The following is a 144,179-nucleotide window of genomic DNA, read 5'->3' as shown; positions in this document are numbered from 1 at the left end:
ATCCCTCCCTTAACCTCTTTGCCTTTATATCTCTCTCTTTATCCTCCTTTATGACTCTTCTACCCCAGGCCTGTCTTATTGTCTCTTTCTTTGGCTCAGTGTCGATTTTGTGTTATTACACTCATGTCACACCTTGGGACATTTCACTATATTAAAGATGCTGTACAAATGGAAGTTGTGTTGTAGAGGGAGTGGGACAGTCACCAAGTCATACAGGCAATTAAATTCAGTCTGCCACTTATTCAGTGTGAGCATCCTTTGCATTTCTTCTGCGTGTTATTGCCTCTCGAAGAACCTTATGCTTTAAATGTCAGCTGTGGCTCAGTGGTTAGCACTCTCGCCTCTAAGTCAGAGGGTTGTATGTTGAAGTCCCACTCCAGGTACTTGAGCACAAAAAAAATATCTAAGTTGATACTTCAGTGTAGTTCTGAGAGAGCGCTGCACTATCAGAGGTGTCGTCTTTTGGACGAGACTTTAAAACGAGGCCCCGTCTGCTCTCTCAGGTGGATGTAAAAGATCCCATGGCACTATTTTGAAGAAGAGCAAAGGAGTTATCTCTGGTGTCCTGGCCAATATTTATCCCTCAATCAACATAACAAAAACATTATCTGGTCATCATCACATTGCTGTTTGTGGGACCTTGCTTGTGCGCAAATTGGTTCCCATGTTTTGCACATTACAACAGTGACTACACTCCAAAATAAATTCATTGGTTGTTAAGCACTTTGAGACGTCCAGAAGTCATCTTAGGCGCTATATAAATCCAAGTCCTTCTCTCTTCTATTTTAAAATATCCTTTGCCAACTTTTAAAAAAATGACCATACACTTCAGCCATGCTAGTAGGAATTCAAGCAATATTTTTCAAAATGGCTGCCTGGCCTAGCTATACATATTAAAATGTTAAATGAAAATTTCAGCATATCCATCAGTCATTGCTACTATTCTAGTCAGCACTATATCTTCTATCGAAACCAGGCCACCATTATGAACAAATCAGTTAATTTGCCAGGTATGCACCAATTAAAATTGATATCATTACACAACCTGATTCAGAGTTCTCCAATAGAAAGTGGGTCAATGTAATGCCTCTTTCTTTAGCTATAATTGGTGAAACTCGATGAATAATAAGGTAGTTAAAAGAGATAAGAAAAATCACAATGACAGAAGAACTTAATTATGAACATAAAGCAGGTTACAATGAGAATCAATTTTAATCAGCAGAAAAGAGAGAAATGCTGATGAGGAGGGCTTACAGGAATGAAGTTAGATTTTTATATCGTGGAAGTAATAACTATGTAAAATATATTGGTCTGGATTTTGCGTATGCTGATGTAAGCCTTATAAAAGACCCTGCGTTAGGAAATAGGAACAGGAGTATGCCATACGGCCCCTCAAACCTGCTACCCCATTGTTGTTGCCAATTTAAGTTTATCTAGGGGTTAAATCATGGCAGGAGAGCTAGGGCACATGTTATGCTCCTCCTGCCCTATGTGGGAAGTCAGGGACGCTTCCGGTGTCCCTGACGACTAAGTGTGCGGGGCGTGTATCCGCCTCCAGCTCCTGACGAACCACATTGCGGCACTGCACCTGCAGGTGGATTCACTCTCGAGCATCCACGATGCTGAGAATGACATGGATAACATGTTTAGTGAGTTGGTCTCACCGCAGGTAAAGGGTACACAGCCAGATAGTAAATGGGTGACCAACAGGAAGAGCAGTGCAAAGAAAGTAGTGCAGAGGTCCCCTGTGGTCATCCCCCTGCAAAACAGATACACCGCTTTGGGTACTGTTGAGGGGGATGACTCATCGGGGGAGGGAAGCAGCAGCCAAGTCCATGGCACCGTGGCTGGCTCTGCTACACAGGAGGGCAGGAAAAAGAGTGGGAGAGCTATAGTGATAGGGGATTCGATTGGAAGGGGAATAGATAGATGTTTCTGCGGCCGCAACCAAGATTCCAGGATGGTATGTTGCCTCCCTGGTGCAAGGGTCAAGGATGTCTCGGAGCGGGTGCAGGACATTCTGTCAAGGGAGGGTGAACAGCCAGTTGTCGTGGTGCAAATAGGTACCAATGACATCGGTAAAAAACGGGATGAGGTCCTACAAGACGAATTTAGGGAGCTAGGAGCTAAATTAAAAAGTAGGACCTCAAAAATAGTAATCTCAGGATTGCTATCAGTGCCAGTGCTAGTCAGACTAGGAATCGCAGTATAGCTCAGGTGAATACATGGTTTGAGGAGTGGTGCAAAAGAGAGCGATTCAAATTCCTGGGACTTTGGAACCGGTTCTGGGGGAGGGGGGACCAGTACAAACCGGACGATCTGCACCTGGGCAGGACCAGAACCAATGTCCTAGGGGGAGTGTTTGCAAGTGCTTTTGGGGAGGAGTTAAACTAATATGGCAGGGTGATGGGAACCTTTGCAGGGAGACAGAGGGAATTAAAATGGGGGCATGAGCAAAAGATAGAAAGGAGAATCATAAATGTGGAGGACAGAGAAACCCAAGGCAAAAAACAAAAAGAGCCACATTACAGCAAAATTCTAAAGTGTGTTAAAAAGACAAGCCTGATGGCTCTGTGCCTCAATGCGAGGAATATTCGGAATAAGGTGGACGAATTAACTGCGCAGACAGCAGTTAACGGATACGATGTAATTGGCATCACGGAGACATGGCTCCAGGGTGACCAAAGGCTGGGAACTCAACATCCAGGGGTATTCAACATTTATGAACGATAGGCAGAGAGGAAAAGGAGGTGGGTGGCATTGCTGGTTAAATAGGAAATTAATGCAATAGTAAGGAGGGACATTAGCCTGGATGATGGAATACAATGTCGGAAAATGTGAGGTCATCCACCTTGGAAAAAAAAACAGTAAAAGGGATTATTATTTGAATGGGGAGAAATTACAACATGCCGTGGTGCAGAGGGACCTGGGGGTCCTTGTGCATGAATCCCAAAAAGTTAGTTTGCAGGTGTAGCAGGTAATCAGGAAGGCGAATGGAATATTGGCCTTCATTGCGAGAGGGATGGAGTACAAAAGCAGGGAGGTCCTGCTGCAACTGTACAGGGTATTGGTGAGGCCGCACCTGGAGTACTGCGTGCAGTTTTGGTCACCTTACTTAAGGAAGGATATACTAGCTTTGGAGGGGGTACAGAGACGATTCACTAGGCTGATTCCGGAGATGAGGGGGTTACCTTATGATGATAGATTGATTAGACTGGGTCTTTACTCGTTGGAATTCAGAAGGATGAGGGGTGATCTTATAGAAACATTTAAAATAATGAAAGGGATAGACAAGATAGAGGCAGAGAGGCTGTTTCCACTGGTCGGGGAGACTAGAAGTAGGGGGCACAGCCTCAAAATACGGGGGAGTCAATTTAAAACCGAGTTGAGAAGGAATCTCTTCTCCCAGAGGGTTGTCAATCTGTGGAATTCTTTGCCCAGGGAAGCAGTTGAGGCTAGCTCATTGAATGTAGTCAAATCACAGATAGATAGATTTTTAACCAATAAGGGAATTAAGGGTTATGGGGAGCGGGCGGGTAAGTGGAGCTGAGTCCACGGCCAGATCAGCCATGATCTTGTTGAATGGCGGAGCAGGTTCGAGGGGCTAGATGGCCTACTCCTGTTCCTAATTCTTATGTTCTTATGTTCTTTGCGATGTGGAATCGGTATGGGTGGAGCTGCGGAATACCAAAGCGCAGAAAATGCTAGTGGGAGTCATGTACAGACCACCAAACAGTAGTAGTGAGGTTGGGGACAGCATAAAACAAGAAATAAGGGATGTGTGCAATAAAGGTATCATGGGCGACTTTAATCTGCATATTGATTGGGCTAACCAAACTGGTAGCAATGCGGTGGAGGAGGATTTCCTAGAGTGTATTCGGGATGGTTTTCTAGACTAATATGTCGAGGAACCAACTAGAGAGCTTGCCATCCTAGATTGGGTGATGTGTAATGAGAAGGGACTAATTAGCAATCTTGTTGTGCGAGATCCCTTGGGGAAGAGTGACCATAATATGGTAGAATTCTTCATTAAGATGGAGAGTGACACAGTTAATTCGAAAACTAGGGTCCTGAACTTAAGGAAAGGTAACTTCGATAGTATGATGCATGAATTGGCTCGAATATACTGGCAAAGGCTATTTAAAGGTATAACGGTGGATAAGAAATGGCAAACATTTAAAGATCACATGGATGAACTTCAGCAATTGTACATCCCTGTCTGGAGTAAAATTAAACCGGGGAAGATGGCTCAACCGTGCCTAACAAGGGAAATTAAGGATCGTGTTAAAACCAAGGAAAAGGCATATAAATTGGTTAGAAAAAGCAACAAACCTGAGGACTGGGAGAAATTTAGAATTCAACAGAGGAGGACTAAGGGTTTAATTAAGAGGGGGAAAATAGAGTGCGAGAGGAAGCTTGCAGGGAACATAAAAACTTACTGCAAAAGCTTCTTTAAATAGGTGAAGAGAAAAAGATTATGAAGACAAACGTAGGTCCCTTGCAGTCGAATTCAGGTGATTTTATAATGGGGAACAAAGAAATGGCAGACCAATTGAACAAATCCTTTGGTTCTGTCTTCGTGAAGGAAGATACAAATAACGTTCCGAATGTACTAGGGGACAGTGGGTCTAGTGAGAAGGAGGAACTGAAGGATATCCTTATTAGGCAGGAAATTGTGTTAAAGAAATTGACGGGATTGAAGGCCGATAAATCTCCAGGGCCTGATAGTCTACATCCCGGAGTACTTCAGGAAGTGGCCCTAGAAATAATGCATTGGTGATCATTTTCCAACAGTCTATCGACTGTGGATCAGTTCCTATGGACTGGAGGGTAGCTAATGTAACACCACTTTTTAAAAAATGAGGGAGAGAGAAAAAGGGTAATTATAGACCGGTTCGCCTGACATCAATAGTGGGGAAAATGTTGGAATCAATAATTAAGGATGAAATAGCAGCACATTTGGAAAGCAGTGACAGGATCGATCCAAGTCAGCATGGATTTATGAAAGGGAAAACATGCTTAACGAATCTTCTGGAATTTTTTGAGGATGTAACTAGTAGAGTGGACAAGGGAGAACCAGTGGATGTGGTGTATTTGGACTTTCAAAAGGTTTTTGACAAGATCCCACACAAGAGATTGGTGTGCAAAATCAAAGCGCCTGGTATTGGGGGTAATGTACTGACGTGGATAGAGAACTGGTTGGCAGACAGGAAGCAGAGAGTCAGGATAAACGGGTCCTTTTCAGAATGGCAGGCAGTGTCTAGTGGAGTGCCGCAGGGTTCAGTGCTGGGACCCCAGCTCTTTACAATATACATTAACGATTTAGAAGAAGAAATTGAGTGTAATATCTCCAAGTTTGCAGATGACACTAAACTGGATGGCGGTGTGAGCTGTGAGGAGGATGCTAAGAGGCTGCAGGGTGAATTGGACAGGTTAGGTGAGTGGGCAAATGCATGGCAGATGCAGTTTCATGTGGATAAATGTGAGGCTATCCATTTTCGGGGCAAAAACACGAAGGCAGAATATTATCTGAATGGCGGCAGATTAGGAAAAGAGGAGGTGCAACGAGACCTGGGTGTCATGGTTCATTAGTCATTGAAAGTTGGCATGCAGGTACAGCAGGTGGTGAAGAAGGCAAATCGTATGTTGGCCTTCATAGCTAGGGGATTTGAGTATAGGAGCAGGGAGGTCTTACTGCAGCTGTCTTGGGCCTTAGTGAGGCCTCACCTGGAATATTGTGTTCAGTTTTGGTCTCCTAATCTGAGGAAGGACGTTCTTGCTATTAAGGGAGTGCAGCGAAGGTTCACCAGACTGATTCCAGGGCTGGCTGGACTGTCATATGAGGAGAGACTGGATCAATTGGGCCTTTATTCACTGTAGTTTAGAAGGATAAGAGGGGATCTCATAGCAACGTATAAGATTCTGACGGGACTGGACAGGTTAGATGTGGCAAGAATGTTCCCGATGTTGGGGAAGTCCAGAACCAGGGGACATAGTCTTAGGATAAGGGGTAGGCCATTTAGGACTGAGATGAGGAGAAACTTCTTCACTCAGAGAGTTGTTAACCTGTGGAATTCCCTGCCGCAGAGAGTTGTTGATGCCAGTTCATTCGATATATTCAAGAGGGAGTTAGATATGGCCCTCACAGCTAAGGTGATCAAGGGGTATGGAGAGAAAGCAGGAAAGGGGTGCTGAGGGAATGATCAGCCATGATCTTATTGAATAGCGGTGCAGGCTCGAAGGCCGAATGGCCCACTCCTGCACCTATTTTCTATGTTTCTATAAGATCATGGCTGATCTTCTACCTCAACTGCATTTTCCTGCACTATCCCCATATCTCTTGATTCCCATAATATCCTCTATCAAACCTTAGTTAGACCACACTTGTTCGCCATATTACAAAAAGGATATAGTGGCACTGAAGAGGGTGCACGTAAGATTTACAAGGATGATACCAGAAATGCGAGGGTATACATATCAGAAAAGGATGAAGAGGCTGAATCTCTTTACTCTTGAAAAAAGAAGGCTGAGGGGTGACCTCATACAGGTTTTAAAATTATGAAAGTTTTTGAAAGAGTGGGTACAGAGAGAATGTTTCCACTTGTTGGGAAGAGCATAATTAGAGGCCATCAATATAAAATAGTCACCAAAACATCCAATAGGGAATTCAGAAGAAAATTATTTTCCCTAAGAGTCTATAATTCCCTGGACATGTTCTATCCCCCTTCTTGAGTATAGATATTATGTTAGCTATCCACCAGTCCTCTGGCACTACATCATTTTCTAACAAATTACTATGTGTGTAGTAATGCCTCTGCAATCTCTGTCTTGAATATCCTCAATGACTGAGCCTCCACACCAATCTAGGGTAGAGAATTCTAAAGATTCACCACCCTCGGATTGAAGAAACTTCACCTCATCTCAGTTCTAAATTGTCAACTCCTTATTCTGAGACTGTGAACCTGGTTCTGGACCTCTGGTTGTGCATGCACTCTGTCAAGGTATGCCTTGACAGATCCACCGCCTCTACCCAAATATCACTTTTGCTGGCGCAGAGTTGGGCAATTTTCCAACCTACTGCCCAGCAAATGCTCATGAAACCCTTACATAGGATTACAGGGGATATACGACGCTGAAATAGGCCATTCGGCCCAACCACTCCATGCGTTTATGCTCCACTCAAGCCTCCTCCCCTCTTTCCTCATCTAAAAATATCAGCATAACCCTCAATTCCCTTCTCCCTCATATGCTTGTCTAGCCTCCCCTTAAATGCATCTATACTACTCACTTCAACCACTTTCCGTGGTACCGTGTTCCACATTCTTACCACTCTTTGGGTAAAGAATTTTCTTCATTTTTTGTGACTATCTTATATTGATAGCCTCTAGTTGTGCTCTTCTCAACAAGTGGAAACATTCTCTCTGTATCCACTCATTCAAAACCTTTCTAAATTTTTAATACCTCTATTAGGTCAGCCCTCAGCCTTCATTTTTCAAGAGTAAAGAGATCCAGCCTGTTCATCCTGTTCTGATATGTATACTCTCGCATTTCTGGTATCATCCTTGTGAATCTTCTCTGCACCCTCTTCAGTGCCTCTATATTCTTTTTATAATATGGTGACCATGTGTGGTCTAGACAAGGTTTGATACAGGTTTAGCATAATTTCCCTATTTTTGGATTCTATGGGGACGAAATGGATTAACTCACGACCCACTGCCACCAACATTGCTCTTGCAGATCCGCCAAGTGCCACTTTCGAGGTGGCCTGGAGCGGGTGGGAGGGGAGAGCCGCTGGGAACCACCCGCTGACATCAGTGGACGGCCGAGTGGAGCAACTGACCTTCCACCCGCCGAGCTCCCAGATTCCTGCGGGCGGGAGTTGGTGGGACTCGGCGGCAGAATGGGGATGGACCGCTGGCTCGAGGCTGGTTTGTCCCCAACGGTAAGTATGAATAACCTGAAAAAAAGGTTAGTGAACATTTTTTTTTTCCATAACAACTTACCTAGATGGGGTCCCCTGAAGGTCTTCTGATAGTTTTTTTTATTTTTTACTTTTTGTTTCAGGTCTTCAACCCTCCGTGGACCCGACTCCATCCTCAGCGGCCCTTGGGCGGATAGTGCCTCTGCTGCCGAGAATGAGACCTCCCGCACACTGCCGCCCAGATTGGCGGCGTACGTCGTCCATTTGCCGCCCGCTGACCATCGAGGGGCCTCGGCGATGAATATCCCGCCTAAACTACCGTCCAGTACCTCGCCGGTTCTCAGCGACATTTTGGGCAGCACTTTGGCAGGTGGAGACCTTGATCAAAATCGGCCCCTATACCTCTCAAAATAAACCCTAGTGCTTGGTTTGCTTTTTTAATGTCTTTGCTAACCTGTGTTGCAACTTTTAGTGATGTGTGTATTTGTATTCCAAGATCCCTTTGTTCCTCTACCACACCTAGATTCGCATCTTCCAAGTAATAAGTGACCTCCCTATTTTTCCTACCTAAATGTAATATTTCACATTTATCTGTGTTGAACTTCAATTGCCAATTAAGTGACCATTCTGCAAGTTTATTAATGTCCTCTTGTAATTGGTTGCAGTCCTCCTCAGATTTGCTGTCTTCCTCAAATTTAGAAATTGTATTTTTGATTCCAAAGTCTAAATCGTGAATATAAATTATGAACAACAGTGGTCCCAGCACAGATCCCTGTGGAACACCACAACCCACCTTCTGCCATTGTGAATAGCTACCTTTTATCTCTGTTCTCAAGCTTTCGGTCTTGAAACCAGCTAGCTATCCATTCTGCTACTTGTCCCCTGACTCCACATTCTCTGATCTTGTTTGTCAGTCTATTATGTGGTACTTTATTGAGCTGTTTTAAAAGTTTATGGGCTAGAACCTCCACTTTTGAGCTTATCGCCCAAAAATGGGTGTTATTTCTGGCGTGGGGGTTAAAAAAGGTTTTTCAGATTGCCAGCTTCTCGCCCATTCTCAAAATAGTTTACATGTTTGAAAATGGGCGCTACCGTGAGCGATATCAAATGGGCGGTAGCATTAAATTTTTCTGACCTTCTGCCGTAAAGTGCGGCCCCCCTTAGCAACAGCATGGCAACGCTCGATTCCCAAGATTCAGGAGGTCAAGGGTCATCAGGGCATGCGCAGAAGAGGAGACAGAGAGAGAGGGAGCGCAGAGGCACTGAAAGCGTGTGTGGCTGTGGTGTCTGCTGGTTTGGCTGTTGTGGGAGGAACGACGGAGATTCACCAGCACCAAGAACATAGTTGGCACCGAGTTTTTTGTCCAACAAATAGCATATAAAATGGAAGGGATGGAGGAGGCCCTGGAGCTGGTAGCCAGGAACACTGGTGACAGAGGGCTCCCAGTGATCCCGCAGCGCTGCACTGCACCCCAAGGTGACGCAACCCCATTGCCAACCACACGAGAGCCAGCAGCAACATCTTGCTTATGGCTCGGAGCACTCTCCCACCTTGGGACCGTCCTCTCCCATATCCATCCAAACAGCACTTCGGCTGTCAGCACCCCCCCCACCCCCACACCCCCAAAATGAAACATCGCCTGAGGACCTCCTCGGCCAGGCGGCTTGGAGTCAGGAAAGTAAGAGGAAGGGGTAGAGGTGCGGAGGAGAAGCAGTGGTGGGGGATGGGGGGGAAGGGTTGGTTTGTACAGAAATACTGATGATTTCAGACAAATGTTCGGTTTAAATGTTTTTATTTAACAAAATCTTGCAGCACATTGGCTCAGATAGCTGCACCATTACACGCTGGTGATTCCTTAACATCAAAGGGTACAATCACACTTAACTTCAATCAAGTTAAACTTTAACTGTCACCAAGGTGATGCCTACCATTGATGTATGACCTGCACACCCAGCAGTGTGTCAGCCATGTAAATAACACCAACGTTCTTTCAGACAAATCGATCATTGATGAGCTGCTGACGTAAGGCTCTTGCAGCTATCATGGGCCCTTTCATGCGGTCTACAGCGGGGCAGGGGCATGGCTTCAGCGTCAGCCTGATTGTCTGGCCCATGTCAGCATTCGCCTCCTCGCCCTCCTTTCCTCTCTCTGGTGCCCCGCCTCCCCGGGTCGATCGCCTGGGTTGACGTCCTGACATGGTGGGTTCACCCTCGGTGGTCGACGATGAGGTTGATCGTGTTAGTGGATCGCTGGGGGCCAGGTCCTTTCACGGTGGCTCCTGGTTATCTGTAGTTCGCTGTTTGGTCTGGTCCAATTGCTTTACTTGTTAGCCTGGTACATGGTTTCACAATTAAATACTCCGTTTTCATCACATACACTCCATACCCCCCCTTGGCTAATTCGGTGCTAGCAGCCCAACTGGGGTCCTGACCATGGTCTACATCACTTATTCTGATGTCGTGTGGAGGGGCCGTGCAACTATGGTGCATTCTCTACTGATGGCATGTGGAAGGCTCGGTTCTGAGTGATTCTGTCTGGTGACTGCATAGCACCCAGGATAGCCGGGTCCGTAATGAGTCTACCGTGACACTCGAGGTGCTAGGTTTAGTGATTTGGGCTGCCTGCTCCGGGCTATTGTCACTGAACCTGAGGTCTGGCAAGCCCAGGATGGCTGCAATGGCCTTGAGACTTTCGGTAGTGGCGGGAGGCCTAGTGGTCCCCGTGGACCCTGGGCTGTAGTATGGGGGCCCCGGACCACCGACTGTGTGTAGCCGCCCTGCCTTACTTTGCAACGTAGGGATGGGTCTTTTGCCTCTGCGACGGATAAGTTGCCACATCCCATCTAGCAGTTCACCTTTGGCTGACGTTAACATGGAATCCTGGCTGGTCCGGGTCCTAAGCTGGGGGGCCGTTACGGTTGACCCCTCTCTTTCAAGAACTTCCATAACCGCGAGTGAGTCTGCAGGCTGCGTTGTTTCCATCCCGGTAGTGGCAACGGTAGCCAACTGAGGCATTAGTGCCATTCTCAGTGCCTGGCCCGTGGCGGATCATGTTGCAGTGCACAGACAGTGTTAGGCCTTCTCGAAACAACGCATCGATAATGGTGCCTCTGCTCTCCCAAGCTTGTGGGGTGAGCAGCTTGTCTGACTCGAGCACATTTGGGACACTCTTTGGTATGTCTCTTTAGTCCCGTGAACACAGGCTGCTGCTTTGTTTAACTTATTGAATGCACGTTCAATTGTTTGGGGCTTGCCCACTACTTTTGCTTGCTGCACAACACTTCCGACCCCGTGCGGTAACATCTTATTTGCTACGAATACTTTGTTAGATCCATGTACAACTGGTTGGGGTTCGCCCGCTACTTTGGCTTATTGTACGGTACCCCCGACCTCATATAATGGTACATCATTGGCCGCGAAAACCTGCTCACAAGGGTTACATAGTGCATACAATTTATTGGAGCATAGTGGGTTCCTGGCCTTCACAGCGGCCGACCCTTTACCATTGCCCCAAAGCCAGTCATCTTCCTTGCTGGGCGATGCATTCCTCCGTTCCATTGTGGCGACCTCCCGTGGTCTGGAATCTCTCTCGTCCCGTGGGCTGGACGTTCTCTCGTCCCATGGTCTGGGCGCTCTCTCGTCCCATGGTCTGGGTGCTCTCTCGTCCCGTGGTCTGGATGCCTTCTCGTTCCGTGGTTTGGAATCTCTCTCGTCCCGTGGGCTGGGCGCTCTCTCGTCCCATGGTCTGGGTGCTCTCTCGTCCCATGATCTGGGTGCTCTCTCGTCCCGTGGTCTGGATGCCTTCTCGTCCCATGATCTGGAAGCACACTCATCCCGTGGTCTGTATGCCTTCTCGTCCCGTGGTCTGGAAGCACACTCGTCCCGTGGGCTGGACGTTCTCTCGTCCCATGGTCTGGGCGCTCTCTCGTCCCGTGGTCTGGAAGCACACTCGTCCCGTGGTCTGGATGCTCTCTCGTCCCGTGGTCTGGGTGCTCTCTCGTCCCGTGGTCTGGGTGCTCTCTCGTCTCGTGATCTGGCCGCCCTCTCATCCGTGTCCGTGATGCCAACTGCCATGATCTTCCTCCCCAGGTATTTTGCCTCTGGCGTCGGGAAGACACATTCGGATTGTTTCAGCCGGAGTCCCACTCCGCATGGTCAACCTGCAGCCTCTTCCATCGTCGCGAAGAGGTCGTCAGCTTTGGATGGTGGGTACCGCGCCTGTACCATTGCTCGGTTGAACTTTACCTCCTCGAATTTGTGATGAGCGGCCTGTGCCTCAGGGATCTGCAAATGGATCTGCACTTCGATGCCTGGCTCAGCTGAAGATGGGGGCTTGCTCTGTCTTTGAAAAAGGGAGACTCATTCGCCGGAGAAGGTACGCAGAGGTCTTCCCAGTTCCATCGAATCTTCGCCATCCACCTTCTGCCAAGCAGCGTTGGCCCATCAACCTGAAACAATCCACATTGGTAAATCGTGCACTGCTCCCTCATGAAATACTCTTATGTCCGCAATACCAATAACTGGTATCAGTTCCTTGGTGTAGGTGCACAGCTTTGCCTGAATCGGGATCAGCTGGGTTGCTCTGCTTTATTGTCCCACAGCCTCTCGAAAGTCTTCTGGTTCATAACTGATTGACTCGCCCCTGTGTCTAGTTCTATTGAGACTGGAGTGCCGTTAAGTTCAACTTTTAACATTATTGGAGGGCTTTTGGTGGTGAAGGTGTGTATCCCATATACTTCCTCTTCATCCTCAGGTTCAGTTGCCTTTCATGCTTGTTCAATGTGATCCTCGCTGGATCGGTCTTCCTCTCCTAACTCTGCCATGTGGTGAGTCAGAGATCATATGCACATTCGCTTGAGGTGTCCCATTGTTCCACAGCCTTGCACACATAGGGCTTGAATCGACATTGATGAGCTCTATGGCTTCCCCTGCAGCGCCAACATGGTGCAAATGGATACGCATTCATGCCCCACGGCAGACTCTGAGTCATTCTAGGCCTAAATATGGCCTCTGCAAGCATGTGGGCCCTGCCCTGTGCTGTTTAGCCTGCTGAGAATATTACTTTGTGCACGGTGCTTGCCAGTGAGTTTCGATTCTGTGAAGATATCTGTTTCATGTTATCGCTCGTGTTATCGCTTGTGGGGAGTTCGAGGAGCGGTGAGTCGGGCGGCCTATAAAAGGCCCGAGAGCTCGAGAGGCAGCGGGAGTTCGAGGAGCGGTGAGTCGAGAGACCTATAAAAAGCCAGAGAGTTCGAGAGGCAGCGGTGAGTCAGGAGGCCAGCTGGTGCAGGTGCAGTGGCAGAAGGTAAAGAAAGAAGTAAAGAAATTGAAACGTGACATCACAGCCAAGTGGGTAAGTGATTGGCTGGTGACTTGGTGAGCATTTAATCTTTTTTTCTTCTTTTTATTTCCTTACCAGTAGGTAAATGTTGTAGGCATTAGGCACCTGCTGAATATCTCAAAACACTAGGCATTAGGCACCTGCTGAATATATCTAAACTCATATAAGTTTAAAGCGGCCACATATAAAATGGCTGCCCAAGCATGATGGGAACCCCGTTAGTCAAGTAATGAACTGGGGCTGACCGAGCAATGACCGAGCAATGACCCTGTGAGGCCCACTACCAGGAATGCCTTGGATACAAGATAATTATAATGAACCAGTGATTTCACACAGCCGAAGCCCGAGGAAGAGAGATAAGGGGAGAACCTGCCTCACATAATGAGGTCATTAATCAGCCCGAGCTAACAAAAAACGAACATGCAGTTCCTGAGGTATCAGGGGAATTCTATTGGGTTAAAGAAACCTATATGTAATCTATAATCGTTATGATTGGATTGTGTCCAGCCGAAGTGGGCTGAGTAACTGTAAAGAACTATTGTAAAACATATAAATATCGATGAGTTTCTTTGTTCGGCAGAGAGAAGCCTGGATCCAGTCCTGAGGCTTCCTCCCCGCTGGCGTTAATAAAGGCCGCATTGGTGTTGGAACCGACTCTGAGTGTTGAGTGATTCTTCTGATAAAATACTAACACTAACAGTGGCGTAGTCGGCAGAATTTCCCGGAGTCGCTGGACGCCCTTGGAAAAACCCGGGTGAGTATAAAAAAAACGATTTTTAATTATAAAGGGTGCGGAAGGTGGAAGCTGGTTGATCGACACGAGGAGACGGTCTAATATCTCAAATGCCTAGCCTGAGCCTGAATTAAGAGGACTTTTGTCCCACGTGACGGCCAGGAACCAAGTAGGCGTAGGGAACACACTTAGACCGTGGGATCGTGATACCGAGAGACATCTTCCGGACCCAGTAGTGTGATTTGAAATATACCCCGGGGGAGAACCAAGCGGTGTACAGCGGCTAACGGAATCCAAACCTGTGAACAGGGTCGGACCAACGGGCAGAGCTGTGGTAGGTAGTCATTAAGGATACGTAGAGTGCTGCGGGAATTGCTTAAACGCGTTTTAAGAATTGTATAAGTTTGTGTAACAGCAGACTTGTGACCTGACAGCAGCCCAGAGATGGTCTACTACAAGTTGTGCGAGGTAAAAGGCAAACCTCTGAGAGTAGATTCCTAACGGTTCTAGTCCTGCCCAGGAATGGCCAGATAAAGCAGATAAACTCGAGTGGGAATCAGAAGGGTCCCTTACCCGCCATCTGGTGGAAAAGCAAAAGAAACTAATCGAGAAAATGATTAGAGCAGGGTGGGATCCTCAGGACCTGCCAGCAGCCCAACGGGAATGGTGGGTGAAGGAACGGAAAAACCAATACCGGTAGTCCACTACAAAAGTTATGTGAGGAATTATTTAGATAAAACTATGAGTTCCCTGAAAGGTCATGGATCCAAAACAATAGAGCCGGTCAAAACAATTAATAGGAAAGAAGAGAGACTGTTGTAAATGTCTGGTCGTTAAGTGAGAGTCCCTGTGTGATTTTGTGACTGCGGAATGAATTTTTATGTTGTCATGTTTCTGAAAGCCTGGTTGGAAGAGGAATGCAAGTGTCTCTTTATTTTAGCTAACCCTTTGTAGTGTTGTCCTGTATGTGGGAAGTTTTAAGACATTTTAAGTTAGAAACGCAGGTGTGGATTTATTCGGATGATAAGTTACGGAGCTAGGAAATGTACAAAGGATAGGTTTGTTGAGCAAAAGATAAAAAATTGATTACATTGGGTTGAAAGACATAAATTTAGTCTCGGAATGAGATAAAGAATGCCTTTTAAGAAAGCTTCTAGCTCAAAAAAAAGGGTTTTAAATTACAAAGTTTGAATTGGGATTTTGAGATATTCAGAGAAGGCACAGAAAATTATTAAATTAAACCTGATCAGGTCAAACTCCTGGGCGAGTGGCGAGCTATCTGCGAAGGTGTAAAAGGAACTTTTGAAATATGTTAAAAATAGCAAGCTTTAGCAGTTTAGAAGAGACATTTTAACGACTTTGAAACTGGAGCATTTTGAGATAACGAAAAGCAGCCCTCAAACCCTCAAAGCTAGAGTCCATTCCAGTTATGGAGAAAAGAAAAAGATAAAGACGCCACTTTGAAAGTAAACAAATGATTTTAAATTCTTTGGCAAGTACTTGAATTAGAAGTTAAGAAAACATTGGAGTTTACTCTAAAATGTCGTCTTCCCTGATGAGAAGATTTTTATTATGACCACTTTACTAATTTATGCTGTTTAACGGATTCCTAATTTCTAAGCAAGTTTTGAAGGCACAAAGACTTAAAAAAAAAGAATTTTTCCGATGATTACGTGAAGTCACGTAATGACATCAGGCTTTCTTACAAACCTGTAAAGGAGTTAACCCTTTCCATTGACAGCTGTTTTATACTGGACATTATTAATTTGGATTTCTTAATAAAATAAAGAAGACTCACCTGACAGACAGAGGAAATGGTGGGATATTCAGAATAAAAATAAAATGGAACTAGCTGGTCAAGAGTTAAAAGCTAAGATAAACAGGCTGGAAGAGATGTTTAAAAAAAAAACGGGACTAGACGGATAGTGCAGTGCGCAGCCATAGCACCATCACCTATGGCAATAGAGCCAATGTACCCCACGGTGGGTAGGTGTAGTCCACAAACCCAACCTAACGGTAAAGCAGACAGCAATGTTTGGAGGAATAATGGTGACATTGGTGTTGATTGGAGTTTGGATAATATTTAAATGGGTCATCGTGCAGACTCGAGCACAGCAGGCTCAAACGCAAAACCGACAGCAGCCCAGGCAGGGACATGAAGTGATAGAGATGGTACGACTATAAAGAATATGGTTAACCTAATCCTTACCTTCGATTCCACAGAGTGACAGCGACACATGTAGACCAGAACCTAACACCTGGTGACGACCAGGCTATCTGTTTAAAATTTTCAGATAAAACACTCACCAAGATGGGACCGCAGTGGTGACTTCGACACTGGGGACTCATGATACTGGGAACCTCAAGACCCACGCAAACACTTGTTGATACCAACGGATTGCAGCGCAGTCAGGAAATAAACAACTACATGAACTATATGGAGTCTTGTTTAATTTAATGGATGGAATGTGCATCCCAGCAGCCAAGGATTGGAGCAAGGACAGGACTTATTTTAATGCATGGTTACAAGTAAATCCTAATAAGAACCGGGTATGTGTACAGTGCTCCACGGGTATAAGGAGCAGCTGCATTAAACGGAGGGATGTCAAAGGGCCCGATGAATGTACTTTCGGCATAATTTGCGCGCCTCCAGGACAGTCCCAGCAATCAGTCTTCCGCAAAAAGGGAGTGGGGCTGTGTGGGTACTACGAGGAGGTGGGGGCGGCTACAATATCATTGTATGTATGCTTCTCACCCCCTCCGACACCGCGCCCCATAAGAACCACTACATTGCCCGAGGAACTGCCTTGTCCCATAACTACTAAGGGACCAGAGAATGGGATTGTAATGTACAACGAAGAGGAATTATTGTATGATAATATTAAACATGAAATTGTGCCTGTCCTGATCAATATTTCAGGCATCCAGATGCCGGAATACTGTACAGAACAGTCAAGGAAGATGTACAATGTATTAAGTAAAGTTGTAATGCAGCAGGCTGCCGATGCAATGGGTGCCAGTAGATTCCGGGGACAGGGGTCAGCCCCCAGGTTCAAAAGGGAAATAGTTAATGATATTACCACCGTTTTCAATACAGGGACCTCCGTAGTAAACTCGATAGATATACAAGGGTTAAATGAGAGGGTGGAACAGCTTAGAGGAGTGATGAAGGGGTTATTAGAGAGGTGGAGCAAAACCAGGAAGACCAAGCCAACCTAGGAAAGGAGGGTGCCAAAATCCAGTTGGATGGCATCTCAGTCCTGGAAGCTCATGCCAAAACCATCAACCACCTCATTGATAGAGAAAAAGAAGATACGGGAAAGCAAAGACAGGGGCAACTCTGTCACGCTTATGGTCTGTGGATGGTGGGGCAGATCCGCCACAATCTTGACCAGATCCAACGCGGGGAAGTACCCGATTGGATAGACAGTTCACATTTAGCTCAGTTGGCTAACCAGAGGGGGACACTGGATAATTGTACTCTGAAGAGACTGACCCGAGTATACCCAGCAATTCCAGATTGCCAGATGGGTAGGAATACTGGGATAGGGATAGTCCTGATGATCCCTATGGCCACGCCAGACTCAGGGCCGTTCCCCCTGTACCAGCTGGAGAATATCGGAGCAATACGGGAAAATGTCTCCATGCGTTACTATCTGACCACCACCTCCGCCGTTCGTCGAAACAACATACTTACCGGAATTTCCCTAACAGAATGCAAGCAAAGGGGGGAGATCACAGTATGCCCTCACCCAGTAGGCCGAGGTGAGCTAGACGAGTGCGGGTTTAACCGAACCGACGGGTGTGTACTAGAAATAGTGTCCGCACACAGGCACTTCGCGAGGGCAGGCTACGGAGGGAAGGGAAGATACTGCGTCTCTACCACAGAGCGTTCATACCAGTATAATGACCTGCAGTGCCCTATACCACAGCTAAACTTTTGCTTTACGCCACTACGACCTGTCACGATCGGGCAAGCGTATATCACCCAGGTTAGGCGCCGGAAGCCCGAAGTTATTGAGGTAACCGATCAGCTCCATGATCATTTGCAGGATTATGACGAGCCAGCTCAGGTCCCTATCCCACATCTAACCGAAGTATTACGAGAGTTGAGGCTCAGAGTGGGTCAATCAATAAAGCTATACCACCAACTGCAAACTAAAATCAAAGTACTGGAAGAAGATATCGATATAGACTTACAAAGTCAGAGTTGGTGGAGAAAGGTCTGGGACTGGGGAATAAATGTGAACATCCATCCTTGGATTCGAATAATTTCACACATACTGGTCGGGATACAATTGATCTTAGTAATAACATGGGGCATAATGGCCTGCCAGGCATGCAGGCACCAAGCACGACGAAGAGGGACCCATGACCGGTCCCCAAATACTAAACAAGCCTATCTTGTAAAGGGGAAGGAGGATTTGACCTTTGTCAATTTGATCTAAGCAACTGGGACTCCTGAAACCGCGTGACTGGCCAGCACGTTGAGGCAGGGAGTACCGGGCCATGCACAAAAACTAACAAGTGTAGGGCGGTCGGTTAAAGGGGGACTAGGACTAGCCCCTTTACCGAAAGGAGGGGACGGTGCGTATAAAAGCGGTACCTAGCCATCAGATTGCTCTCCTTTGGCTTGAGGTGTTCCTTAGCCAGCGTACACAGCTGTGTGTAAGATTTGTCTGTTAGTTTGACCGGTGCCAGCAACTTTTTGAGGAGGCCATATATCGATGACCCACATACGGTGAGGACAATCGCACTGCGCTTGCTCTCTGTTGCAGCCGTGTCCAATTCGTTGGCCACAAAGTACTGGTTGAGGCGCTCAACGAAGGCTTCCCAATCATCACCCTCAACAAATTTCTCAAGAATACTAACCGCAGCCGTTACCGCGTGAAAGTTCGTGATCCGTTACTCGTCGCCAATTTGTTATGTTCAGAATAAATCCACAAGACTATATCGCAAGCTCAAACTGTTGTGACCTTGGTCTCTTTATTCAGACTCTAGAGTGCAGAAACATCATGGTGAATCACCCTTTATACCTGCTTGTCCCAGGTTGCACCGGTGACCCTTAGATCTCCCACAGGTGTGCCCACTCGTGTCAAGTCTTACACTTTGGTAAGTTTTACATGCATACATCACATCCGTGACATGTGATCTACAACATGGCGAGTATAATGCTGTGATTCGTTCTGGTTAGTTCCACTTACGTTAAAAGAACTCACGCACAGGCATCTTCCACTACATTAACATGAAGTTCGGGAACTGGAACGTCAGTGTTATATATGTAAACATGTATTTACTCTGTACAGCCACCAGAGGGCTCATCCGCTGGAGTCCCAAGGGATCCCATAATCCCTTGTGAGCACAGGTATTTATGGAGGCCTCACAGGTTGGAGAGGCACTCTGGAGACCTGCAAAAAAGGACTAAGGTCACACTTTACTTTGAGCTCACAGTGCTCAGTCTGAACCTTTCTCCATACATAACAACTGGCAACGAGATACAGATAGCGAACCCAAAGATGAAGAAAACAGTGGGCATCATGGAGAAATTCTCGGAGGGAGATGATTGGGAAACTTTTGTGGAGCGACTCGAACAACACTTCAAGGCTAACAAGCTAGATGGGGAAGAGAATGCTGCCAAACGAAGGGCAACCTCCTCACCGTCTGTGGGGCACCAATATATGGCCTCTTGAAGAATCTGCTCACTCCAGTGAAACCCATGGAGAAATTGGACGATGATTTGTGTACACTGGTCCGAGAGCATTTGAACCCGAAGGAAAGTGTTCTGATGGCGAGGTACCGGTTCTACACCTACAAAAGGTCTGAAGGACAGGAAGTGGCGAGTTATGTCGCTGAGCTAAGACGCCTTGCAGGACATTGCGAATTTGAAGAACATTTGGAGCACATGCTCAGAGACTTTTTCGTACTTGGCATTGGCCACGAAACCATACTTCGCAAACTTTTGACTGTAGAGACCCCAACCTTGAGTAAGGCCATAGCGAAAGCCCAGGCGTTCATTGCCACCAGGGACAATACTAAGCAAATCTCTCAGCACACAAGTGCTGTTACAAGTACTGTGAACAAAGTGATATTGTTTCGAATCGCAACGTACAGGGCAGGTCACACATACCTGCAGCTGCACGTCTGCAGATGTCTCAGAGTCCACCATCAAGGGTGATGAATGCAAGGCACTGCGGGGGTGATCATCGTTTCCACCCATGCCGATTCAAAGGGTATGTTTGCAAGGGCTGTGGAACAATGGGACACCTCCAACGTATGTGCAGGTGAGCTGCTTCTCCTGTTAAACCTCCAAACTACCATGATGCAGAGGACAGATCCACGGAGGATCACGACGAACCAGAGTCTCAGACCGAGGAGACAGATGTACATGGGGTGCATACATTCACCATGAATTGTCCCCCGATAATGCTCAATGTTGAACAAAATGGACTCCTGGTGTCAATGGAACTGGACACGGGTGCGAGCCAATCCATCATGGGGAAAAAGACTGTCGAAAGATAGCGGTGCAACAAGGTGTAAGGGGAGCTTGGGGTGTGGGTTCGAATCCACACTCCCCTTGGGTTCTGTACGTGCGATTTATGAGGGTGGGTGAGTAATGAGGCACCAGACACAGTGGGTAAGAGTACAAAATGGCTAATGTTGTTTATTTAGAATAGCAAACACAAAGATAGAGGGCATTGGAAGAGGTCATAAATTCGCAGTAATGGCAAAATCTCATTCAACAACCCAAAACATCTCGCAACAGGGAAGGGGAAAACAAGAGGTTAAAACATCCCACTCACACACAACCACACCTCCCACTCCCACCCTTCCTACCAATTCCTATCCTAAATTGAGTCTGTGAGGGGGTTTGGACTATACTCACAATCCTATCAACTCCGGGGTTCTGTTGCACTTATTTCAGCTCGGGGTCCCTCTAGGGTGGGTTTTACGTTGTTGGTCGTTTCGGTTTTCTTCCTCGATAATGCGTCGGTTTCTTCTCTTTGCTTTTCGGATGGCTCCTAAGCAAAAAGCTCCAACCTCTGGTTGGTTTCCTTGCTCAGCTCAGCTGTGGGAAGTCACTGCCACTGCCTGCTGGTTTTCAGTCTCGGTGGCTTCATCTGCGGAACTGCTGCTTCTTCCTCTGGTGGAGCGAGAGCAAGAGGGAGAGAGGGCTCTCTCTAGATACAAGCTGCAAGCTGCAAGCTCCCCAACTGCTTCCACACCCTGCTGCTTCTACCTCCCGGTGGTTGTGTGGGTCCGATAACCAATTTAGTTCTGGCCTTTTCGCGCTCAAACTCAGTTGGTGGTCAATTGTGTAAGTTTGGGCGGGGAGATAGCTTTGAATATTTAATCAGAAGATGGCACAGGTACACGCAGGTGTGAGGACCAGGGTATTGTTTCAGTGCACATAGGTGCCTGGACATCTGTGGGTCCTTTGTTATAGTCCTGGGAGTCAGTGGGCCACTCCTGCAGTGATTCATAGTTTTGATTCAGAGCTATTGTCCATATTAATTAGGTAAATAATGGCCCACATTCGTAGTTTGATTTGTGGGGGGGAAGTCATTTTCAAACTTGGCCGGGGAGTCCTTATTGGTTGAAGATTTCCCCACTTCAGGCCCGACTCGACCCATGATTGGCCTGCCAGAATGCACTTTTCCCCCATTGGCCAGTGCCTCGGGCTCGCTTGTGAGCCAGACTCCACAATGTCTGCATCTGCCCACACGTTTTCCCAGCCTGCTTTTACTTGGCCAAAAATCTTCATTTAGTGTATGGAACGATCCCATGTTAGTTTTCTTGTCATTACGGTGTTTCAAATGCGGCCGTGGATTTTCGAACCTTACAAAGGCCTCAAGGCCAGTCTTAACTCCAATTTGTACGAAACTAAGAACTTACACTAAAGAACTGATTCCTGTAATTGCCACTGCTACCATAAAGGTCTCCTACAATGGAGCGGTGCACAAGCTACCACTCTGGGTGGTAGCGGGTGATGGTCCCACGCTGCTCGGCAGGACTGGCTGGGAAAGATACGCTGAAACTGGGACGACGTCCGAGCGCTATCGCCCGCTGACGACACTATGTGTGCCCAGGTCTTAAACAAATTTCCTTTGGTGTTCGAACCAGGCATCGGGAAATTCCAAGGAGCAAAAGTGCAGAGCCACCTAATTCTGGGGGCGTGACCCATCCATCACAAGGTGAGAGCAATACCGTACATGATGAGAAAAAGGGTAGAGATCGAGCTAGACCGGCTGCAATGAGAGGGAATTATTTCACCGATCGAGTTCAACGAGTAGGCCAGCCTGATCGTTCTTGTCCTCAAGGGAGATGGCACCATCAGAATCCATGGCGATTACAAAGTAACTGTCAATCGTTTCTCCCTGCTGGACCAATACCCACTACCAAAGGTCGATGACCTCTTTGCAATGCTGGCGGGAGGAAAGATATTAATGAAGCTGGATCTGACTTCAGCCTACATGACGCAGGAACAGGAGGAATCATCGAAGGGCCTCACCTGCATCAACACGCACAAAGCTCTTTTTATTTATAACAGATGCCCGTTTAGAATTCGATCAGTGGCGGCGATATTCCAAAGAAACATGGAAAGCTTATTGAAGTAGGTCCCGCACACTGTGGTCTTCCAGGATGCCATCTTGGTCACAGGTAGGAACACAACCGAGCATCTGTAGGATCTGGAGGACGCTCTTAGTCGACTCAACCGCGTGGGGCTCAGGTTAAAATGCTTGAAGTGCGTTTTTCTGGCACCTGAAGTGGAGTTCTTGGGAAGGAGGATGGCGGCGGACGGCATCAGGCCCACCAACGCGAAGACGGAGGCAAGCGAGTATGCACTGAGGCCACAGAATGTGACGGAGCTGCGGTCATTTCTGGGACTCCTGAACTACTTTGGTAACTTCTTACCGGGTCTCAGCACCCTGCTAGAACTACTATATGTCTTACTATGAAAAGGGGGCAAATGGGTTTGGGGCAAAAGCCAAGAAAATGCCTTTGTAAAAGAGAGAAAATTGTTATGCTCAAACAAATTGCTTGTGTTGTATGATCCATGTAAGCATTTGGTACGAGCATGTGATGCGTCGTCATATGGCATCGGGTGTGTATTGCAACAAGCTAATGATTTCAGGAAACTGCATCCGGTTGTTTGTGCATCGAGGATTCTGTCTAATGCTGAGAGAGCCTACAGCATGATTGAAAAAGAAGCGTTAGCGTGTGTCTATGGGTAAATAAAATGCATCAATACCTGTTTGGGCTAAAATTTGAATTGGAAACTGACCATAAGCCACTCATATCCCTGTTTTTCGAGAGTAAAGGGATAAATGACAATGCATCGGTCCGCATCCAGAGATGGGCGCTCATGTTGTCCGCATACAACTACACCATCCGCCACAGGCCAGGCACAGAAAACTGCGCCGATGCTATCAGTAGACTGCCATTGCCCACGACGAGGGTAGAAATGGTGCAGCCCACAGATTTAGCCATGGTTATGGAAGCATTTGAGAGTGAGCAATCACCCATCACTGCCCGGCAGATCAAAACCTGGACAAGTCAGGACCCTTATTATCACTAGTCAAAAGCTGTGTGCTTCACGAGAGCTGGTCCAGTGTCCCAGTGGAAATGCAGGAAGAGATAAAGCCATTCCAGTGGCGCAAAGATGAAATGTCTATACAGGCAGACTGCCTTCTGTGGGGCAATCGTGTTGTGGTTCCCAAGAAAGGCAGAGACACCTTCATCAATGACCTCCACAGTACCCACCCAGGCATCGTAATGATGAATGTGATAGCCAGATCCCACGTGCGGTGGCCCGGTATCGATGCGGACTTAGAGTCTTGCATTCACAGATGTAACACCTGCTCGCAGTTAAGCAATGTACCCAGGGAGACGCCGCTAAGTTTATGGTCTTGGCCCTCCAAACTGTGGTCTAGGGTACATGTCAACTATGCAGGCCTGACATCGGTAGTGGGTAAAATGATGGAATCAATTATTAAGGATGTCATCGCAGTGCATTTGGAAAGAGGTAATATGATAGGTCCAAGTCAGCATGGATTTGTGAAAGGGAAATCATGCTTGACAAATCTTCTGGAATTTTTTGAGGATGTTTCCAGTAGAGTGGACAAGGGAGAACCAGTTGATGTGGTATATTTGGACTTTCAGAAGGCTTTCGACAAGGTCCCACACAAGAGATTAATGTGCAAAGTTAAAGCACATGGGATTGGGGGTAGTGTGCTGACATGGATTGAGAACTGGTTGTCAGACAGGAAGCAAAGAGTAGGAGTAAATGGGGACTTTTCAGAATGGCAGGCAGTGACTAGTGGGGTACCGCAAGGTTCTGTGCTGGGGCCCCAGCTGTTTACACTGTACATTAATGATTTAGACGAGGGGATTAAATGTAGTATCTCCAAATTTGCGGATGACACTAAGTTGGGTGGCAGTGTGAGCTGCAAGGAGGATTCTATGAGGCTGCAGAGCGACTTGGATAGGTTAGGTGAGTGGGCAAATGCATGGCAGATGAAGTATAATGTGGATAAATGTGAGGTTATCCACTTTGGTGGTAAAAACAGAGAGACAGACTATTATCTGAATGGTGACAGATTAGGAAAAGGGCAGGTGCAAAGAGACCTGGGTGTCATGGTACATCAGTCATTGAAGGTTGGCATGCAGGTACAGCAGGCGGTTAAGAAAGCAAATGGCATGTTGGCCTTCATAGCGAGGGGATTTGAGTACAGGGGCAGGGAGGTGTTGCTACAGTTGTACAGGGCCTTGGTGAGGCCACACCTGGAGTATTGTGTACAGTTTTGGTCTCCTAACCTGAGGAAGGACATTCTTGCTCTTGAGGGAGTGCAGCGAAGGTTCACCAGACTGATTCCCGGGATGGCGGACTGACCTATCAAGAAAGACTGGATCAACTGGGCTTGTATTCACTGGAGTTCAGAAGAATGAGAGGGGACCTCATAGAAACGTTTAAAATTCTGACGGGGTTAGACAGGTTAGATGCAGGAAGAATGTTCCCAATGTTGGGGAAGTCCAGAACCAGGGGACACAGTCTAAGGATAAGGGGTAAGCCATTTAGGACCGAGATGAGGAGGAATTTCTTCACCCAGAGAGTGGTGAACCTGTGGAATTCTCTACCACAGAAAGTTGTTGAGGCCAATTCACTAAATATATTCAAAAAGGAGTTAGATGAAGTCCTTACTACTAGGGGAATCAAGGGGTATGGTGAGAAAGCAGGAATGGGGTACTGAAGTTGCATGTTCAGCCATGAACTCATTGAATGGCGGTGCAGGCTAGAAGGGCCGAATGGCCTACTCCTGCACCTATTTTCTATGTTTCTATGTTTCTTGGGTAAAATGTTCCTTGTGGTTGTGGATGCGTACTCCAAGTGGATTGAATGTGAGATAATGTTGGCTAGCACGTCCGCTGCCACTATTGAAAGCCTGCGGGCCATTTTTGCCACACACGGCATACCCGATGCCCTGGTGAGCGACAACGGGCCAAGTTTTACCAGTGCTGAGTTCAAAGAATTCATGATCTATAACAGGATCAAACATGTCACATCTGCCCCATTTAAACCAGCGTCCAATGGTCAGGCAGAGGGAGCAGTGCAAACCATCAAGCAAGGCTTGAAGAGGATAACTGAAGGCTCGCTGCAGACTCGCTTATCCCGAGTCCTGCTTAGCTACCGCACGAGACCCCATTCGCTCACTGGGAACTGCTCATGAAAAGAGCACTTAAGACAAGGCTCTCGTTAGTTCACCCTGGTCTACATGAACAGGTAGAGAGCAGACGGCCTCAACATAGTACATACCATGATAGCGCAAATGTGTCACGTGAGATTTAAATCAATGAACTTGTATTTGTATTGAATTATGGACAAGGTCCCATTGGCTTCCTGGCACTGTCGTGGCCAAAGAGGGGAGCAGGGTGTTTCAGGTCAATCTTTCAAATGGACTCATTCACTGGAAACACATGGACCAAATCAAACTCAGATTCATGGACTATCCTGAGAAACCCACGTTGGACCCCAACATACACACCAGTGGCAACCGGCACCACAGTTGACCACAAAGCAGAACCCATCATCCACAGCAGCCCTGCAGGGCCCAACACACCAGGCAGCCCAGCAAAACCAGCTGCACAGCAGCGCAGCGAGGGCCCAACAAATGATTCAACAATACCAGCTTTCATACCGAGAGGATCGACCAGGGCAAGAAGGGCCCCAGATCGACTCACATTGTAAATAGTTATACTATTGACTTTGAGGTGGGGACCGGGGGGGAGTGTAGTTATATATGTAAACTTGTATTTACTCTGTACAGCCACCAGAGGGCTCATCCCCTGGAATCCTAAGGGATCCCATAATCCCTTGGGAGCACAGGTATTTAAGGAGGCCTCACAGGTTGGAGAGGCACTCTGGAGACCTGCAATAAAAGACTAAGGTCACACTTTACTTTGAGCTCATAATGTTCAGTCTGGCTCTTTCTCCATACATAACAGTCAGGACCCTCATGCAGAACTCCAACAGTGACAGGCCAGAAAGCGCATCACCATAGTTGCCCGGGAACTTAGACGCTTTGTCATCGACATCGCTGCCCTAAGTGAGACCCAGCGGGCAGGGGAAGGCCAGCTCAAGGAACATGGTGGAGGTTACACCTTTTTCTGGAAAGGAAAACCAGAGGAAGAACCACCACCTTCATGGAGTCGGCTTCGCTGCCAAAAATGAACTGGTCGACCGCCTCAAAGACTCCATTGCGGAGTTAACTAATGCCTCATGATGCTTCGCCTTACCCTATCCTGGAACCAATGCACCACAGTCATCAGTGCGTACGCCCCAACAGTTGATGCAACGGACGAGACTAAAGAGGGTTTTTATTCCAACCTCAAGACATCCCTGTCCTGCTCCCCATGGGCGACAAATTGATCTTCCTAGGTGCCAGGGTCGGCAAATACACAGCCCTCTGGGAAGGCGTGATTGGCAGAGAGGGGATAGGGAAAGCCAACTCCAGCAGTGCCCTACTCCTGACAAAATGTTTAGAACACGAACTCCTTGTCACCAACACCCTGTTCCACCAGAGTGACAAATACAAGGCATCGTGGCAACACCCTCGCTCCAAACACTGGCACCTGCTCGACTATGTCATCATCCGAGCTAGCCCGCGCCATGACAGGAGCTGAGAACTGCTGGACGGACCATCGCCTAATCCGATCCATCATCACTATTAACATAGCCCCAAAGCAGAGGGGACAGCAGAAGCAGTGCCACAAAAAAGTTAATGCCGGGGCAGTTAAAGACCCAGCTAAGAGAGCCCTATATAGCCAGTGCCTCACAGCCAATCTGGCGTGCCTTGATGATCCTGAGATGCTGAATGCCCTCCAGGCCTCCAGTACCAATGCGTGTGAAGAGACACTTGGTTACTCAACCAGAAAACACCAGGACTGGTTTGATGAAAATGATCAGGAGATCCAAGAACTAATAGATAGTAAGTGCAGAGCATTTCTGAGCCTCAAGCAACAACCCAACTCGGGAGTTGCAAAGCAATGTTACAGACGGCTCAAGGCTGAGGTCCAACCAAAAACCCGGGACCTAAAAAACAGGTGGTGGATGGAGAAATCACAGGAGGTACAACAAATGGCCGACAGCCATGATATGCGAGGATTCTTCATTGCAGTCAAGGCCACCTATGGTCCAAACTCCCAAGGCCCCACCCCACTGCTGGCCAAGAACAGGGAAACACTCATCAACAACACCGAGGCTATCAGGGCCCGCTGGAAGGAGCACTTTGAAGATCTCCTCAATCAAGACTCTGCCTTTGACTCGAGTGCTCTCAACTCCATCCCACAGCATGCGACCCACTACCACCTCAGTGAAACCCCAACGCTGCATGAGATAGGCAAAGCCATAAAACAGCTTAAGAATAACAAGGCTACAGGTGCGGATGGGATTCCTGCTGAGGCGCTAAAGTAGGGCGGAGAGGCGCTATTGGCGCAGATACATGACCTCATCTCTCTTATTTGGAGGGACGAGAGCATGCCGGGAGATCTCAGAGATGCAGTGATCATGACCATTTTTAAAAAGGGGACAAGTCCGACTGCAGCAACTGCAGGGGCATCACCCTGCTATCAGCCACTAGGAAGGTTGTCGCTATAGTTCTCCTCAACCGTCTTTTCCTGTGGCCGAGGAGCTCCTCCCAGAATCATAGTGCGGATTTCATCCCTTATGGTTCAAAACGGATATGATCTTTGCAGTGCGACAGCTGCAGGGATAATGCAGAGAACAGCGCCAGCCCTTATACATGGCCTTCTTCGACCTTACAAAGGCCTTTCATACTGTCAACTGTGAGGGCTTATGGAGTGTCCTCCTCTGTTTTGGATGCCCCCAAAAGTTTGTCAACATCCTTCACCTTCTCCAGGACAACATGCAGGCTGTGATCCTTACCAGCGGATCCATTACAGACCCAATCCACGTCTGGACCGTGGTCAAACAGGGCTGCATCATCGCTCCAACCCTCTTTTCAATCTTCCTCGCTGCCATGCTCCACCTCACAGTCAACAAACTCCCCGCTGGAGTGGAACTAAACTACAGAACCAGTGGGAACCTGTTCAACTTGAGCCGTCTCCAGGCCAGAGCCAAGACCACCCCAACCTCTGCCATTGAGCTGCAGTACGCGGACAACGCCTGTGTCTGCGGACTTTCTGAGGCTGAACTCCAGGATATAGTCGATGTATTCACAAATGCATATGAAAGCATGGGCCTTACTCTTAACATCCGTAAGATATAGGTCCTCCACCAGCCTGTACTTGCCGCACAGCACTGCCCCCAGTCATCAAGATTCACAGCACGGCCCTCGACAACGTGGACCACTTCCCATACCTCGGGAGCCTTTTATCAACAAAGGCAGACATTGATGCGGAGATTCAACATCGCCTCCAGTGTGCCAGTGCAGCCTTCGGCCGCCTGAGGAAAAAAGTGTTCCAAGACCAGGTCCTCAAATCTACCACCAAGCTCATGGTCTACAGGGTTGCAGTAATACCCACCCTCCTGTATGGACCAGAGGCATGGCCGATGTACAGAGGACACCTCAAGTTGCTGGAGATATAGCAACGATGTCTCCACAAGATCCTGCAAATCCCCTGGGAGGACAGGCACACCAACATCAGTGTCCTCACCGAGGCTAACATCCCCAGCATTGAAGCACTGACCACACTCGATCAGCTTCGCTGGGCAGGCTACATAGTTCGCATGCCAGACACGAGACTCCCTAAGCAATTGCTCTATGTGGAGCTCCTTCATGGTAAACGAGCCAAAGGTGGACAGCGGAAACATTACAAGGACACCCTCTAAGCCTCCCAGGTAAAGTGCAACATCACCACTGACACCTGGGAGTCCCTGGCCGAAGACCACCCAAGGTGGAGAAAGTGCATTTGGTGTTGAGCTCTTCGAATCTCAACGGCGTGAGCATGGAAAGATCAGGTGCAGGCAGCGGAATGAGCATGCAGCAAATCAGTCTCACCCACCCCTTCCCCCGACGAATGTCTGTCCCACCTGTGATAGGGTCTGTGGCTCACGCATTGGACTGTTCAGCCACCAAAGAACTCACTTTAGGAGTGGAAGCAAGTCTTCCTCGATTCCGAGGGACTGCCTATGATGATGATTATGATGACTTTATTGAAGGCCTTTTGATAATCTAGATACATGGCATCTACCGTATTACCATTGTCTACTCTCTCTGTTACCTCTTCAAAAAATTCAATGAGATTGGTCAAGCAAGCCTTTTCCCTTTTGAATTCCATGCTGACTATTCATTACGATATTTTTGATTTCTAGATGTTCTTCTATTTACTCCTTTAGTAGAGATTTCATTATTTTTCCTACCACTGATGTTAAGCTGACTGATCTATAATTCCCTGGACATGTTCGATCTCCCTTCTTGAATATAGATCTTATGTTAGCTATCCACCAGTCCTCTGGCACAACATCATTTTCTAATGAATTATTAAACATGTGTAGTAATGCCTCTGCTATCTCTTCCCTAGATTATTTTAAAATGTGTGGATGCAATCCTTCTGGAAAAGGGGTCTTACCCTCTTTGAATTTGAATGGTTTATTTCATATATCCCCTCTTTTTATTTTAAATGCACTTATCTCATTATTAATCTCATCATGCAATGTCGTGTTCACCATGTGATGTAATTTATTTAGACTTTCGGAAATCTTTTGAGCAGGGTTGCAATTGAAGGATTTTCCAATTGAACCAAAAGGCACAAGAATCTGTGGGGCCGAAATTGATGAACTTACCGGCCACTGCCGCCGCTGGCCCCCCCCACTGCCACCGACATTCCTCTGCTCGAACCACCCAGTGCCACTTTCGATGTGGCGTGGAGGGGGCGGGAGGGGAGAGCCGCCGGGATGTGCCCGCCGAAGTCAGCGGCAGGCCGGTAAGTAGATTACCTCCCGCCGAGATACCAGATTGATGGGGGCGGGAGTCGGCAGGAGTCAGCGGCAGGACAGTGGTGGAACGTTGAGGGCAGGCAGCTCTGTCCTGAATGGTGAGTGTCAAGATCCTGTAAAGAAGGAAAGTGGAATGTTTTATAACTATTTCTTTACAGGTATTTACCTGGATGGGGTCAGCTGAATGACCTCAAATGTTTTTTTTTGGTTGGTGATGATTTTTATTTTTACCTCTTATAATGAGGCTGGCATGCATCAGATTTAACCACCATTTTAAATTTAACCATGCCTCATGAAAACTGCCAGCGAATGGAAGATGAGGACTGCTGGATCCAGGAGGTAAGTGCCTTTACACTTAGCTCCTCGATCCAGAATCCCTGCCTAGCCCACCCCCACGATTGGAGTACCCCCACTAGGCCTCCGATCCCCTCGTGTGGCATCCGACCCTCCCCACGAAGTCTCCGATCGCACCCCAGGCCTCTGATCTCCCTCCAGACCTTCGATTCACCCCCCCTCCCCCAACGCAACCTCCGATCCTTCCCACGAGGCCACCGGTCCAACCCAGGCCTCCGATTCCCTGCACGAGGCTTTCCACCCCATGCTGCTCCGGGCCCTCTAATGATAAGAACATAAGAGCATAAGAAATAGAAGCAGGAGTAGGCCCCTCAAGCCTGCGCCACCATTCAATAAGATCATCGACCTCAAATCCACTTTCCCGTGCGATCTCCATATCCCTTCATTCCCCGAGACTCCAAAAATCTATCTATCACAGCCTTGAATAAACTCACAGACTCAGCATCCACAGCCCTCTGTGGCATAGAATTCCAAAGATTCACAACCCTCTGAGTGAAGAAATTTCTGCTCATCTCCATCTTAAATGGCCGACTCCGTAGCCTGAGACTAGGACACCTAATTCTAGATACTCCAGCCAGGGGAAACAACCTCTGAGCCTCTACAAGTCAGATTCTTGCATGTTTCAATGAGATCACCTCTCATTCTTCTAAACTCCAAGAGTAAGGGCCCATTCTATACAATCTCTCCTCATAAGACAGTCCTCTTGTCGTGTATGTAACATGCAAATCACTGACTCCACACGGTCTGGTGTTGATCTAACTGCTGTGACCTTCGTCCTTTATTGAACAGCTCCAGAGTGGCCTCCAGGTTTGTTGGGATCCTTTTATACTGCCTCGTGCAGGTACTTTCAGGTCTCCCACCACAGCGACCTCTGTGGTGCACTGTCATGTATGTAACCAGCATACTACTGTAATCCTTATACAATTGTAACCCTCATGTAACCACTACATACTGTGCATACTTATTAGAAATGCACACCTTGACCACAGGGGGTGTACTTGTGGGAGACACTCCTTACCTGGAGATTCAGGTATATAAGGGGAGGTCCCTCACAGGGTCAGCATTCCTTGGTCCAGGTAATAAAGTTGAAGGTCACAGAGTGACTGTGTCTGCAGTACGTGCCTCGTGTGGTATGTTTAAGAGTTAAGGACTCAACAGTGCACCATTGTACTTAACATACATTTATTGTACCAGAGCAATACACAACATCTCACTCTCCTGCCAGTTGAAAAAGCCGTTGCTTGAATCCCCTAAATCAAAAATCACATTAGCCCATGGATCCATGTCCCTTTTTCTTGAACCTCGTGGTATTCCTTCCCGTGATTCATGTCCATTGATTTCAAGCACAGTGACCATTCAGCATTGAAATATTAACTCTCGTCATGTTTCGTAATTCATATGCATTGTTTTAAACACAGTAACCATTCAGCATTGAAATATAATCTCTTATCGTAATTCGCAGTCCATATCCATTATTTTTAAACACGGTAACCATCCAGCATTAAAATATAAATACTTATTATAAATCCATCATCCCACATTCACGTGGCACATTTAGACTCGCTCTTGCCTTACAAAAGTCTTTACGTGGAGACCGCCAATGGTGTAAGGCTCTTTTAAGACTCCCGAGAGCATTTACCTTTTAAGACGCCATCTTGTGGCTTCCCACGAGGCACGGCATCTTAGGTGTTCTGCTGGCTTTTGTCTGCAGGGCTCCATTGCCATGAGGCTCGCTGCCATCTTGAGCTCGCTGGCGAAGAAAGAAGAGGGGACAAGGAAGCAGGAAAAGGGGAAAAAGAGAGAGAAGAGAAGTCGGTCTGGACTCGATCAGGCACAGTCCCGGTGAGTCGCTCTGTGCCTGCTGCCGCCCGCCACTCTGGCCATTGTCGCCTCTCCTGCGGCCACCATCACAGCTGCTGCCGTCGCCTGCTTGTTCCGTTGCATGGGCCCCCTCGATCCGACGGCCATCGCTTCTTGGCCGCAGCGCCCCACCGGCCCGCACCCCAGCAATAGGCCAGCACCTCAGCAATACTTGTTTTTCCAAGGTGGAGGCTGACCTGTAACTTTGCTCTTCCAGGGTCTGCTCATCTATGGAGGCTGAGGCTGTAGGATTGCTTGGGGTCAGGAGTTCTGGGCTGCTGTCGCCTGTGTGTGGATTTAGGCTGCAGCTCTAGCTCGGTTGGCGCTGATTTTTGGGGACCCGGGAGCAGCAGCCTGGGGAGGAGTGAAGTCTTCCCAGCTCCCACGGACTTTTCCCATCCATCTTCTGCCGAGGAGCGTTGGCCCATTGCCTGCAATGACCCATAAGGGTAAACCGTGCGTCTCGCCCCCGTAAGATACCTGCACATCCGCTCTGCCGAGAACAGGTATCAGTTCCTTGGTGTAGGTACGCAGCTTTGCCGTGACCGGGACCAGCTTGGGTCGTGCAGCCGGGTTACCCCACAGTTTCTCAAAAGTTCTCTGACTCATCAACGATGGACCCGATCCTGTATCCACTGCCATACTCACTGGGACTCTGTCAGTTTTTACTTCCATAACCACAGAGGGCGAATCGTCGGTGCACGTATACGGTCCCAACTCCTCATCTTCTTCTGCCTGCTCCTCGCTGAACAGTGGATCGTCTGCAGTGATGGTAAAATTTGTACCTGGCCGTGAGGATGCTCTCCTTCGGTTTCAACTGGTCATGAATGAGTGGGACCAGCTCTTCATATGACTTGTCTCTGACGCTCCCCGGTACCAGCAAATCCCTGACGAGACAGTAAACCTCATCGCCACAACTGGAAAGCAATATCGCCTTACGCTTATTTCTCATTGCGTCCATGCCCCCCGTCAGGTCGTTTGCTGTTAAGTAGTACTCGAGCCTTTCCATAAAGGCCTCCCAATCATTGCCCACGGTAAAATCCTTTAGCGAGCCCAGAATAGCCATGGTTGCGTGGAGTTCGTCTGCTTCCTCGTTGCCAATGTCGTGTATGCAACATGCAAATCACTGACTCCACACGGTCTGGTGTTGATCTAACCGCTGTGACCTTAGTCCTTTATTGAACAGCTCCAGAGTAGCCTCCAGGTGTGCTGGGCAGCCTTTTATACTGCCTCGTGCAGGTACTTTCAGGTCTCCCACCACAGCGCCCTCTGTGGTGCATCATTGTACTTATCATACATTTATTGTACCAGAGCAATACACAACACCTCTCATCCTAGGAAATAATCCAGTGAACCTTTGTTGCCCCGAACCCCCTTGCTCCTCCAGCCCTCCGATGATCCCTGTCTCCCGCCTCCCCCCCGTCACCCGTGCTCCTCCGCCTCCCGCCCACCTGACCTCCTGCTGGACACCATGCGATCCTCCCCTCCCTCCTCTCTGCAGCCTACTGCCGTAGGCCTATCCAGCCTCCCAATCTGGCTGGCTGCGGGTTGGAAACAGAGGTTTCCAATGCAAATCAGGCACTGCTGTTAAATTCAGCAGGGCCAGGTTTCCCGATCGCTTTCGAGCCCCATCCCCCGCTCCCAATCTGAAGTATTAAAATTCAGGCCAATGTCTCAATGGCATTTCTTCAAGGCAGGGCACTCTGCTTTTTTCAATAAATTTTCCATACATGAAACGAGACTATCTGAACAAATAAACAGGGCCGAATGGAAAAGGGCCAGACGTAAATGGCACCTTTTTCGTTCAGGCACATCACAGCCTTCTGAACTTAACATCGAGTTCAACAGTTTCAACAATTTCAAACCAAAACCTCTGCCTATTGGTTTTTTTCTGTTATTTTCTGTCTTTCCCAAGGCATTCTGCCATCTCTATTTACACCCTATCTAGACTCATCTTGTGTTGCTTTACTTGTCCCGTTGCCATCACATTTTACCTTGCACCATCATCCCGTTTGTCTCTTGGAGGCCAAAATTGTCCCTTTTTTTCAAGCCCATTAGGAGGAAGAAGATCTTTCCCGACCGTGGGCAGACGGATGGTACGATATATGTGGAATTGCCCCCTGGGGCAATGGTGGTGGAAATGGGTTTCAGCCCCTCCCCTCCCCACCCATCTTTCCACCCTGCCCGGAGTTCCGACCCATTGTCGGCCACACGCCGACCCCTTACAGCCCAGCAGCGACCCCTTTCCGCCCCGCGAGAGAAAGCGGGAGTGCAGCCGCCACTGCTCAATGTCGCCAACAGCTTTGCGCGGCAGGAAGCTGCCAGTGGCTGGACGGTACGACCATTTTGTTTTACTTGTCGACCGACTCCTGAGTGAAGGGGAGCGAAGTGCGCGACGTATCAGGGCAATGCAGCATGCCCGCATCGCGCTAACATGTGCAGTGCAGCGCTGATGACAACGTCTGCCTTCCGTCTGCTCCCGGCTCACTTCCGCCACTCTGCCTCCCCAAACAACGCCAAAGCGCCCAATTTCCCTCGATTCCCTGCCCCAACTGTGCGGGCGGTAATTCACCACTTAATTCGAATTATCCACCCCAAATGGGGTGGAGGGCAATTTCGGCCCTTTAATCTCTGCTACCTTCCATCCTTTTGCTCTTTCCTCGCCTCCCCCTTTGCCTGCCCCAACACCAGCTTAAAATCCTGTTACATCTCCAACTATTTCTAGTTCTGACACAGGGTCATCGACCTGAAACCTTAGCTCTGTTTCTCTCTCTTGCCTGACGTTCTGAGTTTATCCAGCATTTCAGTTTTTATTTCAGATATCAGCATCTGCAGTATTTTGCTTTTATATTAAAGTTAAATAGAATTTTGACAATGCAGCCAGCCCACAATTAAAGCAGCCAGGCACAAGGAAATGTCCCTTTAAGTTGCCTTTTTGAAAAAAAGAAGAACAAAAGCCACTTATACAGTGCCTTTCATGACCTCAGGACAGACTAAAGCACATTACAGCCAAGAACATAAGAACATAAGAATTAGGAACAGGAGTAGGCCATCTAGCCCCTCGAGCCTGCTCTGCCATTCAACAAGATCATGGCTGATCTGGCCGTGGACTCAGCTCCACTTACCCGCCTGCTCCCCATAACCCTTAATTCCCTTCTTGGTTAAAAATCTATCTGTGATTCGAATACATTCAATGAGCTAGCCTCAACTGCTTCCTTGGGCAGAGAATTCCACAGATTTACAACCCTCTGGGAGAAGAAATTCCTTCTCAACTCGGTTTTAAATTGGCTCCCCCGTATTTTGAGGCTGTGCCCCCTAGTTCTAGTCTCCCCGACCAGTGGAAACAACCTCTCTGCCTCTATCTTGTCTATCCCTTTCATAATTTTAAATGTTTCTATAAGATCACCCCTCATCCTTCTGAACTCCAAGGAGTAAAGACCCAGTCTACTCAATCAATCATCATAAGGTAACCCCCTCATCTCCGGAATCAGCCTAGTGAATCGTCTCTGTACCCCCTCCAAGGCTAGTATATCCTTCCTTAAGTAAGGTGAACAAAACTGCACGCAGTACTCCAGGTGCGGCCTCACCAATACCCTGTACAGTTGCAGCAGGACCTCCCTGCTTTTGTACTCCATCCCTCTCGCAATGAAGGCCAACATTCCATTCGCCTTCCTGATTACCTGCTGCACCTGCAAACTAGCTTTTTGGGATTCATGCACAAGGACCCCCAGGTCCCTCTGGACCGCAGCATGTTGTAATTTCCCCCCATTCAAATAATATTCCCTTTTACTGTTTTTTTGTTCCCAAGGTGGATGACCTCGCATTTTCCGACATTGTATTCCATCTGCCAAACCTTAGCCCATTCGCTTAACCTATCTAAATCTCTTTGCAGCCTTTCTGTGTCCTCTACACAACCCGCTTTCCCACTAATCTTTGTGCCATCTGCAAAATATGTTACACTACACTCTGTCCCCTCTTCCAGGTCATCTATGTATATTGTCAACAGTTGTGGTCCCAGCACCGATCCCTGTGGCACACACTAACCACCGATTTCCAACCCAAAAAGGACCCATTTATCCCGACTCTCTGCTTTCTGTTCGCCAGCCAATTCTCTATCCATGCTAATACATTTCCTCTGACTCCGCGTATCTTTATCTTCTGCAGTAACCTTTTGTGTGGCACCTTATCGAATGACTTTTGGAAATCTAAATACACCACATCCATTGGTACACCTCTATTCACCATGCTCTTTATATCCTCAAAGAATTCCAGTAAATTAGTTAGACATGTTTTCCCCTTCATGAATCCATGTTGCGTCTGCTTGATTGCACTATTCCTATCTAGATGTCCCGCTATTTCTTCCTTACTGATAGCTTCAAGCATTTTCCCCACTACAGATGTTCAACTAACCGGCCTATAGTTACCTGCCTTTTGCCTGCCCCCTTTTTTAAACAGAGGCGTTACATTAGCTGCTTTCCAATGCAATGGTACCTCCCCAGAGTCCAGAGAATTTTGGTAGTTTATAACGAATGCATCTGCAATAACTTCCGCCATCTCTTTTAATACCCTGGGATGCATTTCATCAGGACCAGGGGACTTGTCTTCCTTGAGTCCCATTAGCCTGTCCAACACTATCCAGCTAGTGATAGTGATTATCTTAAGGTCCTCCCTTCCCACATTCCCATCACCAGCAATTTTTGGCATGGTTTTTGTGTCTTCCACTGTGAATTTTTTTCGGTCTCAACCATTTCCACATTTCCCATTATTAAATACCCCTTCTTATCTTCTAAGGGACCAACATTTACTTTAGTCACTCATTTCCATTTTATATATCGGTAAAAGCTTTTACTATCTGTGTTTATGTTTTGCGCAAGTTTACTTTCGTATTCTATCTTTCCTTTCTTTATTGCTTTCTTAGTCATTCTTTGCTGTCGTTTAAAATTTTCCCAATCTTCTAGTTTCCCACTAAGCTTGGCCACCTTATACGCATTGGTTTTTAATTTGATACTCTCCTTTATTTCCTTGGTTATCCACGTTGGTTATCCCTTCTCTTACCGCCCTTCTTTTTCACTGGAATATATTTTTGTTGAGCACTATGAAAGAGCTCCTTAAAAGTCCTCCACTGTTCCTCAATTGTGCCACCATTTAGTCTGTTTTCCCAATCTACTTTAGCCCATCTGCCCTCATCCCACTGTAGTCCCCTTTGTTTAAGCATAGTACGCTCGTTTGAGACACTACTTCCTCATTCTCAATCTGTATTACAAATTCAACCATACTGTGATCACTCATTCCAAGAGGATCTTTTATGAGGAGATCATTTATTATTCCTGTCTCATTACACAGGACCAGATCTAAGATAGCTTGCTCCCTTGTAGGTTCTGTAACATACTGTTCTAAGAAACAATCCCGTATGCATTCTCTGAATTCCTCCTCAAGTCTACCCCTTGCGATTTGATTTGACCAATCGATATGTAGGCTAAAATCCCCCATGATTACTGCCGTTCCTTTTTCACATGCCTCCATTATTCCCTTGATTATTATCCGCCCCACCGTGAAGTTATTATTTGGGGGCCTATAAACTACGCCCACCAGTGACTTTTTCCCCTTACTATCTCTAATCTCCACCCACAATGATTCAACATTTTGTTCATTAGAGCCAATATCGTCTCTCACAACTGCCCTGATATCATCCTTTATTAACAGAGCTACCACACCTCCTTTCCCTTCTTGTCTATCTTTCCAAATTGTCAGATACCCCTGTATGTTTAATTCCCAGTCTTGGCCACCCTGCAAGCACGTTTCTGTAATGGCCACCAAATCATACCCATCTGTAATGATTTGTGCCGTCAACTCATTTACTTTATTTCGAATGCTGCGTGCGTTTAGGTAGATTGTTTTAATACTAGTTTTTAAACCATGATTTTTAGTTTTGACCCCTCCTGCAGCCCCTTTATATTCCACTTGTCCCTTCCTATCACCTTGTGGTTTACACTTACCCCAGTGCTACTCTGCTCTGTTGCCTCCTGCCTTTTGCCCTTTGTTGAAATGTACTTACTATTGTAATTTACATAGTTACTTTGTATGTGTTATGTATGTAAACATTACCAATGTGTAAGACTTGCCACCAGGGGGCACACCTGTTGGAGACCCAAGGGTCACTTGCACACCCCGGGGCAAGCAGGTATAAAAGGCAGTCTACCATGCTGCCTCCTTACTCTGGAGTTACAGTAAAGAGACCAAGGTCACAACAGTTTGCGTTTAAGATGTACAGTCTTGTGGCGTTATTCTAAACGTAACAGTATGTACAGCACAGAAACAGGCCATTCAACCCATCAGATCCATACTTGTGTTTATGCTCCTCGAGAAACTCCCCCCCCCGCCTCTTCATCTAACCCGATCAACATATCCTTCTATTCCTTTCTCCCTCATGTGTTTATCTAGCTTCCCTTTAAATGCATCTCTGCTATTCACCTCAACTATTCTTTGTGGTAGCGATTTCCACATTCTAACTACTCTCTGGGTGAAGAAGTTTCTCCTGAGTACTCAACTGGATTTATTAGTGACTATCTTATACTTATGGCACATGGTTCTGGACTCGCTCGCAAACGGTCACGAGTTTTCACCGCGATCCGTTCAAAAAATGGCAGCCGCCACTCTAGTGTCTTTCTCTGGCACAGGACTCGGTAGCCACCATTTTGCTGAAGGACTTAGAGCTGGCCCTGGAACTGTAAATTAAAAGAGGGTGAAATGCACGCCGACTTAACATCACCTCAGTGAATTTGGATCTTAGTGCTGAGTTCAGTGCTGGGTCCTCAGCTTGCCATGGAAACCCAGCGTTCAGCAGACTCACAGAGGCGCTGTCATCACTTCTTAAAGGGACACACAGATCTTTCAGGTAAATTTGCATTTAAGCTTTAGGGCTGTATTTTTCCACTCAAGCAGAGTGCTGGGATGAGTGATTGCGGCACCGAACCCGCCAACAAACCGCGACCAGAGCAGCAACGAAAACGGCACATTTATTTTCTCAGCAGTCGGCCACCTCCCCTTTAAATTTTGCCTCGGTAGTGACTGGCCGCTGGGTATGTGTTCCCTGAAGCAGGCGTTGTTATCACCCTGCGCTGCTTCAGGGGGCGAAACTCAATTTAGGGCGCAAATGGAGCGATGATGTCACGATTTCTGTGCACAGGATATAGGGGCACAACACCGTAGCGCCACCGCCACCGCTAAACAGCTGCCAAATTTAGCGGGTATGGTTAGCCGCCGCCGAGCCCCGTTGCAAAGTCATTTGCGCCTCATTAGCGCCCCCCCGGTGCAATTACTAGGGGTACAAATGCACCCAATTTCTCTCCCTATGCCTCTATTTATAAAGTCCAGTACCCGTATGCTTTTTTAACTGCTTTCTCAACCTGTCCTGCCACCTTCAACAGTTTGTGCACATATACCCCCAGGACTCTCTGTTCCTGCACCCCTTTTAGAATTGTATCCCCTTAACTACATTAAAGTTTGTTTGCTAATTACACGCCCATTCTGCGAGTCTATTAATGTCTTCCTGTAGTTTGTCGCAGTCTTCCTATGTATTAACTGCACCCCCCCAATTTGGTGTCATCCGCAAATTTTGAAAATGTACTTCTGATTCCTGATTCCAAATCGTTTATGGTAATGGTGAACAACAGTGGTCCCAGACTGATCCTTGTGGAACTCCATTAATGTAGGAGATGAGGCAGCCAATTTGTGCACAGCAAGGTCCCACAAACAGCAAGTGAAGCAAAACAGGAACTATGTGCTGTAAAAGAAGCAGCCCAGTGCAGCACACTTCCAGTACATTCAGAGAACAAAATCGACTCTTTTATTTTTAAAAATACTCGACTTCGAATGTAAAATACCAAAAGAAGGTCAAATAAATTGCACATTTTCGCAGCTAGATCCTTAACAGTAGATATGTTTAGAATTCTGTCAGTTATTGCTCAACAGTCGATAACGATTGTCCTAAATATAGCCCAAGCATAGAGTATAACATTCAGGAAGCTTCATAGTGCCATTCTTTATAACAAATATACCTAACCATGTGTTCCTCCCTCATGGGAGGGCAAAACATCTGCTCACGTACCCCTCAGGCTTCTTGCAAAATAGCTGTGCAAACACCAATTCACTGCATCCCTCAGCTAGCCCTCCATTGAGGTCAAGACGCCCTTCAAATTTTATATCCACATCAATGTTCAAATTCTGTTTGTGTTGAGAAGATTGCTCAATGGAAATGGATTTTCACACTTGTTGGCCACAAAATGCACAGCACACCCATAGTCCTCAGAGATCCCTTATCTTTTAAGAAAGGTATTTCTTTTCGCCTTCAGAAACAGCCCTGAAAATTCCTGGTGGAGTTATATTTTCACTTCTGTTGTAGGTCAACTATTTTACTTTTCCAAAAGCCAATCTAATTTCAAAAGTCACTCCACCATCACTTGAGGCAGCTCTGCCAATGATGGTTTTGGGCTGCCAGCACAATCTGTTTGCTTTATGCTCCTTTCTCCAACTTTTGCAGGTCGGCCAACTAACTGAGGAAGAAGTTTCTGAGCAAACTCAATGGAGCTCCATGCAATTATGTTTCCTTCAAACAGGTCGGCAATATATGTGTTTTTCTGTCACCATCTGTTTTCAAAATTACTTATTTATCTGTGATGATCTACTTTGGTGTTCTCACTGTCCTGCTCATGTGTTCTCCTAATCTTGAGCTCCTTTAAAACTCTGCTGACAGCATCCTAACTCGCGCCAAGTCCCGTTCACCCAGTTTCCCTGTCCTGTGCTCGCTGACCTACATTGGCTCTTGCAATGCATTGATTTTTAAGTTCTCATCCTTGTGTTCAAATCCCTATCTCTGTAACCTCCTCCAGCCCTACAAGCCTCCGAGAACATTGCACTCTTCCAATTTTGGCCTCTTGCGCATCCCTGATTTTCATCACTCCACCACTGGGGGCCATTTCTTCAGCTGCCTGGGCCATAAGCTCTGGAACTCCCTCCATAAACCTCTCTGCCACTCCACCTTTCTTTCCTCCTATAAGACACTCCTTAAAACCTACCGCCCACCTGTGCTAATATCTCCTTATGTGGTTCGGTGTCAAATTTTGTTTGATTTACAATCCTGTGAAGCACCTTGGAATGTTTAACTATGTTAAAGGCACTATATAATGGCCAAAACTGATTTTCTGGTCCTGCACCTTCAAAATATGACATTCATGATTTATTTGAATTGCCTTCAATCTGTCATTTATAGAGTAACTTACATTGTTCACCAAACATGGAGGGCCATCTCTATTTTACCTCTTCACTATTTTCTGTCCTCTGTAACTTATTTTTCCTGCTATCTCCATCCTTTATGTCTTGTCCAATTCTTAGTAAACCTCACCTTTCTTTGGGGCGGGAATGGGTTTGTTTCAACTGAGTAGAATTCCAACAAACTTTCTCCTGCTGAAAAAAATGTCTACATTATTTTCTTGCACAATGAGACTCAGAAAGTCATGGCAACAGAATGTATTTCAGTAGTATGAAAACATTACATTTAAAATACCGGGTCAGGACTTCCTCAGTTGTTCTAATGATCTCCCATCTTAACTCTGGCAAAAGACGCGCAGAACCTTCTGGAATATGGTGGAGACCTGGTTGTGCCGTGTCTCAGCTATTTTCAGGTGTTCCCAACTTGACTTGTGGTGAGTGAATCTGGGTGTGCCAGCTTCCATGTGGATGAATGTATGGCCGACCCTCAAAGAATTGGTATCATTTATTTTTCAAAAGGAAAAACAGTTTGGCCCTCCAACACGGAGCGGAGGAGGACATGACCAGGTTTGTGGGGGAGGGAATCTCGCTATCCCATAGAATTACCACGCAAATTCGGTGCCATTCCATTGATCTTGCAAGCTTTGGCAGGGTTACTACTGATGGATAGTCATGGGCGTGATGCCAACATTAGAAATTGAATCACATGCTAAGAAATTTAGCCCAAAAGGTTGAAAAGAAGATGCCAGTGAAATATTGACCTCCTTTACTAGTAGGCCAACACCCATAAACTCCAGGCTTGGACCCAACACTGGCCCAATACACCAAGCTCTCATTTGAAGAATGCAAGTATAGAGGATCAGAGACATGAGTATGCTGACATCTCCATCCTCCCACCTGTTTGTGCTACCACTTTCCCCTTTACACTTACTTTCTCCCTCCCTCTCAATTGTTTAATTCAATATTGAGTCCAGAAGGCTGTAAAGTGCATAATCAAAAGATGAGATGCTGTTCCTCGAGCTTACATTGAGCTTCGTTGGAACATACGTACATAAGAAATAGGAGCAGGAGCAGGCCATTTGGCCCCTCAAGCCTGTTCCGCCATTGAATAAGATCATGGCTGACCTGATCTTGGCCTCAACTCCACTTCTCTGCCCACTCCCCATAACCCTTGACTATCTTATCATTCAAATATCTGGCTATCTCTACCTTAAATATATTCAATGACCCAGCCTCCACAACTCGCTGGGGCAGAGAATTCCAAAGATTCACAACCCTCTGAGAGAAGAAACTCCTTCTTATTTCCATTTCAATGCACAGCCCCCTATTCTGCCCTCTAGTTCTAGATTCCCCCCACGACGGGAAACATCCTCGCTACATCTACCCTGTCAAGCCCGCTCAGAATCTTATATGTTACAATAAGGTGACTTCTCATTCTTGTCAACTCAGAAGAGTATAGGCCCAAACTGCTCAAACTTTCTTCATAAGACAACCCCCTCATTTCTGGAATCAACCTCGTGAACCTTCTCTGAACTGCCTGCAATGCAAGTATATCACTGCTTAAATAAGGAAACCAAAACTGTACGCAGTATTATAGGTGTGGTCTCACCAATAACCTGTACAATTGTAGCAGGACTTCCCTAATTTTCTACTCCAGCCCCTTACAATAAAGGCCAACATTCCATTTGCCTTCCAAATTACTTGCTGTACCAATGCCAACCTTTCGTGTTTCATGTAAAAGGAACCCCAGATCTCTATGTACCTCAGCATTTTGTAATCTCTCCCCATTTAAATATTAATTTGCTTTTTCATTTTTCATACCAAAGTGGATAACCTCACATTTTCCCACATTATACTCCATCTGTAATGTTTTTTCCCACTCTTCTTCTTACCCTATCTATAACCCTTTGCAGACTTTTGCTTCCTCCTCACAACTTGCTTTCCCACCTATCTTTGTATCATCAACAAACTTGGCTACATTACACTCGGTCTCTTCATCTAAGTCATTAATATAGATTGCAATTTGTTGAGGCCCCAGCATCGATTCCTGTCATCATCATAGGCAGTCCCTTGGAATCAAGGAAGACCTGCTTCCAATCTTAAAATGAATCCTTAGGTGGCTGAATAGTCCAATACGAGAGCCACAGTCCCTGTCACAGGTGGAACAGACAGTCATTGAGGGTGGGACAGGTTTGCTGCACACTCTTTTTGCTGCCTGCGCTTGATTTCTGCATGCTCTCAGTGATGAGACTCGAGGTGCTCAGCACCCTCCCAAATGCACTTCCTCCACTTAGGGTGGTCTTTGGCTAGGTATTCCCAGATGTCAGTGGGGAAGTTGCACTTTATCAGGGAAGGTTTGAGGGTGTCCTTGTAACGTTTCCTCTGCCCACCTTTGGCTCATTTGCTGTGAAGGAGTTCCAAGTAGAGCGCTTGCTTTGGGAGTCTCGTGTCTGGCATGCGGACAATGTGGTCTGCCCAGCGGAGCTGATCAAATGTGGTCAGTGCTTCAATGCTGGGGATGTTGGTCTGGTTAAGGACGCTAATGTTGATGCGTCTGTCCTCCTAGGGGATTTGTAGGATCTTGCGGAGACATCTTGGTGGCATTTCTCCAGTGACTTGAGCCATACAGAAGGGCGGGTGTAACTACAGCCCTGTAGACCATGAGCTTGGTGGCAGATTTGCGGGCCTGGTCTTGAAACACTCCTCAGGCAGCCGAAGGTTGCACTAGCGCACTGGAGGCAGTGTTGAATCTCGTCATCAATGTCTGCTCTTGTTGATAAGAGGCTCTCGAGGTATGGGAAATGGTCCACATTGTCCAGGGCCGCGCCGTGGATCTTGATGACTGGGGGGCAGTGCTGTGCAGCGAGAACAGGCTGGTAGAGGTCCTTTGTCTCACGGATGTTTAGCGTAAGGCCCATGCTTTCCTAAGTCTCAGTAAATATGCCAACTATGTCCTGGAGTTCAGCCCACTAGTTACTATTTTCCAATCAGAAAATGACCCATTTATCGTGACTCTCTGTTTTCTGTCAGTTAGCCAATCCTCTATCCATGCTAATATATTACCCCCAACCCGTGAGCTCTTATCTTGTGCAGTAACCTTTTATGTAGCACCTTATCAAATGCTTTCTTGAAATCCAAATACACCATATCCACTGGTTCCTCCTTATCCACCCTACTCGTTACATCTTCAAAGAACTCCAGCAAGTTTATCAGACATGATTTCCCTTTCATAAAACCATGCTGACTCTGCTTGAATGTATAATGATTTCCCAATGGCAAATGTTAGGCGAACTGCTCGATAGTTCTTTGCTTTCTCTCTCCCTCCTTTCTTAAAGAGGGGTGTTACATTTGCGACTTTCCAATCCGCTGGGGCCTTTCCAGAATCCAGAGAATTTTGGTAGATTACAACCATTGCATCCACTTTCTCTGCAGCCACTTCTTTTAAGACCTATCATGCAGGGCATCAGGTCCAGGGGACCTTTAGCCCCATTATCATACAATCATAGAATCATAGAATTTTAGCACAGCCAATTTTAGCACAGCAAGCTCTCACAAACAGCAATGTGATAATGACAAGATAATCTGTTTTTGTTAAGTTGATGAGGGATAAATATTGCCCAGGACAAATACAAATGTGACAAATACATAGGTACTGATTAACACAAAGGAAAAAGGAGGATAATGGAGGCATGGGATTCTTCTTCCCTTCTGGGCAAAGTGCTGGCGGTGTAAGACTTCCACCCACCCCTCCATATGAATATCCACTGGGTTTGCAGCAAGATTCCCACTATCAAGAGCGAGCATATAAGTTCCAGTGAGGAAAATCTAGTGGCTCGGCAACAGGGAGCAACTTGAATGGCGCACAAAGTGATCTGCAGCACTAGTCTCCATGCCTGTCTTGTGGAGCTGATAACTCTCTGCACTGCTCACTCTGTCAGTGCTTTAGTAATCATGCCCTTCACATTCAGTTAACAAAAGCTAAGTTTGGCTGTGCAGTGCAGGACTCATTCTGCATACATATCCATTCCATGCAATCTGCATGCTATTCTTGTGATGGATCTTTAGCAAGACTATAATTAACCTTACATCCATTCCCCGAGTTTTCATTCACACATTTTATGATGGGGACAACTTCAAGGTAGCAATGCACAAGGACAAAAATTCCATTGCTGCTTTCGACCGGCGCACTTCCAGCTGGGATGGTTGGGAAAATCCTGGCAAACATTTAGCACAGGATGATATGCAAATTTTGTTTGAGCTGCTCAGTCGCTGGATATTTTTAGGGCCTGGTCATTGTGTGAATGAGAGGCTGGCCTGGCTCCCTCATTTTCACCAAGCTGGGTCTTACTGTCTCCCCCTGTAACAGCTCCAACTCCGTAGGGAGTAGAGGGAGAAGAAAATGGCAAAACAGAGAGCGAGGAATGGTTCATTCTCAGGTTGGCAACCAGTAACTAGTGGGATGCCACAGGGATCAGTGCTGGGACCCCAACTATTTACAATCTATATTAACGACTTGGAAGAAGGGACTGAGTATAACGTAGCCAAGTTTGCTGAAAATACAAAGTTGGGAGGAAAAGCAATGTGTGAGGATGGCACAAAAAATCTGCAAAAGGACATCGGCTAAGTGAGTGGGCAAAAATTTGGCAGATGGAGTATAATGTTGGAAAGTGTGAGGTCATGCACTTTGGTAGAAAAAAAATCAAAGAGCGAGTTATTATTTAAATGGAGAAAGATTTCAAAGTGCTGCAGTAAAGTGGGACTTGGGGGTACTTGTGCATGAAACACAAAAGGTTAGTATGCAGGTAAATCAAGTGATCATGGAATCTTGGCCTTTATTGCAAAGGGGATGGAGTATAAAAGCAGGGAAGTCTTGCTACAGTTGTTCAGGGTATTGGTGAGGCCACACCTGGAATACTGCGTGCAGTTTTGTTTTCCATATTTACGAAAGGATATACTTGCTTTGGAGGAAATTCAGAGAAGGCTCATAAGATTGATTCTGGAGATGAGCAGGTTGACTTATGAGGAAAGGTTGAGTAGGTTGGGACTCTACTCATTGGAATTCAGAAAAATTAGAGGTGATCTTATCGAAAAATATAAGATTATGAGGGGGCTTGACAAGGTGGATGCAGAGAGGATGTTTCCACTGATAAGGGAGACTAGAACTAGAGGGCATAATCTTAGAATAAGGGGCTGCCATTTAAAATTGAGATGAGGAGAAATTTCTTCTCTCAGAGGGTTGTGGATCTGTGGAATTCGCTGCCTCAGAGAGTTGTGGAAGCTGGGACATTGAATAAATTTAAGACAGAAATAGCCAGTTTCTTAAACGATAAGGGAATAAGGGATTATGGACTGCGGGCAGGGAAATGGAGCTGAGTCCATGATCGGATCAGCCATGATCATATTAAATGGCGGAGCAGGCTCGAGTGGCCGTATGCCTACTCCTGTTCCTATCTCTTATGTTCTTGCGTTCTTATGAAAGGAAGAAAAAGTGAGAATGGAATGTGTTGTGTCTGGAGAAAGAATCAGACTGAACACTGTGAGCTCAAAGTAAAGTGTGACCTTAGTCTTTTATTGCAGGTCTCCAGAGTGCCTCTCCAACCTGTGAAGCCTTCTTAAATACCTGTGCTCCCAAAGGATTATGGGATCCCTTGGGACACAGGGGAATGAGCCCTCTGGTGGCTGTACAGAGTAAATACAAGTCCACATATATAACAGAAAGTAACTGGAGCGTGAAACAAGTGGAGGAGGAAGAGAGCAGCCTATGGAGGAGACCCTCGTGGCCGATTCCAATAACAAAGATGTCCCTTAGTGCTTCGGTGAGGTGGTCGCCAAAATCACACGGTGCAGCCAATCGTCTAAGGTCTGCAGCAGATTTTGCGATTTCTTGGCCTTCGGGCCACCGGTGTGTGTAGAATCGGTGTGTGGCTGTGAGGATGCTCTCTTTAGGTTTGAGCTGTTCCTATATCATCATTACGAGCTCTGCATACATTTTGATTGTTGTCTTCTCTGGGGCTAGCAAGTCCCTGACAAGGCCATAGATGATGGGTCCACAACTGCTGAGCAGGATAGCTCTGCGCTTATCAGCAAGCGAGGTCGGTGTGTCTCCAACCAGGTTGTTCGCAATGAAAAAGTGTTTGCGCCTTTCCACACAGGCATCCCAATCTTCCCCATCAGCGAATTGTTGCAAGGTGTCAAGGTTAGCCATTTTTCGCGTGGAAATTCGTAATCTCATCGTCCGTTATTGTATCTGTAAGCACTCTAATAATGACTCCACGAGGAAAGGTATTGCACTTGAACTGTTGTTCATTTATTGCAGCTCTTGAATGAGGGTACAGTAAGGTGAGCTCCCTTTTATACCCCTAGGTCTCCACCAGTTGCACCCTCTGGTGGTACAGGTATAGTGTATACAGTGTGAAGATACATTCAGTGGTCTTACATAACTGTACATTGAGTGTACAGGGCATATACTTATATTATACATACACAACAGGTAGCCACGGGTAGGTTGAGAAAAGGGGTCTCAGGGAGGCCAGAGGTAATCTGATGGACAGCCAGGGCAGCCAGAGGAAGGAAACCGTCTTGGATAGGCTGGAGTAATCCCGGTTGACTGGGGTAGTCACCAAGAGAAGCCAAAAAGGTAGTCGCGGGTAGTCTGTGAAACAGGGGTCTCAGAGAGGCCAAATGGTGATATCAAGGGTGATCTCAAGTGCAACTAGGGGACCAGGAGAGAAACAGTCTCTGACAGGCCGGAGTAGTCTCGAGTCGATTAGGGTAGCCAAAGAGAGCAGCCTGACTAACAGGAACCGCAGATCACTGCGAGGTGGTCTCAGGGGAGATCAAGGTAGTCAGGGAGAATTTCTCAGCCAGAGGCACTGGAAATGGACTCACTGCAGCAAAATGCGGTAGAGCCCGCGGCTAAGAGCAGTCCACAGGAAGTCCATGGAGGCTAAGATAGCTGAATATATATGCAACAAATTGGACATTTCAGAGCCATGGGCATGGGAAATGCTGCACTCTGGAGAACTGCAGGAAAAAGCGGCAGAGTGGACAGTCCGTAGTAACCACAATGGTTCAAAAGAGAAGGCGATTTGGCTCAAAAGCAGGCACAACTGTTAAAGGAAAGGGTAGGAAAGCTGGAGGAGAAGAATAAAAAGTTAAAAGGCAAGGTAGGCAGTTTTGAGAAAGAAAAGCAGGACCAAGGTAGGAAGGAAGAAACGGTGCGGAATCACATGGAGTATTTATAGTGTCAAGTAACCAAATGTAAAAGTAGCAGCAAACCTACCACGAGCAAAGTGAAAGGCAATTTAAAAAAGCTAAAGCGGCAGAGGAACAGCTCAGGAAAATCAAGATAGCCTACCAGGTAGCACAGAAACAGGGTTACGAGAGGGCAGATCACGGACCTTGTCAGGAAAAGATCCACAAGCCAACGGCAGAGTTAGACGGGGCCAAAGGGATGGTTTGCCTCATGGCACCTGGAACAGGCGAGGAAGGTTGGGATCCAGAAGGGAAAGAGTCAAACGACGGGCCTGAGTATAGCGAGAATCGGCCGGCTCCCGGGGCACCGGGATCCCTGAAACCGATGTGTCCTTTAATACAGAAAAAATTCAGCCCACCCCCACCAAATGGTGGTCCGGCTCAATTACAGAGCGACTATGTGATCCCACACACGCCGCTTCAGCTGCAGGAGATGTTGACGGGTGTAGTAAAGTTATCGCTTCTCGGCCTTTTGGCTAAGATCATGCGTAACTGACCTGACAGGGGAGTAACCATGACCCCAACGTGGTTCTCCCTGGATCAGGAAGGTGGTTCTCCTATGCTTTTTGGAAATAGGAGGTGTGTGGGGGGCCTGACCCATCCACCTCCATGGCACGAACCTGGTATTGCAGTACTTCCAGGAACGGTGCTTTGGCTCTCGGCCTTTTGGCTAAGAGCATTGGCGCAGAGTGATCCTTGATGTGTGCAAGGTGACCTCTGGCGTTTGTAATCTGACAAAGAATTGGAAAGATTGGCAACGAATAAATAGAAAAAAAAAGTTATCGCTTCTCGGCCTTTTGGCTAAGATCAAGTGTAGTATCTGTTCTTATCAGTTTAATATCCCCTATGGGGACATGATATTGAATTGATTTTTGGACAGGGAGCTGGATCAGGTGCATGCCCCGTCCACTCCATGCACCGACCTGGTATTGCAATATTTCCAGGAACGGTGCAACCTCGCCTCTCGGCCTTTTGGCCTAAGATCAAACACATTGGCGCAAAGTGATGTTTGGCGTTAGAGTTGATCTGGGACGAAATTGGATTTAAAAAAATTAAAATAAAACATTTTTTAAAAAGTTAAAACAAGGAGGAGATGCCTCTGTTCATTTTGCTAACATGGAGCAGGTAGGAGGTATAAATAACTGCAGCGAGGAAGAGAAAGTGAAGTTAAAACTGCTCCCGCAGGAAAGAAAGCATTATCAGAGCTTGTCAACAGCCACCAAGTTAGGTGGAGGAAGAAATCATGGCAGCGCTAGGGTACAGTCAGGGTAGTCCATTCTGGCAGGTAAAACAGACAAGGCAGCAAGTAAACAAATCACCTGATATGTTTGCAGATAGAATGCGGCCAACTTATTTAAGGGCCATTGGAGGAAATCTGGTACGGGCAGACTTAATAGGGGTACACAGAAACCATTGGCTGAGAACCGTAATGGCTAACAGTTTGCCATGGCTCAGGGCAAAGGTCGAAGCATGGTTTCACCCAGACAACCTCCAGAATACAGAGGCAGGGTTGCTGAGAAGATTAACTCTAGCTTTTAAGTCCAGGCAAGCGGAAGAGGAGAAACTAAAAGGGAAGCTGCACGAAGTAAAAGGAGAGGATAGGCAAAAGAAAGAATGGAGTCAAGAGGGAGGTAATGCGGGTCGATCTAAAGGCGAGTGTTTTAACTGTGGGAAGTTGGGACACTCAAGCAAGGATTGTAGGCTCTCAAAAGGAGGGTCGCCAGGGTACGAGGGGGCTGAGGCAGGAAAAAGCCAGAAGAAGGCAGCCGACGACCCAGTACAGATTTTAGTGGCCACATTGCCGCAGGTTATGGGCATGGGTGGAGGAAAGCTGGATGCAGCAGTGGGAGAAAAGGAACCCAATGCATCGGCACTACTGCTAAGACGTTGGGACCAGCTAGAGTACCTGTGTCCACTCATATATGATGAATGAGGCAGACCATGTGTGGATGTGAAGGTGGAAACAGTTAGGGGGAAGGTATTTATTATATTCAGGAGCCTCTAGCACGGTTGTCCACTCAGCGAATCCGACCACTTCCCCGTGGTCGAGCGGAGTCCCATTTACACTGGCAGGTTTTACGGGTAATGAGCAGGCTGGGGCAGTGTCAAAACCCTTAACCATAGAGTTAGGACCTAACAATGAAATGGGAGTGCATGTTAATGAAGTGGGAACAGCCCAGTTTGGGAGTTCTCGGGGCCGACTACATGTTGGCACATCTCGCCATAGTGGAAAAGTAAAAAGCGGGCCAAGGCCCAAGGAACTATAATGAGTTTGATCAGTGTAAGACTTCCACCAATGCTGTGGGATGATGATGGAGAAGTAAGGGATGGAGCAGTAAGGCGGAGTAGTCGGATACTACAAGGTAGGGTACCCTGGACACCTCCTCCATCTCCACCCCCGAGCCCAAGCATCAGGATAAAAGGAGAGGGAAGCAGTGATCGGAAAAAAGTATTATGTACATATGTGAATAACTGAAGCAGGACCTGTGAGGGGGAGGCATCCACAGAGCAAAAGTATTTCTTTCATTTTTGTCTTCATAGGAGCGAATCAATCAGAGATATGAGATGAGGTGGACGTTGTGGATAGGCCTGTGGATGGACATTATTATTAAAGGATTGGGAGATTGGGGAGACACCGAGACATTCCTTACATATGGGTGTATGGGAGGAACTGGCCCCACTGTAACTCAAGGGAGAGCCATACAGAGCAACAAGGGCACAAACGCCTATGCTCACACTTGGAGTTAGGGTCAAATTCGACCAAGTACTCCAGACAAACTGGAAACAAGCATGGAGAAGTTTCAGTGTCCTGCCCCAGGCTAAATATCATGACCAGGAAGGTACAGGTGAGAGAGGGTAGACGAGTTTGTCTGGAATGTAAAGGGATTACCCCCATGGGAGGATGGTGGTGGTTATGAAAAACAGATAGAGGAAAAACTAATGAATCCGCAGAATTGGAGAACCTGGGTAATAGCTCAAACAGACGGACCACAGGAATAAAAGAAGGGGCAAAATTGTGTTGGGAAAAGTGGTGGAAGGAGGAACAAGAGATTTATGTCTGTGTGGTTGGATCAAGCCACAAATGCAGGGGAGGTGTAGGGATGATTGTCCTTAATTGGCAATGGCAGGATTCTGGGTCTGGAATGAATTGGACGCAGGGTTTTGATTCCTGTGTGACCTTGAGCCCTTCAAAAACAATGCAACCGAGCTGAAACGAGCAAGTTAAAACCTCTCCCTAAAATGCTGGAGATTTCAAACCAAGAAATTTCATGTCCTGTCCTAACACCCGGACTGGCGTTAATACCAGCATGGAAAATATTGTATCATTCTGTAAATTATGAAGTAGCATCGGTTATTCTAAATTTGACAGAGTTACAATTACCCCGGTAGTGCCTGCCAGAACTGGAAAAGTTATATGAAAAATTGTTAAAGGAAATGTTTAAACAATTCTATCAAAAGAATTACGGGGACGAGAGTCAGGGGGAAGTGTATAGACCGAGATGGAAAAAGGGGTTAATGAGTGATGTAGTGACAGCATTTAATATTGGGACATCACTGATAAATAGTGTGGACAATACGCAATTGCAAGTCCAAGTGAATACCTTAAGGGACCAGTTAAAGAAAATGCTGGAGGAGGGTAGTGACATAGAGACTAACAAACTACAGGAGGACCAGGAAAAGACAATTCATTTGAAAGAGATGGTAGCTGAGGTGGAAAATCACGCTCAGACCATCAATGTTTTAATCAAGGAGGGTAGAAACGTGTCAGATCAAGCTGCTCAGAAAGATGTGTGTCATGTCCGGAGCTTGGTTGTTAAATGAAGGATGCAGTAATTTAGAGGATTTAAAACAAGGCCACCCACCGTCGTGGGTCAGTAACAAGCATCTGAAAGCATTCGGTGTCTATAACAACCTCCTGAATTCGTGCCAGCTACAGTCAGCCTCCGAAGCGTATCCAGTCCCGGTCAATTGTGGTCAGAGTAAACTATCCATAATGGGGATACTGCTTCGAATACCGATGTTGGGTCAGTCACAATGACCTGTGCCAGTATACCTGGTGGGAAACATTGGGGTAATTCGGAAAGGGGTACATGTGAAACATCATAAAACCCCGCAGTATGTGGTCAAATTGGGAGACTCAATAATCGGTGCTAGTCTGGAGGGATGCCAGAGAGGAGGGACACACGTGATAGTGTGCTCCATCATCTGAATCTTTTCAACCGGCCGGTATGTGGGTTCAAGTACGAGGACGGGCAGCCTATAACCTGCATCATGGAAGTGACGGCTCACGACCATGTCCCGCCACAGGTTGCGTACAAGGGAAACGGGACATCCTGTGTCACCATCAGCGAAAGTCAGTACAGAGTACACCAGGACACTTGGTGTCCAGTGACAGATTCCACCATTTGTTTCACACCCCAGGTAGAGTCACTCATAGCACAAGAAAGGATAATTCCTATCTCAAACCACAAACACATAAGTATCACAGTCAACGGTACTTTACCGAACCTCCAGGAATACATATCGCATTTTGGATACAATATCCCGCCGTTACCCGAATATTTAACCAAGTTATTAAAGGACATCGAGCTATCCCACAAACACTATTTCACATTACACCAAACGAATGAGAAAGTAAGGGAGGAAATCAAGGAGATGACGGCCCCTCCACAATGGGATTTGTGATTCAATATTGAGATTCCCCCCTGGGTTCGAATTGTGTCACACGCACTAGTAATTGTACAGTTGGTAATAGTGTTGTACCTATTTATCTTACCCTGTAAATTAAAACAGAAGAGTAAGAAAGGGAATCTTGAAAGGTTATTAAGATGAATCAAGGCCAAAGTGTTTGTATATAAAACTGAAGTCAGATCAAGGCCGAACATTTTTGTTGTAAAAAGCGCTGGTTTATCGGGAAAAAGTAGTTTTTGTTGGAAAAAAAATTGTAATCTGGAGTATTTGACTGAGATTGCAATACACCCAAAAAAGGCTTATGGAAAAAGAAGAAACCCACGAGTAATGTCTCTGGTTTTATGTTTATGAGACATTAAAGGAGGGAGTGTAAGGTTACAAATTTTCAGATAAAGCACAGAAGGAGACCATGAACTAATAATCGATTAATACAACTTTTTGGAGTTTAATACAAGCTTTTGGCATTAAATTGGACAATGGGAGCAAAAAGGCGACAGCCTTAGGGCAGGTGGTGGCTCACCCCAATCAAGGGGACTTTATGCCTAACAACAATGGCATTGTTACATGAGGCCCTGAACTTGATTGGCCAAGGGGGGGAAAAACAAGCTCACTGGAGACGCCAGGTCTGCAAGAAGACCGCACAACAAAGGAATCACCCCATTTTTGGGGAACGAGGTGCTAAGATGGGGAGTCATCTTGAGTCTCGCAGACACCATGTGCAAACTGGGAACAGTCGAGTCCATTATTGCAGTCAATCAACTAGTATCACCACAAAACAACATATTGATGCAAATACATTATCAGAAACCGCAGTGGTGGGAGATCAGTCAAAACATGAATATAAATATGTGAGCTAGAAGCAGCTCAGGAGACAGAAGACAGAAGGACAAGTGCACAGTCGGAAAGAGGTGCACACACAGAGGGACGTAGAAGAAGGGTACACGTACAGGTACACGTACACCCACTATCATTCATCCATCATCGTTCGACGGGGAAACAGAAGCTTGGTACGGAACGTATACTGCTTTCTATATAGTTTCTCCCTCACTGACTCACATCTATTTTTCCATTAAATTTAAGATTCTGAGGACAACATCCCTCCCGCCCCCCTACTCTTCTTTGCAAGTTTAATCCACTTTTTGATTCCTTCACTTTTATGTTCAGTTTAAAAGGAAATAACGTGACCAATTATGCAGGCTGTGCAGGCCTCACACGCACAGCAATTATTTACTTTCAGAAACAACACCGTTTTCTATTTTTGAAAATTCTTGGATCATGCATTGGAAATACATTTAATCTCCATCCCAGTTGTGAAACTGTTTATACTTTTTCCAAGAATCAAACTTACAAGAATCTTGTCTGATCTGAAATGGAGATGGATTCCATTGAAGTGCCTCTTGTCCAATTTGTTGTCGATCTTCAAATTAAATGGTAAGTAGCAAATTTGAATAAAATTACCATATCTTTCTAATAGGATGTGACTGATACCAAGGGTTTACTCAGCTAATCCATTCCTTTGAAACCAAATACAATTGTCCAAGGTTACACCACGATCCATCCAGAATATATTCTTGAAGTTCCACTGAGTAGAATCAAAGTATTCTCCATTACTGTTCTTTCTTGTATTATTTTTCTCAGTAAGGCTGTCACAACTATCATTCCGCAGCCGAGGATAGGTCAGCACCCAGCTCGGACAGTTGCCATGGGCGATGCTGAACCCCATTCGGGTAGTGAGAGTATGTAAATGGATTGCGTGACTGATGTGACTTCATTGAGATGTATTGTGAAGTGGCATGTGGTCTTCACATGTATTTGTACAATACCAGCTTCCCGCTATCACCCTGCCCCCTCCCCTGCTGCTAAACACATGTCTGTTGTTTTCTGCTTGCAGAAGAGCATCCACAATCACGACAGGCGTCCACGGAGCAATCGACATCTGGCCATGGAGGAGGTGATGAAGTGTGCGAGGCGACTGCAAGGCCTGAACCGCAGAGATCACCAGTTGTCCCATCGCAACAAAGCACATTTGGGGACAAGTCCAATTTCCCTGGCTTTGAGTCGTTGGAGGCTCCTGGCCCCTGTTGCCTATAGCAATGCGCAGTGAGAGGGGAATCTCGGACACCAGCTCTCCGGAGGGTGAGTCGGCAAAAGTAGGTCTGCTCAACAACAGACAGACATGGAACTGGACTTGATGGAAATGTCCAGGGAAAACACAGGCATGCACCATGAGCTCATGGCTGCATTGGGTTGGATCCCAGAGAGCATCGACAAACTTCCTGCGACTGTTGTGGAGGCAGTGTCTCGCATTGTCGGTGCAACTCAGGACTCCAGTGAGGCCATCATTGCCCACTCACAGGGGCAGGTGACCTCCAGCAGTGACAATGGCATTCTAGAGTGTGTGGCGTGTGGCCTTGACCATCCTTGAGCACATTGCAGGCACAAACTACACTGCAGCTTGGTAATGTGATGCGGTCGATGACTGGTGCCATCCTCTCTGTGCTCCCCACTGTCCAACGGGGAAAGGATGGTGCCGAAGCAGACCAGCAATTACTGGAGACACATCGTGCTCCGGATGTTGAGGCCCAGCCCTGTCGGAGTCTCAGTGGCTCCCAGGAAATGGAAGATGCTGTCCTTCCTCAGGATGGCAGCATTCTGGCTCCCACCACTGATTCTCCAACCATGCACCCTACATAGTACACACCACAGCTACCAGTGGCTGCTTCCGCCAAATGATGAGGTGCAGCAGTCCGCAGCTGGGCCTTCCAGGGCCAGAGCTGATACAGGGCATCCTCATATACCATCTGCACTCTCTGTCCCCCTAACACAGCACCCCTCAAGCAACCTTGCTGTGGCACTGAGACCTCATTGAGGAGGACCATCAGGCATGTGAAGGGGATGAAGGGAAGAGGGGCGTGGAAAATTGCAGGCCAAGTCCCATTAAGGGGTTGGACAACTTTCTGCAGATGTCTTGATATTTTAGGAGAACGCCTGTAAATATTTGTTTTTTAATAATGCACTTGCAGCAGAATGCAGTTTATTGTATCATTTGGTTGTGATGGTTTATTGTCTGATTTGGTTTTGTTGGGGGTGCATTGTTTGTAACTTTTTTTGCTAACCGTCACTTTTACCCTTTGCCGTTGGTGTCGGGTGTATTATTCAAAAGCTCAGCCTAGATCTGCCTGTATGTGGCACATAGCATGGCCAGTATTAGATGCCTTCCTCAGCTTCCTCCATCCCAAAAAACTGGCCCATTATGAGCTGCCACGTGTGGCTCTTGGTCCCACAGTATCTGGATGCAGTGCAATCAGGTCGTCGCCAGGCTCCTCTTCATCGTCCCCCTCCTCTTGAGGTGGGCCTACAATGCCCAATGGCAATGCCTGGCCCCTCATAAGAACAGAAGAAATAAGAACATAAGAAATAGGAGCAGGAGTAGGCCATACGGCCCCTCGAGCCTGCTCTACCATTTAATACGATCATGGCTGACCCGATCATGGACTCAGGTCCACTGCCCCGCCCGCTTCCCATAACCCCTTATTCCCTTATCGTTTAAGAAACTGTCTATTTCTGTCTTAAATTTATTCAATGTCCCAGCTTCCACAGCTCTCTGAGACAGCGAATTCCACAGATCCACAACCCACTGAGAGAAGAAATTTCTCCTCATCTCAGTTTTAAATGGGTGGCCCCTTATTCTAAGATTTTGCACTCTGGTCCTTGTTGTGTATCTGTAAAGCATGCACTCCCATGTTCCGCCACAAGGGAGCGCATCCCCTGAAGTCCCAAGGGATCCCAGCATCCCTTGGGAGCACTGTATATAAACCGGACCCTAAGGCCTGTTCCTCACTCTGGAGTGTCTTAATAAAGCATGAGGTCACTGTTACTTTAACCTCCCGATGTGCAGTCTCATCTGTGTTAGGAACACAATAGTCCTAGTCTCCCCTATCAGTGGAAATATCCTTCTGCATCCACCTTACATAAGAAATAGGAACAGGAGTAAGCCATATGGCCCCTCGAGCCTGCTCTACCATTCAATAAGATCATGGCTGATCTGATCATGGACTCAGCTCCACTTCCCCGCCCGCTCCCCATAACCCCTTATCCCCTCATCATTTAAGAAACTGTCTATTTCTGTCTTAAATTTATTCAATGTCCCAGCTTCCACAACTCTCTGAGTCAGCAAATTCCAAAGATTTACAACCCTCTGAGAGAAGAAATTTCTCCTCATCTCTGTTTTAAATGGGCAGCACCTTATTCTAAGATCATGCCCTCTAGTTCTAGTCTCCCCCACCAGTGGAAATATCCTCTCTGCATCCACCCTGTCAAGCCCCCTCATAATATTATATGTTTCGATAAGATCACCTCTCATTCTTCTGAATTCCAATGAGTACAGGCCAAACCTACTCAACCTTTCCTCATATGTCAACCCCCTCATCCCCGGAATCAACCTAGTGAACCTTCTCTGAACTGCCTCCAAAGCAAGTATATCCTTTTATAAATATGGAAACCAAAACTGCACGCAGTATTCCAGATGTGGCCTCACCAATACCTTATATAGCTGCAGCAAGAATTTCCTGCTTTTATACTCCATCCCCTTTGCAATAAAAGCCAAGATACCATTGGCCTTCCTGATCACTTGCTGTACCTGCATACTATCCTTTTGTGTTTCATGCACAAGTACCCCTAGGTCCCGTTGTACTGCGGCACTTTGCAAGCTTTCTCCATTTAAATAATAGCTTGCTCTTTGATTTTTTCTGCCAAAGTGCATGACCTCACATTTTCCGACATTATACTCCATCTGCCAAATTTTTGCCCACTCACTTAACCTGTCTATGTCCTTTTGCAGATTTTTTGTGTTCTCCTCACACAATGCTTTTCCTCCCATCTTTGTATCATCAGCAAACTTGGCTACTTGACACTCAGTCCCTTCCTCCAAGTCGTTAATATAGATTGTAAATAGTTGGGTTCCCAGCACTGATCCCTGCGGCACCCCACTAGTTACTGGTTGCCAACCCGAGAATGAACCATTTATCCTGACTCTCTGTTATCTGTTAGTTAGCCAATCCTCTATCCATGCTAATATATTACCCCAATCTCAAGAACTTTTATCTTGTGCAGTAACCTTTTATGTGGCACCTTGTCAAATGCCTTCTGGAAGTCCAAATAACCACATCCACTGGTTCCCCTTTATCCACCCTGTTCGTTACATTCTCAAAGAATTCCAAAAAATTTGTCAAACATGACTTCCCCTTCATAAATTCATGCTAACTCTGCCTGACCGCAGAGTCCTGCTACTGCTTCTTTAATAATGGATTCCAACATTTTCACAACCACAGATGTTAGGCTAATTGGTCTATAGTTTCCTGCTTTTTGTCTGCCTCCATTTTTAAATAGGACCAAGTTGTGTAGCATGCAGCACACTACAATGAATTTGGAGTCCTGTTGAGGGGAGTATTAAATGCTGCCTCCAGGGTAGTCCAGGCATCGGAATCGTTGCTTGAGCACCCCAATTATCTTTTCGATGATGTTGCGAGTGGATGCATGGCTTCCATTGTAGTGCTACTTGGCTTCTGTCGTGGGGATGTGGAGGGGGGAGGGTCATGTGCCACGTGGCTATGCCGTGTCCTTCGTCCCCAATCAGCCAGCCACGCCCTTCCCTTTGTCGCTGAAACATTCGTGAGACACTGCTCTCAAGCAAGATGAAAGCACCATGTGCGCTCCCTGGATAACAGGCTTTCACTGCGAGGGTGCGCTGCATGTGGTCGCACACCAGCTGGACGTTTAGGGAGTGGTATCCCTTTCGGTTTCTGAATACCTCTGCATCAAATGGTGCTCACAAAGTGACGTGTGCAGTCAATGACTCCCTGTACTGTCGGGAATCCTGCACCTCTGCCAAACCCACATGCCCTCTCATTCTGGCTGTCCCTGCTCATTGGGAACTTTATGAAGTCCATTCTGTTGGCATACAGAGCTACATTTGTAATTGGCAAATGCAGCGATGTATAGCGTATTGAGAAATGCTGCATATATCCCCTGCTGCTGCCTGGAAGGAGCCGGAGACATAGAAGGCAAGCACCACAGTAACTTTCACTGCAACAGGCAGCACAGACGTGTTGGCACTGGAAGGTTGTAGGTCTGCCTATAGAATATTGCTGTCAGCACTTCCTTTCACACACTGCTCCTCAGAGAGCTGGAGGTATGAGCATTGGTCCCTGTAAACCCGTCGGGGGCGAGGCCTCCTCCCTAGATGTTTTCGGCCTCTCCTCATCCATGGTCGGACATGGCCAGCAGCCCTTCTTCTAGCTTGAAGCCGCCTGCCAATAGCAACCAGCATGATATGCTGGCAAACTAGTAATGCCTCCATTAAATTCTCTCACTGATGTTTTAAGGACACTGTAATAGCAGATAAAACTGTCGTTTGCAAGTATTCAGCTGTTCATCCATTGCATTCAATGTGACCTGCAATGTTGGATCCTCCACCCTCCATTTAAATATGCCTCCAATACCGCCTGCTGCACCTTGGGAACGCCGTTTTTTTCAGATGTTTCCTGGGGTGGATGTAAGGCGTAAGGGCCCAATTTTCCATCCGGGGCACGAGCGCAGTGTTGCACGATGATTGACATCATGATCTCAGTCAAACTGAAGGGCGGGGCGATAAGTGTTTGCGACGCTGCAAATCAGGAGCCTAATTAACTGGCCAGCGCTAAAACCTGGATGCCCAGTATTACGCCATTTACCGCCACTCCGGGGCGCAAACAGAGGCGCAAATAAGTGGAAAATCCAGCCCATAGAAGTAAATGAGGGAAAAGATCTCCAAACCGAGGCAGACTACTAAGGTAGAGAGGACTAATGAGTACTTACCCAAATCAAGGGATGGCAGGACTATGAATGGACCAAGCACTTGTTGAACAGTATGCTGCCAATCTGTAATGCAGTCTGCAAAATACAGGTCTCCTCTTTTCACCTCTGAATCTTTGTAAATATCTGAAATATCTCCCTTCCAAAAGGACAGGATTCTTTCACTCACACAACTCTGGCATGCTTTCTCATCCTATTGCTGCTGGAGCAACTCCTGTGCTTTCTCCTAATTCCTTCACACTCGGTGCAAAGTAAGCTACTCATTGAGGTGTCCCTTCTGTGGTCTCTATTACTCAAAGAGTCTCTACCTTTATCAAAGGAAAAGGCTGTGCAAAGCCATCAGCAGTGAGCCTACATTGATGGCAGAACAACCTACCTGTGCTGCTTCACCTAACTACAGGACGTAACCTTCCAACTGCATGGGGTGGAGGCCATCTCACAATTAATTGTCTTCTCTTAAGTGATCTTGTGATGTGTTTCCACTCTCACTTCGGTTTTGTTCTCTAAAAATCACAATTCAAGTACTTTGGGGAAGAATTTAGTTAGCTTAGCACCCCGGAGATGGTTGGAACAGGAGCGCTCAAGGGGTTTGGGGCGGCGAGCGCCGGCATTCGTGCCGCTCGGCACATTCAGTGTGCTGGTGCCGGCGACGTTGACCAGTACCGCCTGGGGGCGTCGAGCCGGCGTGCCACGCCCCCAGTTCTGACATCGCAAGGATTTTTGTTTGGCGCTGACCCTGTAGCGCCCCGTAGCACGCTGTGGTGGGACCGCCTGGGAAAGCGGGCAGTTAGAGCTGTTCCGGAGGCAGTGAGGGAAGCAATGAATACATCAGGTAAGTGTGAATGTTTTTCTTTCTTTTCTTTTTACGATTTATGTTTATGTGGGGTGAGGAAGGTATTGGGAATGTTTTTTGTGGGGTTTTTTTATGAGGGAAGCCTCTCTTAGGGCACTCTGAGGTCGGCTGTTTAGCTCGGGATTTGCAGTTGCTCAGCCGGCCTAGTGCCCTAAAAGAGGTGTAGAATGCCTCCCTTTGTGCTCCGCTCCATAGTCAAGGCCCAGCTGCTGAACTTTGTGGCTACAGACTCAAACTATTTCCCGGCGCAAAATTTCCCGTCCATGAGCGTCCTAATTAGCCTCAAACCGAATTTCCACCCCATAATTCTTTACAAAGATTACTTTTGGAAACAAATAAGTGTAAATCGTAATCCACAAATATGAAACACCGAACCACTGAATATTTGATACATTTTGCAAACAGCGCGCCTATGCAATGGAAGTAATAACATTTAAATAAGCAACATGAGTTAAACTTTGGTTGATACATTTGTTCTGATTCCGTGTAAAAAACGGTCAATGACTCTTCAGTCTTACTTTTATAAAACATTAGGTCAGATCATAACTGAGTTGAAGTTGCTGACATTAGTAATCATTACTCATATTAAAGTTCTCACAAAGGCATTACGCCGTGAGCTGACACTATTAATTAAAGTGGAGAACAGAGAATTTCACACGAACACATAAAAACATTTGTTACCAATGTCACAAAACACAACTCGGTTGTGTCTTGGGTGGCATTTAGTTCAGTTCCCAGAGGGCAGCCAGTAGGAATCAAAACTCTCTCATTTATCTCGAATTGGAAATCTTACTCAGGATTGTTCATGTGGGAATTGAAAAGAAAGACTTAGGAGAGAGCGCTCTTCTCAGGTTAAGGCTGAGGCGCATTGTTCAGGCAGAGCAGAGGGAACTTCACCTTTCATCTCTCGGTGATGTGTCAGCCCTGGAAGTGATTGTTGCTGAGACTGGGTGCTTGAAATGGAGGGTCTTCCATCCATTAACATCACTCGTTAAAAAAAACAGAAAATACTTGAAATACTCAGCGAATCAGGCAGCATCAGAGGGGAGAGAAACAAAGCAAACGTTTGTGTTATATTTGTAAACTTGTATTTTCTTTGTACAGCCACCAGAGGGCTCATCCCCTGGAGTCCCAAGGGATCCCATAATCCCTTGTGAGCACAGGTATTTATGGAGGATTCACAGGTTGGAGAGGCACTCTGGAAACTGGCAATAAAAGACTAAGGTCACACTTTACTTTGAGCTCACAGTGTTCAGACTGACTCTTTCTCCATACATAACACGTGTCGACGAGTTACAGATAGTGAACCCAAAGATGCAGAGAACAGTGGGCATCCTGGAGAAATTCTCTGAGGGAGATGATTGGGAAACTTGTGTGGCCAACGAGCTAGATGGGGAATAGAACGCTGCCAAACGAAGGGCGATCCTCCTCACCAACGTATGGTCTCATGAAGAATCTGCTCACTGCAACGAAACCCACGGAGAAGTCGTACGACGATTTGTGCACACTGGTCCGAGAGTATTTCAACCCAAAGGAAAGCATTCTGATGGTGAGGTACCGGTTCTACACCGAGAAAAGGTCTGAAGGCCAGGAAGTGGCGAGTTAAGTCGCCGAACAACGACGCCTTGCAGGACATTGCGAATTTGGAGGACATTTGGAGCACATGCTCAGAGACTTTTTCGTACTTGGCATTGGCCATGAAACCATACTTTGCAAATTTTTGACTGTAGAGACCCCAACTTTGAGTAAGGCCATAGCGATAGCCCAGGCGTTCATTGCCACCAGTGACAATACGAAACAAATCTCTCAGCACACGAGTGCTGCTACAAGTACTGTGAACAAAGTGATGTCGTCTTCGAATCATAATGCACAGGGCAGGTCACACATACCTGCAGCTGCATGTCCGCAGATGTCTCAGAGTTCACCATCAAGGATGATGAATGCAAGGCCATTAACACCTTGTTGGCGCTGCGGGGGGTACGTTTGCAAGGGCTGTGGAACAATGGGACACCTCCAATGAGTGTGCAGACAAGCTGCAAATCCTGTTAAACCTGCAAACCACCATGTTGCAGAGGAGGACAGATCCACGGAGGATCACGATGAACCTGAGCCTCAGACCGAGGAGGCAGAGGTAGATGGGGTGCACACATTCACCACAAATTGTCCCCCAATAATGCTGAATGTTGAACTAAATGGACTCCCGGTGTCAATGGAGCTGGACACGGGCGTGAGCCAGTCCATCATGGGCAAAAAGACTTTCGAAAGATTGTGGTGCAACAAGGCCTCAAGTCCAATTCGCATGAAACTAATAACTTACACAAAAGAACTGATTCCTGTAATCGGAAGTGCTACCGTAAAGGTCTCCTATGATGGAGTGGTGCACAAGCTACCACTCTGGGTGGAACCAGGCGAAGGTCCCACACTGCTCGGCAAGAGCTGGTTGGAAAGATACGCTGGAACTGGGACAATGTCCGAGCGCTATCAGTCACTGACGAAACTTCGTGTGCGCAGGTCTTAAACAAATTTCCTTCGCTGTTCGAACCAAGCATCGGGAAATTCCAAGGAGCAAAAGTGCAGATCCACCTCATTCAGGTGGCGTGACCGATCCATCACAAAGCGAGAGCAGTACCCTACATGATGAGAGAAAGGGTAGAGATTGAACTAGACCGGCTGCAAAGTGAGAGCATCAGATCAACGATCGAGTTCAACAAGTGGGCCAGTCCTATCGTCCCAGAAATAGCAGCGAACCTGGGGACTGGGAGAAATTTAGAACTCAGCAGAGGAGGAAAAAAGGTTTGATTAGGGCAGGGAAAATAGAGTACGAGAGGAAGCTTGCAGGGAACATTAAGACGGACTGCAAAAGCTTCTATAGATATGTAAAGAGAAAAAGGTTAGTGAAGACAAACGTAGGTCCCCTGCAGTCAGAATCAGGGGAAGTTATAACGGGGAACAAAAAAATGGCAGACCAATTGAACAAGTACTTTGGTTCGATATTCACGAAGAAGGACACAAACAACCTTCCGGATATAAAAGGGGTCAGAGGGTCTAGTTAGAAGGAGGAACTGAGGGAAATCCTTATTAGTCGGGAAATTGTGCTGGGGAAATTGATGGGATTGAAGGCCGATAAATCCCCAGGGCCTGATAGACTGCATCCCAGAGTACTTAAGGAGGTGGCCTTGGAAATAACAGATGCATTGACAGTCATTTTCCAACATTCCATTGACTCTGGATCAGTTCCTATCGAGTGGAGGGTAGCCAATGTAACCCCACTTTTTAAAAAAGGAGGGAGAGAGAAAACAGGGAATTATAGACCGGTCAGCCTGACATCGGTAGTGAGTAAAATGATGGAATCAATTATTAAGGATGTCATAGCAGCGCATTTGGAAAGAGGTGACATGATAGGTCCAAGTCAGCATGGATTTGTGAAAGGGAAATCATGCTTGACAAATCTTCTGGAATTTTTTGAGGATGTTTCCAGTAGAGTGGACAAGGGAGAACCAGTTGATGTGGTATATTTGGACTTTCAGAAGGCTTTCGACAAGGTCCCACACATGAGATTAATGTGCAAAGTTAAAGCACATGGGATTGGGGGTAGTGTGCTGACGTGGATTGAGAACTCGTTGTCAGACAGGAAGCAAAGAGTAGGAGTAAATGGCTACTTTTCAGAATGGCAGGCAGTGACTAGTGGGGTACCGCAAGGTTCTGTGCTGGGGCCCCAGCTGTTTACACTGTACATTAATGATTTAGACGAGGGGATTAAATGTAGTATCTCCAAATTTGCGGATGACACTAAGTTGGGTGGCAGTGTGAGCTACGAGGAGGATGCTATGAGGCTGCAGAGTGACTTGGATAGGTTAGGTGAGTGGGCAAATGCATGGCAGATGAAGTATAATGTGGATAAATGTGAGGTTATCCATTTTGGTGGTAAAAACAGAGACAGACTATTATCTGAATGGTGACAGATTAGGAAAAGGGGAGGTGCAACGAGACCTGGGTGTCATGGTACATCAGTCATTGAAGGTTGGCATGCAGGTACAGCAGGTGGTTAAGAAAGCAAATGGCATGTTGGCCTTCATAGCGAGGGAATTTGAGTACAGGGGCAGAGAGGTGTTACGACAGTTGTACAGCGCCTTCGTGAGGCCACACCTGGAGTATTGTGTACAGGTTTGGTCTCCTAACTTGAGGAAGGACATTCTTGCTATTGAGGGAGTGCAGCGAAGGTTCACCAGACTGATTCCCAGGATGGCGGGACTGACATATCAAGAAAGACTGGATCAACTGGGCTTGTATTCACTGGAGTTCAGAAGAATGAGAGGGGATCTCATAGAAATGTTTAAAATTCTGTTGGGTTTAGACAGGTTAGATGCAGGAAGAATATTCCCAATGTTGGGGAAGTCCAGAACCAGGGGTCAAAGCCTAAGGATAAGGGGTATGCCATTTAGGACCGAGATGAGGAGAAACTTCTTCACCCAGAGAGTGGTGAACCTGTGGAATTCTCTACCACAGAAAGTTGTTGAGGCCCATTCACTAAATATATTCAAAAAGGAGTTAGAAGTAGTCCTTACTACTCGGGGGATCAAGGGGTATGGCGAGAAAGCAGGAATGGGGTACTGAAGTTACATGTTCAGCCATGAACTCATTGTTCGAAGGGCTGAATGGCCTACTCCTGCACCTATTTTCTATGTTTCTATGTTTCTATGTTTCAAGGGAGACGTCACCGTCAGAATCTGTGGCGATTACAATGTAACTATCAATCGTTTCTCCCTGCAGGACCAATACCCACTACCAAAGGCTGACAACCTCTTTGCAACGCTGTCGGGAGGAAAGACGTTCACGAAGCTGGATCTGACTTCAGCCTACATGATGCAGGAACTGGAGGAATCATCGAAGGCACTCACCTGCATCAACATGCACAAAGGTCGTTTTGTTCATAACAGATGTCCGTTTGGATCAGTGGCGGCAATATTCCAGAGAAACATGGAAAGTTTACTGAAGTCGGTCCCCCACACAGTGACCTTCCAGGATGACATCTTGGCCACAAGTCGGAACACAGTCAAGCATCTGCAGAACGTGGAGGAGGTTTTTAATTGACTCAACTGTGTGGGACTCAAGTTAAAACGCTCGAAGTGCGTTTTCCTGGCGCCTGAAGTGGAGTTCTTGGGAAGGAGGATTATGGTGGACGGCATCAAGCCCACCAATGTGAAGACGGAGGCAATTGAGAAGGAATCGCGGCCACAGAACATGATGGAGCTGTGGTCGTTTCTGGGACTCCTGAACTACTTTGCTAACTTCTAACTGGGTCTCAGCACACTGTTAGAACCACTGCATGTCTTACTATGTAAAGGGAATGAATGAGTTTGGAGCAAAAGCCAAGAAAATGCCTTTGTAAAAGAGAGAAAATTGTTATGCTCAAACAAATTGCTTGTGTTGTATGATCCATGTAAGCGTTTGGTACTAGCATATGATGCGTCGTCATATGGTGTCGAGTGTGTATTGCAACAAGCTAATGATTTCGGGAAACTCCAATGGTTGCTTATGCATCCAGGAGTCTGTCTAATGCTGAGAGAGCCTACAGCATGATTGAGAAAGAAGCGTTAGCGTGTGTCTATGGGGTAAAGAAAATGCATCAATACCAGTTTGGGCTAAAATTCGAATTGGAAACTGACCATAAGCCACTTATATCCCTGTTTTCCGAGAGTAAAGGGATGAATACCAACACATCAGCCCACATCCAGAGATGGGCGCTCACATTGTCCGTATACATCTATGCATCCACCACAGAAAACTGCGCTGATGCTCTCAGCAGGCTGCCATTGCCCACCACGGGGGTGGAAATGGCGCAGCCCGCAGATCTAGCCATGGTTATGGAAGCATTTGAGAGTGAGCAATTACCCGTCACTGCCTGGCAGATTAAAACCTGGACAAGCCAGGACCCCTTATTATCTCGAGTCAAAAGCTGTGTGCTTCATGGGAGCTGGTCCGACCCAGACATCGTAATGATGAAAGCGATAGCCAGATCCCACGTATGGTGACCCGGTATCGATGCGGACTTAGAGTCCTGCGTTCACAGATGCAATACATGCTCGAGTTAAGCAATGTACCCAGGGAGGCGCCGATAAGTTTATGGTCTTAACCTTGCAAACTGTGGTCTCGGGTACGCGTCGACTATGCAGGCCCGTTCTTGGGTAAGATGTTCCTTGTGGTTGTAAACGCGTATTCCAAGTGGATTGAATGTGAGATAATGTCGGCTAGCACGTCCGCTGCCACTACTGAAAGCTTGTGGGCCATGTTTGCCACACACGGCATACCCGATGCCCTGGTGAGCGACAACGGGCCATGTTTTACTGGTGCTGAGTTCAAAGAATTCATGACCCATAACACGATGAAACATGTCACATCTGCCTCGTTTAAACCAGCGTCCAATGGTCAGGCAGAGAGAGCAGTGCAAACCATCAAGCAAGGCTTGAAGAGGGTAACTGAAACATAAAAACATAGAAACATAAAAAATAGGTGCAGGAGTAGGCCATTCGGCCCTTCGAGTCTGCACCACCATTCAATAAGATCATGGCTGATCATTCCCTCAGTTCCCTTTTCCTGCTTTCTCTCCATACTCCTTGATCGCCTTTGCCGTAAGGGCCATATCTAACTCCCTCTTGAATATATCCAATGAACTGGCTTCAACAAATCTCTGTGGCAGGGAATTCGACAGGTTAGCAACTCTCTGAGTGAAGAAGTTTCTCCTCATCTCAGTCCTAAATGGTCTACCCCTTATCCTAAGTCTATGTCCCTGGTTCTGGACTTCCCCAACATCGGGAACATTCTTCCCGCATCTAACCTGTCCAATCCCGTCAGAATCTTATACATTTCTATGAGATCCCCTCTCATCTTTCTAAACTCCAGTGAATGAAGGCCCAGTTGATCCAGTCTCTCCTCATATGTCAGTCCTGCCATCCCGGGAATCAGTCTGGTGAATCTTCGCTGCACTCCCTCAATAGCAAGAACGTCCTTCCTCAGATTAGGAGACCAAAACTGAACACAATATTCCAGGTGAGGCCTCACTAAGGCCCTGTACAACTGCAGTAAGACCTCCCTGCTCCTATACTCAAATCCCCTCGCTATGAAGGCCGGCATACCATTTGCCTTCTTCACCACCTGTTGTACCTGCATGCCAACCTTCAATGACTGATGAACCGTGTCACCCAGATCTCGCTGCACCTCCCCTTTTCCTAATCTGCCGCAGTTAAGATAATATTCTGCCTTCGTGCTTTTGCCCCCAAAATGGATAACTTCACATTTATCCACTTTATACTGCATCTGCCATACATTTGCCCACTCACCTAACCTGTCCAAGTCAACCTGCAGCCTCTTAGCGTCCTCACAGCTCACACCGCCACCCAGTTTAGTGTCATCTGCAAACTTGGAGATATTACACTCAATTCCTTCATGCAAATCGTTAATGTATATTGTAAAGAGCTGGGGTCCCAGCACTGAGCCCTGCGACACTTCACCAGTCACTGCCTGCCATTCTGAAAAGGACCCGTTTATCCCGACTCTCTGCTTCCTGCCTGCCAACCAGTTCACTATCCACGTCAGTACATTACCTCCAATACCATGCGCTTTGACTTTGCACACCAATCTCTTGTGCGGGAGCTTGAAAAAGCCTTTTGAAAGTCCAAATAGACCACATCCATTGGTTCTCCCTTGTCCGCTCTACTAGTTACAACCTCAATAAATTCCAGAAGATTTGTCAAGCATGATTTCCCTTTCATAAATCCATGCTAACTTGGACCGATCCTGTCACTGCTTTCCAAATGCACTTCATCTTTAATGATTGATTTCAACATTTTCCCCACTACTGATGTCAGACTAACCGGTCTATAATTACCCGTATTCTCTCTCCCTCCTTTTATAAAAAGTGGTGTTACATTAGCTACCCTCCAGTCCATAGGAACTGATCTAGAGTCAGGAAAATGATCACCAATGCATCCACTATTTCTAGGGCCACTTCCTTAAGTACTCTGGGATGCAGACTATCAGGCCCCAGGGATTTATCGACCATCAATCCCATCAATCCCATCAATTTCCCTAACACAATTTCCCGCTTAATAAGAATATCCTTCAGTTCCTCCTTCTCACTAGACCCACTGTCCCCTAGTACATCCGTAAGGTTATGCGTGTCTTCCTTCGTGAAGACAGAACCGAAGTATTTGTTCAATTGGTCTGCCATTACTTTGTTCTCCATTATAAATTCATCTGAATCCGACTGCAAGGGACCTATGTTTTTCTTCACTAATCTTTTTCTCTTCTCAAATTTATCGAAGCTTTTGCAGTCAGTTTTTATGTTCACTGCAAGCTTCCTCTCGTAATCTATTTTCCCCCTCTAAATTAAACCCTTAATCCTTCTCTGTTGAATTCTAAATTTCTCCAAGTCCTCAGGTTTGTTACTTTTTCTAGCCAATTTATATGCCTCTTCCTTGGTTTTAGCACGATCCTTAAGTTCCCTTGTTAACCATTTTTACTCCAGACAGGGATGTACAATTGCTGATGTTCATCCATGTGATCTTTAAATGTTTGCCATTACTTATCCACCATCAACCCTTTAAGTATCCTTTGCCAGTCTATTTTAGCCAATTCATACCTCATACCGTCGAAGTTACCTTTCCTTAAGTTCAGGACCCTAGTTTCCGAATTAACTGTGTCACTCTCCATCTTAATAAAGAATTCTACCATATTATGGTCACTCTTCCCCAAGGGGCCTCGTACAACAAGATTGCTAATTAGTCCCTTCTCATTACACTTCATCCAGTCTGGGATGGCCAGCTCTCAAGTTGGTTCCTCAAAATATTGGTCTCGAAAACCATCCCTAATACACTCCAGGAAATCCTCCTCCACCATATTACTACCAGTTTGGTTAGCCCAATCAATATGTAGATTAAAGTCGCTCATGATAACTGCTGTACCTTTATTACACATGTCCCTTATTTCTTGTCTGATGATGTCCCCAAACTCACTACTACTGTTTGGTGGTCTGTACACAACTCCCACTAGCGTTTCTGCCCTTTGGTATTCCGCAGCTCCACCCATACTGATTCCACATCATCTCGGCTAATGTCCCTCCTTGCTATTGCATTAATTTTCTCTTTAACCAGCTACGCCACCCAGCCTCCTTTTTCTCTCTGTCTATCCTTCCTAATTGTTGAATACTCCTGGATGTTGAGTTCCCAGCCTTGGTCACCCTGGAGCCGTGTCTCCGCAATGCCAATTACATCATATCCTTTAACTGCTGTCTGCGCAGTTAATTTGTCCACCTTATTCCGAATACTCCTCGCATTGAGGCACAGAGCCTTCAGGCTTGTCTTTTTAACACACTTTGCCCCTTTAGAATTTTGCTGTAATGTGGCCCTTTTTGTTTTTTGCCTTGGGTTTCTCTGCCCTCCACTTTTACTATTCTCCTTTCTATCTTTAGCTTCTGCCTCCATTTGATTTCCATCTGTCTCCCTGCATAGGTTCCCATCCCCCTGCCATGTTAGATTAACTCCTCCCCAACAGCACTAGCAAACACCCCCCCAGGACATTGGTTCTGGTTCTGAAGGCTCACTGCAGACTCGCCTATCCATATCCTGCTTAGCTACCGCATGAGACCCCACTCGCTCACTGGGATCCCACCTGCTGAACTGCTCATGAAAAGAGCACTTAAGACAAGGCTCTCGTTAGTTCACCCTGATCTACATGAACAGGTAGAGAGCAGGCAGCTTCAACAAAGTGCATACCATGATAGCGCAAATGTGTCACTTGAGATTGAAATCAATGATCCTGTATTTGTATTGAATTATAGACAAGGTCCCAAGTGTCATGGCCAAGGAGGGGAGCAGGGTGTTTCGGGTCAAACTTTCAAATGGACTCATTCACCGGAAACACTTGGACCAAATCAAACTCAGATTCACGGACTATCCTGAGAAACCCACGTTGGACCCTACCTTTTCTGATCCCTCAACACACACACCAGTGGCAACCGGCTCCATGGTTGACCATGAAGCAGAACTCATCATCCACAGCAGCCCAGCAGGGCCCAACACACCAGGCAGCCCAGCAAGGCCAGCTGCACAGCAGCCCAGCGAGGGCCCAACAAATGATCAACAATACCAGCTTTCACACCGAGATGATCAACCAGGGCAAGAAGGGCCCCAGATCGACTCACATTGTAAATAGTTACACTATTGACTTTGCGGGGGTATTGTTGTTATATATGTAAACTTGTATTTACTCTGTACAGCCACAGAGTGTTCATCCCCTGGAGTCCCAAGGGATCCCATAATCCATTGGGAGCGCAGGTATTTCAGAAGGCTTCACAGGTTGGAGAAGCACTCTGGAGACCTGCAATAAAAAACTAAGGTCACATGTTACTTTGAGCTCACAGTGTTCAGTCTGACTCTTTCTCCATACGTAACAGTTTGAGGTCCGTGAACTTTTCTGTTTTTATTTCAGATTTCCAGCATCCGCAATTTTTCTTTCATTTTAATGATCAACAGCCCTCACCTGGATGAGCACAAAGTTTACAAACAAATAGTGATAAATAAATTCTTTGTGCCATGCAGTTTAATGGATAATTTATCTTATTGTAAAGGAGAGTAAAACAATAAATATTTCTTTTTTACGCACGTTAGGGGGTGGTTTCCTCTGGCTACTATGAGTTAGCAGCAACAACATAAATGCAATGGGAAGATCTCCTCTGAAACTATCAGCCGATTATTTTAAAATGTATTTACAACTTTGCTGGAAATAGTGAGGGTAAGAAAGCTTCCACTATGAGAGGGCCGATTGTAACTCTTGGCAGAGGACAGGCCCTGCTGTAGCTCGCCGCTTCTGATAGGGTGGCCTCACTGCGTTGGGCAATAGTTGGAGCTTGGGAAGGGGGTGAGTGGCTGGAGGCAATCCTTGGGGGTCCTCAGACAGGCCAGCAGCAGCCCAGTTGTTTTTGGTAATCCCAAGACATTCCACTCCTGCTCCCTCGCCCCAAAAATTAAATGTTTCCTGGGGCGTTTTGTGATTGACCTCCAGTGGGCCCTTTAAGTGCTGCTCGTCACAAATTGGAGAAACGTGCGTGAAATCACAATTGGGCCGTATGTAAGTCACAGGACCCCGATTTGCATAAGTTAATGAGACTCCTGCCTGGGCCACTCGTGTGAAGGCCCTGGGCAAAATGGCAGCAGACGAGATCAGAGAGGGAACCAGGCGGTAAGTGACATGCTCCATTTTTAGCGCTGGTGGTATCCCATTTCTGCATTGTGGATCGAGTTAAAATCAGCCCTAATCTTTCCACATTGCTAAGGCAGAGCATCGGAGGCTTTATGATGTATCCAACTCATGTTATATCATGTTATATTCCTTGATGCAGAGTGTGTACATAAGAAGTGTACACATTTTCCATTGCCCTACAATGACATTGTCGCTGAACATAAACATTCACCAAATAGGAATGTAAACTGTATATCCTGTTGGGCTGTGGGGAAAAGGCAGGGGAGTGGGACTAATTGGATAGCTCTTTCAAAGAGCCGGCACAGGCACGATGGGCTGAATGGCCTCTTATGCTGTGTGATTCTATGATTCATATTCATCAGGTGCAGGGTGCCGGTGCTGATGAATGAAAAACATCTTACCACTATTGTCACCCCATGTTAGGATCAAGCACTCTCAAGTCAGACAGAGCATAGATGCGACAGAACAATGTGAGTTGTCATTTCTGAAGGATTTATTAAACAGACACCAAACTGTGATTTGACAGGACGTGAGGGATACAAGCCTGGGCTGATTCAAATACACTTCAGTCTCTGGCCAGGTTTTAATAGTGATTTTTAATGTACACACTTGGCCTTCCTCAGGCTCAGCAAGAGTTTGTGGTTCGTGGAGTGGAAAAGACATACGACGTAGAATCCTCGAAAGAAGCTGAAGAGCTATAGATTAACATTCTAATTGTCGGGTGAAACCCAGATAGTTACCGCTGAATGACAAATTCCAAGATTAGGGCCAGACCCAAGAAAGGCTAGAAAGGTTCATGGAATAGATGTTGACTTGTTGCTGTTATGTATGCAAACCTCACCAATATGTAAGACTTGCCACCAGGGGGCACACCTGTGGGAGACCTAAGTGTGCACCCTGGGCAAGCAGGTATAAAAGGCAATCCACCACACTGCTTCCTCACTTTGGAGTTACATTAAAGAGTCCAAGGTCACAATGATTTGAGCTCACAACACAGTCTTGTGGCGTTATTCTGAACTTAATAACTGCCAACGAGTTACAGATCACGAACATTCACACAGTAATGGCTGCCATTGGTATTCTTGAAAGATTTGTTGAGGATGATGATTGGGAAGACTTTGTCTCGACCAGTACTTCGTGGCCAACGAACTGGACAAGACTGATACGGCGGTCAAGCGCAGGGCGATTCTCCTCACCGTATGTGGGTCTTCGATATATAGGGCCCAAGTTTCCACAGGATAAAAAACGGGCGCCCCTCCGAGCTGGGCACCCGTTTTTCGCGCCAAAAACGACGCCTAAAAAAAATAAATCGCGATTCTGGAGAGCCCTGCAGCTCCTTGTCTGACTGGCGCGGTGCCCAGGGGGGCGGAGCCTACACTCGCGCCGATTTTGTAAGTGGGAGGGGGCGGGTACTATTTCAGTTAGGTTTTTTCCTGCCGGCAACGCTGCGCGTGCGTGTTGGAGTGTTCGCGCACGCGCAGTGTGAAAAAAACATTGGCACTCGGCCATTTTTGTAGTTCATAACTACATAACGGGGAACAAAGAAATGGCAGACCAATTGAACAAGTACTTTGGTTCGGTATTCACTAAGGAGGATACAAACAACCTTCCGAATATAAAAGGGGTCAGAGGGTATAGTAAGGAGGGGGAACTGAGGGAAATCTTTATTAGTCGGGAAATTGTGTTGGGGAAATTGATGGGATTGAAGGCCGATAAATCCCCAGGGCCTGAAGGACTGCATCCCAGAGTACTTAAGGAGGTGGCCTTGGAAATAGCGGATGCATTGACAGTCATTTTCCAACATTCCATTGACTCTGGATCAGTTCCTATGGAGTGGAGGGTAGCCAATGTAACCCCACTTTTTAAAAAAGGAGGGAGAGAGAAAACAGGGAATTATAGACCGGTCAGCCTGACCTCAGTAGTGGGTAAAATGATGGAATCAATTATTAAGGATGTCATAGCAGTGCATCTGAAAATGGTGACATGATAGGTCCAAGTCAGCATGGATTTGTGAAAGGGAAATCATGCTTGACAAATCTTCTGGAATTTTTTGAGGATGTTTCCAGTAAAGTGGACAAAGGAGAACCAGTTGATGTGGTATATTTGGACTTTCAGAAGGCTTTCGACAAGGTCCCACAAAGAGATTAATGTGCAAAGTTAAAGCACATGGGATTGGGGGTAGTGTGCTGACGTGGATTGAGAACTGGTTGTCAGACAGGAAGCAAAGAGTAGGAGTAAACGGGTACTTTTCAGAATGGCAGGCAGTGACTAGTGGGGTGCCGCAAGGTTCTGTGCTGGGGCCCCAGCTGTTTACATTGTACATTAATGATTTAGACGAGGGGATTAAATGCAGTATCTCCAAATTTGCGGATGACACTAAGTTGGGTGGCAGTGTGAGCTGCGAGGAGGATGCTATGAGGCTGCAGAGTGACTTGGATAGGTTAGGTGAGTGGGCAAATGCATGGCAGATGAAGTATAATGTAGATAAATGTGAGGTTATCCACTTTGGTGGTAAAAACAGAGAGACAGACTATTATCTGAATGGTGACAGATTAGGAAAAGGGAAGGTGCAACGAGACCTGGGTGTCATGGTACATCAGTCATTGAAGGTTAGCATGCAGGTACAGCAGGCGGTTAAGAAAGCAAATGGCATGTTGGCCTTCATAGCGAGGGGATTTGAATACAGGGGCAGGGAGGTGTTGCTACAGTTGTACAGGGCCTTGGTGAGGCCACACCTGGAGTATTGTGTACAGTTTTGGTCTCCTAACTTGAGGAAGGACATTCTTGCTATTGAGGGAGTGCAGCGAAGATTCACCAGACTGATTCCCGGGATGGCGGGACTGACTTATCAAGAAAGACTGGATCAACTGGGCTTGTATTCACTGGAGTTCAGAAGAATGAGAGGGGACCTCATAGAAACGTTTAAAATTCTGACGGGTTTAGACAGGTTAGATGCAGGAAGAATGTTCCCAATGTTGGGGAAGTCCAGAACCAGGGGTCACAGTCTGAGGATAAGGGGTAAGCCATTTAGGACCGAGGTGAGGAGAAACTTCTTCACCCAGAGAGTGGTGAACCTGTGGAATTCTCTACCACAGAAAGTAGTTGAGGCCAATTCACTAAATATATTCAAAAGGGAGTTAGATGAAGTCCTTACTACTCGGGGGATCAAGGGTTATGGCGAGAAAGCAGGAAGGGGGTACTGAAGTTTCATGTTCAGCCATGAACTCATTGAATGGCGGTGCAGGCTAGAAGGGCTGAATGGCCTGCTCCTGCACCTATTTTCTATGTTTCTATATTTCTATGTTTCTTTGTAGCTGTTTAATTTTTGAACATTTTTTTTATAAAAGCACATTGCCATCAGCACATCAGCACTTGCAGCCTTCTCACTGTCTCCTTCCCCCCCCCCAGGGAAGAACGGGCGCCTCCTCCCCCCCCCCACGGGAAGAACAGGCGCCTCCTCTCCCCCCCCGTCCCCCGCGGGACGAATGGACGCCTCCTCCCCATGCCGTGGGAAGAACGGGCGCCTCCTCCTCCCCCCCCGCGAGAAGAACGGGCGCCTCCTCCCCCCCCCGCGGGAATGAACGGGCGCCTCCTCTCCCTCCCCCCTCCGCGGGAAAGAACGGGCGCCTCCTCTCCCTCCCCCCTCCGCAGGAAGAACGGGCGCCTCCTCCCCCCCCCCCCGCGGGAAAGAACGGGCGCCTCCTCTCCTTCCCCCCCCCCGCGGCAAAGAACGGGCGTCTCCTCTCCCTCCCCCTCCCGCGGGAAAGAACGGCGCCTCCTCTCCCTCCCCCCTCCGCGGGAATAACGGGCGCCTCCTCCCCCCCCGCGGGAAGAACGGGCGCCTCCTCCCCCCCCCCACGCGGGAATGAACGGGCGCCTCCTCCCCCCCCCACGCGGGAATGAACGGGCGCCTCATCTCCCTCCCCCCCTGCGGAAGAATGGGCGCCACCACCCCCCCCCACCGCGGGAAGAACGGGCGCCTCCCCCCCGCCCCTCGCGGGAAGAACGGGCGCCTCAGGCTGACTGCAGCATCCTCCGTGCCTCCACACAGGTAGGAACATGGTTTATTAAATGTTTATTCAGGTTAGATTTATTTGTATAATATTTGTAGAAGTATAAATAAGGATTTATTGTCGAATTTAATGACTTCCCTTCCCCCCCCCACCTCGTTCTGGACGCCTAATTTGTAACCTGCGCCTGATTTTTTAATGTGTAGAACAGGTTTTTTCAGTTCTACAAAAATCTTCACTTGCTCCATTCTAAGTTAGTTTGGAGTACGTTTTCACTGTGGAAACTTTCAAATCAGGCGTCAGTGGCCGGACACGCCCCCTTTTGAAGAAAAATTTCTGTTCCAAAGTAGAACTGTTCTACCTGACTAGAACTGCAGAAAAAAAAATGTGGAGAATTGCGATTTCTAAGATAGTCCGTTCTCCACCAGTTGCTCCTAAAAATCAGGCGCAAATCACGTGGAAACTTGGGCCCATAGACTCGGCAAAAATCTGCTGGCACCGGTCAAAAACAACGGGCAAGGCTTACACAGAGCTGTGCACGCTGGTTCGGGAACACCTTAAGCCGAAGAAGAGCATCCTAATGGCCAGGTGTCGCTTTTACACGCTCCATCGCTCCGAGGGCCAGAACGTGGCGAGCTTTGTTGCCCGCCTAAGACGCCTTGCGGGGCAGTGCGAATTTGCCGGATCTTTGGGGGAAATGTTACGGGACCTTTTCGTGCTTGGAATCGGTCACGAAGTCATTCTTCACAAACTGCTGTCTGCCGAATCCCTAGATCTGAGCAAGGCCATCACGATAGCCCAGATTTCATATCCACAGGCGACAACACGAAACAGATATCTTCACAGCATCGAAGCTCACCGGCAAGTACTGTGAATAAAATAATGCCTTCAGCAGGCAAAACTGTACATGGCAGGGCCTACATGACCGCAGAGGCCAGGCCTTCGGTGACTCAGAGGCCGCTGTGGGGTGTGAATGCGTATCCATTAACACCATGTTGGCGCAGTGGGGGTAGTCATAGAGCCCATCAATGTTGATTCAAGCACTATGTGTGCAAGGGCTGTGAAACAATGGGGCACCTCCAGCAAACGACCTCTGACTCACCACGTGGCAGAGTCAGCAGAGGACGACCGATCTAGTGCGGATCACGTTGAACGAGCAGGAGAGGCTACTCAACCTGAGGATGACGAGCAAGTGTATGGGGTACACACCTTTACCACCAAAAGCCCTCTGATAAGTTTAATTTTTAACATTAACGGCACTCCAGTCTCCATGAAATTGGACATGGGGGCGAGACAATCAATCATCAGCCAGAAGGCTTTTGAGAAACTGTGGGGCAACAAGGCACAGAGGCCAAAACTGAGCCCAATCCACACAACGCTGCACACTTACACCAAATAACTCATACCTGTTATCAGCAGTGCAGCAGTGAAAATATCGTACGACGGAATGGTGCATGATTTACCACTATGGATTGTACCAGGCGATGACCCAACCCTGTTCGGCAGAAGCTGGCTAGGAAAGATCCGATGGAACTGGGTCGACATCAAAGCACTGTCTTCAGTGGATGACGCCTCATGCGCCCAGGTGCTAAACAAATTCTCAGTGTTACTTGAGCCAGACATCGGCAAATTTACAGACGCCAAGGTGCAGATCCATCTTGTTCCTGGGGCACGGCCCGTTCATCACAAAGCCCGAGCTGACCCATATATGATGCAAGAGAAAGTAGAGATCGAGCTGGACAGACTTCAATGAGAGGGAATCATATCACCAGTCGAGTTCAATGAGTGGGCCAGTCTAATAGTGCCGGTGCTAAAGAGTGACGGGACGATCAGAATCTGCGGGGACTACAAGGTAACAATCAACCGAGTCTCGTTACAGGACCAGTATCCACGTCCTAAAGCGGAGGACCTATTCGCAACCCTAGCAGGGGGAAAGTCATTCACCAAGCTAGATCTAACCTCTGCTTACATGACACAGGAGCTGGCTGAACCAAGAAATTTACGTACATCAACACGCACAAAGGACTGTTCGTGTACCACAGATGCCCGTTTGGGATTCGCTCGGCTGTGGCCATCTTCCAGAGGAACATGAAGCATCAGCTGAAATTGGTTCCATGCACTGGGGTGCTCCAAGACGACATCTTGATCACTGGTTGCAACACCACTGAACACTTGCACAACATGGAAGTGGTTCTAAAGCGACTGAACAGAATGGGACTCAGGTTGAAACGCTCCAAGTGTATTTTCCTGGCGCCAGAGGTCGAATTTCTGGGGAGAAAGATTGCGGCAGGCGGCATCAGACCGATGGACTCCAAGACGGAGGCCATCAAGAATGCACCCAGACCACAGAATTTGATGGAGCTACATTCATTCCTGGGACTTCTCAACTATTTTGATAACTTTCTACCGAGGTTGAGCACTTTGCTGGAATCATTGCATTTATTGCTACGCAGGGGTGATGACTGGGTTTGGGTTAAATCTGAAGAGACAGCCTTTAATAAGGTCAGAAACCTGCTGTGTTCTAACAAGTTACTTGCATTGTATGACCCATGTAAACGTTTAGTACTAACTTGTGATGCGACGTCATACAGCGTCGGTCGTGTGTTACAGCAAGCAAATGTGTCAGGCAAACTGCAACCGGTTGCATATGCGTCCAGAAGTTTATGCAAGGCTGCAAGACCCTACAGTATGGTTGAGAAAGAAGCATTAGCATGTGTATACTGAGTTAAGAAAATGCACCAATACCTATTTGGTCTCCGGTTCGAGCTCGAAACCGATCACAAACCGCTTACTTCACTGCTCTCAGAAAGCAAAGGTATCAACACCAATGCTTCGTCCCGCATCCAAAGATGGGCACTAACATTGTCGGCATATGACTGTGTAATCCGCCACAGACCAGGCACTGAGAACTGCGATGACGCCCTCAGTCGGCTACCATTGCCCACCACTGGGGTGGAAATGCCGCAACCCGCAGACTTGCTTCTGATAATGGATGCTTTTGAGAGCGAGGACTCAACCGTCAGGACTCACCAGATCAGGACCTGGACTAGCCAAGACCCTGTGCTATCACTAGTAAAAAGCTGCATCCTTAATGGGAGCTGGTCGGTGGTTCCCGGGGAATGATGAAATTAAGCCATTCCACCGACGTAAAGATGAATTGTCCATCCAATCAGATTGTCTTCTATGAGGGAATCACGTGGTTTTGCCAAAAAAAGGCAGGGAAACGTTTATACATGACCTACACAATACCCACCCAGGCATAGTCATGATGAAGGCTATCGCCAGGTCGCACATTTAGTGGCCCGGCATTGATTCCAAATTGGAGTCATGCGTATACCAATGCAACACTTGTTCACAGTTGAGCAATGCACCCAGGGAGGACCCACTGAGTCTGTGGTCATGGCCCTCCAAACCGTGGTCCAGGGTCCACTTAGATTTTGCCGGCCCTTTTCTAGGAAAGATGTTTCTAGTAGCAGTGGACACTTACTCTAAATGGATTGAATGTATAATAATGTCATCATGTATGTCCACTGCCACCATTGAAAGCCCCAGGGCCATGTTTGCCACCCATGGTTTGCCCGACGTCCTTGTTAGTGACAATGGATCGTGGTTCACCAGCTCAGAATTCAACGAGTTTATGTCCCACAATGGCATTAAGCATTTCAGATCTGCATATTTAAGCCCGCATCCAACGGGCAATCCAAACCATCAAGCAGAGCTTGAAACGGGTAATAGACAGCTCCTTGCAGACCCAGTTATCTCGGGTCCTACTCAGCTACCAGGCGCGCCCTCACTTGCTCATTGGAGATCCCCCTGCAGAATTGCTAATGAAGGGAGCACTCAAACCATTCTCTCTTTAGTCCAATCGGATCTCAATGATCACGTAGAAACCCGGCGACACCGGCATAACATGTACCACGATCGCACGGCTGTATCGCGTGACATTGAGGTTAATGATCCTGTGTTTGTTCTCAATTACGCTCATGGTCATAAATGGATTGCTGGCACTGTTTTAACCAAGGAGGGGAATAGAGTATTTGTTGTTAAACCGTTGAATGGGCAAAAGTGCAGAAAGCACTTGGATCAGACAAAACTGCGATTCACTGACAACGACTTGAAGAAGACTTTACCATCTATGATCCACCAACACACACCCAACCAGCAATTGACCTCGCTGTCAACCACGAGGATGAAGCCACCATGCCCGAAGGTCTGATCAGACCAGCCGCACTGTCGTGCAGCAATCATCTTCCCAACTTAACTATGCCAGGACTTCAACTCAGGTGATCGACCCGGAAACGCAGAGCGCCAGATCGCCTCATCCTGTAAATAACTTGTACACAAGACTTTGGGGGGAGAGCGATGTTATGTATGCAAACTCACCAATGTGAAAGACTTGCCACCAGGGGGCACAGATGTGGGAGACCTAAGGGTCACCTGTGCACCCTGGGCAAGCAGGTATAAAAGGCAGTCCACCACGCTGCTTCCTCACTTTGGACTTAAATTAAAGAGACCAAGGTCACAATGATTTGAGCTCACAACACTGTCTCATGGAGTTATTCTGAACTTACCAGCTGTGATAGTGTAAAACAGGTGATAGTGAGTCATAGAAACATAGAAACATAGAAAATAGGTGCAGGAGCAGGCCATTCAGCCCTTCTAGCCTGCACCGCCATTCAATGAGTTCATGGCTGAACATGCAACTTCAGTACCCACTTCCTGCTTTCACGCCATACCCCTTGATCCCCCGAGTTGTAAGGACTTCATCTAACTCCCTTTTGAATATATTTAGTGAATTGGCCTCAACTACTTTCTGTGGTAGAGAATTCCACAGGTTCACCACTCTCTGGGTGAAGAAGTTTCTCCTTATCTCGGTCCTAAATGGCTTACCCCTTATCCTTAGACTGTGACCTCTAGTTCTGGACTTCCCCAACATTGGGAACATTCTTCCTGCATCCAACCTGTCCAAACCCGTCAGAATTTTAAACGTTTCTATGAGGTCCCCTCTCACTCTTCTGAACTCCAGTGAATACAAGCCCAGTTGATCCAGTCTTTCTTGATAGGTCAGTCCCATCATCCCGGGAATCAGTCTGGTGAATCTTCGCTGCACTCCCTCAATAGCAAGAATGTCCTTCCTCAAGTTAGGAGACCAAAACTGTACACAATACTCCAGGTGTGGCCTCACCAAGGCCCTGTACAACTGTAGCAACACCTCCCTGCCCCTGTACTCAAATCCCCTCGCTATGAAGGCCAACATGCCATTTGCTTTCTTAACCGCCTGCTGTACCTGCATGCCAACCTTCAATGACTGATGTACCATGACACCCAGGTCTCGTTGCACCTTCCCTTTTCCTAATCTGTCACCATTCAGATAATAGTCTGTCTCTCTGTTTTTACCACCAAAGTGGATAACATCACATTTATCCACATTATACTTCATCTGCCACGCATTTGCCCACTCACCTAACCTATCCAAGTCACTCTGCAGCCTCATAGCATCCTCCTCGCAGCTCACACTGCCACCCAACTTAGTGTCATCCGCAAATTTGGAGATACTACATTTAATCCCCTCGTCTAAATCATTAATGTACAATGTAAACAACTGGGGCCCCAGCACAGAACCCTGCGGTACCCCACTTGTCACTGCCTGCCATTCCGAAAAGTACCCATTTACTCCTACTCTTTGCTTCCTGTCTGACAACCAGTTCTCAATCCACGTCAGCACACTACCCCCAATCCCATGTGCTTTAACTTTGCACATTAATCTCCTGTGTGGACCTTGTCGAAAGCCTTCTGAAAGTCCAAATATACCACATCAACTGGTACTCCTTTGTCCACTTTATTGGAAACATCCTCAAAAAATTCCAGAAGATTTGTCAAGCATGATCTCCCTTTTACAAATCCATGCTGACTTGGACCTATCATGTCACCATTTTCCAAATGCGCTGCTATGACATCCTTAATAATTGATTCCATCATTTTACCCACTACTGAGGTCAGGCTGACCGGTCTATAATTCCCTGCTTTCTCTCTCCCTCCTTTTTTAAAAAGTGGGGTTACATTGGCTACCCTCCATTCGATAGGAACTGATCCAGAGTCAATGGAATGTTGGAAAATGACTGTCAATGCATCCGCTATTTCCAACGCCACCTCCTTAAGTACTCTGGGATGCAGTCCATCAGGCCCTGGGGATTTATCGGCCTTCAATCCCATCAATTTCCCCAACACAATTTCCCGACTAATACAGATTTCCCTCAGTTCCTCCTCCTTACTAGACCCTCTGACCACTTTTATATCCGGAAGGTTGTTTGTGTCCTCCTTAGTGAATACTGAACCAAAGTACTTGTTCAATTGGTTTGCCATTTCTTTGTTCCCCGTTATGACTTCCCCTGATTCTGACTGCAGGGGACCTACGTTTGTCTTTACTAACCTTTTTCTCTTTACATACCTATAGAAACTTTTGCAATCCGCTTTAATGTTCCCTGCAAGCTTCTTCTCGTACTCTATTTTCCCTGCCCTAATCAAACCCTTTGTCCTCCTCTGCTGAGTTCTAAATTTCTCCCAGTCCCCAGGTTCGCTGCTATTTCTGGCCAATTTGTATGCCATTTCCTTGGCTTTAATACTATCCCTGATTTCCCTTGATAGCCACGGTTGAGCCACCTTCCCTTTTTTATTTTTACGCCAGACAGGAATGTACAATTGTTGTAATTCATCCATGCGGTCTCTAAATGTCTGCCATTGCCCATCCACAGTCAACCCCTTAAGTATCATTCGCCAATCTATCCTACCCAATTCGTGCCTCATACCTTCAAAGTTACCCTTCTTTAAGTCTGGACCATGGTCTCTGAATTAACTGTTTCATTCTCCATCCTAATGCAGAATTCCACCATATTATGGTCACTCTTCCCCAAGGGGCCTCGCACAATGAGATTGCTAATTAATCCTCTCTCATTACACAACACCCAGTCTAAGATGGCCTCCCCCCTAGTTGGTTCCTCGACATATTGGTCTAGAAAACCATCCCTTATGCACTCCAGGAAATCCTCCTCCATCGTATTGCTTCCAGTTTGGCTGGCCCAATCTATGTGCATATTAAAGTCACCCATTATAACTGCTGCACTTTTATTGCATGCACTCCTAATTTCCTGTTTGATGCCCTCCCCAACATCACTACTACTGTTTGGAGGTCTGTACACAACTCCCACTAACGATTTTTGCCCTTTAGTGTTCTGCAGCTCTACCCATATAGATTCCACATCATCCAAGCTAATGTCTTTCCTAACTATTGCATTAATCTCCTCTTTAACCAGCAATGCTACCCCACCTCCTTTTCCTTTTATTCTATCCTTCCTGAATGTTGAATACCCCTGGATGTTGAGTTCCCAGCCCTGATCATCCTGGAGCCACGTCTCCGTAATCCCAATCACATCATATTTGTTAACATCTATTTGCACAGTTAATTCATCCACCTTATTGCGGATACTCCTTGCATTAAGACACACAGCCTTCAGGCTTGCTTTTTTAACACCCTTTGTCCTTTTAGAATTTTGCTGTACAGTGGCCCTTTTTGTTCTTTGCCTTGGGTTTCTCTGCCCTCCACTTTTCCTCATCTCCTTTCTGTCTTTTGCTTTTGCCTCATTTTTGTCTCCCTCTGTCTCCCTGCATAGGTTCCCATCCCCCTGCAATATTAGTTTAACTCCTCCCCAACGGCACTAGCAAACACTCCCCCTAGGACATTGGTTCCGGTCCTGCCCAGGTGCAGACCGTCCGGTTTGTACTGGTCCCACCTCCCCCAGAACCGGTTCCAATGCCCCAAGAATTTGAATCCCTCCCTGCTGCACCACTGCTCAAGCCATGTATTCATCTGCACTATCCTGCGATTCCTACTCTGACTAGCACGTGGCACTGGTAGCAATCCCGAGATTACTACTTTTGAGGTCCTACTTTTTAATTTAGCTCCTAGCTCCTTAAATTCTTTTCGTAGGACCTCATCCCTTTTTTTACCTATGTCGTTGGTACCAATGTGCACCACGACAACTGGCTGTTTTCCCTCCCATTTCAGAATGTCCTGCACCCGCTCCGAGACATCCTTGACCCTTGCACCAGGGAGGCAACATACCATCCTGGAGTCTCGGTTGCGGCTGCAGAAATGCCTATCTATTCCCCTCACCATCGAATCCCCTATCACTATCGCGCTCCCAATCTTTTTCCTGCCCTCCTTTGCAGCAGAGCCACCTACGGTGCCATGAACTTGGCTGCTGCTGCCCTCCCCTGATGAGTCATCCTCCCCAACAGTACTCAAAGCAGTGTATCTGTTTTGCAGCTGAGTCGACAGCCTATTTTACATCTCTCCCGATTTCAGGCTGGGATTTTCCTGACCCCGGCAGGTCTGTGGTGGGTGATGCTGGCTCCATCCTGCCTAAAATGAATTTATGTTGATAGGGCTTGTTAAACCCACCCAGCGCATTTGCCGGCCCAATTAGAGGAAGCGGGTCCGGTGATGTCAATCATGACACATTATCAGACAGTTTCCTTAAAGGGTCTGTGGCCAACTTTCTTTTGATGTTTGTGCTGTCAGTGTTCTACAGCACTGAAATACTGCAAACACTGACAATCACTGTTCAGAGGTGCAGGGATGCACCCAGGCTTTCCCATGACTCCCTCCATCGCTATCTCCCGTTCTACACTATCGCACAAAGTTAACATCACTCCCAATGTCTTGCACAAATGCAGTTCGACCGTGAAACAAATAGCACTTTCTCTATTGGTCTCTTCATTTTCTGTCTGGCAGCACTGAAAAATAAACATCTTCAGTTGCCTGGGCCAAGTAAAGACGACTGCAGGAAGTTGCATGGTCGAGGAGTTGCTGCAGATATGGCCAATCATGCATTAGACTTGAAGGAGAAACATTTGCTGGGCTATGGGGAAAGGGCAGGGTGATGGGACTAATTGGATAACTCTACCACACAGGCACGATGGCTTCCTTCTGTGCTATATCATTCTATGATTCTATGATAATGCCTTGTGGAGACAATTATAAACTTTTATTGTATGTTATTTATTCCTTCCTAATGAAACTGTAAGTTTTCCACTTTATTTTGGGGGGGGCTGGAGGAATACTGATTTCCTCACAGTTGACTTCACCAAATTTTTTCCATCCATATTCAAAGAAAAAAAGTAAAACCCAAAAATCAAAAGCTGGTGTAGATAAATACAAATGTTTCTTTCAAAGTTCAAAGCTGTCAGATTTGATATAACTGGGAAGTTTAACCCAAGCAGTTAGAAATTACTATCCCTACACCTCATCATTGTTCCACTCAGGGATGAAAGAACTGTCAGCTGTCAGCATTCAATCTAAATTCAAACCAACTATAATAAGTCACGACTGGTGAGAGAGGGAAAAAAAAAATTCTTATTTGCCCTTCAGCTTTCTAAGAACCAAATTTCAGGACTTTGTGAAATCGAGGTCATTCAGCCAAGGAGCGGTGTTAACTAGACATAGGATTTCATTGGATGTACGACACAGAAACAGGCCATTCAGCTCAACCAGTCCATGCCGGCATTTATGCTCCACTCGAGCCTCCTCCTGTCTTTCCTCATCTAAATCTGTCAGCATAACCCTCTATTCCCTTCTCCCTCATATGCTTGTCTACCCTCCCCTTAAATGCATCTATACTATTTGCTTCAATCACTCCCAGTGGTAATGAGTTCCACATCTTCATGACTCTCTGGATAAAGAAGTTTCTTCTGAATTCCCTATTTGATTTCTTGGACAACTCCACTGACTGAGAATAATATGGCTAAAGGTGGATGAGGAAAATTGACAAGCCTAAACTAAAATAAGTTCATCATTAAAAGAAAGGGTTACAATATTCTGAAGTGAAAAAGTGGAACTTCCACAGTCGGGGTTGGTATGTGACCCTTACATTTGTGCGAATGCTGAGCTTAAGGATGGTTCGGCTTTCAATACTGGATCCTTCTGCTCTTTTGCAATAATAACATCATTTGAAGCTCATTATGGACATTGCCATTCTTGACGTGGTTGTTACCAGTATGAGTGAAGCCAGGGACACAAATGAGAATTTCAGGGCAGTAATGATTCTAATGCCCCTCAAAATAATATTATCATTCTTATCGACTATAGCGGTAATTTTCTTTTCCTACTTTCCGCATTCTCTTTTTAATCTTGCAATCTCTTTTCCTCTGTCTACATTTGCAAGTATCTTCAATTTGTCATTACAGGTGAGAATAGCATCTTAGGTCTTGGATAAATGATAGGTTGAATAATGTTGTCAATGATGGAGCACCTGCTATTTTCTGGCTGATTGTTTGGTTCATTAGCATGTGGTAAAACAATTAACTGTGCTGGTAAGTGTTGGTTGATGCCTGAGCAAAAATCATTAGATCACATAGATTTATAATAATACGACCATAACATTTGAATGCAGAGCTTTACCTGAAATAAAACATAGATCTCAATAACGCATAAGACAAGTACTGAGAGCCTTAATCAACTTGGAGAGAGTTCCTCCATTTCCCAGAACTGAACCTGTATCTTCAGGCACTACAATTATCAAACAATATTTCCATTGCAATGAGCGATGTGCCATGGATGCAATAAAGCTGCTACCTGTTCAACGTTAAGTTTTACTCCGGGAACATTAACTCAACCAAGAGTTAGTGTCCTCTAGCCAGCCAATCATGCTGATAAATTTGAATAAACTATTGACCAAACCAGATCAGTAAATCATTTATTATGATATAATTGACTAGTTCGCAAGCACAGATTTTCAGCACACATCCTTGGGGTCAAAATTCAGTCCTGCCGTTTTTGAGGTGGTGACACCGGCTGAATGCTGATTTTAACGGCAGGTGGTAGGTGCCGCCAGTAAGGCCACTGTACTTACCCAATTTCACAGCCGTGGCGGCAAGGGGGCGTTGCAAGCTCAATGACATCACCATGTGGGTGGCGGCAGACCGTGCAGTGGTATGTCATGGCGCCACCAGAACCGCTTATCTAAATTTACCGTGAGCCGAGGCACCCGTTCGCCACCGACAGGTAAGTACTTAGCCGCCATTAGCCGGCGGGAATGGGTGACGTTAGAAACTGAATTTCTACCCCCTTGTGTCCTATGAGCATTTTAATAGAAAGCACTAGAACGTTCTGGAAACTTAGAAATGAAAGCTGTACGTTCTGAGGAAGCTGTTTGCTAAAGGCTCTAGGTTTTTTTTGGAACATGGAGCTTCTATTTCGGGACTTAGCACTGATTAAAGTACCTGGCCATTGCTTGAAGCATTAATCACCTCGGCTCTTTATTTGAGGATAAAAATTGCTGTGTGATTTCGACTCCGGTATCTTCTATCGCTGTAGTAACATTAGCATTTCAGAGTCTCGCTTTTAGGGCTGTTACGTGAAGTGAAAAGCCTGATAGAACTGCAAGCTTCACAGGAATCTCAATGCATAAATGTATAAAAGGTCAATTAAATTCCAGAAATATATTTCTTCATGATGCAAACCAAGGATTAGGATATCACATATCTTCTGGCACTATTTTTCTTTTAAATCAATGTATCCTTAAAATATAGCTTCAGAGACAATATACTTATTTCAATTCCATCATCTTAACAGGTGCCTTGAATTCATATGAAACATCTTTTTGCCTTAGAGGTTCTTTTGAATCAAAAGATTTCAAAGAGAATCATGAATAAGCCAGTTCAAAAGTGAGGTACAAACGTGGGTTGTCTTTGCTGTATGAATATTGCTAGATGCATCAAAAATACTACGCTTCATATTCCAAAAAAATCCTGCTGACATTACAGAAATTGGTTGAGATATTTTCATCAACTATACACGGCTCAAACTTTTAACTGAAGATATGGGTGTGGATTTCATCTTAGTTTTTCAAGTATTTTATTTTAAAGTTATAAAATGCCACATAACAAATCATTTTTGAGTTATTTAAATTTTGTTGATGAGGTTGATGTGGGGTACATGAACTTCCAAAAGGCATTTGATAAAGTGCCACATAGTAGGCTTGCCAGCAAAGTTGAAGACCATGGAATCAAAGGGACAGTGGCAGTGAGGATACGAATTTGGCTAAGTGACAGGAAACAGAGAGTAGTGGTGAACGGGTGTTTTTCGGACTGGAGGAACATACACAGTGGTGTTCCCTGAGGTTGGTTCTAGGACCACTGCTTTTCTTCATAATTATGTTAATGATTTGGACTTAGGTGTAAAGGGCACTATTTAAATTTTTTCAGATGACACAAAGCCTGGAAGTGTAGTGAACAGTGAGGAGGATAGGGATAGACTTCAAGAGGACATAGACAGTCTGGTGAAATGGGCAGACATGTGGCAGATGAAGTTTAACGCAGAAAAGTGCTAAATGATAAATTTTGGTTGGAAGAATGAGGAGAGGCAATATCAACTAAAGGGTACAATTCTAAAGGGGGTGAAGAAACAGAGAGACAGAGGGCATATGTGCACAAATCATTGAAGGTAGCAGGCCAAGTTGAGAAAGAGGTTAAAAGAGCATTCGGGAACCTGGGCTTTATAAATAGAGGCACGCTGGAGTAACGGGATAATGTATAGTGCCTTCTAGCTAGGAAGTATAGGGAGCTGTATTGAGTGAGAGGGTCTGTGAAGGAACATCATCTTAAGCTCCACATGGCTTAAGATCTCCCAAATAAATAGAGGTAAGTTGAACTAAGGGTGTTCAAGCGTGTTGAAGAGAGTATAAAATGCATGGGCTAGACTTTCCACTTTCTGGCTAAGGCCGAAAAAAATGGGCCTTGATACAGCAATGCGGGACCTATCGCCCGTGCTGATCGCCGGCTCAAGGCCCATTTTTTTTTTTGCGATTTTCCACTCGGCCTTACCCCAGCGATGTCAAATGGGCGATGTGATTTCTCGGCGATCTCACGATCGCCCAAAGAAAACGGAAGTAAATGAAAAAAAAAGCTTCCCTAGCAACGCATTACTGCGCATGTGCAGGTTGATTTTTTTTTCAGGTTGATGTTCCTTCCCGCGTTTTGGGAGGTCAGGAGTCATCACACATGCTCAGAAGCTCTGTGAGGGTCATGGGGAGAGAGAGAGAGAGAGAGAGGAGAAAGCATTTTGTGTTCTGAATAATCTCATAGTAATCGATAATGGAGGCATCATTTGAAAGGAGTAGGGCCAAGCCTTTCAGCGTGGAGGCCAATGAGGCCCTGGTGAATGTAGTGAGCACCAGGTGGGAGGATCTGACATGGGGTGGGCATTGGAAACCTCCACCCCGTGCATATCTGAGGATTTGGGCAGAGATTGCCGACGTGGTCACGTCGGCATCTAACGAAGCCCGAACACCGGACCAGTGCCGCAAGCTGCGGGAGTAAGTTGAAATTTATATTTATGTATTATTTAATGATCTAAATAGTAACTAGAATCTGCAATGTTATTTGGTTACATTTAAACATAACTAAATTATGAATAAATTTATACAACCCATAAAGTTAAATGTTGCAGTGTGAAATAAATGTCTTAAATTGCCTGATCCATTTGCTTATGTCGTGCAATGTTATCGTATCATTTACAGAAGAAGATCTCGATCAATAATTGGGAGCAACACAGGACAGGCGGGGCTCTGCCATGATGCACACATTAAGTGCTCACGAGGAGCTCATGGTGGCCTTGGTGGGGCCAAAAAGCCATTCGGTTACATCCCGTGGTGTGACCGAACCCACCCTTGAGACATGTGAGCAATGAGAAATGTGCATTGTTCAATGTGTGAATCATTAGTAAATACTGAAAATATCATAGTACGCATGTAATGTTATGCAATTAAAATGTAATTTGATGTTATGCAATTACAATCTAATGTTATGCAATTATAATATGATCTGATATATAATGGTGATGTACTATAGGTGTTCGAATGAAGTCATGTAAGGTCATGCTAAACCTTGTGATCACCTGTGCATATGTGGTAATGGAAAGCATTATAATGTTTTCAGTTCGAGAAAAATTGTAATGCAATAATTTGAATAGTTAATCGTTGTTTATCAAATTAAAGGTCAAGTGGTCGTCGAGTCAGTGGAGTCCACTACCACTGAACCGTCTCCACCATCGCAGGAGGCTGAAGAAGAGACTCCTGCTGCTGTGCTTCACCAGGAGGAGGAGGAGACGGAGGAAGAAGAAGAGGTTTTTTTTGCGGGGGGGGGGGGTGGGGAACAACCTGCGCCCATCTGGGTTGAGATGGAAGAAGCACCGGGACCAAGCGGTGTGCAGGTGGTGACACCAAGGTGCGTCACATTGCAAACACCGACCCCACGGAGGTCTGGTCAGTGTGGCGAGCAATTGCCTGCCTTGGAGGGCTAGACAGAGAGCTTGATTTCCCTGTGCAGGGAGACGGTCGCAATTGGTCGCGACCTTATCCACGGATTCGAGGGATTCTCTGTGAACTGGAGCCAGTTCTCTGCGAACTGGAGCCAGTTTCCAGCATCCTGGAGCGAGTTCTGCCAGAGCTTCTCCAACTGGTCTTCTGAGCAGTCACTGACTGCAAGGGAGAGCTTGGAGGCTATTCGGCAGCAGACAGCCGCAACCAATGCCCTAAGGCATGTGTTGCTGGCTGGATATGGCGCTGCACCCCAAGGTGTCGTGTCTGCTCGCAGCGAGACCCCTCGCACGCAAGCAAGTACGGAGGGCACAGTTCCTCCGGACTCGGCAGTAGAGCCTCGGGCTTCCTCTTCCTCTCCGTCACCTCCACCATGGCAGGAAGTCTTGATATCCCACTCTGCACGACATTTTGGTGTCGGTCTGTGGAGACCAAAACGGGCAGGTGGGGTGCGAACACGGGGTGGGACAGGAGCTGGAGGGAAATGTGGCTGCAGGTAGGGAGGGGGGAATCCTTTTCTATGTAGTTTACTTGTTTTAAAATGTTCACTTGCTGTTATCAATTTATTATACTCTTGTTATTGTTATTGTTAATGTTACTGAATTGGCCAATTGTATTCAATAGTTAAATATTCACTTGTTCAATTTTTATCATAAGTTAACTGTTCACTTTCCATTCTTTCTGAAATGGTCACTTGTTGCCATTACTTAAATGACCACTTGTTCTTTAAGGTGTTCAATTTATTCTACTTCTAACATTTTGGGGATTTTGAAGGAAGAGTGGGTTGGTGCGGGGTGTGGGGGGTTGGAGGGAGGGTGTTGTTCATTAGTTCTTAAAAAACAATTATTTTTGTTAATAAAAAAAAAATTTCTACAACTTTTGTACCTTCTCTCTTAGTTACCTAAGTTTTACAACGTACGGTTCCTCATACAGATTTGTTTGCTTATTCTGTTTCCCCATGGAATATCATTTAATAACTTCACTATGTAAAAGCTATTTACTAAATAATTCCAATATATGAGATCTATTTAGTATAAATAAGATGATAATACCTATTTATATTCCCTGTCCCAAATTTCTGAGTACAATTTGCTTCAATTTTACTCTCTAAATAACTCAGAACAATTCTCCACCCTTCCTCAGGGGCTAAAAATGGCATCCGTATTGCCCATTTCCCTCTCTAAGGCCCTGAAAAAGCAACTATTTTTGAGCACTCTTTTGGGCCTTGCATCGGCCCAGCAAAGTGCAAGCTCAGTGCTGAAACTTGGGATGGGTCTTGTGTGGGCAATCATTTGGGCGATCATCTCAGCGATCAAAGTGCAAACTTGGGGGTCTGTTTTTCCGGTGATATTTTGGGCCTAGTTTACACTTTTTGCTCAAAATGGGCGATAGAGGTCCATTTTGGGCGATAGATGGGCCATAGATGGGCGATGTGAAGTGGAAAGTCTAGCCCCATGGTGTCAGAAGTGGAGACTTACGATCTTTCGTCAAACAACATGTTCGAACTGAAAGGGCCCGAAATTGGTCATTACATAAGGTCTACCCATTTCTCAGTGGTATGCTGGCAGTGCACCGTTTCAATCCGCTGGCACACCGCCAAGACCGAAGACCACAATTTTGGTTGATTTCTTTTTGGCGGTATAGCAGCAGTATGCAAGCGGTGTGCAGCGGGTGGGAGGTAACATTGTAGTCGATCCAGGTCGACTTTCTTTTCGATGGACAGTGCGGCACTGAACTGCGCATGTGCATTTTTTTTCCCCGTTTTTTCCAGAGAAGCTTTTTATCCACGATTTTGGGGGTCAGGGGTCACCCGCGCATGCGCAGTGAGTTGAAGTCGAGGGAGAGAGAGTGAGAAGGAGCAGCAAGCTAGTCGAGAGTTCGTTGGTTTAATAACAGATTGCAGAGTTAAAAAATATTCAGAATAAATAATAATTATACAGTTTGAACAGTAATAAGACATATTTTATAAATCAAAAATCATAACAACATAAATATAATGGAAATGTTAAAAAAAAAAGTTGAAGCCCAGGAATATCGAAAAGGACAGGAGGAAAGAGTGTGCCCGCCTTCGACGAGATGGAGTTGCCTGCCCTGCTCGAGAATATTACATAGAGGCACTCCGAGCTAACAAAGGGTGGTATGGAAAGCAAAGGAGTACAATACAATATGGGATGGGATCGGGGAGGCTGTGTCCTCCATAGGTACCATGGTATGCACCGGGGAAAGGTGCCGTAAGAGGTGGAATGACCTGGTGAGCGTAGCAAGAGTAAGTAATGATTTGATTTATGTACCCGCCATGTGTCATGTACCATATAAATGTAGGTTCAGTGTTTTTGTATATGTAGGCACTCTGTTAATGACTCCATGAGGCAGGGGTATGGTACTTAAACTGTGAAAACTGTAGTCCTTTATTGCAACTCCTAGAGTGAGGACACCAAGAGGTGAGCTCCCTTTTATACTGGGTTACTTGCAGTGTGCAGGTATCCCTTAGGTCTCCAGCAGCACCCTCTGGTGTACAGGTAAGGTGTGTACATGGTGAAGGTATATTCAGTGTTACAGTACATCAGAACATTGTAGGCATGCATACATAACAACACTCCCCCTAAGCATTTTTCAAGTCCTTATTGCCATGACCTGGGGAGGAGATCAGTAGTGGGCTATGGGAGGTTGTGGTGAGGGTTGTGTGGGTACCAGGTGTGAACCCTGTGTTTGAGGCTGGCCTCATACATTTCCCCCCCCCCCCCATCACACACAGACCATGTGTGTGTCACTGTTGTGGGATCCCTCAGTGGGGTGCCAGTGCAGTGGGTAGGGTACATACTCTGTAGAGTGGGTAAGTGTTGGTGTGTGGTAGTGGGCAGGGCCGCAGGACTGTGTGGGCTCTTGTCCTCCATTGGTGATGAAAGTCTGGTCATCCCAGGGTCTGGCAGGAAAGCTGGAGGGTACTGGCCTCTTGCTCCCGGTGCTGACCCTGGTGGCCAGGGGGGTGTAGGCCCAATCTGGGGAAGATTGCCAGTGGTGGTGGCTGTGCTGCCTATTGACCGCTGTCCCTGCAGTGGGCCTGCTCCCACTGGGTGTGTGTGAGCCCTTCTTGGGGCATCACATTTGTCCCAAAAATCCAGGCTACATGGTCAGGTAGCCCGCTGGACCTGGGGGTCTCCCATGGGGGGATTCCTCTGGCATTTACATTGTCCCTGTAGAACCCAGTGTCCTTAAGCAGTTTACTTCCTGTATACATGGCACATTGGCTCCAATCATACATAGTCACATCTACACTATTGTCGCTCTTTACATTGTTACTTACAGCATTTACATCACTTTCTTGTATCTCGGTCTCTCCATACATGGTTACATTTGTCATTTTAAAATTTCTATCATCATCATTGAGCATCAGAAACTTGTTCTTAACATCATTTACACAAGCATTCATTACACTTTTCACATTAGTTATACCGGCATCACAATTCAACGTTACATTATCATACCTGCATTTGCTAACTACATTTTTAGCTTTAAAGTCCTTGTCATCTTTAGAGTGAAACTGTCCCTTTAAATTCTTTGGGTTACCAGTCTCCTTTAAGGGGGCCTTCCAATCCGGTTCGCCGCTCGCTGCCACATGCCACTCCTCCAACGCTGCCCCTCGTGGTCTGGTCACGGCCATTTTGATTTTAGGTTCTTCACCTCGTGGTGCGGCCGCCATCTTCTCGCTCTCCTCCAGGTAGGCTGTGGTGAACTTTTGCCTCTCAGGTTTGGCCACAGACGTCGGGAATTCACTTTCCTCAATGATATTCTTCACTTGAAGTCCTGCCATGGCCCGGAAGGTGAAGTCTGGATGTTCGGTTTTGGAGATCTCATTAACAGAGTGCCTACATATACAATAACTACCGACGAGGTTGGGATTGATCCAAAGTTTTTCAAAGGTCGTCTGGCTCATCAAAGACTGGCTCGCCCCGTGTCGATCTCCATCGAAACTGGAACTCCGTTGATGTCTACTTCAATCTTCCACGGAGAACTCTCGGTGAAGCAGGTATCAATGACTCAACGAGGCAGGGGTATGGTACTTAAACTGTGAAGACTGTAGTCCTTTATTGCAACTCCTAGAATGAAGACACCAAGAGGTGAGCTCCCTTTTATACTGGGTTACCTGCAGTGTGCAGGTGACCCCTAGGTCTCCAGCAGCAGCACCCTCTGGTGTACAGGTAAGGTGTGTACAGGGTGAAGGTACATTCAGTGTTACAGTACATCATAACATTGTAGGCAGGCATACATAACAAGTGTCACATGGATGATGTTATTTATCTTAAGGTTACGGCGATGTATTCGTGCTTTCGGACAGTGACAAGAGGATCAACGCAGTGTTTTAATGTGTGCGTGTGCGTGTGTGTGTCTGCGATGTTAAATGGTTTGAAGATTGTTACTTTCATTTACTTCACTTTCTGCAGAAGAAGACATCTGTAAAAGCAGCTGAGCAGCAGTGTACTGGGGAAGGACCCACAGCCCAAGAGCCATTGACAAAAATAGAGATCCGTGCCCTGTCCCTGGTCAGGGATAGCAACCGTGCCACCACTTGCATTGGAGCTGACCCACACACACAGGATGGTAAGTTGAATACAATCCCTGGTCTGTGTTGCAGTCCTGTCATGTCATGTAAGGTAACTGTAACTGTCATGTTGGCCTCATGTAATGTAATGTAAGTTTATTGCACTGAAATGTTGGCCTCATGTGATGTAATGTAAGTTTGTTGCACTGAAATGTTGGCTTCATGTGATGTAATGTAAGTTTGTTGCACTGAAATGTTGGTTTCATGTGATGTAATGTAAGTTTGTTGCACTGAAATGTTGGTTTCATGTGATGTAATGTAAGTTTATTGCACTGAAATGTTGGTTTCATGTGATGTACTGCAATGTTGGGGGCATACAACGCAATGCATATATGTATTGTCTGTCTGCGATATGTAACGCAGTAATGCAGCAGTGAACATTTAAGTAAGACTGCGCTAAGTCACTGTACTCATGTAACCTGACCCCTCTCCTGGTGCTAAGCATTTTTAAATGTTGTTTTGTACTTCCAGACTCAGACGATTCTTTTTGACTCCTTTGTTTCTTTTTCCAACCATCTTAAATCTGTGCCCTCTCATTAGCTATCCTTCAACCACTGGAAACAGTTTCTCTTTATTTACTGTATCTAAATCCTTCATGATTTTAAACACCTCTATGAAATCGCCTCTTAGCCTTCTCTGCTCCAATGAGAACAACCCCAGGTTTACGAGTCTATCCACGTAACTGTAATCCCTCATCTCTGGAACCATTCTAGTAAATCTCTTCTGTACCCTCTCCAAAGCCTACACATCCTTCCTAAAGTGTAGTGCCCAGAATTGGACACAATACTCCATCTGGGACCAAACTAGTGCTTTCGCAAAATTTCCTGGCTTTTGTACTCTATGCCTCTATTTAGAGAATCTTAGCTATGAGGAATAATTGAATAGACTGGGTTTGTTTTCCTTGGAACAGAGGAGGCTGAGGAGAGGCCTGACGGAGGTGTATAAAGTTATGAGGGACTAAGGTAAAGTGGATAGAAAGGACCTGTTTCCCTTAAACAGAGGGGACAAAAACCAAGGGGTATAGATTTAAAGTAATTGGTCGAAGGTTTAGAGGGGATTTGAGGGGAAATGTCTTCACTCAGAGGGTTGTGGGGGTCTGGAACTTACTGCCTGAAAGAATGGTAGAGGCAGAAACCTTCATCATATTTCAAAAGTACTTGGATGTGCACTTGAAGTGCCGTAACCTGCAGGGTTACGAACCTAGAGCTGGAAAATGGGATTAGGCTGGATAGCTCTTTGTTGGCTGGCACGGACATGATGGGTCGAAATGGCCTCCTTCCGTGCTGTAACTTTCTGTGATTCTATGATTCTATAAAGCCCTGGAACCCATATGCTTTATTAACTGCTTTGTTAACCTGTCCTACCACCTTCAAAGACAAGCACCTTCAAGTCTCTCTGTTCTTGCATCAACCCCCACTCCCCTTTTAAATTGTACCATTTAGTGCGTATAGTCTCTCCATATACTTCCTAACAAAATATATCACCTCACTCTTCTCTGCGTTGAATTGCATCTGCCATATATCCGCCCAGTCTGTGTCTTCTTGAAGTCAATTACTAACTTCCTTACTGTTTACTACACTTGCAAGTTTTATGTCATCTGCAAATTTCAAAATTATCCCCTGTACCCCCAAATCCAAGCTATTAATGTATATCAAAAACAGCAGTAGTCCTAGTACTGAACCCTGGGGAACACCACTGCATATCTCCCTCCAGTCCGAAAAACAGCCATTCACCACAACTCTGTTTTCTATCCCTTAGCCAATATTGTATACATGCTGTTACTGCCCCTTTTGTACCAAGGGCTTCAATTTTGCTGACAAGTGTAATATGTGTTATTTTATCAAACGCCTTTTGAAAGTCCATATACATAAGATCAACTGCACTGCCCTCATCCACACTCTCTGTTACCTCATCAAAAAACTCAAATCAAGTTAGTCAAACACGATTTTCCTTTAACAAATCCGTGCTGGCTCTCTTTTATTAATGCGTGTCCAAGTGGCTGATAATTTTCTCCCAGATTATTGTTTCTAAAAGCTACCCCCATAACGATGCTGAACTGACTGACCCATAATTGCTAGATTTAACATAGAATCATAGAATCACAGAAATTTACAGCATAGAAGGAGGCCACATCGGCCCATCATGTCCATGCTGGCTAACAAAGAGCTATCCAGCCTAATCCCCCTTTCCAGCTCTTGGTCCGTAGCTCTGTAGGTTACGGCACTTCAAGTACACATTCAAATACCTTTTTAAATGTGGTGATGGTTTCTGCCTTTACCACCCTTACAGGCAAAGAGTTCCAAACTCCCACCACCCGCTGGTAAAAAAACTTATCCTCAAAACCCCTCTATACTTTCTACCAATAACTTTATATCTATGTCCCCTAGTTGTTGACCCCTCTGCTCAGGGAAATAGGTCTATCATATCCACTCTATCTAGGCCCCTCATAATTTTATACACCTCAATCTGGTCTGCCCCTCTGCCTTCCATGTTCCAAAGTTGAAAGTGGAGAAGCCATCCCGTCCGGATGGATGCATCCTAGGCTTCTGAGGAAAGCAAGGGTAGAAATCGCAGAGCCTATCCAATATTTTCTCATAGCTAAAATTCTCCAGTCCAGGCAACATCCTAGTAAATCTCCTCTGTACCCTCTTTAGTGCAATCACATCTTTCCTATAAAGTGGTGACCAGAACTGCACACAGTACTCTGGCTGTGGCCTAACTAGCATTTTATACAGTTCAAGCATAACCTTCCTGCTCTTGTGTTCTATGCCTCGGCTAATAAAGGCAAGTATTCCATATGCCTTCTTAACTACCTTATCTACCTGGCCTGCTACCTTCAAAGATCTGTGAACATGCGCTCCAAGGTCCATTTGATCCTCTACACTTCTCAGTGTCCTACCATTTAATGTGTATTCCCTTGCCTTGTTAGCCCTCCTCAAATGCATTACCTCACACTTCTCCAGATTGATTTCCATTTGTCACTATTCTGCCCACCTGACCATTGATATCTTCCTGCAGTCTACAGCTTTTTTCTTCACCAAATAGCCGAATTTTTGTATCATCTGCAAACTTCTTAATCATACCCCCTATATTCAAGTCTAAATTATTGATACATATTACAAAAAACAAAGGTACCTAGTACTGAGCCCTGTGCAACCCCACTAGAAACAGCCTTCCAGTCACAAAAACACCCATCAACCATTTATCTTTCTGCCTTTTTTAGAACAAGGATGTAACATTTGCAATCCTCCAGTCCTCTGGCACCACTCCTGTATCTAAGGAGGATTGGAAGATTATGGCCAGCACCTCTGCGATTTCTACCCTTGCTTTCCTCAGAAGCCTAGGATGCATCCATCCGGACGGGATGGCTTCTCCACTTTCATTACCGTCAGTCTGTCTGGTAACTCCTCTTTATCTATTTTTGTCTTATCCAGTATCCCGATGTTGGGGAAGTCCAGGACCAGGGGACATAGTGTAAGCATAAGGGGTAAGTCATTTAGGACTGAGATGAGGAGAAACTTCTTCACATAGAGTGTTGTTAACCTGTGGAATTCCCTACCGCAGAGAGTTGTTGATGCCAGTTCATTGGATATATTCAAGAGGGAGTTAGATATGGCCCTTACAGCTCAAGGGATCAAGGGGTATGGAGAGAAAGCAGGAAAGGGGTACTGAGGTGAATGATCAGCCATGATCTTATTGAATGATGGTGCAGGCTCGAAGGGCCAAATGGCCTACTCCTGCACCTATTTTCTATGTTTCTATGTTTCCCAGCAACCAGCTCGTTTTGCTTTTGCTCATGTTTATGATTTTGTTGCAAGCGTCAAACAGAGTGAATCTTCCTATCAGTTCTTCCCTCCATAAATCTCTCCGCCTCTCCACCTCGCTCTCTTCCTTTAAGACAATTCTTAAAACCGAGCACTTTGACTAACTTTTGGTCACCTGTCCTAATATTTCCTTCTTTGGCTCGTTATCAATTTCTATGTCTGATTACACTCCTGTGAAGCACCTTGGGTTGTTTTACTACGTTAAAGGTGCTATATAAATGCAAGCTGTTGTTGAAAAGCGATGATGGGATGGGATGCCAGTATGACTGCACGCAGTTTTGCGTTGCTTGATTATAGAGTGTTATATATTATATGAATAGCACTCATCTGAACCTAGTAACCTGAGTATAACTGCTCGATTAGTTTCCGACTCCAGCGTTATATCAGCGGTATGTGGGTGATGAACACTTGACCACAATCGACTGCTTTTACTACCTCCACTGTTGAAGTTACACTGTCCTATATTAGTCGACAACATTTTAGTCATATGAAGCCAGCCCATCTATCTTGAAAAGGACTCACCCTTCAATAAAATAGCAGACAGATACATTTTATGTGACTGTGTTAACGTCTTGGTGACCAGTATTATACAACGTGACTTCAACCCCTTTGTACAGAAAGTTATTAAGTCCATATGAATCAGATTGCTTATCATACAAAAGAATACTCAGTATTTCCACTGTTTAGCTTATTTTATTTTTCCATTGAGCAGACCTGTTAACCTGTCGTTAAGCCATTGAGCACTGCAGCAACAATTCTACAACAAAATCAATAAATAGGTAAGCATTGAAAAATTATTGAGGAAATCATAGAAATGCCATGGCCATTCACAATGCCACTTCACGATATTTATCATTCAAAATGTTTCAGAAAACCCTCTATTTGAGATGTAACATGAAAGAAAATGCATGCTTGTGAATGTTAAAAAGATTTCTTCAGTACTCAGAGAGTGTCCCGTATGTATAATGTGCTCTTTGATGATCACTGATCTCCATTCGTCTCTCCTGTTTTGGCTGCACTTTTAATTATTTTTGTTTTGCTTTTGCAACTCTGTAAAAGGAATTACAATACAAATACTTATGGAAACATCGCTCGCTTGGAACTCCATTTGAAGGAGAAAGTAAACTCCCTCAGCTCTAGGTTTAAAGTAAAAGAGAGGAATGTAATTTTGGTTGGTGTAAGTACATGAATACAAATTGAGTAAGGTAAAAGAACACGTTTACCCTAGAGTGAGAAACACTTTATAACTCAAAAGTTCTCAACACACAAATGGAACCAAAAAATAAAGACTTTTCAAAACTACCTGTTGGGCATTCTGTGTATTCCATGTCTTAATAAACAACCTTTCTTTCACTTTAGTGATGTCTATGAAACATGGGAGGCTTTTTTAATGTGCCTTACAGTCATTTGAAGTAACATTCAATTTCTTTAGCATAGCTCAGCTATTAAATGAAAAAAACTCGATGTGTTTTAACCTTAGGCCCCAGGATATAGATTATTTTTTTCTTGGTCAAGGGGCTCATGAAACCATTTATTTTCACAACGGGAGAGCCACTGAAAGTGTTACAAATAGAATCAGAGAATAATACAGCACAGAAGGAGGACATTCATTCCATCGAGTCTTTGAAAGGGCTATCCGATCAGTCCCACTCCCCTGCCCTTTCGGCATACCCCTGCAAAATCTTCCCCTTCAAGTATTTCTCTAATTTCCTCTTGAAAGTTACCATTGAATCTGTTTCCATCTTTCAGATGGTGAATTCCAGATAATAACATCTCATTGCGGAATTTTTTTTCTTATGTCATCTCCGGTGCATTAGCCAATTACCTTAAATCTGTGACCTCTGGTTACCGACCCTTCTGCCACAGGAAACAGTTCCAACTTATTTATTCTATCAAAACCCTTTGCGATTTTGAACATCTCTGTCCAATCTCCTCTTTCTGCTCCAGGGAAAATCGTTAATGTAATAGACTTAGGGGGGGAAATTGAGTGCGTATGCGCTTTCCATTGGCGCTAACGAGGCGCAAATGCCTTTTTTGACTGAGCGCAGTGCTAATAACCATTCCCGCCATATTGGGCAGAAGTTTAGCGGCGGCGCTACGGCATTGTGCTCCGATCTCCTGCGCCCGGAGATCGTAATGTCATCACCGTACACATCGCCCTGTTTGTATCCCAGACCTGAAATTCACTTTCTCGAAAACACCGGAAGCTGCAGGAGGCGTGGATTGGACGGCCAGCCACTACCAGAACGATGATTAAAGGTGAGGTGGCCGAGGTAAGTAAAAAAAACTTACCTTTGTTGGTGCCATTTTCTTCATGTGTTCCTGCCCGCGATCGTTCAACTCGGCACTCTGCTTGAGTGCCGGACTGATCGCGCGGGTTCGCCACTCCCTTGGTGGTCCAAATAGGTGACTTCTAAATTGCAGAGCCTGCAGTGATGGCCCTTCCCTTGAAGAAAGGGAAGGGCCCTTTGAATGTGACAACGCTGCACAGTCCAGTGTGTAGCTGGTGAGGTATCCGCCCCACCAGCAACCATTAGCGCTCCAAGAAGGAAGTGGAGCGCTTGACTTAGCGCTCCACAAACTCCCTGGAATGGTAAAACCAATATTCTGGAAGCTGGGAAGTAGTAGCGCATTCAGAGGGACCTGGGTGTCCTTGTACATGAATCACAGAAAGTTAACATGCAGGCACAGCAAGCAATTGGGAAAGCAAATGGTATGTTAGCTTTTGTTGCAAAGTGATTAGAGTGTAAGAGCAAAGGGGGCCGCAATTGCCCACCTCCCCTGGAAACAGAGCACACGTACCCTGTTTCTGTTTTTACTGGCGCGGTGGATGCGGTGGCACCTTGAGCAAAATTCCACTATGTGGCTTTTTTTCCAGCGGACCGGAAGTCCGTCTTAATGGCGGCGGAAGCGGGCGGCAAGCGGAAGTTTGGAGTCTAGAGGGGCGGAAGTTGGGGGTGGGCGGAGTGGCCGCTGCTGTCAGTCATTGGCGTAGCACTGATGAAGTCATCGCAGCACTGCGTCACCACGGCTCGCCCCTTCACTTAAAGGGGATAGCCTGCGCGATTTTTAAAGTTCAGTCCACTGGGCCACGTGTGAGAGTTCCGGCCGGGCCTGTAAGGGGGGTGGTCTCTATGAGGGGGTCAGGTTCCCTTCTGACCAACTTGAGTGGTTCGAATCGCTCCCACTCCCTTGGGTTCTGTACTCTGGATTTATTGGGGGGGGGTGACAAAAGTGCAAAGGACACTGGTTTGATGCAAAGAACTTTGGTTTTATTTGAGTCAAGATAATAAGGCTTATTACTCTAGTAAGAAAATACAAGGCCAAACTTACAATCGCTCTAACAAAGGACAATACAAGGAAAGATACAAGGTCAAACTTATAATCACTCTAATAAAGACAATATAAGGAAAGGTACAAGGTCAAAATTATAATTACTCTAATAAAGTACCATACATTTTCTATTCAAAGGGGGTTGCAGTAAAATTATACCTGCCACCTCCCAATACCTAATTCTAGCTAGGTTAGACTTCAGGGCAGGCAGGGACTATGCTTACCAATCCTTTTGATAGTTAACGGTAGATTGCGGTTTTTCCCTTGCTACGACGTTGACTGTGACCGGTCGCTGCCGCGATGGCGATGTTCTTCCTTCCTTTAGGACTTCGAGGCTGGAGAAGTTAGTTTACAATTGTCGCGTTGGCTTCTCTCCTTGTCGTGATGACATACTCGCAGAATAGCACCTGGTGTAGTAGGACATCTGAGGTAGTAGCAGCCTTGTAGCTACCAAGCAACCACCTAACCTCTATTGGAAAACAGCGGCCAGTTATACGATTTCATTGTTCTCATCTTGTTGCCAAATCTCTTCAAAATCCTTTGGATAATTTTGGCAGGCTTGGTTCTTCTTTGTAATATTTTATCGGGCTGGTTAAAAGTTGATATGTTTTGGGTGAGTTGATGTTCGAAAACTGTTTTCCGATGGAAATATTAGTTTGGTAATTGCAATGTCCTTTTGTGCTTAGTTTTTCGCATACAGGCTGGATTGGGCCTCTTTGTGATGTATATGCTGAAATGGTTGTCCAGACCCATGTTGATGGGTAGCTACCTCTGGGTGATTTTGTGATGTTAATGTCTCTTGTGGGGGAAGGATTTTCGAATACTCATTCTTCCAGACAGGTTAACTTAGTCCTCACACCCAGGTAGCTTCACTTAATCAGTCTGTCTCTGTTAGTTCCGCAGGTCCGCTCACAGCCTTGAGTTTGTCTTTTAAAATCCAAAATTCTATTAAAGTTCGTAGTTTGTTCCATAAGCACTTTAGAGTTCCAAACTTTTCGGTAGATAGTTCCAAATTAAATTTCCTTTCGAATGAGCCCAAACACTGGGGGGGATTTCTTGTGAATTTTGCATCCCTTCATTCCCCCCTGCTGACACTCCACACTCTTGAGTGTCAATCAAGATAAGCAAAATTCCTGCTCCCGAGAGTCAACCTTCCCTGCATTTATACTAGCTAAACGTTAATGTACATCCCCCGTTGAAATACAATGCAATTTACAGGTGAATACAATCATTACAATTCAGTTATAGCATGGAGGGGGTATGATGTCCCTCTTTTACTCGATTTTCACAGTAAAGTAACGGTATACAGTCAAACACAACTCTTAAGTAAAATAAAATGAAAACACATAGTAACACATTCTCAAGTAACATGAAAGGTCCATAGTCAAACACATATTCAAGTTCAGTAAATTAAAAGTATATAATCAAACATTTTTAAGTACACTCTTACAGCACTCGATATTCTGCGGTTTACAGTAGGTAAAATCAAACACAAATTAAACATGGCAGTATGGTGTCACCCCTCCCTGCGCGATTCCCAAGTTCGGCCAAGGAGCGTATAACACCTTTTGGTGCCTGACTTGACAGCCTCTGCGTTTCACTCAGCAAGTGAGACACCATAAGTAAAGTATAATCGCAAGTTGACAAATAACTAAAGTGTGGGAAGCGATTCGGATCCAGGTTGGGACTTCTATATTTCTGAAAAGGTCCCACCAAGGCAGAATGGTGATCTCGAGAATCTTTTTCCCTATCTCAATGGTTTTTTGTTCCAGAGTATAGAAGTGTTTTTGTGAGATAATTACAGCTTTTAGCAGAGCAGTAAGATGTTCGGGTAAAAGGGGAATTGCATAGCCAAAATGTACAACATAATCCTGCAGGTTTGTAATGTTTTCCTTCACAGTAGGTGGACAGTGGAGGGTTGAGGAATGGGGACAATCTGTTCCTGGGCCACTTGAACTGATGCCTCAGGTTTGAAGCAAATACTGCTGTCACTTACCGGACACCAGAAGGTGGTGACACAATACGTCCCACCCCCTATGTATGTTACCTGTGGAGGGACATGGTCTTGTGTCACTACTTCCATGGTGCAGTTAATAGGCTGTGCGCTAGCAGCTTTAAACCCACACTGTGACTTTGAACGGGCACTTAGGTACTGTGGACACATTTTTACGTGTGCACCCCGGAGAGGTCAGTACCCGTTATAGCGTGCTCCCACTTTATGACATAGGATGGGACCGCTGCGAAACGAATGTGTGCACCTCCCTGAATAACTCCAATATTCTCCACCCGATATACCGGTGCGGGTCGGGCTGTCCCATCCATGACCGGCATCCTTAATACTATTCCCATAATGGTGTGGTTAGATTTCCCAGTCTACTGGGACAGGGTAGGCTTCAGAGGCAAGGCGGAGCTTGCACGGGCTTAGTGAATTGCTGTATGGGTGGAGGGCTGCGAGGTGCTTGTTCCTGATCCAAGAGGGGACTACACCTTGTTTCAAATCCTCCAGGTTGTTGCGGCCCTCGCCAAACAACCATGCCCCATACAATATGCACACCTCGTTTTGTGCAGCCTGGTCCGAAGCGTTTCTATCCTCCCGTATAAGGGCATTCACTGTCTGTGCATATTTTTCCAGTTCAGCCACTATTTCTTCTAAATGGACAGTCATAGCCTGGTCCTTGTGTAGTTCTGATCCTACTACTGTGTTCTCCTGTTTCAGGATTTTTCTCAATTGGGTCTTTAAACTGTTTATCTGTGTTTGCAGTTCTATGTCATCTAGGCTATTTATCACAGAGGAGGCTGAATTGTAGGTAGTGAAAACGTCATTTATGATTCCCCTTCTAGGTCTCCCTGAGCCCATGGTGTCCCTAGCTTTTAGGGTGTATAGGTCTGCTTTGTCTACATTTCCAAAGTCTAACTCATAAAATTTCTTGAACATGTCTCTAAGTAGGGCCTGGTATAGCAGCTCTGTTTCCTTCGGACACCATGCAGGCAGGTGTACCTCGGTAAGGTTTAAAATTACTGAAACTACTGCATAATGTACCCCCTGATGTAACACCTTTTCGGTCGGTACCAATACTAATCCGTTCCCAGGTCCCTTGGTGGTGGTAGGACACCTTTCTATTACTGTGCGTATTGGCGGGGTCGTGGGCAGGGGTTTCTTAACGTGTGCTCTTAGTTCAGTGGCGTTAATTGGGAGTGGGGAGTGTGGGACCGCGCACCTGTGTAGACTAGAATCCCACCCCATCCCTTCCCCTTCATCTTGCCATTGCCTGGCGAAGGCGATCGATATACCTGCGGGACAAATCCTCTCTGATACCCACATGCAAACAGAAATACCTTGTTCGGATTCCCACCATTTGTCCCAACACACTTTTACTCCTTCCCGTGTCCCCGTGATGGTGCGGTACATATCATTACCAAGTCTTTCCCAGTCCGATTTTTGGTCCTATGCGTCCTTGCTGAGTTTTCTGAGCCACCACCATCTTCCCAGGGGAATGTTCCCTTTGCAAGTCAAACACACACGCTTTCCCTCTGTAACACTAACTCGGGCAGCGATGATCCGCATCCAGGGGCATGGAAGCGAGGCCGCCCCGTAGGTAAAACCTTCCTGGCTGGAGTAGCGGGTAGAATTAGATCCCAGCCACCCTGGCCATCTTCCCTCGTGGACGTAAACGGCGAGTTCTTCCATGTCTCGGGTGCCACCCCCGGCGGTTACGATCGGTGCTCTTCCTCCTCAACACCCGTAAATGAGGGATTGATCCATGTCTCCTCATTCGCTGCTGCTCATCCTGATCAAGGCGAGCAGGAATAGGATCCTTCTCATGCTGTCCTCTTTCCTGTAGGGGCACATAAAACAGATCGTCGAGCCCTGAGAAAGCTCTCTAGCTGGACAAAGGTGACCGAGTTCTAAATTGAGCTCTCTTCCTTTCAGACATAGTGTCATCTTTAATCGACTGGCTGTCTTATTCAGTTCCTTGTGGACTGATTTCTGCTTTTAAGTTTATCTCATAGTCATTTTGCTTGTTATCTTACCGGTGCTTCCTTAATAGCCACACCGGTAGATTCTTCTTATTCCTGGGTATTACCCGGCCTGTGCCTCTTTTAGCAGCTGCACAGGTAGATTATTTTCCTAACCCCAGATAAATAATACATATACTTATCATTACACAGATAATCTTACTCTACTCTAAACTTATTCACTAAACATACTTAAATTCATATGGCACTATATATGTACATCTGCCACCTGTCTCCGGGTGGCCAAGTTAATTCCAGCCTTCTTTCTTTCTTCTCCCGCTGGGTGTCCAGCGAGGTAGGTGATAGGCTTAGACGGTGCAGACCGACCTAAGTACCCTGACCGGACGTGGGTTTGAGTCCCGCACTATTGGGGGAACGTCCCCTCCGGTGCTACAGCACGCCGCTCCTTTGGGGGTGGCTGCCTGATTCCTTTCTTACCCTGGGGGCTCTGCCTGGTTGAGGGCGACTGGCTGGGGATTCTCACTTGGTGGCTGGTCCACCGCTGCCCCTTCTGGGGGTCCCTCGTTGCCCAAGGCTACCGGCTGGGTGTCCCTGCTCGCGGGCTGGTCTCTGACCTTAGGTGCCCTTTTGCGGCTGGTCCCATTCCCGGGGCTGAACCATTCAAATTGGAGCGATGGTGACCACGGTGTCTTTGGCCGTGGTGTGCAGGGAGTCCTTCTTAAGGCTCCGGCTGCTGGAGGTGCAACCGAGTCCCAAATGATTGGGGGGATAGCTCCTCCAGTAACACGGTCCATCGCTTCTCTCGGTGCAGTCTGTGGGTCTGCCACGTCCACAGTCGGGGGCTGCTGGCTGGGAATCCCTGTCTTTAGTGCGGTTTACAGTTTTTGGCTGTCCCTTACGTTTAGCTGCTGCCCCTGGGTTGAAAAGTTTGCACTGATTTATGTGGAACCACTTTATTCGGCAGGGCAGTTTTATGGCACAGACCATGGAACTTGCCTTGTCGACAATGTGGTACGGTCCCAAGGAAGTGGCATACAAATTGGCCAGAAATAGCAGCGAACCTGGGGACTGGGAGAAATTTAGAACTCAGCAGAGGAGGACAAAGGGTTTGATTAGGGCAGGGAAAATGGAGTATGAGAAGAAGCTTGCAGGGAACATTAAGACGGATTGCAAAAGTTTCTATAGATATGTAAAGAGAAAAAGGTTAGTAAAGACAAACGTAGGTCCCCTGCAGTCAGAATCAGGGGAAGTCATAACGGGGAACAAAGAAATGGCGGACCAATTGAACAAGTACTTTGGTTCGGTATTCACTAAGGAGGACACCAACAACCTTCCGGATATAAAAGGGGTCGGGGGGTCTAGTAAGGAAGAGGAACTGAGGGAAATCCTTATTAGCCGGGAAATTGTGTTGGGGAAATTGATGGGATTGAAGGCCGATAAATCCCCAGGGCCTGATGGACTGCATCCCAGAGTACTTAAGGAGGTGGCCTTGGAAATAGTGGATGCGTTGACAGTCATTTTCCAACATTCCATTGACTCTGGATCAGTTCCTATGGAGTGGAGGGTAGCCAATGTAACCCCACTTTTTAAAAAAGGAGGGAGAGAGAAAACAGGGAATTATAGACCGGTCAGCCTGACATCGGTAGTGGGTAAAATGATGGAATCAATTATTAAGGATGTCATAGCAGTGCATTTGGAAAGAGGTGACACGATAGGTCCAAGTCAGCATGGATTTGTGAAAGGGAAATCATGCTTGACAAATCTTCTGGAATTTTTTGAGGATGTTTCCAGTAGAGTGGATAAGGGAGAACCAGTTGATGTGGTATATTTGGACTTTCAGAAGGCGTTCGACAAGGTCCCACACAAGAGATTGATGTGCAAAGTTAGAGCACATGGGATTGGGGGTAGTGTACTGACATGGATTGAGAACTGGTTGTCAGACAGGAAGCAAAGAGTAGGAGTAAATGGGTACTTTTCAGAATGGCAGGCAGTGACTAGTGGGGTACCGCAAGGTTCTGTGCTGGGGCCCCAGCTGTTTACACTGTACATTAATGATTTAGATAAGGGGATTAAATGTAGTATCTCCAAATTTGCGGATGACACTAAGTTGGGTGGCAGTGTGAGCTGCGAGGAGGATGCTGTGAGGCTGCAGAGCGACTTGGATAGGTTAGGTGAGTGGGCAAATGCATGGCAGATGAAGTATAATGTGGATAAATGTGAGGTTATCCACTTTGGTGGTAAAAACAGAGAGACAGACTATTATCTGAATGGTGACAGATTAGGAAAAGGGGAGGTGCAAAGAGACCTGGGTGTCATGGTACATCAGTCATTGAAGGTTGGCATGCAGGTGCAGCAGGCGGTTAAGAAAGCAAATGGCATGTTGGCCTTCATAGCAGGGGGATTTGAGTACAGGGGCAGGGAGGTGTTGCTACAGTTGTACAGGGCATTGGTGAGGCCACACCTGGAGTATTGTGTACAGTTTTGGTCTCCTAACCTGAGGAAGGACATTCTTGCTATTGAGGGAGTGCAGCGAAGGTTCACCAGACTGATTCCCGGGATGGCGGGACTGACCTATCAAGAAAGACTGGATCAACTGGGCTTGTATTCACTGGAGTTCAGAAGAATGAGAGGGGACCTCATAGAAACATTTAAAATTCTGACGGGGTTAGACAGGTTAGATGCAGGAAGAATGTTCCCAATGTTGGGGAAGTCCAGAACCAGAGGTCACAGTCTAAGGATAAGGGGTAAGCCATTTAGGACCGAGATGCGGAGGAACTTCTTCACCCAGAGAGTGGTGAACCTGTGGAATTCTCGACCACAGAAAGTTGTTGAGGCCAATTCACTAAATATATTCAAAAAGGAGTTAGATGAGGTCCTTACTACTAGGGGGATCAAGGGGTATGGCGTGAAAGCAGGAATGGGGTACTGAAGTTGAATGTTCAGCCATGAACTCATTGAATGACGGTGCAGGCTAGAAGGGCCGAATGGCCTACTCCTGCACCTATTTTCTATGTTTCTATGTTTCTATGTACAGTGCCTCAAAGACCTCTACTCTAACATAGTTCCTCACCATAACCTGGTCCCCTATCTCCCACTCGTGGTGCTTGCGGGGTTCTAGCAGCAGGCGGTTGCTCCGATGCTGTTTTATCATGTTGTTAGCAGCCTGCCAGTGAATCTGTTTAAGGTGTTCAAACAGATTCCTGACAAAGCTGTGCCGGTTCGCTTCCCTAAGCTGACCTTCCGTGAGTACCGGGGCTAACACATGGGTGGGGGTTCGCATGGCTCTGCTGGTCATGAGCTCGTACGGGGAGTACCCCGTGCTCTTTGACTGGCTGGCCCGGATCCCTATGAGAATCAGAGGTAGGACCTCTACCCACCCTTTGGGTGAGTCCCCTGTCTCTTTGCCCAGCCTTTCTTTGATAGTGCAGTTTAAACGCTCCACAGGCCCGGATGACTGCGGATTGTGGACGACATGCCATTTCCCTTTGATACCGAGTACCTTCAGGGTCTCCTGCATCACCTGCCCGGTGAAGTGACTCCCTTGGTCGGACTCCATGTATTGTGGTAGTCCCCATTGAGTGAACCCTTCTCTAACCAGGATCCTGGTTGTTCCCAGGGCAGTGGCTGTTTGGCATAGGAAAGCTTCCACCCATTTGGTGAATACATCCACCAATACTAGGCAGTACTTGTAACCTCCCTGGGCAGTGGGTAGGGGCCTGATGTAATTGACTTGGATTGACTGCCAGGGTCCCTCTACCCTCCTGATATGTCCCATATACACCTTTCTTTTCTGGGGGTCGGGGTTGTTGGCCGCGCACACCAGACAGCTAGCACAGAACTCGCGGACATCTTCTCTGAGTCCTGGCCACCACCCTGCTTGTTCCACTCGTTGCCAAGTGGTCTTAGGTCTGGGGTGGCCTGCTCCTGGACCCTCGTGGGCCAGCTGGAGGAATTCTCTCCGGTGTTGTTGCGGTACTACCCATTGCCCCCCGCTGAACACCATGCTGCCTTTAATGGCAATTGCTGCAGTGTTGTACGGGCCGTTTACCCTTTCCCCTTTAGCTAGCGTGTTCAGGACAGTTTTGAGGATGGGGTCTTTGGTCTGGACCGTCTTTAGGTCTGGGGGAAAAGCTATCCCTGCCTTCCCTACCGTCCCAATCCTGTCCCTGACTGCTGCTGTGGGTCCTGGATTGTACGGATCCCAGAGCTTGCATGTGTGGGCTCCCTGCTTGGCCAACATGTCAGCCTGCCGGTTTCCCTCGCTACGTGGTTCTGTGGTGGAATATGCCTTCACCTTATGTATGTAGATATTCCCTTTCTCCTCTACGGCTTTCATGATCTTTTCCGGTAGGGGCTTAATTGCCAAGGGTCTCCTGTCTGCGGAGATGTATCCGTGGCGGGACCAGATAGCCAGGTGCTCCATACACGAATTGCATGTGAACATACAGTACGAACAAATCGTGTATGGGGTAGGGAATTCTTCGGGGTGTGTGACTACATACACCACTGCAGACAGTTCAGCATGCTGAGCGCTCATAGTACTGGGGAGTTTAATCGCCAGGGCAATGCCTGCCTCGGGGTCTTAAACTCCGCAGCCTGTGAGTCGTTCACCCGCAGATACCGTGCTTGAATCGTCCACATAGATCTCTCCTCCTGTGGGGTGTAACCCAGCCTGAAAGCCTATGTTAATTTCCCATACCCCTTCTACAGAAAACCGGGGGGCTGTCCCTGGATAAATCATGTTGGCTGCGAGTCTTGGCTTGCACAGACCCTTTACCCTTAGGTCCATTTGGGAGACAAGCAGGGTCCAGCGAGCAATGGGGTCACTGCTCACTGTCCTGTCCTTAATTCTCTGGTCCAGGAGCATTTGGGTGGGCGTATTGTGGGTAAAGAATGTGATAGAGGATCCCCCTGTGAAGATCAGTGATCTTTTCACAGCCCAGTGAGTGGCTAGGAGGTGCCGCTCACAGTTGGAGTATCCCTTCTCCACGTCCGTGAGTATCCTGGAGGAGTAGACGACTGGTCTCAGCCGGTCGTGCCACTCTTGGGGCAGTACTGCACTCAGGCTGTAGAAACATAGAAAGTAGATGCAGGAGTAGGCCATTCGGTCCTTTGAGCCTGCACCACCATTCAATAGGATCATGGCTGATCATGCAACTTCAGTACCCCATTCCTGCTTTCTCTCCATACCCCTTGATCCCTTTAGCTGTAAGGGCCACATCTAACTCTCTTTTGAATATATCTAACAAACTAGCCTCAACAACTTTCTGTGGTAGAGAATTCCACAGGTTCACAATTCTCTGAGTGAAGAAGTTTCTCCTCATCTCGGTCCTAAATGGCTTACCCCTTATCTTTAGACTGTGACCCCTGATTCTGGACTTCCCCAACATTGGGAACTTTCTTCCTGCATCTAACCTGTCCAATCCCGTCAGAATGTTATATGTTTCTGTGAGATCCCCTCTCATTCTTCTAAATTCCAGTGAATATATGCCTAGTCGATCCAGTCTTTCTTCATATGTCAGTCCTGCCATCCCGGGAATCGGTCCATCTTGGAGTCTGTGTGTTTGTGATGTAATAGAGAATATACCACATTCATCTCAGTCTTAAATGGCCTATGCTTTATCCTGAGACTGTGCTCCAAGATATACTTGCCTTGGAGGCGGTACAATGGAGGTTGACTAGATTGATTCCTGGGATGAGAGGGCTGACTTATGATGAGAGATTGAGTAGAATGGACCTATACTCTCTGGAGTATAGAAGAATGAGAGGTGATCTCATTGAATTATACAATATTCTGAAGGTGATTGACAGGGTAGGTGCTGATAGGTTGTTTCCCCTGGCTGGAGTGTATAGAACTAAGGCACACAGTCGTTAAGGGACACAAACTGACCGCATCGGAGGTCAGATGCACCACTTGGCTGCCCGCTGCATCAGCAGGCGGTTCCTGGTGGCTCTTCCCTCCCGCCCGCTCCAGGCCATCTCAAAAGTGACACTGGGTGGATGTACAAGAGCAATGTCGGCGGCAGCGGGTGGCAGTCTGCGGCAGTAGGTGGTGAGTTGATGATTTTTTCCCCTATATCTTTATCTAGACCTGGCCACCGTAAATAACTGCATGCAAAACTCTTGGTCAAGCACATTCCCAGGTGTTGATCATGAAGATCTTCTAATAATTTGGACCTGAACTTATTTGGTATAACCACTCTTGTACCCCACATGATACAATCTTTAACCATGGACAATTCATACCTATGAATAAAGAATGGATGAATAGCTTTCTCTGATACCTGGTTTGGACAGCCATTTGCAATGTAATCGTATACCTTTAACGTAATTGGGTCATGTTTGGTTGCTCTACCAATCTCTTCAGCTGTGACTGGCAGTTCATCAATGTATGAAAAATAAAACACTTCTTCCCTATCGGGTGTAACTTGTGATGGGGCTGGCAACCTGGACATAGCATCAGCATTACTGTGATCAGCTGAGCATCTGTACTCAATGTCATATGTATATGCTGACAAAATCAAAGCCCATCTCTGCATTTGGGCTGTAGCTAAGAATGGAACTGGGGACTTTGGATCGAGGATTGTTGCCAGGGACTTTTCGTCTGTAATAATGGTAAACTTATGACCATATAAATATTTGTGGAACTTCTTGACCACAAAATTTAATTCCAAAGCTTCCCTTTTGATTTGCGCATAATTACACTCACTGGCACTCAGAGTGCATGAAGTAAATGCAATTGGTCTCTCCTCCCCACTACGTAGTACATGAGAGATCGCTGCCCCAACTCAATATAGCGAGGCGTAACATGCTAGCTTGATCTCCTTAGATACGTCATAGTGAACTAACATGGTGCTCTCTACCAACTGGCTTTTACACTCCTTGAATGCTGCATCACATTCTTCTGACCACTTCCAATGGACCTGATTTTTCAACAGCTCATTCAGTGGATGTAACACTGTAGCCAAATTTGGTAGGAGCTTCCCATAATAGTTCAAAAGACCCAAAAATTATGGAAGTTCAGTGACATACTTGGGAGTAGGTGCATTTCTAATTGCATCTAGCTTTCCCTTGGTTGGATGTAAACCATCTTTGTCTATTCTGTGCCCTAAGTACTCCACTGAGTTTTGAAATAACTCACACTTATGAGCAATCATTTAAACTCTTTACCCTCATCTATGGCCCCTAGAGCTGGCGCGGTCTGCAGGTCTTTCTTGAGTTGGATAAATGCTGCCTCGCAACCTTTGTCTCATTCCCACTCCACTCCCTTGTGTAGGAGTCGGAGCAGAGGGGCTGTGGTGGCTGCATAATCCTCAATGAAATCTCTGCAGTACCCGGTTAGCCCTAGAAAAGATCTTACTCCTGTTACTGTGTTGGGGGCAGGTAACTTCTGCACTGCTTCCCTTCTAGCTTTGTCTGTGGCTATTTCCCCATCGTGCACAACCAGTCCCAGGAATTTTACTTCATTCAGGCCGATCCGTGCATTCTTGGGGTTTACTTTTGTGATATCTTCACAGAACACAGCACACTTCAGCTTCCTAACATGGCAGGCAGTTCTCTCGGAAGTCTCCGGAATCGCTTGGGTCTGTTTAATGATTAACTCTGCAATTGCAGTACACAATACGTCCACATCCACAGTGTGAAGCTACAAACATTACAAGCTTACAGACATTACAATTTTAAATCCCTCTTCTTTCAGCAGTTCAGCCAGCAGTGGGCCATGCTCCTCCCCCTCATCGGTGAACAGGAGCAGGTTATCCACATACTGTACTAATTGCTGGGGTCTGCTGAAACTCTTTAAACAGTTAGCCATACATTGATGGAAATACTGGGGCTGTTGTGGAAGCCCTGAGGGAGACAGTTCCAAGTGTATTGCTGTCCTTTAAAGGTAAAAGCAAACTTGTACTGATCTTCCCTTCTTAAAGGTATGGACCAGAACCCGTTGGGAATATCCAGCACCGTGAAGGTGGTCGCGGAGGCTGGAATACTTCCAATGAGGTCGGCGGCAGCAGCAACAGTGGGTACACAGGCGGGGATGTTACGGTTGAGTACTCGATAGTCCACCATGCCTCCAGGAATTGTCCGGTTTCTTAACCGGCCACAATGGAGAGTTCACATGGGTAGCTATTGGTCTCAAGACCCCCCCGTTTAACCAGCGAACCCAAGGCTGTTTCCATGTCTGCCTCCGCCTCCCTGGGGAAGTTGTACTGTTTCTGTGGTCAGGTCATGGGGTCCCCATCTATGCTAACCTCGACCCCGTTTATTCTCCCACAGTCGTGTTTGTGAGTGGCAAAAGCTGCAAAGTTTTTCCTCACATATTCTTGATATTCTACAGGGGTGTTACTGACCAGTGATTCAAGGTCGTAACCCTCCTTTGGTTTCATGGTGCATACCATCCCTTTTCCCTGTTTTCCCAGGATAACCATCACCTCACTCTCCTATCCCGTACAGACTGACCCCCATAGATAGTGGTTTCTTAAATCCACTAGGATCCCGTGGCCTAGGATGAAGTCAGCCCCCAGGATCCCTCTCCCTTCCTGCTCCCACTTCATCAGGACACAAGTCCACTTAATGTGGAGTGTACCTAAATGAATGGAGAGTGGAATGGAGAATGAGCCAGTCTGTTCAGTGCCTGTGAAACCCACCAAGCTGTAGGGGACCCCGCTAGACAGAGGTGAGGCGCCGGGGTTAGCTGCATCGACAAGGGTGCTTGAGGCACCGGTATCCAGCAGGTAAGTCCCTTTCACCTTTTCCACTTCCATCTGTACGGTCGGTCTCCCCCACCCATCATACTCGAGGGCATATAGGTGGACAGACTGTGCCTGTCCTAGTCACGGTTTGGGTTGGGAGGGGGCAGATGGGATCTCGCTACCGGTGGCAGTGGCTACCTTCCCAGGGCCATCCAACATGGCTCGGAACGCAGTTAAAAAGGTCTCAAATGAGTGGGGAGGGACTGGCTTATCTTTTGGGCAGGGGCTGGAGAATTCTTTCTTGCGCTATTCTTCCAAGGATTTTTACAATCCCTTCTCCAGTGCCCACTCTTTGCGCACCCAAAGCAGGTATGTTTTGTATCGGAGGCCTCGTGGCACCATTCCCTCTTATCTTGGCGAGGTCGGATTTCATGAACCCTTCCCTTTTGTGCGTGCTCGTCTGTCCCTCTGCCGTTTCTGTAAGCTACGGTCAGCTGCCTAAGCACTCCCTGTTCTGTGACTTGGAGATCTCTTGGGTCGAACCAGGCCTCAGCGTTGGTTCTTATTCTGGGTAAACTGTTAGCTACCAGGCTTCGGAGCCAGTGTGCTAATTCGTCCAGGCTTAAGTGATCCCTGTCTATGTCCCCACTACAGGCACCTTTGTATACCGGTCACAGTCGGTCTGCGAAAGCCTGTGGGGTTTCTCCTGTGAGCTGCACCGTTTTCTCTATTCTAGAGAAGGGACTCCCGTCATTGCGGCCCATAGCTTCTAAAATGTCCTTCTGGATGGCAGCAAGTGTTTTCTGTCCTCTTTTGCTCGCAGTAGAGAGGGACTGGTACAGTTTGCTGTCTAGGGATCGGAGAAGCATCTTTGCATCTTTGCCATTTCTGCATCATCACACCCATTAATATCTCCTGCCTGTTCCATTTCCACAAAGTGAACCGAGGGATCTTCCTTTGGAGTTAGCTTTCCCAGGTGGCTTATCATAGCCCTAAGCTGGTGGGAAGTGTGGGGGACCACAAACTGACTTTCTAGGGGCACTTGACCCTCGCCAAGGGTGGGCGGGCCAAACTTCTGCTCCGGACCGGGCACATTGGCCCTGGTTCTGGCTCTCCCTGTTCTGGCTCGCCTCCCTCTCTTCCCTGCGACCAAGCTGAGCTGAAACTTGGTGCTACAGGTGGTGGTGGTTCACTATCCCTGTCCGCCCCGCAACTGATTTGCCCTCCTGCTGCTGCACTGGTGTAGTCACCAGTGCCACACGTAGTGGCCGGGTAATTTCCTCCTTCTCTTCCAGGTTTACCTGGGGTGTACCCGGGCTTATTAGGCATACCATGCCTTTTGCCTTGGAGAGAGCAAGGTTTAAACTTTTAATTTGTTGCTGGCAGGGACCGTGGTCTCCCGATTCAAACCCATTAGTGCTAGCTACTTTATACGCTGCTTGCACATCTTTTAATCTTTCCTGGAGCTCTTTTACTTGTCGGGCGAGGCGAGTGCTTTCCTCCCTCAGTGACTTTTCATTACTTTTGGCCTCGGTAACCTGACATTGAAAATAGTCCTGACTGTTTTTAAACCTTTCCATTATTTGGGTCCTTTCCTGCTTTAGCTTACGGAGTTCTCCTGATAATCTTTCTTCTGACATAACCCTTTCCTGGTAGCTCTCTGCGCATTCCCATAACTCTGCCTGCAATGTTTCATTCATTCTGTCCAGGAGTTGGACCTGTCGCTGTCGGCAGACCAACCAAATTGCCTTCTCTACTGCTTCCTTGTGATCTTTGCTTGCTGTCCACTGGGCTGCAGCGTCAGCCGGACGCTCAGCGCGCAAAAGACTAAGCATCCATTCTTTACTTATATTCACTTTCTTATACACATCGGAGGAAATCCTCTCTTCCATTTTAGTTCTTTGCCCCAAACCAGCACTTTCCACATAACACCGCGTGTACCAGAGTCCTTCTGCGGTCCCATTTTGTAAGGGGTGCTTTCTATGAGGGGATCAGGTTCCCTTCTGACCAACTTGAGCGGTTCGAATCGCTCCCACTCCCTTGGGTTCTGTACTCGGCATTTATTTTTTGGAGGGGGGGGATGACAAAAGTGCAAAGGACACTGGTTTGATGCAAAGAACTTACAGTCAAGATAATGCAGGCTTATTACTCTAGTAAGAAAATACAAGGCCAAACTTACAATCACTCTAATAAAGGACAATACAAGGAAAGGTACAAGGTCAAACTTATAATCACTCTAATAAAGAACCATACACTACACATTCAAAGGGGGTTGCAGTAAAATTATACGTCCCACCTCCCAATACCTAATTCTAGCTAGGTTAGACTTCAGGGCAGGCAGGGACTATGCTTACCAATCCTTTTGATAGTTAACGGTAGATCGTGGTTGTTTTTCCCTTGATACCACGTTGACTGTGGTCGGTCCCTGCCGTGCTGGCGATATTCTGCCTTCCTTCAAGACTTCAGGACTTCGAGGCTGGAGAAGTTAGTTTACAACTGTCGCGTTGGTTTGTCTCCTTGTCGTGATGACATACTGGCAGTATAGCACCTGGTGTAGTATGGTATCTGAGATAGTAGCAGCCTTCTAACAACCACCTAACCTCTGTTGAAAAACAGAGGCCAGTTATTCGATTTCAGTGTCTAATCTTGCCGCCAAATCTCTTCAAAATCCTTTGTATAATTTTGGCGGGCTTGGTTCTTCTTTGTAATATTTTGTCGGGCTGGTTAAAAGTTGATATGTTTTGGGTGAGTTTATGTTCGTAAACTGTTTCCTGATGGAAATATTAGTTTGTTCATTGCAATGTCCTTTTGTGCTTAGTTTTTCGCATACAGGCTGGATTGGGCCTCTTTGTGATGTATATGCTGAAATGGTTGTCCAGACCCATGTTGATGGGTAGCTACCTCTGGGTGATTTTGTGATGTTAATGTCTCTTGTGGGGGAAGGATTATTGAATACTCATTCTTCCAGACAGGTTAACTTAGTCCTCACACCCAGGTAGCTTCACTTAATCAGTCTGTCCTTGCTAGTTCCGTAGATCCGCCCACAGCCTTGAGTTTGTCTTTTAAAATCCAAAATTCTATTAAAGTTTGTAGTTTCTTCCATAAGCACTTTAGGGTTCCAAACTTTTTGGTGGATAGTCCCAAATTAAATTTCCTTTCGAATGAGCCCAAACACTAGGGGGGGGGGTTTCTTGTGAAATTTGCATCACTTCAGGCCAGTGGCTGGCATCCAAGAGGGGGTGCCAGGCTGCCTGTTGGCGGCCCGGCCGAACCCAGGGGCACAATTTTCGGCGCAACATGGCAGCCGGCCGACAAAAAACACATGGCGGCAGCGGCAGTAGGTACTCCCCTTTAATGGGAGCCGCACCATCATTTTACAAGGACCACAATCTCACTGCACCGGCAGAAAAAAAACAGCTTTTGGTACCGCTCGGCGGGGGCAAGATTTTTTTCACCGGAATTTCGCCATCGGGCGGGGAAGTCGGGTGAACATCGCCGTTGCGCGCTCTGATGAGGCATTTAGGATGGTTTGGCAGCAGCGGAGCAGTGTTGGGGGAGCGTGTCACCGCCCGGATACCGCTGCAGTGGAATCTTCAAAATGGCGGCCATTACATGAAACATCGGCGGCCTTTGCACTCAGTAGTGTGGCCGTTGATTTCCGGCGGTAACAGGCCTTAAGGGAAGGGGCAATTTTGGCCACAAGAAGTCTTACTATATTTATGTAGCCTTGGTGAGGCCACGCCTGGAGTACTGTGTTCAGTTCTAGTCTTCTTACGTAAAGAAAGACGTACTTGCCTTGAGGGAGTGCAGCAAAGGTTCACTAGACTAGTTGCTGGGATGAGGGGATTGCCCTATGAGGAGAGATTGATAGACTTGGCGTATATTCACTAGAGTTTAGAAGAATGAGAGGTGATTTCTTTGAAACAAATAAAATTCTTAAGCAGCTTGACAGGGTTAATGCTGAGAAAATGTTTACCTTGGCTGGGGAATCTAGGACGTGGGGTCACAGACGCAGAATAAGATTTTGGCCATTTAAGACTGAGATGAGGAGAAATTTCTTCACTCAAAGGGTTTTGAATCTTTGGAATTCTGTACCCCAGAGAATTGAGACAGAGGTCAATAAATTTTTGGGAACTGAGGGAATTAAGGGCGATGGGAATGGTGCGGGATGGTGGAATTGAGGTTGAAGATCAGCAATGATTTAATTAAATGGCGGAGCAGGCTCGAAAGGCCAAATGGTCTATTCCTGTTCCTATTTCTTATGTTCTTATGACTGAATTTGAGAGTTAACATAAATTTATTTGCATCAAAGTTTGTTGGAGCATGGACCGCTTTGCCACAAAGAGTGATTGAACCAGATACCTCTGCTTCTTTTAAGGGAAAATTGGATAAATATTTGTATCAAAGAAAGATACAATGATATGAGGAGAAAAACTGCACCATGGGATTATTTTTTGATTGCTCCAGCACTGTGGGCTTAATGGCCTCCTTTTATGCTGTATGTTTCCAATAGCCCCATAAAAGGAGGGCAAATTGGCAGAAGAGAGTGGCTCAATCATGTATGCCATTTGCCTGCTCAACCTTCTCACAACACCATAGCTAATAACTCACACAATCTTGTCACAATACTATCCAGATGCAGACAACCTGGCCACAACTTTCAATGTAAATCCGCAAAATATCAATGTGAATGCTCCACATGAACAACGTATCAACTGATATGTAAATGTGTGCCAAGAACTCCATCACGGCAAGCGAGCCCCAGGAGGGCAGAGAAAATGCTTCAAGCCGCCCTCAAAGTCTCTTTGAAGCAATGTCACATCCTCACCGACTCTTGGGAATCCCTGGCCTAAGACCACTCAAAGTGGAGAAGAAGCATTCGAGAAGGCGCCGAACACTTTGAGTCTCTTTGTCGGGAGCACGCAGAAGTCAAGTACAGACAGCGAAGGAGCTTACGACAAACCAAGCACCCCACCCATCTCTTCAACCACCATCTGCCCCACCTGTGACCGAGTCTGTGGATCCCACATTGGACTCATTAGCCACATTAAAACGTATGTTAGTGTGGAGGCAAGTCATCCTCGAATCCGAAGAACTGCCTAAGAAGAAAATATTTTACAAAAGGAAGGAAGGTGATGTTTTTCTGATGTTTCCATGCAGCCAGAGGTGAATTTCGTGTGTTGAACAATATTTAAGCTCTGTAGCACTGCAATTGTGTGTCCAGCTTGGGTTGAGGGAAAAATTTAGGAACATCTTCTCATTTCTGCTAAATCTTGGAGAATGTCTGATCTGGAATGCACTGCCTAAAAGGGTAGTGCAAGCAGGTTCAGTAATAAATTTGAAAAGGGAATTGGATCAATACTTGAAGGGGAGAAAATTGCAAGACTATGGGGAAAGAGCAGGGGAGTGGGACTAATTGGACAGCTCTTTCAAAGAGCAGGCACAGGCACGATGGGCTGAATGGCCTCATTCTATGCTGTAAGATGCAATGATTTTATGGGGTTAAAATTGGGTTAGTTTGCGGCTCCCATTAGCAGCTTCGGGGGTTATAATGGGGCACGGCCAGATCAGCGACTCCCACCATATTCAGCACGAGTTTTGCCGTGGTGCCACAGCATTGCGTCCCAATCTCCTTCGCCCGGAGATCGTGACATCATCACCGTACGTATTACCCCGGTAACGCCCCAGATCTGAACTTGCCTTCCGCCCCCTGCAGCATCGCTGGGCGTAAACACCGACAGCTGCAGGAGGCGTGCATCGGGCGGGTGGCCACTTCGGGGGCGATATTTAAAGGCGAGGTGGCTGAGGTAAGTTTAAAAAAAAAACATACCTTCTCTCTTGCAGTTTTTTCCCGGGTTCCTGCCCGTGATCAATCAGCCCGGCTCTGCTTGAGTGCCGGGCTGATCGGGCAGATGGCGGCTGTTGTCGTGGAGAAGATAAGTTGTTTTTCCTTTGCAGAGCCTGCAGCGATGGCCTTTCCCTTTAAGGGAGGGAAGGAGCCTTTCACTGTATGAGTGCTGCACAGCCCAGTGTGCCGTGCTGCTCCACTCATCGCCCCACCTGCTGCCAATGGCGCTCCAGGAAGGAAGTAGAGCGTCTGATTTATCATTCACTTCCTTCTTGGAGCGTAATCGCTGAATTTTTTTTAAGTTTGAAATGATTAGCACCTGCCGCTAATTGTTCAAACTTTATAACTTAATGTCTCAAACATGACCATACCCAATTTCACCCCCTATGATTATTGTTACAGCTCTTTATGGTGGGGCACAAATTCACATCCATAATCCCATTACATAGCGCGTCCCATATCTCAGCTGGGCTATCCCAGGAGGCACTGACTGCAGGTGAGGTTCTTCCCCAGAAGATTAGAGAGCAGTTTTATCTGCCTTTTTAGTCAAGCAATGGTGCACATCCATGAAGACTGAAGAAGTTGCAGAAAAACATGCTAAAAAGGACTCTTTAAGCATAGTGCTGGAACAATGATACAGCATATATATAGAAACATAGAAACATAGAAAATAGGTGCAGGAGTAGGCCATTCAGCCCTTCTAGCCTGCACCACCATTCAATGAGTTCATGGCTGAACATGCAACTTCAGTACCCCATTCCTGCTTTCTCACCATACCCCTTGATCCCCCTAGTAGTAAGGACTTCATCTAACTCCTTTTTGAATATATTTAGTGAATTGGCCTCAACAACTTTCTGTGGTCGAGAATTCCACAGGTTCACCACTCTCTGGGTGAAGAAGTTTCTCCTCATCTCGGTCCTAAATGGCTTACCCCTTATCCTTAGACTGTGACCCCTGGTTCTGGACTTCCCCAACATTGGGAACATTCTTCCTGCATCTAACCTGTCTAAACCCATCAGAATTTTAAACATTTCTATGAGGTCCCATCTCATTCTTCTGAACTCCAGTGAATACAAGCCCAGTTGATCCAGTCTATCTTTGAGGGAGTGCAGCGAAGGTTTACCAGACTGATTCCCGGGATGGCAGGACTGACATATGAGGAGAGGCTGGAACGACTGGGCCTGTATTCATTGGAGTTTAGAAGGATGAGAGGGGATCTCATAGAAACATATAAAATTCTGACGGGACTGGACAGGTTAGAGGCAGGAAGAATGTTTCCGATGTTGGGGAAGTCCAGAACCAGGGGACACAGTCTAAGGATAAGTGGTAAGCCATTTAGAACTGAGATGGGGAGGAACTTCTTCACTCAGAGAGTTGTTAACCTGTGGAATTATCCACCGCAGAGAGTTGTTGATGCCAGTTCATTGAATATATTCAAGAGGGAGTTAGATATGGCCCTTACGGCTAAAGGGATCAAGGGGTATGGAGAGAAAGTAGGAAAGGGGTAATGAGGTGAATGATCAGCCATGATCTTATTGAAGTGGTGCAGGCTCGAAGGGTCGAATGGCCTACTCCTGCACCTATTTTCTATGTTTCTATGTTTCTATTATTCGGATGTTGCTACTTTTGGGTAAACTTGAGCAGCAGCTGGGATGAACGGAATCATTCCATAAGTTTATGCTAAATAATAATCTTTCCAGGATAACCCAGTTCTGATGATTGTTACAGATCTGAAATGACCTCTTACCACTGAGAAAGCTAATTTGATCTCTTACCAGAAAAAAAGTCATAGCGAGCTTTAGGGAATGTACCTACTTAGGATGTATTTCTTCAAGATAAGCGTTTGGATGCTTTTGGAAGAAGAAGGAGAACTTGCATTTTTATAGTTCCTTTCATGACCTCAAGACATCCCAAAGCCCTTCCCAGCCAATGAAGAGCATTTGAAGTGTAGTCACTGAGGTCATGGAGGAAAACATGGCAGTTAATTTGTGCACAGTAATTTCCCATTAAGAGCCATGACATAAATAACCAGATAATCCTTTTTGGCGGTGTTGTTTGAGGGATAAATGTTGGCCAGGACACCAGGAGAACTTTTCTGTTCTTCGAATAGTGCCATGCAATCTTTGACTTCACCCTGAGGCGATATAGGGGCCTCATTTTAATGCCTCATCCAAAGATTGGCACTTAGCAACAGTGCAGCACACTTTCAGTACACAAGGAACTTGCATTTATATAGCACCTTTCTTGACCTCAGGAAGTCTCAAAGCGCTTTACAGCCAATTAAGTATTTTTTGAAGTGTAGTCCCTGTTGTAATGTAGGAAATGTGGCAGCCACTCTGCGCACAGCAAAATCCTATAAATAGCCATGTGATAATGACAAGGTAATTTGTTTTTTTTAGTGATGTTGGTCAACGGATAAATATTGGCCAGGACACCGGGATAACTCCCCTGCTCTTCTTCAAGATAGTGCCATGGGATCTTGTACGTCCACCTGAGAGAGCAGACAGGGACTCGGTTTACTGTTTTCTCCGGTATTCCCTCAGCACTGCAGTGGAGTATCAGCTTAGATTTTTGTGCTCAAGACTCTGAACCCACAACCTTCTGACCTCAGAGGCGAGAGTGTGACCCACTGAGCACAAAAACATCTGAGAACAAAGATTGCAACAGTGCACAGTTTCCTTTCTGCACAACTTGACTTCCGGTTGTCATGTTTTTGTCACAATTTTCCGCATTATGTTCCTATGCCCACAGTGTAACTTTCTGACATATGAGGTCCTCTATCAGCCATGAGGTCTCTCAGTTGGTCTCAGGTTGAGTTCAGGTGGAAGAATGGTGAAAATGAGCAGCTGCAGATTGATAGAACCTCCCCTTTAAGAGCTGGAATGATGATTGCTAAAGGCAAGTCACCTGAAATTTGGTCATGCTCTGGTGATAGCACCCCTGTAGTGCCCCACTGAGGTCTTAGTGCTTGATTTACTGCCCCCTTCCTCCAGCCTACATCTGACTGAAACCTGACTGCTGAAGCTGTTGTTGTCAGCACCAGGCGCTAAACCAGGGGGCGAGGGCCAATTTTTGATCCGGGGCGCTCACAGGGCACTGGACACAATGATGACCTCAGCATTACTGGGCGCAGCAGAGTGGACTGCTACGTGCTATTGCCGCCACAAAACCCCCGCCGGATTTAGCAGGAGGTGCTGTTCTTGCCGCACCCGGTCGCAAAGGGGAGGCTCAAAGTGACCCAATTTCTCCCACTTCGTAGCTAAAATAAAAACCAGTATCAAAAGGTTTTCCATAGTCTGGCTGGCTTTCAAACCTAACAATTACAGTAATTGTATAGATAGTCAACCAAGAGGATTTATTTAAACATGAAGAAGCCGAAATTGCCCTCCGCCCTGTTTGGGGCGGATAAATTGAGTTAAGTGAATAACCTCCACCCGGCACTTCCCTTCAACTGAAGGGGAGGGACATTGCTATGCGTCAGGGCGACGTGGCACATCCGCGTCACGCTGACGTGCACAGCATGGCGCTGATGACACCGCCCACCTTCCGCCCCGCTCCCCACTCACTTCCACCCCTCTGCCACCCCAAAAACTGACACGATGTTTTTCAAAAGTTAATTAGGCCAATTTCAATTTATCTCCACCCCGTTTCCACTGCCTATGGCCCGGGGGAAATTTCGGATAGGTCAGACCATCCACCTGCCCCTGGTCGGAAAGACCTTACCACCCCATTTCCGATGGACCTTAAAGAGGGGGGGCAATTTCGACCCCAAACAGTTGCCACACTGCTTTTCATAGCTCGATTGTTTCAAATAGTTTAATTAGAAACTTAGAAATTTAGACAGAGATCATTTTAATGCCATACCGAAAATGGAATTCTAAGTGTAAAAGTGCACATGGGCGTTATTTACACATATCTGTAATTCTTGGACACAGGTTTAGTATACCAAAAATGAAATATGCAATATAGCACTTATGATGGACTGCTCTTTGCAGAGGGCAGTATTTCAGGTGAACTAGGGCAATTTAGACAAAGGGCCTTCTGCATATACAGCAGATACTTTACAGACTGCCAGTGCCATAGAGGTCGGGGCACATTTCCTGCACAATAATATCCAAACACTTTTGCTGAGGAGAGTACATATGTGGAGCAAAGTAAGACAATTTGTTCTGATACATTGAACTCAGAGGCTGAGGTGTTTCCATTGAAATTGAAAGTGTCAGAGCAGTGGATGACGTTCAAGGAGGAGATAGTGCATAGATTTAAACCGGAGATAGGGTACAGATGTAAAATAATTGGTAGGAGGTTTAGAGGGGATTTGAGGGGAAATTTTTTCACCCAGAGGGTGGTGGAACTCACTGTCTGAAAGAGTGGTAGAGACAGAAACCCTCATCACTTTAAAAACTACTTGAACATGCACTTGAAGTATCATAACCTACAAGGCTACAGACCAAGAGCTCGAAAGTGGGATAGGCTGGATAACTCTTTGTTGGCCAGCACGGACACGATGGACCGAAATAGCCTTCCGTCCGTGCTGTAAATTTCTATGATCCTATGATAGTGAGTGTTCAGAGCAACTATGTTCCCTTAAAGGAAAAGGATGGGACTAACAAATCTAGAGCCCCCTGGATGTCATGGGGCATACAGGGTAGGATAAATAAAAGGGAAGCTTATGATAGTTAACCAGGGCTCAAAATTGCAGAAACGCTAGAGAAGTATAGAAAGTGCAGGGATGAAATTAAAAAGGAAATTAGGAAAACAAAGCGAGAGCATAAAAAATATTTGGCAAATAAAATCAAATAGCTATGTCGATGGATATGACCGACAAATACTTCTGAGAATTTCGCGCCATTTCCAGTCTTCAGACAACTGAGGTGAAACGGCTTCTGGCTAAAAGTAAAAGGCAGTTGGGCCCAAAGGCCTTAGCAACTGGCCGAGGTAAGAGTACATTGAAGTCATATTATCGGTGTCTGGCACAACACCTCGCTCGAAGTTGTCCATATGTGAAGGCAGAGTGTTTCTCCTGCAAGAAAACTGAGCATCTTGCAAAGGCATGTCGACTGAAGATTAAACAGACTTTCAATGCCAGAAGTAGGAATTGCTAGACATTACATAGCATTGAAGAGATGCAATAGGACGAGGAGGTTCTGGAGATACACGTCATCGGGAGTACGAGAGTATCTAACAAATATTTGTGATATATCATCATCCAAGTAGACATTGCAGGAACCAGGATACCCATGGAAATCAACACTGGTGCATTCATGAGCATAGTAACTGAATTGTTATATCTCGATTTTCCACTGGAGAATTCAAAGTTAGAGCGGCGAGGCTACTCAGGAGAGCAAATCCCTGTGGTAGGACGTATCACCATACCAGTGAAATAAAAGGATCAGTTTCAGAGCACGCCACTCATAGTAATGGCAGGCAACAAGGCTGCCTTGATAGGTAGAAATTGGTTGGGATCACTGAAGCTAGATTGGAATGAGGATCGTTACTGTTCATAAGGCTCTGACAGCAATCCTCCATTCAAAGTTCCCAGTTCCAACCTTAGCCGCAGCCCAAATGCAGAGATGGGCTTTGATATTGTCAGCATATATGAATGACATTGAGTACAGACGATCAGCTGATCACAGTAATGCTGATGCTATGTCCAGGTTGCCATCCCCATCACAAGTTACACCCAATAGGGAAGAAGTGTTCTATTTTTCATACATTGATGAGCTGCCAGTCACAGCTGAAGAGATTGGTAGAGCAAAAAAACGTGACCCAGTTATGTCAAAGATGTATGATTACATAGCAAATGGCTGGCAAAACCAGCCATATCAGAGGAAGACATTCATCCATGCTTTGTTTGTAGGAATAAATTATCAATGGATAAAGATTGTATCATGTGGGGTGCAAGAGTGGTAATCCAAAATAAGTTCAGATCCAAATTGTTAGGAGATCATCATGAACAGCACCTTGGAATGTGCTTGACCAAGTGTTTTGCATGCAGTTACTTATGGTGGCCAGGTTTATATAAAGATATAGAATACATCGTTAGTCAGTGTACAACATGTCCAAATCGGTAAGCAAGAACCACCTTCAGTACTATTACAGCCATGGAAATGTGGCAAAGGTTACATATTGATTTTGCTGAGCTAGAAGGAAAACAATTGTCATTGTGATTGATAGCCATTCAAAGTGGGTCGAGGTGTTTCCGATGCGGAAAATAATAACAAATAAAACACTAGACAATTTGCAAAGTTTGTTTTCTTCATATGATCTCCCAAAAGAAATTCCATCTGATAATGGGCTGCAATTTTCATGAGCAGGAATGGTGTGCAACATATCAAAGTTCCACCATACAACCCTGCTTCAAATGGTGCAGCAGAGCGCACAGTACAAATTGTAAAACGTGCTCTCATCAAAAAAACATTGGATCCAAAGAAACAGCAGTTGGCGTTGGACCACAAATTTAGAAAATTTACTAATTACTTATCGTAATACTCCTCATATAACTACTGGTAGAGCACCAGCAGGGTTGTTTCTCAAACGACAGCCTTGAACCAGGTTCTCATTGTTAAAGCCAAACTTGGCACAGTCTGTAGAAGAGAAACAATTAAGATAGAAAGAGAATCATGATAGAAGTAGAGGAAGAGAGAGAAATGTGAAATCGAATCAGAAGTTAGAGTGAAGAACCATCAACATAAATGGTTAAAGTGATTAGAAATTTGCGAGGGCCAAATTTCGCACACAGAAAATTGTTGAGACCAGTTCATTAGATATATTCAAAAGGGAGTTAGATGTGGCCTTTATGGCTAAAGGAATCAAGGGGTATGGAGAGAAGGTAGGAATGGGGTATTGAAGTTGCATGATCAGCCATGATCATATTGAATGGTGGTGCAGGTTCAAAGGGCCGAATGGCCTACTCCTGCACCTACTTTCTATGTTTCTATGTTTCTAAGATGTTTGACCATGGAAAGGTTAGGTTTGTTCACATTGCTCATACTTTACCTACAGATGTGGAACAAGTTGAAATGATTCGATTATTTCTGATGAGTCAGGTAGTCTTGTTGCAAGTCGAGTACCAGTAGCAAATCCTACATCAGATGTACTAAAAACAAGTCCAAGAGAATGTCAGAATTGAAGTCTGAGTCCCAGTCAGGCAGAAAAACAGTCTGAAGTTGCAGAGAGTCAAAGTGTAGATCTTGGAAAAAAAACTCTCCTCAGGCTCAGCCTAGAATGAGTCCATGTTCAACACCATGTTTGGAAATTTCTGTTCGAGAGTGAAGGTATCCTTTTTGAAACAGGAAACTAGTGGTGAAGTTTGATCAGTAAAAATGGAAAAATAAGTCCATGGGCTAGATTTTACACTTTTGTGCAGATCGCCCAAAAATGGGCATTATTTCCGGCGTGGGCAGCAAAAATTGGTTTTCAGATCACCACCTTATCGCCCATTTTCAAAGCCCCTAGTCTCCATTTTAAAAATTGTGCGTTACCACGAGCGATCTGAAATGGGCGTTAACGTTAAATCTCTCTGACCTTCTGCCGTAAAGTATCGCCATCCTTAGCAATGGCACGGCAACGCTCGTTTCCCGCCATTCAGGAGGTCAGGGGTCATCATTACATGCGCAGAAGAGGAGACAGAGAGAGAGGGAGCAGAGAGGGACTGAAAGTGTGTGTGGGTGTGGTGTTTGGCTGTTGTGGGAGGGACGAGGGAGATTCACCAGCAGCAAAAAGCCTACAAAGCACCAAGAACATAGTTGGCACCGAGTTTTTGTACAACAAATAACACATAACATGAAAGGGATGGAGGAGGCCCTGGAACTGTTAGTCAGGAACACTGGTGGCAGAGGGCTCCCAGTCGTCCTGGAGCACGACACTGCACTCCAAGGTACCCCCATTGCCAATGACACGCGAGCCAGGATCAACATCTTGCTTCTTGCTCGGAGCACGTTACCACCTCGAGACCGTCCTCTCCCGTATCCACCCAAGCAGTGCTTCTGCCATCATCCCCCCCGCCCCAATAAAGCATCGCCTGAAGAGCTCCTCGGCCAGGCGGCTTGGAGTCAGGAGGGAAAGGGGAAGGGGTAAAGGTGGGGATGAGAAGCCGGGGGGCGGGGGGCTGGTGAAGGAAAGTGAGGTACATGGCTGCAGGTGTTGTCTGGGGCATATGTTTAGGTTGCTGCTGCTATTTTGGTGGGAGGTCGGGGCAAGGGGCGAGGGGGTTACCTTGTTGGTTTGCATTTGTATTGCGGGAAATGGGGACCATTGTAATGAGGTAAGGTAAATGTGATTAATTTACTGTGGGCTCAGGCGGGGGTGGGGTAGTTTTTACAGATATACTTATGATTTCAGACAAATGGTCAGTTTAAATATTTTTTTATTTAACATAACCTTGTTGCACATTGGCTCAGATAGCTGCATCTTTACACACTGGTGATTCCTTAACATGAAAGAGTATAATTACACTTAACTTGAATCAACTTTAACTTTAACTGTCACCAAGGTGATGCACACCATTGATGTATGACCTACACACCCAGCAGTGTGTCATCTTTGTAAATACCAACATTCTTTCAAAGCAAAGCGCTCATTTATGAGCTACTGACTTAAGAGTCTTGCAGCTATGATGCCAACACGGGCCCTTTCCTGCGGTCTAGAGGGGAGCGGGGACATGGCTTCAGCGTCAGCCTGATTGTCTGGCCCGATGTCAGGGTCCACCTCCTCGTCCTCCTCTTCCTCTCTCTCCTGAGGTGGACCTTCAGACCCTTTTGGCAATTCTTATCCCGTCCTGATAGCCAAGTTGTGCAGCATGCAGCACACCACCACGAATTGAGCTACCTGCTCAGGGTGGTATTGGAGCTCGGCTCCTGAGTGGTCCAGGCATTTGAAGCACTGCCAGAATAATTTGCTGGTGGTCGACAACGAGTTGCACATTCAGGGAGTGTAATCCCTTGCGGTTCCTGAAAACCACTGCAACCTGAAAAGGTGTCCACATCGCGATGTGCGTACAGTCTATTGCTCCCTGCACCTTGAGGAAGTTAGCAATTTGATAGAATCCTTAAGCCCTCTCAGTCTGAGCCTCCCTGGTCATAGGGAAGCTGATAAAGTCCATCCTGCGTGCGTACAGGGCTTCAGTGACCTGTCTAATGCAGCGATGTGTGGCACGCTGAGATATACCGCAAATGTTAGGCCTGAGGCCTGAAAGGAACCCGACTCATAGAACGACAGTGCCGCGGTGACCTTGACCTCGACGGACAGTGCAGTCTTGATGATGCTGGCAGGCTTCCGATCTTCTCTGATGAGCTGGCATATCTCACTGATAACCTCTTTGTGGAAGCGCAGTCTCCGAAGGCAGGTGGTGTTGCACAAGTTGAGATAAGACTGCTTCTCCCTGTGGTGTAACGTCTGGTCCTCGTCGTCAGTCTGGCATGTCTTACATTGGGCACATGATGCTGTCGAGCGTACCTTCTGCCATCTCGAGTCTGCAGCATGTGCATGGTCATCAAGAGAGGTTGAGAATTGATAGGCCCCATTCCAATAGCTCTCTGTTTTCCACCGATTGTTCACAAAGAATGAATGTCCCCACTAAAACAACTAGTAAATTCCAATCGTCCACAGTATAAAAAGATTTTTGTTCAGATGTTCACATCACCTCCAAACACCTCCAGAGTACATCTGAACTCCCCCGAGGTTGAAGCAGAGCAGCCTTTTTAAATGATGCGACATGTGATTTAGAACATGGTGTCCATACCGCTGTGAGTAGTTCCAGTTAGTTCCACTTTTTCCCAGCTTTTGTTTTGATGAGCGATTTTGTCAGCGAGACGTGTGCAAGGTTTCGAAAGTAAGGATACTGGGTGTTAGTTTCGGCAAATGTGATCTTTATGACAAAAAACAGTGGGCGGTCGGTATTATTAAATCTCGCATTAATTACGTGCCGAAAGTAACGCTGGGCAATATTATGGGCGTTGGTATTGCCCATTCTGATAATTCCGCCCAAAAAAAGTGGGCAGGCGGTATTATTTCTTCTCAGCATTACGCACATGCGGAAAGTAACGCTCGCCGATAAGTGACCGAGAAATGGGCGTCAGTTTCCATTTTGTGGCTAAATGGGTGATATGTGGGTGTTGCACCTCATTTCAGCGTTAAAATGGACATTAGGTGGGCGGTATGCATGCAAAAATAATGGAAAATCTAGCCCCATATTTTTTATTATAGAAAACCATACAAGTTATGTATATTGATTATTTTATGATTAATTCTTCATTAAGGAGGGAGACAGGTAATAGAGAGCTCCACTTGATGGACTACTGTGGTAATGAAACTACGAATGTCAATAATAAAGGATTATGTGGCAAACTCACATGATGACAGGTTTCTGTATTGGAGCCATCTTGTGTAGTATATTTGTTAGTGATGTTGTAAGAAGATATCATATTCTCCAGATCCACAGCAATGTGGCTGACTCTAAACTGCCCTCTGAAATGGCCTAGTAAGCCACTACAACCCACTACAAGAAACAATAATAGGAATAAAACAGGACGGACCACCTGACATCAATCTCGGCACCGGCTTCGGACACGACAATGGCACCCCCAGCCCATCGACCCTGCAAAGTCTTCCTCATTAACATCTGGGGATTTGTGCCAAAATTGGAGAGCTTTCTCACACACTAGTCAATCAACAGCCTGACATTGTCAGAATCATACCTTTCCGCCTATGTCCCAGACTCCTCCATTACAAAAGCAAAATACTACGGATGCTGGAATCTGAAATAAAAACAGAAATGCTGGAAATCTCAGCGGGTCAGGCAGCATCTGTTGAGAGAAAAACAAAGTTAATGTTTCAAGTTGATGACCCTCCGCTGAGGTTTCCAGCATTTTCTGTTTTTGTATCTTCCATCACCATCCCTGGGTATGTCCTGTTCCATCGGCAGGACAGACACACCAAGGGTGGTGGCACAGTGGTATACAGTTGGGAGGGAGCGGCCCTGGGAGCCCTCAACGTTGACTCTAGTCCTCATGACTTCAGCTCAAGCAAGGGCAAGGAAAGCTCCTGCTGATTACCACCTAAAGCCCTCCCTCAGCTGATGAATCAGTACTCCTCCATGTTGAATACCACTTGGAAGAAACACTAAACATAGCAAGGGCACAGAATGTAGGTTGGGGAAGAGCATGCCAGAAGCAGCACCAGGTGTACCTAAAAATGACATAACAACCTGGGGAAGTTGCAACACAGAAATACATGCATGCTAAGCAGTGGAAGCAGCATGCTATAAACAAAGCGAAGCGATCCCACAATCAACACATGAGATCAAAGCTCTGCAGTCCTGCCACATCTACTCGTGAATGATGGTGGACAATTAAACAACTAACAGGAGGAGGAGGCTCCATGAATATTCCCATTCCCAGAACGCAAGTGCAAAAGACGAGGCTGAAGCGTTTGCAACCATCTTCAGCCAGAAGTGTCAAGTGGCTGATCCATAACGGCCTCCTCCTGAGGTCCCCACCATCATTGAAGCCACTCTTCAGCCAATTCGATTCACTCCATGGGATATCAAGAAACAGCTGAGCACACTGGATACAGCAAGGACCATGGGCCCCAACATCATCACGACTGCCATGCTAAAGACCTATGCTCCAGAACTAGCCACTCCTCCAGCCAAGCTGTTCAGTACAGTTACAACACCTGGTATCTATCCGACAATGTGGAAAACTGCCCAGGTTTGTCCTGTGCACAAAAAGCAGGACAAATCCAATCCAGCCAATTACCGCCCCATCTGTCTACTCTCAATCATCAGCAAAGTGATGGAAGATGTTGTTGACCAGCAAATAAAGTTTCTCTCTGTCTACCCTATTAATTCCTTTCCAAATCGTAAAACCCTAAATCAAATCACCCCTTAACCTTCTAATATCCAAGGAATATAAGCCTACTTTATATAATCTCTCCTTGGAGCTGTGGTAAAATTCTATTGAATGTGCGCTGCACTCCTTCCAAGGCCAATATCCTTTGTAAGGTGCAGTGCCAAGAACTGAACACAGTCCAGATGTGGCCTAACTAAGGTTTTATATAGCTGTAGCAAAACGTCCTCCCTTTATATTCTAGCCTTCTAATGGCTAACTTTCCATTAGACTTTTTGATTTTTCTTTGTACCTGATCACTACATTTAAGTGATATATGCACATGGACCTTTAAATCTCTTTGGACCTGCACTGTTCTTAGCTTTTCACCATTTAAAAAATACTCAGATCAATCCAAAATGGATGATCTCAAAGTTACTGGCATTAAAATCTATCTGCCACAGTTTTGCTCACTCACTTAATCTATCAACGTCTCTTTGTGCTTTTATGATCCCGCTACACTACTTACTATGCCAACCAATCTTTTTGTCTTTGGAAAACTTGAATATATGACTTAGTATTGTCGTATCTTAAGTCATTAATAAATATAATGTATAGCTGAGGCCCCAGCACAGATCCTTGTGGGGACACCACTTCCTTCCATTCGAATACATATCCATTATTCCTACTCTCTATCTTCTACCGCCTAACCAATCTCCTAACTAGGTCAATCATTTGTTTTCAATTCTATGAGCGTTGGCGTGGGTCTGGAGTAAACGTATAAGATGGCAGGTTTTCTTTACTAAATGACATTAGTAAAGTCATTGGGGATTTACGACAATCCAACAGCTTCATGGTCACTTTTTACTGATAACTGCTTTTTATTTACAGATTTATTAAACTGAATTCAAATTTTCAAACTGCGACAATGGGATTTGAAATTACATTCTCTGGATTATTAGTCCAGGCCTCTGGCTCACTGAAGCAGCAACATAAGCATTACACTCCCTCACCAATATGATATAATACCATTAACAGCAATGTAGCTGAGGCTGGAGCAGGGCATTGAAGTCAATGGAAAAGAAAGATCCAGGAAGTGAAGGAAGAGTCAGACATGAACCACATAAAGGTATGGGAGGGTGGGAATTTAAAATAAAATGAATGAAATTCTAAAGATCAGGCTGAGGGTAAGAAGCAGTGCTGACATAATCATGAATGCAATGGGAAAAGAGGTTAGGAAAGAGAGGAACTGAGTAGGATTGCACCAAAGACTGGACAATATGTCTTGTAAAAAGACAGGCATAGATTTGACTCATGAGTGGACATCTTTTATCTGAAGGAAGTGCGTGGAGTTAAAGGAAAAATGACTTAGTCTTTGAGCCAGATCAGCCAGGCAGAGGAGGGCAATGGTGGATATGGACTGGTTGAGGCACTCTTCAAGGAAGAAACGGAGGGCCCACAGGGCATCCTGGTGAGAGATGGAGGTGAAGAGGGACTGTATGCCATTAGTGAAAAGAAGACTGTTAGGGACAGAAATCTGAAATTTGTTCAAATCAAAGAGAGTGTCAGAAAGTAATGGATGTAGTGGGGAGGAACTGAACAAAGTGGGGCAAATTGAGTAGAGATATGATGAAATAAGTTTGGTTCATAGAGGAGGCTGAAGTAAGGAGAAACTGTTAATAAAGGATGAGATCAGTGCATTAGTAAGAAATGATATAGGCCCAGAAGATCAAGATGTAGAATCGGTTTGGGTGGAGAAAAGAAGTAATAAGGGAAATAACTTACTGGTGGGAGTGGTTTACAGGCCCCCAAACAATAGCCACTCTGTGGCACAGAGTATAAATCAAGAAATAATGGAGGCTTGTAAGAAAGGTGCAGCAATAGTCATGGGCGATTTTAATCTTCATATTGATTGGACAAATTGAAGAAGAGTTCATAGAGTGTATGCAGGATGGTTTCTTGGAACAATACATTGTGTAACCAACGAGGGAACAAACTATTTTACGTCTGGTAATGTGTAATGAATCTGGATTAATTAATGATCTTGTAGTGAAGGATCCTCTTGGGACGAGTGATCATAACATGCTAGAATTTCAGATTCAGTTTGAGGGAGAGAAAGCTAGGTCTCAAACTAGTGTCCTGAACTTAAAGAAAGGTAATTACAAAGGTAGGAAAGCAGAGTTGTTAAAGTGGACTGAGAAAATATATTAAAGGGTAAGATTGTAGAAATGCAGCAGCAAACATTCTAGGAGATATTTTATATCTCTCAGCAAAGATTTATTCCAGTGAGAAATAAAGATGCTAAGAGAAGGACAAACCATCCCTGGCTAACTAAGGAATTAAGGAAGAAAAAGAATACAATGTTGCGAAGGATAATGGTAGGCCAGAAGATTGGGATATTTTTAGAAACCAGCAAAGGATGACTAAAAATATGATAAAGACAGAAAAGATAGCATATGAGAGTAAACTGGCATGAAATATAAAAACAGACAGTAAGAGCTTCTACAGGTATATAAAAAGGAAATGAGTAGCTAAAGTAAACATTCGTCCTTTAGAGGATGTGACTGGGGAATTAATAATACTGTTGTGTATGGAGAAAGAGTCAGACTGAACACGATGAGCTCAAAGTAAAGTGTGACCTTAGTCTTTTATTGTAGGTCTCCAGAGTGGCTCTCCAACCTGTGAAGCCTCGTTTAAATACCTGTGCTCTCAAAGGATTATGGGATCCCTTGGGAATTCAGGCGACAAGCCCTCTGGTGCCTGTACAGAGTAAATACAAGTCCACATATATAAAACATTCCCTCCCAAAGTCAATAGTGTAACTATTTACAATGTGAGTCGATCTGGGGCCCTTCTTGCCCTGGTTGATTGTCTCGGTGTGAAAGCTGGTATTGTTGAATCATTTGTTGGGCCCTCGCTTGGCTGCTGTGCAGCTGACCTTGCTGGGCTGCCTGGTGTGTTGGGCCCTGCTGGGCTGCTGTGGATGATGGGTTCTGTTTCGTGGTCAACCGTGGTGCTGGTTGCCACTGGTGTGTATGTTGGGGGATCAAAAAAGGTAGGGTCCAAGTTTCTCAAGATAGTCCGTGAATCTGAGTTTGATTTGGTCCAAGTGTTTCTGGTGAATGAGTCCATTTGAAAGTTTGACCCGAAATAACCTGCTCCCCTATTTGGCCACGACAGTGCCGGGAAGCCACTTGGGACCTTGTCCATAATTTAATACAAGTACAGGATCATTGATTTCAATCTCACGTGTCACATTTGCGCATCATGGTAAGCACTTTATTGAAGACCCCTGCTCTCTACCTGTTCATGTGGATCAGGGAGAACTAACGAGAGCCTTGTCTTAAGTGCTCTTTTCATGAGCAGTTCAGCAGGTGAGATCCCAGTGAGTGAGTGGGGTGTCATGCGGCAGCTAAGCAGGACTTGGGATAGGTGAGTCTACAGTGAACCTTCAGTTACCCTCTTTAAGCCTTGCTTGATGGTTTGCACTGCTCTCTCTGCCTGACCATTGGACGCTGGTTTAAATGGGGCAGATGTGACATGTTTGATCTCGTTCCGGTCATGAATTCTTTGAACTCAGCACTGGTAAAACATGGCCCGTTGTCGCTCACCAGGACATCGGGTAAGCCGTGAGTGGCAAACATGGCCCGCTGGCTTTCAGTAGTGGCAGCGGACATGCTAGCCGACATTATCTCACATTCAATCCACTTGGAGTAAGCGTCTACAATCACAAGGAACATTTTATCCAAGAACGGGCCTGCATAGTCGACGTGTACCCTAGACCACGGTTTGGAGGGCCAAGACCATAAACTTAGCGGCGCCTCCCTGGGTATATTGCTTAACTGTGAGCATGTATTACATCTGTGAAGGCAGGACTCTAAGTCCGCATCGATACCGGGCCACCACACGTGTGGTCTGGCTATCGCTTTCATCATTACGATGCCTGGGTGGGTACTGTGGAGATCATTGATGAAGGTGTCTCTGCCCTTCTTGGGGACCACTACTCGATTGCCCCACAGAAGGAAGTCTGCCTGTATAGACATTTCATCTTTGCGCCGCTGGAATGGCTTTATCTCTTCCTGCATTTCAACTGGGACACTGAAGCAACTCCCGTAAAGCACACAGCTTTTGACTAGAGATAATAAGACGTCCTGGCTTGTCCAGGTTTTGATCTGCCGGGCAGTGACGGGTGATTGCTCACTCTCAAATGCTTCCATAACCATGGCTAGATCTGCGGGCTGCGCCATTTCTACCCCCGTGGTGGGCAATGGCAGCCTACTGATAGCATCAGCGCAGTTTTCTGTGCCTGGCCTGTGGCGGATGGCGTAGTTGTATGTGGACAACATGAACACCCATCTCTGGATGTGGGCCGATGAGTTGGTATTTATCCCTTTACTCTCGTAAAACAGGGATATAAGTGGCTTATGGTCAGTTTCCAATTGGAATTTTAGCCCAAAAAGGTATTGATGCATTTTCTTTACCCCATAGACACATGCTAACGCTTCTTTCTCAATCAAGCTATCGGCTCTCTCAGCCTTAGACAGACTCCTGGATGCATAAACAACCAGTTGCAGTTTCCCGAAATCTTAGCTTGTTGCAATACACACCCGACGCCATATGACGACGCATCACATGCTAGTACCAAACGCTTACATGGATCATACAACACAAGTAATTTGTTAGAGCATAGCAATTTTGTCGCTTTTACAAAGTCATTTTCTTGGCTTTTGCCCCAAACCCATTCGCCCCCTTTTCGTAGCAAGACAAGTAGCAGTGTGCTGAGACCCGGTAAGAAGTTACCAAAGTAGTTCAAGAGTCCCAGAAATGACCGCAGTTCCGTCACGTGCTGTGGTCACGGTGCGTTCTCGATTGCCTCCGTCTTCGCGTTAGTGGGCTGATGCCATCCGCCGCAATCCTCCCTCCCAAGAACTCCACTTCAGGCGCAAGGAAAACGCACTTCGAACGTTTTAGCCTGAGCACCACACAGTTGAGTCAACGAAGAACCTCCTCCAGGTTCTGCAGGTGCTCGACTGTGTTCCGACCTGTGACCAAGATGTCGTCCTGGAAAACCATGGTGTGCGGGACCGACATCAGTAAACTTTCCATGTTTCTCTGGAATATTGCCGCCGCAGATCGGATTCCAAACGGGCATCTGTTATAAACAAAAAAGACCATTGTGCGTGTTGATGCAGGTGAGGGCCTTCGATGTTTCCTCCAGTTTCTGTAGGCTGAAGTCAGATCCAGCTTCATGAACGTCTTTTCTCCCACCAGCGTTGCAAAGAGGGTGTCGGCCTTTGGTAGTGGGTTTTGGTCCTGCAGGGAGAAACGATTGATAGTTACTTTGTAATCGGCACAGATTCTGATGGTGACGTCTCCCTTGAGGACTGGCCCACTCACTGAACTCGATCGGTGAAATGATGCCCTCTCTTTGCAGCCGGTCTAACTCGATCTCTACCCTTTCTCTTATCGTGTTTGGTACTGCCCTCGCCGTGCGATGGATGGGTTGCGCCCCCAGAATTAGGTGGATCTGCACTTTTGCTCCTTGGAATTTCCCAATGCCTGGTTCAAACAGTGAAGGAAATTTGTTTAAGACCTGGGCACACGAAGTGTCGTTAGCGGGCGACAGAGCTCGGACGTCGTCCCAGTACCAGCGTATCTTTCCCAGCCAGCTCCTGCCGAGCAGCGTGGGACCATCGCCCGGTACCACCCAGAGTGGCAGCTTGTGCACCGCTCCATCGTAGGAGACCTTTGCGATAGCACTGCCGATTACAGGAATCAGTTCTTTCGTGTAAGTTCTTAGTTTCGTCGAACTGGAGTTAAAACTGGCCTTGTGGCCTTGTTGCACCACAACCTTTTGAAAGCCTTTTTGCCCATGATGGACTGGCTCGCGCCCGTGTCCATTTAGTTCAACATTCAGCATTATTGGGGGACAATTCGTGGAGAATGTTTGCACCACATGTACCTCTGCCTCCTTGGTCTGAGGCTCTGGTTCGTCGTGATCCACCGTAGATCTGTCCTCCTCTGCATCATGGTGGTTTGCAGCTTTAACAGGCTTTGCAGCTCGCCTGCACACTCAGAGGTATCCCATTGTTCCACAGCCCTTGCAAATGTACTCTTTGAATCAGCATGAATGGAAATGATGATCACCCCCGCAGCGCCAACAAGGCATTCATCACCCTTGCTAGTGGACTCTGAGTCATCTGCGGACATGCAGCTGCAGGTATGTGTGACCTGCCCTGTACATTACAATTCGAAAACAGCATCACTTTGTTCACAGTACTTGCAGCAGCACTTGTGTACTGGGAGATTTTCTTCGTATTGTCACTGGTGGCAATGAAGGCCTGGGCTATCGCTATGGCCTTACTCAAGGTTGGGTTTCTCGACAGTCAAACGTTTGCGAAGTATGGTTTCGTGGCCAATGCCAAGCACGAAAAAGTCTCTGAGCATGTGCTCCAAATGTCCTTCAAATTTGCAATGTCCTGCAAGGCGTCTTAGCTCAGCGACATAACTCGCCACTTCCTGACCTTCAGACCTTTTGTAGGTGTAGAACCAGTACTTCGCCATCCGAACGCTTTCCTTCGGGTTCAAACGCTCTCGGACCAGTGTGCACATATCGTCGTAAGATTTCTCAGTGGGTTTTGCTGGAGTGAGTAGATTCTTCATGAGGCCATACGTTGGTGCCCCACGGACGGTGAGGAGGATCGCCCTTTGTTTGGCAGCACTCTCTTCCCCATCTAGCTCGTTGGCCATGAAGTATTGGTTGAGTTGCTCCACAAAAGTTTCCCAATCATCTCCGTCCGAAAACTTCTCCTGGATGCCCACTGTTCTCTGCATCTTTGGGTACACTATCTGTATCTCGTCGCCAGTTGTTCTGTATGGAGAAAGAGTCCGACTGAACACTGTGAGCTCAAAGTAAAGTGTGACATTAGTCTTTTATTGCATGTCTCCAGAATGCCTCTCCAACCTGTGAAGCCTCCTCAAATACCTGTGCTTCCAAGGGAAAATGGGATCCTCTGGTGTCTATACAGAGTAAATACAAGTCCACATATATAACAAATGTGAAACAGGGAAATGGCAGAGAATTTGTACAAATATTTTGTATCAGTCTTCATGGGAAAATGACACTACAAATATCACATTAATTGACAATTAAAAAGCTATTGCGGGGTGGGAACTTAAAACAATCACTATCACTAGAGATACAGCACTAGGCAAACTAGACAAGTATCCTAGGATCTTAAAAGAAGTGGCTGCAGAGATAGTGAATGCATTGGTTGTAATCTACAAAAATCCCCTAAATTCTGGAGAGTTTCCAGCGGACTGGAAAACCATAAACATACAAACCCTATTTAAGAAAGGAGGGAGACAGAAATCAGGAAACGATAAACCAGTTAGTCTAACATCTGTCATTGGGAAAATGCTGGAGTCCATCATTAAGAAATTCGTAGCAGGATATTTCGAAAATCATAATGCAGTCAAACAGTGTCAGCATGATTTTACGAAATGGAAATCATGTTTGACAAATTTGCTGGAGTTCTTTGAGGATATAACGAGCAGGGTGCATCAGGGGGAACCAGTGGATGTCGTATTTTTGGATTTGCAGAAAGTATGTGATAAGCTGCCACACAAAAGGAGGGAAAGAGAAAACAGGGAATTATAGATCAGTCAGCCTAACATCAGTGGTGGAGAAAATGTTGGAATCAATTATTAAAGATGTAATAGCAACGCATTTGGAAAGCAGGGACAGGATCGGTCCAAGTCAGATGGATTTATGAAAGGGAACTCATGCTTGACAAATCTTCGAGAATGTTTTGAGGTCATAACTAGTAGAGTGGACAAGTGGGAACCCGTGGACGTGGTGGATTTAGACTTTCAAAAGGCTTTTGACAAGGTCTCACATAAGAGATTAGAGTGCAAAATTAAAGCAGATGGTATTGGGGGTAATGTACTGACATGGATAGAGAACTGTTTGGCAGGCAGGAAGCAGAAAGTAGGAATAAATGAGTCCTTTTCAGAATGGCAGGCAGTGACTTGTGGGGTACCGCAAGCTTCAGTGCTGGGACCCCAACTATTTACAATATACATTAATGATTTAGACAAAGGAATTGAATGTAATATCTCCAAGTTTGCAGATGACACTAAGCTGGGTGGCAGTGTGAGCTGTGAGGAGGATGCTAAGAGGCTGCAGGGTGACTTGGACAGGTTAGGTGAGTGGGCAAATACATGGCAGATGTCGTATAATGTGGATAAATGTGAGGTTATCCACTTTGGTGGGAGAAACACAAAGCAGAATATTATCTGAATGGCGGCAGATTAGGAAAAGGGCTGATTATTATCTGAATGGCGACCGTCTGATAAAGGGGGAGGTGCAACGAGACCTGGGTGTCATGGTACACCAGTCATTGAAAGTTGGCTTACAGGTGCAGCAGGCACTGAAGAAGGCAAATGGCATGTTGGCCTTCATAGCAAAAGGATTTGAGTATAGGAGCAGGGAGGTTTTACTACAGTTGTACAGCGCCTTGGTAAGGCCGCACCTTGAGTATTGTGTACAGTTTTGGTCTCCCCATCTAAGGAAGGATATTCTTGCTATTGAGGGAGTGCAGCGAAGGTTCACCAGACTGATTCCCGGGATGACAGGACTGACATATGAAGAAATACTGGATCGACTAGGCTTGTATTCAATGGAATTTAGAAGAATGAGAGGGGATCTCATGGAAACATATAAGATTCTGACAGGATTGGTCAGGTTAGATGCAGGAAGAATGTTCCCGATGTTGCGGAAGTCCAGAACCAGGGCTCACAGTCTAAACCATTTAGGACCGAGATGAGGAGAAACTTCTCCACTCAGAGAGCTGTGGGCATGTGGAATTCTCTACCACAGAAAGTTGTTGGGGCCAGTTCGTTAGATATATTCAAAAGGGGGTTAGATGTGGCCCTCACGGCTAAAAGGATCAATGGGTATGGAGAGAAAGCAAGAATGGGGTACTGAAATGCATGATCATCCATGATCATAATGAATGGTGGTGCAGGCTCGAGGGGCCGAATGGCCTACTCCTGAACCTATTTTCTTTGTTTCTATGTTTCTATGCACAAGATAAGAGCTCACAAGTTTGGAGGTAATATATTAGCGTGGATAGAGGACTGGCTAATTAACAGAAAACCAAGAGTCGGGATAAATGGGTCATCTTCAGGTTGGCAAACTATAACTAGTGGTGTGCCACAGGGATAAGTGCTGGGGCCTCAACTATTTACAATTTATATTAATGACTTGGATAAAGGGACCGAATGCAATGTAGCCAAATTTGCTGATGATACAAAACTAGGTGGGAGAGCAAGTTGTGAGGTGGGCGCAAATAATCTACAAAGGGATTTAGGCTCAGTGAATAGTCAAAAATTTGGCAGATGGACTATAATGTGAGAAAATGTGAGGTTGTCCACTTTGGTAGGAGAAATAAAAGTGTAAATAATAATTTAAATGAGCGATTACAAAATGCTGTAATACAGAGGGATCTGGGAGTTCCTGTACATGAAACGCAAAATGTTAGCATGCAGGTAGAGCAAGTAATCAGGAAGGCAAATGGAATGCTGGCCTTTATTGCAAGGGGAATGGAATACAACAGTAGGGAAGTTCTGCTCCAACTGTACAGGGCATTGGTAAGACCACACCTAGAGTACTATGTACAGTTTTATTCTCCTTATTTTTGGAGGCAGTTCAGAGAAGGTTCACGAGATTGATTCCTGAGATGAAAGGGTTGCCATATGATGAAAGGTTGAGCAGGTTGGGCCTATATACTCCTTGGAGTTTAGAAGAATGAGAGGTGATCTTATCAAAACATATAAGATTCTGAGGGGGCTTGACAGGGTGGATGCAGAGAGGATGTTTCCCCTTATGGGGGAATCTAGAACTAGGGGGCATAGTTTCAGAATAAGGGGTTGCTCAGTCAAAGCAGAAATGAGGAGGAATTTCTTTTTCTCAGAGGGTCGTGAATCTTTGGAATTCTCTACCCCAGAGAGCTGTGGAGACTGGATCTTTGAATATATTTAAGGTGGAGATAGTCAGATTTTTGTAAGATGAGGGAGTCAAGGGTTATGGGGAGCGGGCGGGAAGTATAGTTGAGGCCAGGATCAGATCAGCCATGATCTTATTGAATGGCGGAGCAGGCTTAAGGGGCCAAATCTAGGCTGACACTCCAATGCCGTGCTGAGGTAGTGCTGCACTGTCGGATGTGCCATCTTTTGAATGAGACATTAAATTGAGCCCCATTTGCTCTCCCAATTGGACATAAAGGATCACAATCCTCTGTTTTTGAAGAAGAGTATGAGAGTTTCCCTGGTGTCCTGACCAATATTTATCCCTCAATCAAGTTAACAAAAAAAAATGTATCTGGTCATTATCACATTGGTTTCTGGGAGCTTGCTTGTGCTTAAATTGGCTGTCGCGTTTCCTACATTACAACAATGACTACACCCAAGGCCGGATTAACCCATAGGCTAATAAGGCTGCAGTCTTGGCCATCATATTTTTTAGACCCTCAACTTTATGCCCTAATTTTATATCATTAACCCTAAATCTTTGTTACAGTGTTGGTTAAGCAATGATATATAATTGCATAATTATATCTTCAGAGGTGCAAAATATTGCGTCCTTATGGCTCAAAGTGTGTATAAAATTCTGTGACAATCTTGAAACATGTAAAAATATTACAAAAAAATTCACCTGGAGAGTTATGTATGCTGTTCATAGGATAAATTCATAAATAATATCAGGTTTATAATTGAGAATGCTTACGAAAGGACGAAGAATCTTCATTTATCTTTTGAAAGTGGAAATGTAAATGTCAAAGTCAAATGTCAAAAGTA

At 46.2% G+C, this 144,179-nt stretch overlaps 1 long non-coding RNA gene and 2 pseudogenes across 1 annotated transcript; all 3 read left to right on the top strand.

Annotated features, from left to right (window-relative positions):
- The first annotated feature begins 49,639 nt into the window (after positions 1–49,639).
- On the top strand, positions 49,640–49,840 carry LOC139278947 (U2 spliceosomal RNA; annotated as a pseudogene).
- A 124-nt stretch (positions 49,841–49,964) lies between these two features.
- LOC139278667 (U2 spliceosomal RNA) lies at positions 49,965–50,143 on the top strand (annotated as a pseudogene).
- Positions 50,144–61,495: 11,352 nt separating this feature from the next.
- LOC139278396 (uncharacterized) lies at positions 61,496–100,470 on the top strand. The gene is made up of 4 exons (XR_011596253.1): positions 61,496–61,559; positions 95,661–95,817; positions 99,253–99,305; positions 100,355–100,470. It is a non-coding gene; the product is annotated as an uncharacterized lncRNA (long non-coding RNA).
- Positions 100,471–144,179: the final 43,709 nt, after the last annotated feature.

Source organism: Pristiophorus japonicus, chromosome 1 (assembly GCF_044704955.1).
Source record: "Pristiophorus japonicus isolate sPriJap1 chromosome 1, sPriJap1.hap1, whole genome shotgun sequence".
Classification (NCBI taxonomy): Eukaryota; Metazoa; Chordata; class Chondrichthyes; family Pristiophoridae; genus Pristiophorus; species Pristiophorus japonicus.
This window is presented reverse-complemented; position numbering and strand designations above follow the sequence as displayed.